General features: G+C 41.5%; 3 protein-coding genes across 6 annotated transcripts; all 3 read right to left on the bottom strand.

Annotated features, from left to right (window-relative positions):
- Positions 1 to 20,868: 20,868 nt before the first annotated feature.
- Positions 20,869 to 51,650, bottom strand: LOC141768984 (dual specificity testis-specific protein kinase 1). 2 transcript variants are annotated; one of them, XM_074637570.1, is made up of 10 exons: positions 51,416 to 51,650; positions 49,604 to 49,676; positions 34,139 to 34,332; positions 33,492 to 33,613; positions 30,280 to 30,328; positions 29,788 to 29,937; positions 25,450 to 25,632; positions 24,939 to 25,022; positions 24,246 to 24,332; positions 20,869 to 22,784 (listed from the first exon to the last, which is right to left on the bottom strand). In XM_074637570.1, the coding sequence occupies exons 2-10, from the start codon at positions 49,632 to 49,634 to the stop codon at positions 22,680 to 22,682; spliced, it is 1,005 nt and encodes a 334-aa protein (XP_074493671.1). In that variant the 5' UTR covers positions 49,635 to 49,676; positions 51,416 to 51,650; the 3' UTR covers positions 20,869 to 22,679. The 2 variants fall into 2 exon arrangements, with proteins under 2 accessions (XP_074493671.1, XP_074493672.1); XM_074637571.1 differs by lacking the exon at positions 49,604 to 49,676 and having other exon boundaries at positions 51,416 to 51,557.
- Positions 51,651 to 56,184: 4,534 nt separating this feature from the next.
- On the bottom strand, positions 56,185 to 57,530 carry LOC141768981 (beta-1,3-galactosyltransferase 2-like). The gene has a single exon (XM_074637567.1). It carries the CDS (start codon positions 57,409 to 57,411, stop codon positions 56,431 to 56,433), a length of 981 nt encoding a protein of 326 aa, XP_074493668.1. The 5' UTR covers positions 57,412 to 57,530; the 3' UTR covers positions 56,185 to 56,430.
- A 2,456-nt stretch (positions 57,531 to 59,986) lies between these two features.
- Positions 59,987 to 117,941, bottom strand: tncb (tenascin Cb). Of its 3 annotated transcripts, XM_074637564.1 has the most exons (23): positions 117,596 to 117,941; positions 101,570 to 102,143; positions 99,611 to 100,831; positions 97,338 to 97,601; positions 97,132 to 97,247; positions 96,445 to 96,598; positions 89,925 to 90,194; positions 87,966 to 88,151; positions 84,848 to 84,937; positions 83,236 to 83,499; positions 76,479 to 76,754; positions 72,911 to 73,183; positions 71,338 to 71,460; positions 70,363 to 70,506; positions 69,314 to 69,433; positions 68,800 to 68,943; positions 68,277 to 68,407; positions 68,048 to 68,180; positions 66,817 to 66,968; positions 64,557 to 64,653; positions 63,384 to 63,545; positions 62,655 to 62,818; positions 59,987 to 61,430 (listed from the first exon to the last, which is right to left on the bottom strand). In XM_074637564.1, exons 2-23 carry the CDS (start codon positions 102,054 to 102,056, stop codon positions 61,320 to 61,322), a joined length of 5,082 nt encoding a protein of 1,693 aa, XP_074493665.1. In that variant the 5' UTR covers positions 102,057 to 102,143; positions 117,596 to 117,941; the 3' UTR covers positions 59,987 to 61,319. The 3 variants fall into 3 exon arrangements, with proteins under 3 accessions (XP_074493665.1, XP_074493666.1, XP_074493667.1); XM_074637565.1 differs by lacking the exon at positions 72,911 to 73,183 and having other exon boundaries at positions 117,596 to 117,939; XM_074637566.1 differs by lacking the exons at positions 72,911 to 73,183; positions 76,479 to 76,754 and having other exon boundaries at positions 117,596 to 117,938.
- Positions 117,942 to 133,115: the final 15,174 nt, after the last annotated feature.

Below are 133,115 nucleotides of genomic sequence, written 5' to 3'. Positions count from 1 at the left end.
GATGTGATAGTGTCAGACTGCCAGATGTGTGGAGGGAGGGAGTTCAAGAGCCTGGGAGCAGAGCAGCTGAACGCCCTACTGTAGCTCCCATAGTGCTGAGGCGTGAGGTGGGGGTGGTCAGAAGACCAGCTGAAGATGAGCAGAGGAAACGGGAGGGGGTGTACTCCTGAAGGAGGTCAGTGAGGTATAGGGGCAAGGTTGCAGAGGGCTTTGTAGGTGAGCAGAAGGTTTTTATAGTCAATCCGGTATTGAACAGGGAGCCAGTATAGTTGGATGAGAATGGGAGTGATGTGGTCGGAGGATCTGGTGCGGGTGATGATTGATGAATTGATGAATCGATCCGGGATGTAATGCCTTAGAGACACCCAGTAGGATTTACTCGCACCATTATCTGATTCTGATATCGAAGTCTCCAGATCTCTGATTGAAACTGGAGGCTATAAGCTGCATCTTCCTGACTGGGGGAGTTTTACACCCTGCTCCAGTGTCAAAGGCTGTAGTAAAGTTATAGTACAACACAACACACTTTACTGCAGCCCTGACCTTCAACCCCCCCGCCCCGTCAGCCCCCTCCTCTTCACTGACAACTATCATTCCTGGAAGCTGGTCACAGAGCAGATTTTATGGATCCTAGAAAAAGGCCGTTACAATGACAGGCTTTAAATCCTGCTGCTGTTTGTCCTGCAGCGCTTCTCAAATGGGATTTCCACTGTCTGGATGAGGTAGTGGTGCAGCACAAATTATAATAAATACAATCAAAATGCAATAAATGCTTCATACTGTATGTATAGTTTCAGAAAAGATAATTTAATTATGTCCACGAAAGTGTTATATGTTTTTAATAGACTTTAATGCAGAGTTAAACACAAATCCTCATATTTGTGTTCTAATGAGCAATAACTATCAACAGCTATTATATTTAAAATATTTCACTGTGACAGAGTTATGTGATGATTTGTAATCTAGTTTTTGTGTGGAGAAAAATAAAATAATGCAATGACAGAATCCCATCCTTAATATGTTGTCCAGGAGCTAGTGTAAGCATTAAGGACAAAGAAAAACAAGACCATCCGACAATAATACAATTAACTGACATATAGATCCAAAGTAGCATCTGGGGCAGTGTGCTACTATGTCTCTGAAGGAACTGTAAGATTGTATATGTGATGTTAAGTCCAATTACATGCCTGTTCTTATTTAAAGCCCATTTCATCTGACATCTAACTCAGATTCCAAGATCCTATAACACATCCAAAATACCACCAAGGGTTTCATCAGATGCACTTTTGTCTTCTTTAAGATTGTCATCAATCCATCCTTCGTGAATTTTCAGTACAAAGTAGTGCAAAAACTAACTAAATCTTCCTGCCCGTCGTCCGCCATGTTTGTTTACACTGAAGTCACGTTTGATTGCGAGAGACTTTGTGAAATTTCTGTTTTTTTAGTTCTGACATTTCTTGTTGATGAATGAATCTGTTAGTGTGTGGTGTGCTGTTTTGGCAAAATCATTGCTCTCCACACACTATAGGAACACAACTGTTAAATTTAACATAACATGTTGTTATGTGTGGGCTCTCTCACATTTTCAAAATCTGTTAAGATTTTCAAAATCTTTTAGTGTGGGCCAACTTTTACTGAGCCTCCTTGTTCCAGTTTCAAACTGAGCTAGACGTCTCTGCAGGTCTGACTGCAAAAAAAAGAATGAATGCTGCCAGTGAGATTAACCTTTGCCTTGTTTTATTATCCTCACCCCATGATTCTGCTGTCCTGTTAGCCGTGTCAGCCCTCTATCTCTCTGTAGCTTTCCTTCAGCTCTCCGTACTCTCGCTTTTCCCCTCTCTCTCTCTCTGTTTCCTACATATACACACTCCCTGACACTCCACTATTTGTTTGAAGGTTAATTGGGTTGAACCCCAGGTATAGATCATACCGTTAAGATCAATCAGGGTGTGTGTGTGTGTGTGTGTGTGTGTGTGTGTGTGTGTGTGTGTGTGCGGGCGGACAAGGCTTCAGAAACTCCGAGCGTTTTTGTGAGAGGTTGATATTGACTCCATCATCGTCCACCATCATTCTCATGCGCCATGACATCATTACCACATCAACACAAATCTCATCAGCAACTTCATCATTGACCTTAGCCTGGCCTCTTTACCGTCACTCTCACCGCACACTCGGTCTTCCCTGTTTTCATATGGTTGAGCCCAGTTATTATTTGACATATACTCAGTGTCTCTTAAAATGAGGTCTTAATCTCAATGGGATTTACTTATATACTTTCTTAGATAAAGGTTAAATATTGGACCGAATGAGGTACAAAGAGTGTTTGTGACGCTCAGGAAAATGTTTTATTTGTTTTACAGCTGAATCTTTTTGCAATGATGGCGTAAAAAAAAGTAATTGGGCCAGGTGGTGTCATGTGACCTGCAGTTCTGACTGTGGCCACAATGCAAAAAAATCTAGTGGCTTTATTAGCTTCAACCACAAAGTAAAACTGAACTGTTAACTGAAGTATTGGACATTTTGTTAGACTAAAACCCAGGGAATCATCAATCTCATCAGGATACATGGACTGTACCAAATTTTGAAACAATCCATGTTGTAGATGCTGACATATTTCACCAAATAACTGGAGACTTTGACATGCCAGTGGCGCTACATAGCATCAAAGTCATTCATCCTCTCTGGACCTTGAATATCTGTACCAAATAAACGGTAATCCATCCATTAGCTGTCCAGATATTTCAGTCTGGACCAAAATGGTGGACCGACCAACAGTACCAACAAGCACGGTAAGAACGGCTCTCAGCTTGGCATCCATCTTTATTATACAGGACTGGACAAGGTGGTGACGGGTGGGTGAGGGGGGGGCTCTCAGCTGATTCCCCCATCATTAGTATGCTAATAAGACCATCATGCCACATGAGGCCTATTAAAAGGAGTATAGAAGGCACACCAGGTGAAATACACTAGGTCCACCCAGTAGAAGTGTCCTCTGGGTGCTGCACTGGGCTGGATGCTGATTAATGCCGGTAAGCAACATAAATAGGACTCTGGTTCTTTGTTTGTAGAGATAGAGAAGAATGTTGCATTCCTTTAAGCTTTTTATTGAGGTGCCACTTCTCCTGTGCAGTTTATCTTTACAGTATTTGTATGATTTGTCTGCAAGGATGTCATAACAGCACTATAAATGTGAGTGTACATTGTGATGCTTACATAACCTCTGTATCAGCGCCGTACTTTGGATTAGATTTGCTGCTATGAATGCAGTTTTTTTTCATTTAAGTTCCTGTGGGCCGGCATCTTAAAACCTGCTCTGCTGCTACTTCAACTTTCTGCACAGGTATAGGTAGAAATATAAAGTATGTTACTGCATCGTTGTCCAGTGAAAACCATGTGTCTCCACATATGTGAACTGGCGATTCTTCTGTTTTTCAATGTTAAAGCTTTTTGGGTATACTTTACTTTATGGGTCCCATAGATCCCCAATAGTTTCCTGATATGTAACTGTAATGTCTAAAGGAGGCTCCTGGAAGGGTCTGTGTAATTTGGTACTAATTATAGAAAAATGGAGGCAGTGTTTCCAATTAACTGGTGGTTTAACCTTTAACCAAACAAACCAATTAGTGCACAGAAGGTCAGCTGGACATGCAAACATGTCAAATGTCTCTTTCTGTATAGTAAATTATAATCATAAACATTTCAGCAGTTAGAAAATCGGCAGTAGTTATCAGCGGTTTATTAATAAAAGCATTACAACTTATAAACTTATAAAGCTGGCTCATTAGATGTTCCTTAGCCTGTCTTTGGCTTGAAAAAGTCTTGGATTATTAAAAACTGCATCGTCGCAGAGCTTAAAACAACACTGTTGTTCTTTTGTTGGACCGCTTTGTTCGGCTCCTGTGCACAGTCAGCGCTCCACTTGTCTTTGCTGTGAAACCTGCATCGGTAGAACGCTACCTCACTCGACCCTGGGGAGCTCAGAGGGAAAATAGCGAGATGGTAGAAAGAGAAAATCAGCTGAACTCGTGCACCTGCTGGCCTGTTACACCTCTGCTGAGTACATTGTTATTTTTTCCCCTTTTTTCTTTGTGTGTTCGGTTTTCTTGTGACAAGACCTGATGCAAGTTATACAGTACTGTATGTCTGCAGCTGACACAAGAAGCTGGTTTACTTTGAAAACATTTAATCAGCTCAAGTTTTGGAAGCCATGTATTAATAAAAAAAATCTTTATTGTCCACAGATGTGGAAGTTTGCCTTCGGCGTCACATGTAACACATCATAGCACATCACACAACATACAATAAATAGCACAACATGCACAGTATAGACAACAATAACGGACATGTCCAATGTGAATGGTAATTACAAATTTAGCAAAGCTCAGACAACACCCATCTTCAATGCGTTGATCCAATCGCAAGATGGTCTTTAGTTTAAATATGTAGGCCATTCTCTAAGGTGGCTGTAAAACTTGAAGGGCAATCAAAAAAGGATCCTAAATATTTAAACCCGTCTCCTGCTTCAACAGGCTGATTAATCAAAACAGGTGGAAGATAATGACAGGCATTGTGGTGACTCTCAATAACCAGCTGCTTACTCTTACTTTTGTTATTAAAAAGGGCGGTGTCTTCACACTACTTAAAGCTTCAGTGGGCAGAACGTTGTTGGCGTCATTGGGCAAAAACTCCATAATAACCTTTCAGCATATTGTAATTCGAGTGTTCTGAGAGAAAACTAGACTTTAAAACTTTAAAAAATCTAGCCCGTGACGGGAGACTTTGGCCAATCACAGGTCATTTCAGAGAGAGTGTTCCTATTGGCTGTGTTGTTGCTAGTGGGCGTTGCTCGGTATTTCCTCAAGAGATCTCAACATGGCTGCCGGGTCACAAACTTTCTCATTTTACGGCTAAACAGTACACTATAGATGTTTCTGAAAACATTTGAGGAGAGAAATAGGGATTTCAGTAATATATGTATTCATATTTGATCAGCTCTGCCTAGTTTGACCGTTTGATCGGATTTAGCAAGTGATTGACAGCCGGTTCTCATAGACGGCAGATGGACAGCAGACTCCAGATCAGCTCTGACTGCTTGTTTTCCTCCGGTCTGTAAAATGTTGCAGATGCCATTAGGAGCACCGGAGGACACCGGAGGAACATCATTTATTTTCAGATTACTTGTCTCATACTGTCAGGATATAGTGACCGTTTCATAAAATAACTTATTTTAATCATATATTTGCTCCATTCTACCCACTGCAGCATTAACAAGCTCACCAGTATGGTTGAAATATGTAGACCAATTAACTGTGCCCCCTGCCTGCATAAGACCAACTAGCACAATGTCATCAGCATATTTATACAATTGGCTGTCATGATAGCACTGCCTGTAGGCTAGTGTTTCCTTTTGTTTCCTCTGTTTCCCTGCCCTTTTGTATCTTGTGTGTTTTCCCTGGTTTGTCTAGTTTGTCAGTGTGTCGGGAGGTGTGGTCTTCCTCCTCCCCCTCCTCCTGGGCAGGCACGGCAGGAGCAGCTGCAACCAATAATCCCAATCACCAGCAGTATATCTACCCCGGTCTTCCTGCAACTCATCGCCAGATCGTACCGTCACCCACAGTGGTAAAGTAATCATAATCAGGCTCGCTAAGATTGTTGGCTCTCGTCTTTGCTGTTGCTCTCGTTTTTGGATCTCTTGGACTTATCTCGTGTTTTTGTTTGCTCTGTGCTCAGGTCTGTTACCTGCCAGCTGTGCCTGCTACCTACCTGCCTGCTCACTCCTGCACCCTGCTCCTGGATCAAACGGGAACCGTTGCTGGTTAAAATAAAGATTATTTTTGTTCACTCTCAAGACGTCTCGTTGTGTGCTGCATTTTGAGTCCACGTTTTGTTACCCAGAACATAACATTGGCAGGTTGAATTCATAATTAGTATTTCATTAGTGTATAGGCAAAACAAAACAGGTGAGAGCACACAGCCCTGGGGAGGGGGGGCTCATGTGTTCAGGATAACTGTGCCAAAGGTAATACCACTGCACCTACCTAAAGAATGGATAAAATGAGTATCATCAAATATTCAAGATTTGTAGTGAGCTGAAGAACTCTTTTAGTGATAGACTTGTTATGTCCAGGTGAAGTATTTTAATGAACATTGTCTCTGACTGTTACTGTCGATGATGAGGTTGATGACCTGATGTTGATGACTAGGACTGTGGTAATGGTGTCATATACTACTACAGTCACATTGATTGTTTTTATGTATTTATTACAGTGCTGTGCCTTCCCCTTAGTTTGTATTGCCTTGAGATCATTATAAATCATTGTATTTTCCAAACTAAAGCTCCTATAATATCATTAAGTCACCAATTATCCTAAAGTATATGGAGCCTAGACTCACAAGCTGTGTTCAGAGATTGCATAACGTCCTCCTTGGGGGGTATAATGGAAGCAACTTCTCCAGTGCCTCTTCCAACTGGGTCCAGTTGCTAATTCACACTCTTGATTGCACTTCTCATTTGTCTAATCAGGCTGTTTGTAATCGCGGCAGGGCAGGCAGTCAAGCAGGAGGTGGAGGTGGAGGTGTGACAGAGGCCGGCAGGGCAGAGAGAGGGAGCACAGTGTGGGGGGGACAGGAAGGCCTCCTGGGGCCGACCCTGTTCAGCCCTGCAGCAGAGGGATCCAGCTGGGCCTGAAGAGAGGACTGAAAACTCTTCATTTGTTCACTTTTCCACATCAACATCTCCTGTTGCAAATGTGCACATTTAGTAGAATAGAGATCAGTTTAAAGCTACGTTGGGACTGAATGAATCCTACCAGGAGTAAAACACATTTATGTGAGATAGTAAAAAGTGTTTACAAATAAAAATGGATTTTATTATGTTTGATTTTCCAACCATCCCTTACTTTTTCTGAGCTAGCACAAAAATCTGGGCCCTATGTAGCCTCGTCTGCTCCCTTTTTAATAAACCCATTGTCACACCTGTGCAAATAACTGAAACAACAACTAAACACATGATGTGAGACAACAAAGTCTTTAAGAAAGTTTCCACAATCTGAAATCTCTGCGTATTTCATTCCTCCTTTTTTAACATACGTTCATCATTTATAATTACTGTGTGAAGCTTTCACTGTGAGAATTTACCACATGAGATAACATTATTTCCACCACAGTTTTTTAGATCTTCATCATACCCTGGGCATTAGACGTACTCTGGCCCCTACACTGACAAAGGATAACCAAATGATCTTTGTCATTTTAATGCAGCCCACATGGCAGAAATTGTTTTTGGCATTGTACGTTTCGGCAAACCACACACGTTGAATCCCCGTAAAAAAATGCAATTCTTGCAGAAATCCTCAAATGTTAAAAGTTTTTGATACCAAATCCCAGCATGGCTTTTTCTATGGTGTTCTTTAAGGTCTGGATGTCTTAATCAAATTAATTGTGGAGGGTTTATTGATCATTTTTATCAATTTGAATGGTCAAAAATAGTATAATTTAGCACACATCTGTGTAATAAATGGTATCAACCCCAAAATTGCTGCAACAACTTATGAGACATATTAGAGCATGGGGATGGTCACTATATACTTCTATCCTAATATGCCTCTATACACTTTGATACTTTATTTTTAATTAATTAATTAATTAATTAAATAATTCATGTTTATTTCTGATTTATGACCCACAGTGCTGAGCTGCATCTCAAATTAATCTTCAGGTTCCCAGTTTTCAGATGATGTAAACCACTTCTACTGTTGACCTGCTATCTCCCCCTAAAGAACCCCTGCACCCCCCTAAAAAAAGACAAAAACAGGTATATGGTGGGTCTTTTAGGGTTATTCACAGAGACACAGAAATACAGTTCTTGTAAGCTCAGCTTTGACTAATATCAATGAAACAAATGTCATAAAAATCTGATGGGTCATAGGCTTTGGTGCACGAACAGCTTGAATGTCCAGTAGTCTGGTACGACAAACATCCTACCAACTCAGAACTTACTTTGATCAGTTAGGTCTCCTTGAACAAAATGTTCAGGTTTCAAAACTTCAAGTTTTATAATGTTTACATGATCAGCTTTTTATAAATTCTGTTAAAGCTGATTCTTCATGATGATAATGAGGATGAAAAATGTATAAATACCTGCCAAAATAAATTAAAATCCACTCAGGAGAGAGGACACTTGTAAGGATACTCTATTAGAAAAATCTGCTTGTTCAGCTGCAGCATCCTATTCATCAGGCACTGGCTTGGTCAAGGACCCAATTAAAATTTCAGAAGCAGGTTACATAACATAATTTCATGTGTCGAGCATTTGCCCTTTTAACCACACCAACAATCAATCCACCATGAAGTCTCCACTGCACAGTGTGAGGTGCAGCAGTAATTATAACTGGGTTCATATGTGAACACGTCAGCGGGGTTGTATTCCAAAGTCCTATAAACCGTGTTATATATTACATTTCAACCAATTATTGTTCCAGTATAGAGCACCCTGCCTTTTGTAGTTAGAGTCAGATTTCTGGTGTTGATGAGAACTTCACAGATTTCACTATATCTTCAATTATTTTTACTCTGGTGTTAGTGGAACTGGTTTGATTTATATCATGGATGTGTGGACGAGGCTGAGAATCCAAACACAGACACTGAGGCACAACAGGTCAAAGAAAATCAATGTTCAATGTCGGACACGAGAGGGAAGTCCAAACGAGCAACAAATCCAGAGGAGCAAAGCAGGCAGGCCATGTAGCAACTCATAACGTATTAACAGTGCATAATGTAATCATTTTGAAATAAAAGCTCATAATGTAATGAAACCTTGAGCGCATGAGGTAATAACAGTTTTGTTCATAATTTAATAAGTTATTACATTATGAGAACATTATTACATTATAAACTTAGCAAAAGAAAGTTGAATAATGTAATAAATTCAGTGCATAACGTAATAATTGAAAGCACAGGAACCCTTTAGTTTTACATGACACAAGTGGAATAGTTAATTTAAAGCAACTGGACTTTGTCTGTTTGATCAAGAAGACATTTTCATCAATCAGTTCCATATTGATGAAGCTTCTTGGATGTGAGACTACAAGACATCCAGTGACCTGGACAAATGAGAACCTTTACAGAGAATCGCTGTTATATACATATCCAATAGAGTTTCAGACTTGTTCAGAGAGCTTTTCTTGCCATTTCTTAAGCACTGATTATTACATTATGAGCTTTTATTACATTTAAATTAATACATATGAGCTTTTATGACATTTAAATTATTCATTTATGCACAGTTATTACGTTATGAGTTGCTGCAGGCCATAAAACGGCTGCATGTTAACACACAGGTAGCAGATATCAGGCAGAAAATCAAGAGGAATACAGGTGCAGTTACAAGTAGAATACAGATACCAGTACAGGTACAGGTATGAGTACAGGTACAAGTAGGCTACAGGTACAAGTACAGGTACAGGTACATTAAATACATAAAGTAAAGAAAATATATATATGCATGTTTTGCATATTTTACATTTGGGATTATACAGATAAAAACGTAATTTGGGGCATTATTTTGTTGTGGATTCAGCAGCCCAATTTAGGAGGAAGACAGTCAACCATCACGTCTCGCACATAACTGCCAAATTTAGGATGGCCTTCGAGGTCAAGGTCAAAGAATTTTAGGAGGTGCTTATAAATTCATCTGAATGCAGGAAATGAAGTGTTTTGACGCTCAAAGGACCCTCAGACCCCCCGCTTCAATGTTGAAATGAAACCTACGCCTTTGGTGTGTTAAGTACACCCGGGGGGAATGAGTTTCTTCCACGTCCTCTCCGTGACATTCCTTTGAGACAACTTGACACATTTTCCTCAAAGCTGTAGCAGTAATTAATCCAATTTTCTTCTCTTCCTGCTGCTGATACCAAGATATAGCTAGTTTAGCCATTAATTCAAATTTAACACTTTTATAACATGTAAATAAGAGTGATATAAACAGCAGCAGTTGTGATTGAAAACAAACAAAAGTCCACTACAGGGTTAAAGGGTTCGACTGTACTTTTGAAAAGAAGCCTGGAGATGGCTTCAGATAACAAGACTAAGAGAGCAGTAAGTTTATTTATTGTCCTGAATTAGTGACTCTGAATCAGACAACGTCCCCCCTGTCTCTGTGTCCCCTATGTCCCTGGAGTTGTCCTGTTATTTACTGTCAATAGATCCGCTCCAGGATTTGTCTCTGGATGACATCATCTCTACAGTCTCTCTTTGTTTAAGGAGAGACTTGTCCTCAATCACAAGTTAGACCCGAGCTGCATCACATGAATAACAAGCACGAATGTGAATCTATTGGAGTCAATCTCCCCTTTAGTAACATCATAAGACGGTGGCAGTGTGGGTTATTTTATATGTTTGTGTTTATACGTGCAGCATATGAGCATCCACAAGCCCCAACCATAACTGATGGACAACCTGCAAACCTTTTTGGTTCTCTCCATCACTCTCACTCCCCCACCATCTTCTGCATGCTGCAGTCACTTTAAAATCCGTCTTGGCTGCACTTCATCACTGTTCGCTCACATTCCCTTCGCTTGGAGTCCTCTTTCCAGCATCGAGCCATCTTTGGCTAGTGGTCAGCGGATAACAAACGGCTCTGTCACCGAGGCCCAACAACAATCTGGCGCTGCTCTGCCAGCCCTGATCTATCTTCAACCGTCCGCCATTGGCACACCAGTAAATCCTCCGTCAGCGGGCGCACTCCAATTACAGAACACAACAGTAATGTACAACCCCGTTTACACCTACTGAGAGCAGAAGGAAAGCTTTCTCAGAATACTGATGAAGCTCTTGTGGTGGTGGTTGGGGCGATGGTGTCATCTGTAACTGTGTACGACCTCCAGGATTGGACAGACTCCATGGATTGGCCAGACTCCGTCTTTGCCCTCTCTTACATTATTTTACATTTTATAGATATATCTCCTTCTTCCAACTATCCATTAACGGCACGCCTTCACAGTCAGGCATGTTCACTTTGCCTTCCAGCTCTCTCAGCACTTTAAGGGTCAGTCACTTCCAGGGAGACAAATGAAAAACCGGGGCCCTCGCGGGGCCCCTAAACCATTAAGTGAATGGCTGGTCTGCTGAGGTCTCTGAACACCAATGACTCCTCCAGCATGTTGGTCAGTTCCTGGACAAACCTTACTCCAGGGAGTTCACCAATCCTGTTCATTAACTCTGATTGAGTTGACAGTTTCCGATTACAGGCGTGTGCGCTGAGGTGGTTGAAATGAGTTCTACAGATACATGATGGTCATATCTAGAAGGAAACCCTCAAATTGCGAAAGTCTCGCATATGAGCACTTGATTCAGCACGATGACCGTCTCAATGGCAGACATATCGCTCTGTATTTTTGTCGATATGACTTTACATAACACAAATACAAAAATCCATTTGTGGGTAGTGAAATATTTGCAGATCATGGTACATATTTGTGAATTGTCTTCTGTGGATTACAACTATTATCTACAGATCTGCTGCGGTACCAATCGGACAAAATTCTGTAAACAAACAGGAGGAAAGTTACAAATGTCATGTGGCCCATAAATCCACAGGAAGCGATCTGCAGATGCGCAAATATCATTCCATGTGTAGAAATAGATGCACAAATGCGTAAATATCACTTTATATATATAAACCTTAAAATATGTATTTACAGAGTAAGTTATGCGTATTTGCAAATCGCCCTTTGTTTTTGTGGATGTGACTTTACACAACACAAATACAAGAATACATGTTTGTAGATAGTGAAATATTTGCAGATCATGGTACACATTTGTGGAATGTCTTTTGTGGATTACAACTAATAAAGTCCAATAAAAACTTCCATACGGGAGCCGCCTCAAATGTTTCTTGTCTCGCTGACTTTGAAACAAATCTTTTTCCAGTTTGGAAATACTGGTTTGAGCTGTCAGCTAAAGTGTGGAGGCAATTTCTGTAAAGAAGGACTCGAAAATCAAGAGAGAGTCTTTTAAAGGTTTAATAAACACTTGCAAGTGGGCAAACAACCATCAACATAAATGTTCAAGGCTGAGAGCCAGGAGGCTCTCCGTTTCGTGACATTTATACCCTTGCGTGCAGGCTCACAGTCGTATATCTCACATTGTCTATCTGACTGACACTTCTGTCCTTTTTAGGGTTACTTGTCCTCAAATAGGCGCTACAAGTTCGTTGACTAGGTGACCGACACTGAAACAGAAATAGGCCTTAAGGGCAATGAGTGTCACCTGTCATGACCTTAGGAATGTGCACGTTTGTATTTTTCCAACACATAAAGTTCAGGAGGGCTAACTAACTTTAGCTAGTTTGTTGGTAACGTTACTTGCTACCAAAGTCAGTCTGATCAGTGTTTCACATAGACTTTTGGGGGGCAGACCAGGTAATAGCTGTTCAAGTATATTTGGCAACCCCTTATAATTTTTTTTATCCGTTGAAGAGAATGACGCCATCCGTGATCGATAAACTAGTGTGGCGGCAAGATGCCGCCGGGCGACGGACTGCTGCAATCCGCTCCCCCCTCGTTGGACTGACAGGCTTCTACTGACAGATCACACACACACAAGGTTCATTCCAGAGCCTGCTGTGATTGTTTTACTGCTTTTCCTCATTCATTTTGTATTATTTCAACCACCCACAACCCATCAGCTATTAATCAGAAATATTAATATGACCCAGAAGTAGCTAACAACACGACACCAGAAAGGTATATCCTATGGTATAAAGTAAACAAAAGTAACGTTAGCGACCATATACAGCCCCGTACAGTGAACCACTGGTAGATTTAAAATTCCCTTTAATGAAGTAATGAAAAGTAAAAGCACCCACTGAGCAGCAAAATGTTCCCTGTTGGTGTTTTAGTATTATATATGATGTTTTTGGATTACTACTGCATTAATGTGTATGTTGTACAACATATGTAACCTCAACTTTTCATGGTGTCAGAAAAACAGCCGTTTTCAGCTTTGTGACGATGTATTGTCCAGGCAAGAGGCTTTTTTAAATTAGTTTATTAAGCTGAAGAATCCTTCGGTTTATCTAAACATTCATATATAGATACGTGGTTTTCGCAGGATGGGGATAAAAAATTGTAATCAATGGTGGGGTATTAAATATCAAATTACTTATTAAATACTGTTGTATTGTAATTATGTCTGTGCTTTAATTCTTTAAAGTACTTAACATATGTGGGCTGCTCTTAAATGTTTCGTCCTCTTCTATACATAGCCTAAAGACAAACATAAAATTGAATTTCCCCTCGGGGGTCAATAAAGCGCCTTTCTTCTTCTTCTTCTTCTTCTAGTATAAACAGCAGAAACCCACTGCTGTATGTAGTGTGGTGCTGCCAGTATTGCTGGAGCGAGATGGAAAGAGAATCATAACACAGGAATCTCGTATGATGAACTTTTACTCTCGTTCTCAGAGGTGATCTTAGCGGCAACTGCGCTGCTTCCAGGGCGTCTACATCCTGTCTTGCTAACTGGGGTGGACGTGTCTCACTATACTACATCCTTCAATTTAGCAGTTATTCCAGCAGTGTAATATTTGAGCACCTGTAATGTAAGCGTGTTCACTTGTGAAGTTTGTCATATGGAAGATTATTTTAAACATAAAGCAATTATTTATCTAGTGAAGAGAAAATAAAGGGTGTTTCTGAATGGTGGCATTTTTCGGAATACATAGTTGGCAGTTGGTAGCGATTCCTATCAAATTTCACATCCCTGTGGAAAAAAGCACGATAGTTTGGAGGTATGGGACCACTTGCGTCTGTGCTCGGCACTCGACAAGATGGATTGATTTAGATGGATAGGGAGTTGGCCCACATGGGCTGTCTCACCTGACACAAATGTCCTTCCAAAAATCCATCCTCCAAAATCAATTTGTGCTTCATTCTTTGATATTAGGTCACCTTTGCTGATCCCCTCTCTGCAGACCACAGAGTCTCCTCATGGCCTACTTTAGTCACACACACACAAACACACACACACACACACACACACACACACACACACACACACACACACACACACAAACACACACACAGACACACACTTTATTATACTATAGTACATAAGAAGGACACATAGATACACACAAGTAGCCGTCCAAACCAACATCATAAGACATTCTAATCAGCCGGTGACTTATTGATCATGCTACACAAATTGCTGACATAACTCTGTTATTTACCTCCAACTATTGATCTAAAAAGCTATCTCTCACGACACCCCTTCATGCTCTATTTCACAGACACCCCATCTGACTGAATCATGCAGGCCATTCATTATGAATCTGTAGGGAACTGGTCTGATGCCATGCGGAATCCCGCTGTATCCCTCTGGCCTGCTTTTTACATTCATGTGTCTGGCAGAAGTGCAAACCCTACTGAAATACGTAAGTGGAGATTAAAGTGCAAATTGTGTTTAAGGAATACAGACACTGGAAACCTAAATGTTTTCATGTTTTTTAGCTTAGATGCCCATGGATTCATATAGCTATTGAGCCAACAATGGTCTATCTATGACGTATATCTATCAGAGAAACGAAGAAAGTGTGTGAATCCATCACTAAAGAACACCCAGTCATTTAAATGTTGAGCTGCAATACGGAGTGAAAACACGATTCAGAACGGGAGACAAGCGACTTGTATGTTCCGTGTACGTTCTACTAATTCTGTTATAGCAACATGTAATTTTAAATAATCATTCTATGGTTCTACAATATCTTTAATTTCTAATAACAGACTTCATAGCACAGTTAAAAACAGAGTGCTTTGACAGAGACAGTGAAAGTAAAATGCTTTGTTGAAATAAAGCTTCTGGTTGTGATGTAACCCAGAAACACAGCTGGAAACATGTCAGCTCTGATTGTTTGTTTTCTGCTCCCACTCCATAAAAGAGACAGATGTACAAACTCTCTCTAGCTATAGAGAAGGGTTTGCTGCCAGAGGAGGAGAGACTCTGCTCCCATGTGCAACAGACAAGACAATGAGTCAGAACTACACTTTCTCACCTGATGCCCCAAATACCACGCTCAGAGAATTCCCAATGTAATAAAAAATACACCCTGAATCTGAAAACATAACAGACATAGAGAAACTCCTATATTTACTTGAAGAAATGCCCAAATATGATATGATTTCAGCAAACTGTATCACCTCATGTCATTTTGTCCTTATTAGTGAATATATATCAATTGTGTTATTAATTAGTGCATATATAAATGTTTCTTATACCAAAAGATGACTGGTGTATTTAAAGTAGTCTATGAGTTAAGGCCTTTGCACACCAAGTCCGTATTTTTCGTCCGAATAAAACCTCACATTGTGTCAATCACGTTTACATATCAACTTAGAAATTGTTGTTCGTCATTTAAGTTTTTATAACAGGTTCGATTTTCAGTGTTTTTTCACTCACATCAAAAGCCAAAAGAGAGTTGTTTAACCACTCAGAATCACCATCCGTGCAAACGTCATCCTCAAAAATGGCATATGGTATTAATGTTGTTTTGTCTTGTATAGTGAATTTTCTCAATAAAGAGAATAATAAAACGCTCGGACACAGTGTGCAAGGTTGTGCAAGGAAAATGTGAAAACGTTACAATGGAGCCCAGTCTCCCCTACTCCCTCACAAAGCTACACATTTAAGTAGGTTACACAAACACAAATATATCGTCACAAACGAACACACAGACACCCTCAAACTCTGGGTCTTTTATGGTTTTCAGTGAGTTCAGTGAGACGGAAGAGAGATTACCCACAACAAGTCCAGAAGCTCATTATCTCATCAGGTGTGGCCTCATCACATATAAATCCAATTGTTAAGGAGGCGGTGCATACACATCTTTACCTGCACACACACAGACAAACACACACACACACACACACACACACACATACAGGCAAACATGGAAACACACACAAAGATAAACAAAGACAAACACCCAACTAGGACAAAGACCCGACCCTCTTGTGGGTAATAACTAGGACAGACGTCATAAGGTGCTCATGTCTTGCAATCAAAGTGAGGACACACACACACACGCACACACACTAAACATAATAGACATGTATTCACCTTTTGGTTGGTAATGAGGCATTCATTTCCAAAAAAGGGGGGTTTTAATATTTCAGTTTTTGTAAGGATTCATTGATATTCTATAACACATGAAAACATAGAAAAGTAAAAAATATTATTTCATTCTGCAACAACTGAAGCAATTTATGAACACATCATTGACATAATCATCACATTTTAAGTTGATATGGTGAACTTGTTTAATTGTTACTGCAGCTTTAATGTTTTAGTTTAGTGTTGTATGACGTAATGTTTTATGCATTTTATAACACATTTTGCAGCTTTTCCCCGAGTATTTTTTCAATCACTCTCTCAGTTTTTGTAGTGTTGCATGTTTCCAGAACAATACTTCTTCTTTGGAGACATTTGTTCAAGTAAGAAGCCAGCACTCTGTGGCTTTCATCGTGGGCCAGCAGGTTGGGTTTTAGTGGGAAACCTGCCGTTTTGCTAAAGGGCAGAAAGACCGGCTGTTGTAGCTCTGAACAAACTGTGCTCTTTGAAAGGTAAGGTGCTCTACAAAATGCCGTTCTCCTCATTAAAGACAAAAACTGACCGGATATATAAAGAGTCTCTGTATGCATGGGACACTTGGCTTTAACAAGGCACTGAGAGGGGCTTCACTACTCAGAAGAACTATCTGACATCTTCACCATGTTTTTATTTGTACCCCAGTTTGACAGATCTGCATTATGTAACATTAAAACACCATTAGACCAGAGAGGTCATTTACAGTATGTGTTGTCAGCATTAAGATCATGTACTGTACTGCCAACACTTTTATTGCACTGACATTTTGGTCCCAGTAGCCACACCAAATCAAGCTGTGGAACGAGTGGCAGAGCGAGACTTGGTTGAGCAAACACTTCCACTCTGTGGACAGTCAGTGTAATGTCTGAGCTCAGAGTACAGTATTGCTTTAGAGTAGTGAACTTTAACCTCCTAGGTATTGGTTTCCCCCTTTTCCTCCTCAGAAGCTTAATAATTAAATAGTAAAATCATCTTATTCCACACTGTCTGACAGTATCATATATTCTGTATTGTTGGTGAGATGGCTGTAAGAGGTAATATCACAGAGCAGCAATTTTAAATACAAACAGTAGTCAAAAAATTTAATATTTAGACCTTACAAACAAGACATATAAAGTCAGGTATAAAATAAGCAACAACCTGCTGTTTTAAGAATAGAAGGTGACATCCCAGTCTCCCGATTAAGATCATGTTTTCCTTGTTTCCAGTTTTAGTTATTATTTCCTGTTTTATTTTGGTATTCTCACCTTTGTCTCTCATTTCAGATCCTTCACTTCCTGTCCCTGTCCCTGTACTTTTGGGATACTTTTGTCTGTTTTGTACTGATTACCTCTGTACGAACCTTTTTGCAAGTAAAGACATTTTATTATTCCTGCCTTGCATTTGAGTCCCGCTTCTGAGTCCTGCTTCTGAGTCCTTGTCTGTTGGCCCAGTGGGAAAGTGAAAATTTGAAAAGCCAATGACTGCTGGGGAGGAAAACCTCCACCCTGAAGGAGGCAAATGGAACTATTTACTGTAAGGATTGCAGGGAGTCTAATAAGATAGATTGCCTTTTCTGTGCAGATCATTCTTAATACATAATCACAAACCATTAGACTGTTTTCCCCAGGTGGTAGGTTATAAAGCTGAACTCAACAATCTTTGTCAAAAAGAGGGGTAGATTTAGATCCGTAGCTCCACGAGAGGGAGATTGAACCGTTTTACCCGTTGATGGGTTGAGATGAAATATTGTATGTAGTGTATTTTGAAAAGTTTGATGTAACATTGTGTGTTTTATAATCATGGTAACTTATATTTCTCTTGTAAATTTCTGTAACCACTAAAGGCAATTATTGTATTTTGTAAAAACTACTCTAAAGAGGTGATGTAATCTCAGTTTTTCTACTTTTACAAATACAATCTCTCACACTATGCAGATGATTACATGTAGAGAATACAGTATTTTGTCAAAAGTTTAAACTTTTGTATAAGCTGTGTGCACCACAGTCACTACATTCTCAACAGTAATGCACCCAAAATGATTTTTCTTCGTAAATCTGGACAACAACAAGCTCCACTGACTCATCCCCACTATCTGAAAGCAGTCAGCAGAGTGGAAAATCGGGTCCTGAAGGGCCCATCTCACCCACCTCCACTATTCCTGCAAGGTTTCCTCACAGGTCACAGATTCTCAGAGGCTAAAAGGAACTGTTTTAAGAACATTTTTATACCCGCTGCAAAAGTTCAGCTCATGCTTCACATCATATACAGTACAGTAGGACCTGCACTTCACTCTACTAGAAATACTACTGGACCCTGATTTAAAAGGCACTTTACTAATTGTATCTGCACTCTGTGCACTGTACTGTGATGATGACATGCTTTTATTTCCTGGTTTTTGAAGTTATTGAGGCCAAGGGCGACTTTCCACCCTTAAATGAGTGGACAGTAAAGTTGGACTATAAATCTGAATTAATTGAATTAAAGCAATGAACTTGCAACGTTTTTGGAAGGACTTTTGGAGGCAAAATAATGCCAAAGTAGTCAGACTACATTACAAAGCCAGTGATCCAGTGGTTTTATGGTAATATATGGTCCTAATACATTATGTGCGATAGCTCCCGTTTGAAACCGTCCTCTCTTCTTGCCCTGTCTGACCTGACACAGCCTATCATCCTCCACATCAGACAAAACACACACAAAAACAGATCAGTGTCTGCATAATTCATCCTCATCAAGCCTATTCTTTATATTCTAAATCTGTGGGAGAGGTGGAGGGCAGAGGGAGCCTGAAAGGAGCCACTAAATGTTTCATGATCTTTTGATGTCCCTTTATGTCAGGTAGGAACTAAAAACAAGCACGGCAGCCGACGTGTGACTGTGTGTGTGTGTTGGGAGGCGGGGCTGAACAGTCTTGAGAGGAAGGGGAAAGCCTGGTGTTTCATAACGGCTCAAAGAGATTAATTGGAAATGTTTCTATTCTATTTCCACACTGATTATGCTGAAAAGCTTTGCTTCAAAGACACATAATTAACATGGTCAAAAGCTACTAGGAAGGTCAGCAGAAATATACACCTTTGCACGTGCATCACACACACGCCTGCGTGGCATGTGACAATACCAACCCTGTCTCCTACAAAATTACGTTCCAATACAACTAAACTGCATTCTCAATTACATTTTGAACACAGACTGTATAAAAGAAGTGGACGTAGTCACTACGACGTCAATCCATTGGTTTGTGGACTGCCATTTTGAAGCCTCGAGTTCAGCATTTTGGCTTTCGGCCGTCGCCATTTTCGGTCTATGATTACAAAACCATATTTGTGATACGTCAAAAACATATGTAATCTGGGGGAAAATATGTTTCCCTTACAACGTAATTGACAATGCAGTTTTGTTGTATGGGAACATAATATTTAGGAGACCAGGACAATAGGATACAGTGTGTATTGTTTAGATAGTGAGCTACTTTAAAAATACAACTACCCTGGTGACTCATTGTCTGTTGAAGTGTTGTAAGGGTGTAGTCTAAAACCACAAAAGGAAATGTATTAACAAAGAAAGAATCTATATTCACTTTTGGCTTTATGGTTGTAAGGTCACAACTTCACCTCTGCCCTGAAGCAGTACCTTGCCTGCTAAAGGTGGATATTCAAATTGATCTTTTGTTCTTATTTTCGAATATGATCTTTTTATATTTCCATAAGAAAGATTACTTCATGCTGGTGGTGTGCTGAGGATAGGCTCTATAAAATGTTTATAGTTTCTGTAAGTATCTGACAATAGTGGCATACAGTGACAGATCCTCATGGATATTTGAAGGATTTTAATTTGTCTTTTTTCAAGGCGTGATTAGGGTTGACCTATCAATAAATGGGGTGGTGTTTTAAACAAGCAGATATATAAGGAAATACTACTTTGATTTTGAATATCCTGTCTCTGATAAACAAGACTTGGTCAAAACCAAGTATATGGCTAGATGTTGAACAAAAAGTCATAAAAAAGTCATAGTATAGTATGTCAAAAAAAAAAAACACAGCATAGTACGTCATTAAAATGTCCTCTTAAACTATGCCATAAAAATGTCACAGTAAAGTAAATCATAAAAAAGTCATAGTATAGTATGTCGAAAAAAGTGATGAAAAAGTCATTGTATAGTATGTGTCAAAAAAATCATAGTATTGTATTTTGAAAAGTGATAAAAAAAAGTCATAGTATAGTATGTCGAAAAAACTGATAAACAAAAAGGCATATTATAGTATGTTGAAAAAAGTCATAATATAGTATGCCGGAAAAAATTATTAAAAAGTCATAGTATAGTGTGTTGACAAAAAGTCATAGTATAGTATGTTGAAAAAAGTCATAGGCTGGTATGTCAAACAAAAGTGATAAAAAAAAGTCATTGTATAGTATGTTGAAAAAAAGTTATAGCATAGTATGTCGAAGAAAGTGATAAATAAAAGTCATGGTATACTATGTCGAAAAAATCGAAAAAAAGTCATAGTACAGTATGTTTCGGAAAAAAATCATAGTATTGTATTCGAAAAGTGATAAAAAAACATCACAGTATAGTATGTCGAAAAAAGTCATAATATAGTATGTCGGAAAAAGTGATTAAAAAGTTATTGTATAGTATGTTGAAAAAAAGTGTAGGATCGCTAGGGTCCCTGTAGTTTTATCAACAGCTATATTATTGACGGGAGTTAGGTGAATGAAGAAAGTCTCACAATAAACAACACACAGGTATTTATATCAAATGGGACTGAAACTTTATTTTTTTAAAGGAGATCAAATGAAAATTCTTCCATTAGTTTTACATGATGGAATGTGAAAAGTGAAACAAAATCTAAATGCAGATGAATATTTATACAGTCACTCTGAGCAGATGATCTACCTTGAATGGAGAAAACTCGCTGCCTAAATGGTAAATTAAAGGAGCAGTGTGTAGGATATGGCGGCATCTAGCAGTGAGGTTGCAGATTGCAACCAGCAGAAACTTCTCCCGTTTGCCAAGCGTGTAGGAGAAAAAAATGTGAGACCGTAAATGGCCCTCTCTAGAGCCAGTGTTTGGTTTTTCCGTTCTGGACAACTGTATAAACATGGTGGACTCCGTGAAGAGAACACGCTCCCTATGTAGATATAAACGGCTCATTCTAAGGTAACAAAAACACAACGATTCTTATTATCAGTTGATTATACACTAAAGAAAACATACTTATTAATATTATATTCCATTTCTGCCAATAGATACCCCTAACTGTTACACACTGGTCCTTTATTTTACAGATTATTTGTATTTCTTCTCATTTGTGAGTCCGTCTCCCAATTCAGTTTTATTTCTGTATGTAAAAGCCTGCTGGGATTTCTGTGTTTTACCTATATTTCATTGTTGTCTTTTATATTTGTTCACTATTGTATCATATTTATGTGCGTATGTGCAAGAAAACTAAACCTGTATCTCTGAACTTTGAGAACCAACTAAAAAGTTGGAATCAATTTAATGGAATAAAAACCAAATGTGCCTTTTGTGAAAGTTAATTTTGTATTGCAGCTGTCTGAAAAATCACTGAGATACACACAAACCGGAAAGTAGTAAATACTGGTAAACTTGGAGGAAAGGTGGACCCTTCAATCCTCCAAAAAGGTGGCAGAATTAAAAAAAAGTTGTGAGCAAAAGAATATTTACAAGCACATGTTCAGTTCAAAGTAACAATGACAAAATATGAAAAAGTGAAAAAAAGAGACGTGGATATTAAATTGTGCATATCGCTATTGAAAACAACCACTTTTTGTGATTTCATTGTTGAGAAATGTACGGTTCCTCTGAGCAAAATCCACAGAATAACTCAAAAACGCAGTCATTATGCTGAATAAAGGCCTGAAGGATTTTTTTTCTTTGTTCCTGAAAAGCTGAAATGTGTAGATTTTTTAACCTGAAAACACAGAGCAAATTTGACGTTGGCATGTTTGAGTTTACTGTCAACTTGTGTTTCTGTTCAACTCCAAAGTCTACAAGACAACAAATCTCTTCAGCTCCTGATTTGTAAGTCACCTATTTGTTGTGTCCCATCTTATACGAAGTGATGTGTTTGTTTCAGTGTAGAGGAGACCGGACGGGCGAGCAGATAGAAGAGGCAGAAAACACATCAACAGACTTGATCATCTGTGTTGTTGGTTACAAACAAACCACTCACACAGAACAGAAGGAACCGAGAAAGATAAGGATGGAGGATAAGACCTTTTTGGTCGAGTAAGACGGGCTGCAAAAAAACTGACTATACTGTACATTCCATCCTACTAGTCAGACTACTATTCATCTGTACAAAAACTGTGTCAAAGCAAAGTGTCCATGAGAAGACAGGAGAGTTTCCACCACCCTCCAAAAAACACATCTATTATATCTGCAACACCTCAGTTAAGACAAGTTCAGCCATGGTCGGGTGTTATGCAGTGGAGGAGAGAGATGCCACAGAGGGCTCAGGGTCAGTCCAGCTTCCTGTCCAGACACTGAGCAAATACTCCAAGACGCTCTAGGTGGGGTTCCCAGACGGTGCGACTCAGCTCGTGGTCACATCAGATTTCGGTGGCGGCTCCAGACTCTCGGCGACTTCTCCTAACTCATCCAGCAACTCTGTGAACGCTGGCCGTCTGAAGGACTCCACCTTAGATGAGGAGGAGAGGAAAGTGGCTCTGTGAGAGACTTCTGGGAGTCTGGCTCATTGATCAGTATTTACCCCGGTATCACTCAGTGGTGGCAGAAGGATTCTGATTCATTACTTAAAGTTACTGTGAGGAACTTTTAACTGGTTATGAAACAGTTTTAATTTCATACTCATGCCTCTATATGACCTATATAAGTACACCAGACCATCAGCGAGAAGATTGACTATTTCTGTATAGTTATTCTAAATGCTTGTCATCAGTGCCACTGGGTCGGATTCCACGTGAAATCAGACGAAATCTGCGTAAGGAGGAGGTCAGGGTGGACGGATGGGTGAAACAAACATCGGACTTTCAACCAGGAGACTGCTGTTTGTGTCCCGTGTGAAACCAAAAGTTGTTGCATAACTTACGGTCACTGTACAGTCATTTTATGACTGTCGATTAAATCGACTATGTCAATTAAAATAGTTAATCACCAGTAATCGCACATTTGTTATTTGTTCAAAATGTACCTTAAAGGGAGATTTGTCACGTATTTAATACTCTTATCAACATGAGAGTGGGCAAATATGCTGCTTTATGCAAATGTATGTATTTATTTCTTATTGGATTAATTTACAATCAATTAACAACACAAAACAGTGACAAATATTGTCCACTGTATTTAGCATAAAAAATATGCTCAAATCATAACATGGCAAACTGCAGCCCAACAGGCAACAACAGCTGTCAGTGTGTCAGTGTGCTGACTTGACTATGACTTGCCCCAAACTGCATGTGATTATCATAAAGTGGGCATGTCTGTAAAGGGGAGACTCGTGGGTACCCATAGAACCCATTTTCATTCACATATCTTGAGGTCAGAGGTCAAGGGACCCCTTTGAAAATGGCAATGCCAGTTTTTCCTCGCCAAAATTTGGTGGAGGTTTAGAGCGTTATTTAGCCTCCTTCACTACAAGCTAATATGGCATGGTTGGTACCAATGGATTCCTTATGTTTTTCTAGTTTCACATGATACCAGTAGCTACACTCTATCCTTAAAACTGAGCCCGCTACAGCCTAAAAATCGCAAGTTGCGTTAATGTGTTAAAAAAAATTAGGGTGTTAAAACAAATTTGTGTTAGCGCGTTATCGCGTTAACTTTCACGGCTCTAATATACATTTATACGTATATTGGTATCTTGCTTTAACCTTCATGGATCTCATTCTGTCTGCTCCTACTAAACTTGTGAGAACAACTCCAGCTAACACAGAGTAGGTACAGTAATTTACTTGTGATAACCCATCTAATAGCAACACGTGTTAAACTACCTGCTGATACATTATAACTTCATGTTTCGTCTTGTCTTTCAACATTAATACCAGTCTTATACCTTTTGATTGACATTGCATTGCATTGCATTGCAAAATTGTAACCTTGTTTTTTGTATGACTATAGTATTAATATGTTTTCTACCTACCATGCAGCATCTGGCTGCTAACTCCAGGAGACGCTGAGGACAGTCAGTCATCAGCTCCCTGAACGCATTCACATCCAGTCCATAGTCCTGAAATACATTAACATCAACAGTCAGTGCAGCACAAGCACACTGATCAAGTTCAACACATCCACGTGCTGGAACTGGAACAATGAACAAGCTTGGGATGAGTTGATAACGACGAAATATGCTGCTATTCACATACTGTTTGGAAGAGGAACACTAGTTTGTGTTGGCTCATACACGATACATAAGGTAGGGTTTGACTCATTAGTGTTTTTAGGTCAATACATAGAATTATAAACTGCTAATGCCTGATACTTTGTGTTCGTGTTATTATTTCAATGTTCTTAAATCAAGTAAAAATCAGTTTTTCATGCAATGGATTGACATTTTGGAGAATACATTTATTCTTGGCCGATCGATACCACTCTCATGTCTGTGTGTTAAGGTCTGTATGGAGCTGAAATTAGACCATTAGTCTAGCTTAGCCTAAAGACTGGAAACAGCTAGCATGCCTCTCTCCAAAGTTCAACAATACGCCTCCTAACGTCTCTAAAGCTCACTTATTAACACGTTGAATCTTGTTTGTTTAAGCTGTACACAAACAGAAATGTAAAAAAAACAGAATATTTGTGGTTGCATGGTGGAGTCGGGTTTCTAATGGAGTTCTACCTGTGACCTGGGTAGTATCTCCGGGTCGGCAGCGATCCTGGCCAGGATTTCACAGAGCACGATGCCGAAGGAGAAAACATCCACCTGGGACAAGTGAGATATGAGGCAATAATTGAGGTTGATACCAAACAAATCCCAACTTTTCACTATTTTCTGACATTTAATAAATCAAACGATTAACAGATTAATCGAGAAGATAATCAGTAGATTAACTGATAATGAAAATAATCATTAAATGCAGCCCCAATATTTATATATATTTTTTTAGACTTGTTACTTGCTTGCTTGACTCTATAAGAACAAGGTTGTAAATGTGTGTTATCTGAACTTACACTAGAAGAACATTTAATTCACTTTCTGTCCATCTCTTGTTGAACATGTGAAATGTTGCAGCAACCATGTGACTTCCGTGTTTCCAAAGTTTGCAACAAATGATGTCAATACAACATAAATATGTTCCCAGCTGGAGCAGGAGTGTGTGTAGTACAAACAGGACCTTTTTGTCTGTTACCTTGCGGTCGTACGGCTCTCCTCGGAGCATCTCAGGGGCCATCCAGAAGGCTGAGCCCACCAGTGACAGCTTCCTGCCGGGGTCTTTGACTGGCAGCTCCACCACCTCCACCACCTCCCTGGCCAGGCCGAAGTCAGTCACCAAGGCCTCCCGACCCCGAGACGTCACCCGGATCAGACAGTTCTGCACAAACACAAACAAGAAAACAATGAGACAGGTTAATACAACTGCAGTGTTGTATTTTGCCAGCAGAGGGCAGTGTAAGGTTGATATCTGAAAAAAAGCAGGCAGTATCAACAGTTCCTTTTGTCCACGTTGTCTTTAATATTTAAGCCTTGATCTTCCATACATTAAGCATGTGTTCCCTGGAAAGTGAACATCCAGCTGCTCTCCACTTATCAACACACTCAATAGGATCTGTTGTCAGCACCTTTCCAGTACACTAATTCACCCGGACCCCATGTAAAGAGACTCAGTGTGGCTGCCTGTGTGCTGCTGTACACGGTACAGCCTCCATCACACTGACTGGCATGCGGTTATCAGATTTGTTATAAAAAGTTCATAATCTCTGCCTGAAAAAGACGAAACACGGTTCGTTGATTTTACAGGCGGAGAGCTGGAGGTGTGATGAGAGGCAGACAGTGGGAGAGCTGTGATTGCATAACGACAGTGGGCGGCCGAAGTGTTTGTATGAGCGTAATGTGTATATGTGGGTTGTCAATGCATGTGTATCACTGTATGTATAGAAAGGGGTGTGAAAATAAATGTGTCCGATAGAAAGTGAAATTTGTTTGTTTGCATGTACATAAATGGGCTGTATAGTGACGTCAGCATCTGGCTCCCATTGCACCGGAGGCCTTTTCCATCCAGTAGCCTGTCATTACGAGGCTCTCCTGGGAAAAACTTCAGTCCCACACTTCAACTCTAAATTTAGCCCCCGGCCCTCTCTGCCAAGGAAAGCAACAGTTTGGGGAAACAAAAATGGAAAGCGTTAGCAGATACAGAGAGAAAGGCGCTAATTATAAAGGGGCCCTCGACTTTTTCCAGGAGCTTAAACTTTGATTCAAGTTAACTTGCAGAGTTACCGAGGCGTATTCACAATGACTGCATTGGTTCAGGGGGCTTTGGAATTTAATTTGCACATGTCCAGCCACTTAACTGGAATTGATTTCAAAGTTTAGGCTGGGATAAATCTGCCTTGGTCTTTTCAAAGAATTCTATTACTGTAGGTGGGTGTGCGCCCATCATTTGATTGATAACGTTAAATGTTGGTGCACATATTATCGGTAAAGGGAATGATATAACTGTTAAACATCCTTGCCAAACTTGAGGTATCAGAGGAGCAACAAGCCAAAAACATTGTAAGCCACTAAAATGTATTTTATCCACACAGCAGACATATTTAATGTATGTTCATATTCAGGGCAGGAAATGATACCTTCGGGATGGGCCAGCAGGAAATAAGTGCAAAAAATGCTCTTTTGACAAAAATAAATAGCTAGCAGTCATAGATTTCCTGATGTTGAGGGGTAACTTTGGTATTTTTCAACCTGGACCATATTTTCCCATGTTTTTGTGTCCAAGTGACTAATAAGGTCAACACCTTTTGAAATTGGTCCAGTATTGAGGGAGAAAGCTGTAATGTAATCCTTTGGGGCAACCTACCGTCTAGTTTACATCCACTAAAAGTGCTAGTTTTTGCCACTGACAGGCTCAGATTGTTATTATATGTGTCTGACAACATTATAGAAAGTACCCTACAGAGAAATAAAAGCTTTTTCTTACCTTTCGCATGATCCGGTCTGTTTGTTATAGTGTCTAAGCAAGGCTCGCTCAAGGAGAAGTCTTGTTCTGAAATCTCGCTTCTGTCGAAATCAGCTAAATATTCAGCTACTGAAAACACCGAACATCTTTTAGATAACACTAAGCTACACTTTGTGTACACCAACCAAACAAACTCTGACAACACAGGTGTCTCGTGAACACTCCTCTCTCCAACCCTCACTCACGTTTCCACCGTTGTCCTTCCGGCAACAAGTCACATGACACAATAACAAACAGAAAGGTAAGAGGTAAGAAAAAGGTTTTATTTCTCTGTAGGGTCCTTTCCATAATGTTGTCAGAACAAGCGCTTTTAGTGAACGTACACCGATAGTGAAAAATTGCCAAGAAGGGTTACATTGAAGCCCGTTTAGTGGCTGCCGGTTACAGCGTTATCCCTCATTACTGGACCAATTCAAAAAAAAATTTGTCCCCATTAGTTATATTAGTCACTTAGACAGCAGCACATGAGAAAATAGGGGGCAGGTTGAAAAATATCAAAGTTACCCTTTAATTAAAGCTGCATTAATTGATTTTTTGAGAACCATGGCAACATCAGCATTTATTTGGAGTCGTGTTTCTGACCACCTGGCAAATATAAGTCCAATAATTACTCTCCTTTTAGCTCTGTTAGGAGAGTAAGCTCTAGTTTACACTCTGTCTGCTGTATGTGTGAATGCATTGTCTTGTTCTGGTCTTGTGTACATGTCATTTGTTCTCAGGTCTCTTCAGGCAGCTTCAACTGCAAATCAGGATAATTCATTCAGTGATTACCTTTCAACATGGACAAACATTATGGATGGATCTATCCAGTTTCTGTAGCCAGAGCGTGACGTAAATCAACTATGGCCTCCGTGTCAATAAAGTGAATTGGGAGGGAGCCAAATGAGTGGCCTCAGGGTGACGTGTGTGGTGAAAGGGCCCCCATTACCCAAAAGCTATGTGTGTAGCAACAGCACTTAGTTAGTAACTATCTATTAACATGACAATAGAGTGACTGTCACGTTGCCTCGGCTCTTTGCATTACTGACTGTTTCTTCTGTGAAGCCTGGCAACCAGGGGAGACAGACAGCACCTACACACACACATACACACACACATACACGCACACACACACACACACACACACACACACACACACACACACACACATTCACACACTGGCATACGAGCGTACCCACGCATGAGAATGTGGATGAGGATCTGTCACTGTCAGGATCAATCACTGCATGATTGTTAATCAGTAAGAAAACAGGAATGTGTTAGTCAGTTAAATGTGTTGTACTGTTATGTACTGTAATGAAAAAATTAGAAAAATAGAGTATAGATAAAGAAGGAGTCTTTAAGAGAAATCAGTAAGTAAGACCCAGATTTGACTCCAATTCAAGTTGACAATGCTTTGAAAAAAATGGCTCAAAAAAATTTAAAGATATTATATGAATTAATTTAAATTAATTAAATTATTTCCTGATGAACAAGCTAAGAAAAACTTTGAAGATCTACTATGAATACGCTTAACTTATTAACATATAAGTTAAGGATGAGATATGTAGAACAACATACATAAGCAGGAAAATAGGAAATAGGAAAATACAGATGAGCTATTTCATGACACTGATAAATTATTAGTGACATCAAAATGTTGGAAAGAATTAGAGAGGAGAGTTATTAAAGTGGCTATAATCAACATTTTTATAATACCAATGGCCCTGGCCTCCGATTAGAGGGCGATAACGTGACATAGATACGTCCGTACCAGTCAACTCTATGTCAGCATTGGCCTTGCAAGATTAGGGCTGATTCAAAACAGTAGATGGCATGTTGAGCTAGTTTTAACCCATGAAATGCAGATTTTTATAAATTTGGTAAAACAAAATGTCAATATTAACACTAGCATTGATGTGTTTCATCACAGTACAGTCATATCATGTAGTTTATAGCTCAAAAAACACGTTTAAGTAAGCAGCACCTCATTAATGTTGTGTTCACAACTGCTAATAATATGTTGCAATTGTTCTTCATGTTTTCCTATTGTCCTTATTATTTTTTTTTACTACACATATAAATTATTTTCAAATTGAAATTGAAATTTAATTGTTTATTTGTTTTTTTCCATTTCATTTGTATTGATTCATTTAATTTAATTTTTATTGATTCATTTTATTTAATTTTTATTGTCGGCCCCTTAACCTCGAGGCCACTAGGGGGCTCCGTGCTTTGGCCTTTTCAGGTTACAGATCAGTTCTAGGGTCAAGTAGGCTCGATGGTGCACTTCCTGGAATTTCAGCACTGAGAAGTTCTTTATTCTCAAGTTCTCGATCCGTCACCAGCCGTCTTATATTGTGGCTGTTGAGCTATGGCGTACAAGGATCAACTACAGTGCATCCCCTGTGAGGTCTCAGTGGTGGTAGTTGTGATGGCAGCTGACAGGGGATGAGGTGAAACTTTAATGATCCCTGTGGGGACACTGGACTGTTGCAGCAGCTAAGTAACAGGACAGAGACTTGAGGGTCTTACCTTCGAGTTCAGGTCTCTGTGGTAAATGTTCTTGTAGTGCAGGTAGATCATCCCTCTGCTTATATCACAGGCCAGGTCCACCTTCTCTCTCCAGCACAGGGGAACATCTTTCCTGGCCAGAAGCTCCTCCAGACAGCCACCATTCACATACTGAAACAGCCAACATACACCAGGTTACAAACAGTGTTAGGATGATGAAAACATTTATCTAGCTTGAGCAGTAAAATTGTAAAAATGAATGTGCTGAATTTCATAGACTGGTGGAAAATACTTAAATGTTAGATTATGTGAACGTGACATTACTCTGAAGTAATGAACCCAGGTCTGGTTACAGAATAAATACCTGACTCACTTACCGTTTCTTTATCCCTATCAACTCATATCAGTGTAATCTGTTGTGTTTTTCCACGCTCAGAACAGAGCCAGCCTGTGGACATGCACAGCAAAGATGACTCACAAGGTGCAAAAAGAAAAAGAAGGTGTAGGACTCACCTCTAAGATTGGATAAAGTTTGTCTTCTTTGACACAGATTCCCAGATATCTAGAATAAGAGGAAATGTGTTTATTACTTAATATTCCTTATGAGTTTCTCGAGGCAGTCTAGTATATATTATGTTAGCATGATAACAAACTAAGATGGTGAGCATAGTAAATATTATACTTGTTTAGTATCAGCATGTTAGCATTTAGTTCAAAGCCCTGCTGCGTACAGCTTCACAGAGCTGCTAGCATGGCAGTAGAATCCTAGTCTAGGTTACTTTTTCTCCTGAAATCACTTTAAACAGTGACTAGAGATCTACAGCTGTAAGGGTGTCGGACACCTAAAAACACGGATACAAAAGTACACTCTTTTTACAAATTAGAGGCAATTCAATTAGCCAAAGAAACTTCAGCGGAGAGTCACCATGTCTTAAACATTAAAGGATAAGGTGAAAGGAATAATTCACCCCCAAGATGATCATTTGTATGTCAATTACTCAGCCCCCATGTTACCTTGAATTCGTGAAGAAACTTTTGTTTTCTCTCATGGAGAGTAAATGGAAGCCTTTTGCGTTTCGCGAAATGATATCAAAACATCCGTTTACAAACTCTCATGAAACTCGGGCTGTATAATCATCATATTCAGTCATATGCTCACTACCTCCCAAACACATGAATCTTCACTAAAACCTTAGGGCTCATGAAATAGTAAAAAGTTGTTTTGATACAGTTTTGCTGTTGTTTAACGCCCACCCCCCCATTTACTTCAATTCATCAAGGATTTACTTTAACAAAGTTTTCTTCAAGAATTTAAGGTAGCACAGGGTGAGTAATTGAATAATTAATTAATTAATTGATTGATTGATTTAAAAAAAAAATCATTTTGGGATTGAAGTATTCCTTTAATGATATTTTCCATATTGTCAACAAATCCCATAAAAAGACCAAAACCGACAGTTTGTTCGTCTCTTTCATATTTTCTGACTTCCCTAGCTTCTCTGTGGCTCTCAGCCCCATTCAGGCCATTCATTTCTAAGACTTTAATCTTTATAAAATTCCAGAAAACATCTGGTCACTGTAGTTATTATCAAACGTTACTCAAACACGAGGACATAGTGCATTTATTGGGGACTACTTTCAGCAGCGGACTAATCCACATTTGGTGCTCTAGTCAATATTAGTGGCAGCAGGACGGTGTACTGTGCGTGGGATTGAGTCTAAATAAACTACAGTGTGTGTGTGTTCATGGTGATGAAGGAACATGTCGCCCAGTGCAACAGCGTGGATCACTGATGTGTTTTTAACACTAATATAGAGCTCTATGTTACAGAGGAAGAAAAGATATCAGGATACACAGATAATACTTGTTATCATTTGGATTTTTATGGAAATTCTTGACAATAAGAAAACTATAGAATATCACCAGATATATCCTTTAAGCTAATATGATTTGAAATTTGCCTTTGGTTTCACCATAAGAAAATACAACAAGCAGATTTAAGAAAACCTAAAAACACACCTGATCACGGTTTATGATCAAAACTCATATTTAAAAAGAACAATTTAGCGACGATATTGCGTCAGGTCCTGGGAACAATGTGCACACACTTTGTGTTTGGTTTCAGCAAACACAGTGTGAGCAGTGTGGACATCACAGCCTGCTGTATAGCGCTGTAAGCAGTGACCTCAGCAGATAAGCTGCACCCTGATAACCTTACCGCTGTGACCTTGCTAAATGGCTAAAATAAGATTGCTTTGGCAAACATCACACCTTATGTAACTGCTGTAGATGACGGGGCCGGTGTTAAACAGCACCAAGGTCTCATTACATCTGTCTGGACTGCAGCTGCAACAAGGCTGTGCTTCAGTCATGTTACAGCTACCAAACTAACTACAGTCAGCAACATTGTACCCGCAACTATTTGCTACCGCTTTCTATTAAGTAATAATTTCTTAATGAAGTTTTTAATTATTTTTAAAGCTGCTCTAATCAATATTTTTATAAAAACAAAGGATCAAATGACTACATGACACGTGAAAGGGTGAATCATAGTGATGAACTCTCTCTGAAGCTCCCATCAAAGCATTTTTTCTGCTCGTTGTTTTATTTTGTCACAACATTCAACACTCAAGAGTTAATGGAGAGACCAAAAACACAGAGCTAAAAGAGAGAGAGAACATATATTGCAAACACAATTCCAAACTACTGCTAATGTTGCTCTGTCCCTGCTGGATGTTTAAATACAAAACATGTTTGCTAAATTAACTTTATAAGGTGATAATAATGTTGTTTTTCCAACTTTTTCCGTTGCCCAGTAGGCAAATAAATCAATAAATGCCGCTTTAATGACATTACTGAGTAGCTTTATATATGTATAAGGCCATATGACTCTATGTACAAGACCTTAAAGAACCATATCCATGTTTTTTTTAACTCCTTAATAACTACAAATCATGTATGTTTTATGCTTTTGCTGTCCACTGTATATTCTGTGATATGGGCAGACTGGTTTCTATTCCGTTCCATGTCACATGAAAATCAAATGCCTCTTGAAACATGCTTGAGTTGTACAATCCATCGCAGTGACTTTGTCAAAGTCATAGTTGAGGAGTACAGCAGTGAAGACTTCAAGTCAATCTGCAATTAATCACCGTGCACGCTGATTTTTGACAAAAATCCACATGGTCTTAATATGATGGATTAACTGGAGGAAGGTTTAGGAGTCTGCTAATACAAATATATAAATATAAAAATACATCTGAAAGTATAAATCGCGTTTGCTGTACTAGAAAGTATATCTAATTTGACTAAATAGGCTAAAACCTGAAAAGCACTGGGATGTCCCTTACAGAGATTTAGAAATGGCCGTAAAGCAGATTTAAATCTTTGCAATGTGTGTTCTTTCACTGATGTATCAACATAATAGCATCAACCATAGAATAACTATTTAGTATAGTATAAGTAAGTAAAGATGTTTAAAAGGTATTGCCATTATACGCTGTAACTATGGTAGTCAAAAAATACTGCTACAAAACTACAGACTGTGGAGTGGAAAAAGAGTGAGAGTGTGATGTGTGATGATGTGTGGGCGGGTGTAGAGCCTGTAGAGACAGAGAAGAGAGACTGAAAGGGAAATCCTTTTTTGCTTTAGTAGAATTGAACCCGTTGGACAAAGCATAAAAAGGCCTCAGTAAGAAGAGGGACATGATGAGTGAACTGTTACCTGACGATGTTGGGGTGGGAGAGTTTCTGCAGCAGGCTGATCTCTCGTACGATGCTGTCTTGGTCCACGTCGTTTTTGTAGATCTTCACCACCGTTACCTTCCGACTGGTGCTGTGCATCACCTGAAGGGACATTGGTGTCCGTTAGCAGCAGAGACAGCGGAAGTGGAAGCAGTAATAGCACGAGAGTTGTAGCAGCAGTGATGGGGAGGCTATGGTGGATTTACAGTGGAGACAGTGTGACAACAGAAAAGTGTATTCAGGAAATCAGGAACCAATTTGTGTTTTCTTTGTTGGTTCAATTTGAACACCAGTCTAAATTAAGAGAGCAATCTCAATCTCATTCAATCCGACCTCGGCCCAATCTCTCGTCCATCCTATGGCCTCTTTCTAGCTCTTTTCATAAGGGACAAAGCCTAAATGTATGACAACCCTGTAGCTCCACTCCAGCTCTGGTGTCACATTAGGAGTTATGTAAGGTCTCAGCTGAGGATGAGTATTGCGCCCCTATTGGTCTCCAAAGCTGGTGGGCAAATCACGGAATGGCAAGAATGTCCCAATTAGTGGCTGGAACAAAGCAAGCTTTGATTGGAAACTCAACACGGAGGCCGGCAACATGGCAAAACAGGGAGAGGGCGGAGGGAATACCTTATAGACTTTGGAGAAGAAGCCACTCCCAATCAGCTCAGCGGTAAAGTTTTCCCAGAATTCCAGTTTGCGGACGGCAGTGCGGAGCTTCTGCCAGCGGTCCACATTGTAGTACTTGTCTGCAGATTCACCGTACAGGGTGGGGCTGGTGGGCTCCGGGGACACGTCCACGTCACACATCCTGGAGACGTCCGCTGGGAAAGTAGAGACACATAGACACAGGTTAGGATGAAGATGCAAAAAAGGTGAAATTCTTTGAGCCGGAATTATTCAGTTAGTTCAAAGAGTGGTGCAGGAATCAGTCCTAAAACCCGGAAATGAGTTCGAATTTAGGCACTTCCTGATCCCCTCGTCTGGAAGTTTTTTGAATGGGTTTTTAGTTAGATGCCTGAAATAAGTTCTGTAGTTAACACAAGCTGAAGAGATTCTAACATTTTGTTGTATGACATAAAATACGTCAGTAAATATCCCACTTGAGAATTTTGAAGCTTTTACATGTCTTAAAAAAGGCTGTTGCAAACAAGTGGCTAAATGTGACTACAAAACGTCATCAAGCCGAACGCTAGTCCGCCTTTAGCTCAGTGGTGGTGATGTGAAGTCATGTGACCGTTGTGTAGTTTGTTTATAGTGTTCATTTGTGGAGATTATTTTACGGAACAAAACGTGTAAGTATCACAAACGTTTGTTTATCACTGAGCTTATTTTCCGCAATAATCCAAGACCCAATGGAAAAATCCCATTGGCTTTTTGTCGAGGGAACCAGTGTGATGCTGACTTCCTGGTTGGCCTACAGAAATATGTCATCACTGCACCACTATATTCTCGTGACGAAGAAAATTCAGGCTGTAGAAAAGAATCACTCAAGAAACCACAGGTGTGTTCACACCAAGCTCATTTCGACAAGTTGTTTCAAAATCATTCGGTACGGTTCGGTTCTACCAGATACACCTCCACTAGAAAAGAGAAAATGTGTTGTTTTTTTTGTAATTTGGTGAACAGACCTGAAATGGGGTGGATAATGACGTGCAACACTAACAGAAAAATGGCTCAAATTCAATCTGATGAAGCACTAACTGTACCAGAACACTATGTACTTATCGGACTGACTTTTATCCACTTTGAGTTTAAGCTCCTGCAGCTCATAATACTTACAAAACATACAGGCTCTTCAAGGTGGAAAACGTGCAACACACTATATTCATTTTTTTTTATATTCTACATCTACATTTATCTGTATTATAGGTATATATCAGCCCAACCATGTTTCAAATAATGTCATTGCACACTGCTGCTTAACTGATCACACCAACACAAAAGACTATGGCTATCGAAAGGACAATTTATGCATTTAACAGTATGAAAGCGACCCTGGATGAAAGAGAGGCTCACAAAAGGTCTAATTTCACTCTCCCACTTATGAGCTGCACTGATGAAGGTAGAGTACATCCACTTCACAGACTGAAACAAAGACGGTGAATAATGTGAGGCTTAAAATAGAGGCAGGACTGATGGATAACAAGACTGGTCACTGAACACAGACACTGGCCAGAGTGGTCAAGAGAGCTGTTTATCCTCAAGAGAAGGTATCATCTCATTCTGACAAGAGGATTAAACAAAACACATATTGTGCAGAACGACAGACTGATATTCAAGTATGTGTGTCTTCTATAGGGTCATAAGAGCTTGCATTCAATTATCTTTTTCTATTATTTGTACAACAATTCCTCATTATTTCTCTTCATAATTCATTATTTTTCACATAAATCTACAGCATGTTATTACTCTCACATACACACACACATATATATATGTATATATATATATATATATTAGGGCTGTCAATCGATTAAAAGATTTAATCAAATTAATCGCAAATTAATCACACATTTTCTATCTGCTCATAATGTACCTTAAAGGGAGATTTGTCAAGTATTTAATACTCTTATTAACACGGGAGTGGATAAATATGCTGCTTTATGCTAATTTCTGTATATATTTAATATTGGAAATCAATTAACAACACAAAACAATGACAGATATTGTCCAGAAACCCTCACAGGTACTGCATTTAGCATAAAAAATATGCTCAAATTATAACATGGCAAACTGCAGCCCAACAGCTGTCAGTGTGTCAGTGTGCTGACTTGACTATGTTCAATCACTAGGGCTGTCCTTACTGAATGTCATTTTTTTTTCATATTCAAAGCTTCTATTGAGGTTTTCCAATGAATCTTTGAATGTCTATCATCCTATTTTATGATGTCATCACTCTAAAAAATGGGAAAACTCAGATTTTGTGTTATTGTGGTGGTGGTAGCTAGACTTTCGAAAAGTAATGCACAGTAAATTGTGTATATCCCACGAAATTAATTTGTGTGTAATTCACATAATCATGAACCAGGAAATATAAAGAGCAGCGAACACTTCATAGAGAGGAGGTTTGGGTGGATGGCTGAGTCAAAAACTACCTGACTTTCAACTGGCGTTCATGTCCCGTGTGAAACCAGAAGTCAACGTTGATTTATTTGTCACGTAACTTACATATAAGTGACACCGTTTCTGAAATTATTTTAACCCAAACCACGATATTTTCCTAAATCTAACTAGGTAGCTTTATTGCCTAAACCTAAAGACGTTATTTGCTGTGAAGACATATATTTTGAAAAGACTGTATGCATGTAACAAACGGAAATTGACACATGTAGGAAAATCGCCATCTGCAGCGGTAGTTTTGCCAGTGGTAGTTTGTGTGTGAATGCCGAGGCTGCCCAGCACACCCGGTGAAACACAAGAGCAGAGCGGTGAGCTGTTGCAGAATGAATATAAAGGAAACACTGATTAGTGTACAATGAATAGACATGCAAAAATGTTGATTTAGAATTTGAATGTCAACGTTATGAATGAAGCTTTGAACTAGCGCAGTTAGTGGAGCGGCTAACATCCATTTTTCAGTCAAATCGTGCAAATAGTGATACAAGCACCAAATTTGGCATGATGATTCCCAAGGGGTCACTTAGCAAATATAAACGATCGGCCACTTGAAAATCCAAGATGGCCACCAAATTGACCTGCCGTTAATGGTTTCTCTCATAGAAATTCATCTACTTGGTCGATTTGAGTGATCTTGGTGTCAAATTATGTGTTTTCTAGCATGCTGGATTTTATTTTGATAGTTTTAATAATTTTGATCTGCAATATGGTGGCCATTTTTCAAGATGGCTGTCAAATTTACTCGCGGAGAATGTTTTTCTTAAAGAAATGCATGTACTTGGTCAACTTGAACGATTGTGATATAGAATTATATGTTTTCTGGTATGCTATCTAATTTTACAGCTTTAACATCCTCCAATACGTTTTTTTTTAAACTTTTGGCTGTCCGGTGAGTCTTTGCTTTGTGGTGTTTGCATGGCTCAATTGGCTTGTAGGCCTACTGTTGTAGATATCAATAGCTGCTGTTGCCATAGGTGTAGGGGCTTAGTGGTAGAGGTAGTACCTTTGTTTCAGAAGTCAGCCACATCCTCCAGGATGGACTACTGGCACTGGTTCTCACTACTTGCCCAACTCTCACCTATGGACTTGGACTTGGACTTATATAGCGCTTTTCTAGTCTTCCGACCACTCAAAGCGCTTTACACTACATGTCAGTATTCACCCATTCACACACACATTCATACACTGATGGCAGAGGCTACTAAGGTGCCAACTTTGCCCATCAGGATTTAATCTAAATACTCATTCACACACCGATGGCTATGCCTCCGGGAGCAATTTGGGGTTAAGTGTCTTGCTCAAGGACACATCGACATGTGACCCGGAGCAGCCGGGGATCGAACCACCGACCTTCCGATTGGTGGACAACCTGCTCTACCCTCTGAGCCACAGCCGCCCTATGGCTCCATGAAGTTGCTAGTGCACGGCAACGGCCACACCCCGGGACACCTTGTTGGCTCACGGGCTGAACTAGGTGAGGGTAGCACACAGAGTCTCTCTGTGATGGAGTATGTCTAGCTCCAAATGTCAAAGTGCATAGAGTCAACGAACCAGCCATCTTTATCCATAAGGTTCCAACCCAACTGCCAGAATTGTCACAACAGCAGAGAACTGTAAAGGAGTGATTGTCGGGCACTACCAGGGCACTGGTGACAATCGCTGCTGTGTAACTCAGAATGGGGTTTAACGTCAGCTAAGTAGGATTCAGCATTATACTTAGTGTCCCAAATGCTGCTTACTACCAACCCCTGATCAGTTTTAAGCAGCCACACCTGAATCGACAGGATGTGCAAGCGCGGGAGAGCCATGCTGAGGATAATGGGGTTTCAGTTATCCAGATAGTGTACAGATTGCGTAAAATAATGCATGAACCTAGCTATATCCCATACAAGCAAGTGCCCATGATACAGGGTGGTAAAAGGATAAACCTTCGACCCTAAACATCACAATGGCTTTAAACCAAAAATCAACTGAAAAATGTTGACACACTGACTGGGCCAAGTTTTGCCTTTGTCAAATGGACAAGAATGAGGGCCTTACTTCTCCACATATAAATCCCAACAAAAGAGTAGGTGATGGGTACAGCCTCTTGGCAAGGAAAATTCCCAGATTCCATGCAGTCAGTCAGCTACCAGTCAAGCGTGACCCAGCAAGACTAGACGACGGTAGTGGGATAGAGGAAACCTTGATGAAGAAATAACACCAAGTTACAAAGAGCTGAAAAGAGATCAACCCCTTCAACTGTTACAGATGAGAACAGCTGCAACAAAATACCACAGAGGGTCAGAGATACTCTATCCCCCAAATGCTTTCTGTGCGAGGAAGAAGGGGGCAACTTAAGATAAGCAATGACCATGAAAATGAATGAAAGACTAAATGACTGTGCAAAACTTTCAGTGATGGAAAGCGCCTTCTCAAACTGAGTGCTGGAGATGTCATCCTGCTTGCTTGGCTGCTCTGTACAAACGAGAACGAGCCTATCTGAATGCCCAACAGCTGCAGAAGAAAGAAGAGCTGGCCCAGAAGAAGGAAGCAAATATGGAGAAGCAGTCCACCTGGCAAAGATTGCTCAGATGATACGTCGTGACATGTTTCAGCATAAATCAGAATTCAACAGCACGTCTCATGATGGGTACCTTGAAGATACCGTCACACCATTCCTGCTTCAGTTTGTATGTATGATTGAACATGGAGTTGATATCAAGTCACAACTCCAGAATGGCGCATCAAAATCTGACTTTGCAACTGTTACAGTACAGCTGTTTTGCCAAATACAGGGAAGGATTGCAGGTCCACAGGCACTCCAAGGACAGGAAGACACCTTTTGCTATGTATGTTGGCCTGTCTGTGTTTGCCAAGACCAGAAAGAGGCAACTGATATATATGTTGGTGTGGGAACCTCATGGATAAAGATGGCTGGTTCGTTGACTCTATGCACTTTGAAATTTGGAGCTAGAAATACTCCATCACACAGAGACTCTCACCTAGTTCAGCCCGTGAGCCAACACGGTGTCCCGGGGTGTGGCCGTTGCCGTGCACTGGCAACTTCATGGAGCCATAGGTGAGATTTGGGCAGGTAGTGTGAACCAGTGCCAGTAGTCCATCCCGGAGGATGTGGCTGACTTCTGAAACAAAGGTACTACCTCTACCACTAAGCCCCTACACCTATGGCAACAGCAGCTATTGATATCTGCAACAGTAGGCCTACAAGCCAATTGAGCCATGCAAACACCACAAAGCAAAGACTCACCGGACAGCCAAAAAGTAAAAAAAAGAACGTATTGGAGGATTTTAAAGCTGTAAAAATTATTAGATTAGATAGCATACCAGAAAACATATAATTCTACATCACAATCATTCAAATTGACCAAGTACATGCATTTCTTTAAGAAAAACATTCTCCGCAAGTAAATTTGACAGCCATCTTGAAAAATGGCCGCTATATTGAAGTTAAAAATTGTTAAAACTATCAAAATAAGATCCAGCATGCTAGAAAACACATAATTTGACACCAAGATCACTCAAATTGACCAAGTAGATGAATTTCTATGAGAGAAACCATTAACGGCAGGTCAATTTGGCGGCCATCTTGAAAAATGGCCGCCATCTTGGATTTTCAAGTGGCCGATCGTTTATATTTGCTAAGTGACCCCTCGGGAATCATCATGCCAAATTTGGTGCTTGTATCACTATTTGCATGATTTTTCCACTATCCGCTCCACTAAGTCCTTCCTTCCCTTCCCAGCCTGCCTATCAATTATTTTTAAGCTAAATAAACACAAACAGGCCTATCTGACTGGAATTTGGGACATTGAAATCTCCCAGGACACATGGTCCGGCACACACAGACATCGACTACACACACATACAAAGAGCAGAGGAGCAGAATCGGGGTGGCTTCAAATAGACCCGTGATCGATATTGGTGAACAGATTGGCCGATTTTGCTTCCAGGGATCGGACATCAGCCCCAAAACTCCTGGTCAGAGCACCCTTACTTTATTGCTCTCTGTTCCTCATAAAGGGGGCGGTCCTGACCGTATTTCAGCCACAGAGGACTGGTGTGACAACACTGAGGGTCAGAGTTTGTTTTCAACACGACAGCAGCCTCTCTCGCCTTTACAATGACGCCAGTGGAAAGCACACACTGACACGCTAACACAATTGACAGGGTTTTGTCAATCAAGCCGGGGAATCAACCCCCCGTCTATTCATGCTGCTTTTGTTCATTCGGCTTCGGACTAAACAATCAGCACACTTTCAGCTCCAACAGAGAATAATGCTTACAGTGCAGCCATGTCATCTAGCTGTCTACTTTCTACTGTCTCAATCCTTCCTCTCTCCTTTCTTTCTCTTCCTCAACAGGCCTATACTGTACATATTTTAAAGCCGTAGTTCCCAAACAGTTTTTTTGTCACGCCCCACTTTGGAAGCTGAAACGCCGGTAACAATATTGGGGAAAGTAGTAACAAATGTTGCTCCAATGCTGGCAGTAAAGCTGGCAGCCTTCATCTTATTTTAGATTTGACTGGTGCGTTTATCTTGTTCTGTTCATGTTGCGTTGCTGTCTGAATAAATCGCTCTGACTCTTATGTCTCACACATCATTTTCACAGCGGACATTTTGATATGTCATCATAGGAAAAGCACAAAATCCAATCAAAAGACTAAAACCCAAAATGAATCTGAAATTGGGAGGGAAAACATTTCTCCTACCTCTGGTGCAAATCAAATATATGTGTATCATATCTCATAAACAAATGAAACTTCCTACAATAATGTTCATAATAATAATATTTCACTTATTTTTTGTTCAGTTTTAAACGTTCTGCAGTTTGTGTCTCCTTTCCTGTTTCTTACTCTCCATTTCTCTATTCCACATTCCTTTTCCCACTTCTCCACAGTTAGTTCCATCCAAACCAGCATACAGGAACCATAATGACCACAAACCGGTGGAAAAACATGGATATCCAATCGGTTATGTCATTTGGGAACATTCAGAACAATTTGAAGCCTGCAGTTTGGGTTTACCACATGTCATGATCAAGAATCTGGTCACACATATCAACAGCTCTACCGCACAGTAAGGATTTAAAACAGTATGTACCAATATGGAACAATGATTCATTTGGCTGTTGTGTTGTCAGTTCTGACTCAGATATCTTCTTGCATGCGAGCCAAGACGTGATTCTTCAACAGCTCCGTGGGATGGGAAGGTTACACAAGCAGCATGCGGGAAATATGTCTGTCTGCGGTGAAGGTCCGTTATCACAACCCGCTGTGAGTTTGACCTGCGTCTGACCACACACAACCATCAACAGGAAGATCGGGGCTGGCCATCGCCATGCTGACGTCCTCTCAGCTGATAAGGAATGCTGCTCATGAAAGCTTCACAGTAAAAATCAGTTTGCACCAAAGCGAGATTTTTTGCGTCTCTCAGGATAAGGAATTTCTCTGAGGAATGTCCAAAAGATCAGACTGGGGTGTGACGTTAGCTCAAAGCAGAGAGCATTTGTGTGTTGTGTCTGTTTATACACTTTGACAAATGACTTCTGAGCAGCCACGAAGGACTGCGTCATCTCCCAAACAGGGAGATTCACGTCATTAGGTGACGACAAGGTGGTGGCCCACACTTGAAACACCAAATAGGTTAATGTATTGATGTCAATCTAACATCTCAGGGGACATACAATGGGTCATGTCCAGTTGTAGGACATAGCAAAGCAGAAAATGAATGCCAACTAAGTCTGGAATTGAGTCAGGGTGTGGATAACAGCATCCTCTGAGCCCCAATGACTTCAGGCGTAAAGTATGTACACGACAAGGGCAAATGTGCCCCAGCAGAGCATTAATCTGCCTTCCACTCATGACATTTTTGGCTGCGGCCTCGTGCATTAAAAGTTGAGCAACTGGCCTGCGCCATTCCACAGTAGCTGTTACTGTAACCGCTTCATGGATTTTCCAAAGCAAAGTGACGCTCGTCGGAGAGCCACAGCAGCCCCCGGAGCACTGCCTTCCTCTGCAGCTTTCTGAAGGCAGCAGAGATGGCGGGCGGGGAGCAGTGACATAACGGATTGGTTGACATCGGATCAATAAGGGACGGCCAGAACCAGACCGCACGTAGCTGTGGCTCCCCACTGGCGTCAACCACACTTGGTGGTGGTGGAGGCATAAATGATGAGTTACGCCACTGTTGCACAACATAATTTACGTGTTTACACATTAGGGCACGAAGGATACAGGGCTCGTTTTAATACCGATATACTTTATAAGTTAGAACACTGTCCCTCTGAAAGCAGAAATAAAGAAAGATGCACATATACTCAACTCTTTATGGTTCAACTAAGGTGTTATTGGGCGTCTGAAGCATGGCATACGTTTACACAATCAGTGCACACTAAATACTACAATGAGGATCGTACACAAAATGATAAAGAATACACTCTAGGCATTCATGCAAAAAAGAAATGGTATTTACACTTAGGAAAACTGTTTAGGTGATGGTAATAATAATAAAAGCATGTTAAGTTTGAGCAACATTCACTCATTAAGAGTTTTGTTTCTAGTCGTATGACATATCTAGGTGCAATATCCACTCTAATTTTAGCTCTGATTTGGTCTCCACCTGGCTCTTTAGGCAGATCTGGCTCCTTAATGTTTCACTATGTTCACCAGCTAATCACAAACAGTGGCTGTCTGCTGTTTGGTTGCTGAGCAGATAGAGTACAGCGGGTTTATCACTGTAAACAGCTGTCTGGTGCTGCTGGAAGCGAGGTAGATGAGAGTGATGAGAGTGAACCAAAACAAGTTGTGGGCTGAAAGCGTCTAAAATGCTGTGGGAATGATTCTGTGAATTCACAACAGCATCTTTCAGCCATTTTATCCATTAGTAATATAAAAATATTTATTTGTGCAATAGCAGCTTTAAGTATTAAAAGTCAAAGTAGGCATTATGCAGAATGTCCCCTTTCAGAATGTTATATTATTAGACATGTTATATTGCAGTATTATTATTTTTTTCTGATTCATTAAAGTGTAACTACATTATTAATTTAGCTGGTCGACATGGGTTTACTTTGAACTACTTTACATATCTGTAAATAGTTTGTAGCTGTAAAGTCTTAATAAAAAGTACTTGACTAAATGCACTATTCACCATTCAGTTTTTATACTTTTTACGTTTGCCTAAATGTGTTCATATTCTTCTCGTGTATATCTTATATAATTTTTTGTAATGCATCATAAGGAACTTTAGTCAAGTGTTATCTTTTCACATTTCTGCGCTCTGTTTTCTGTCCATACACCGGCTCATCATCAGTGTGTCCTTCTGAGCCGTATTGACATGAGCTTGGAGGTGGTGCAGCAGCACCGACATGCTACAATGACACACAACATCGCGTAGGTGAAGCCATTTGGTATACTATATCTTCGTGCCGATGTCTTCCAAAAATCACACTGCATTACTAATTCGGGTGACAGCTTTGAAAATAGTAATCCTCATGCTCTGTGCTATGAGCCTGCGGCAACTGTAGGCCTACGTATCCGTGGGAGCTTCCACTGCAGATCACTAGAAATCCATTCCCAACTAATGCAATATTGACATGGTCTTTTTAACAGTACGAAATGAATGTTTAGGACAATAATGGCATGATAACCCCAGTGTGTGTTCTGTACTTGATTATTCAGCCTTAGAAGTTTTTCTATAATCAGTGCAAAATAGTGCTACATTTTGGGTGTGCAAAAACATGCCATAAGTTGGCCATAATGGGGTATGTAAGATGGGAACCAGGTTTGCTGGAAGATTTATGCAGAGCGGCGGCCTTTAGCTAGCCAATGGGGCACGACATAGACACTCAAGCACTAAAAAGCATGCACACGGCCAGCCCGGCTATGTAAGCAAAGCACGGAGAAGCTCTGTTTACGTTTCATTCTCTGCTCAGGTAGACATTACTCCACTATATCTTTACATAGCAAATAGTTGTTTTGCTGCTAAATTAATGCTCTGGATATCAAATATAGCACCTTTAATACAAAGATACAGCCAGCAGCCGGTTAGCTTAGCTTAGCATAAAGACTGGAAATGGCAAACAACAAGAGAGAGCGTGTAAGTTAGAGAGCTTAAGAGGTGCTGGTAGGTGAATTTTGTTACATTTCCAGTCTTTGTGCTAAGCTACGCTAACTGGCTGCTTGCAGTAACTTCATATTTGTTGTATAGGCATGATAGTTCAGTGTGCCATCTCAATGACAGAGTAAATGAGTTTCAATTTAAATCTTTTTAACCTAGATCATATAAATAAATGTCCCTTATTGACAGTGATTCGTGAAGGCTGTTTAAAGGTCCCATATTATGCTAATTTTCAGTTTCAAACTTGTATTTTGTGTTTCTAATAGAACATGTTTACATGCTGTAATGTTCAAAAAATCCTTTATGTTCCTCATACTGTCAGCCTGAATATACCTGTATTTACCCTCTGTCTGAAACGCTCCGTTTTAGTGCATTTTGACGGAATTGCAACAGAATTGCAACAGAATTGCGTTGCTAGGCAACAGCTTGGGTCCATGTGTACTTCCTGTCAGCTGATGTCATTCACATACACTGCAACAGGAATAAACTGGGACACATTTAGAATGTTTACGTTTAAAATTGTGTCAGGGGTCTAAATATTGTATATTTGTGACATCACGAATGGGCAGAAATCCTGACAGCATGTTTCAATTGCAGAGTTTCTGAATTCGGGCTGTGTGTATTTCCCTGTGGATTGAGTGTTTTGATACTTTCACAGTATTTATATAGGACTTCGGTCTGCTTTATAATAAAAAAACATGAAATTATCACTTTTTTATAATATGGGACCTTTAATTGTTCTTAACGCCTGCTCGCTTGGAGACCTTTCCTTGGAACAGTCCTTTGTCACTCAGGAAGTGGTACATTATACATTAGTTCTTCTATGTCTTTCCGTTCCACTGCCCTCATTCACTATCTTCATTTGCCATGCTTAAGCTCAGGTTACACTGTTTAGTTAGCCACACCAGCCTAACCCTAACTCACACTGTCTGTGTTACTTCCTGTTTCTTTATACTACATTATATATCAAAGTGTCAAACCAAAACAAATAGGATCATCTAAAGAACGAAGAGTACACAATGTTTACTGTTTCAACTGTGCAACACCCAAGTCATAACTGTCATGAGGATGGAAACACTCTGAGATATAATAGAAAGCTGTTATGTGGTCATGGCTGTAATGTGCTGTGCACTGCGGTACACCACCTAATACCATGGTGAAGTAGTAACGTGGTTACTGTTGCATCCCTGCCACCAAGCTCCAAGGAAGAAGACGTCACGTCACTTAAGGGTGATTTCTGAGAAGTGATGTGTTCAGGGGTTGTACAAAAATATTAGATACTTTTTTTTTGCATACCATAAAAGCACTAGGAAGAGAATAACATCCCAAGGCCTATATTAATATGACATCTTAAAATAGGAGTGCTCAGCGAAGACCAGCTGGCTCTTAAAGTCACAGTGACGTTGGTCATGTGGTCATCAAATATATGCTAAACTTTAATAACCATAGCATGTTTTCAGATGATTTCTACAACCATTAGATCACCATTTACATCACTAAACATCTACAGCCCTTGATAATGTCTATTGAAGTTAAATAAATAGTTTATTACCTGAAAAATAATCCTGATAGTAATTATCTTGAATTAGTGAATAATTTAAAAGGCATTAGTTCAGGTCTGCCGAGAGCATTTTAACACCTGTATTACTTGACTGTTCTCATATATCCGCTGGGCCCCTTTCACTGGCACATGTGAGACCACACGGGGTATTTGTTGACACCCTGACTGCTTGTGGAAACATTAGCAGAGTGCAGACGCTTTGCTCTATATATTTTTTCGGTGAAGAAAAATACTGTTTGAGAACAACATGTCACTTGTAGAGATGGCCCGAGTGGGCTGGAAACAGTGTTGGAGGTCATGCAAAATGTGGAAACAGCACAATGTATCTCTGTCCTTTTCTACTGCGCACACACACACAAACACACACACACCACAACAACACTGAACTCATCCAACCTTCAGTGTTTGTCAAGTTCATGCTATGTAGGAAAAATGTGGCCGTGCACCAAAAGTCAACCAACATACATTCCTGAATGCAGCATTTGAAGCACGGCAACAATGTCAACATCCAGCGACAGATGTTATCATCTGGGCCCACTAGAGTTTCAGTTTCCATCATGTTAAAGTCAAAACAACACTGAGGCAACAAAAGATGAGAGATGCTCTCTCGCAGAACCATGCACACATCCGACCAATAACCTGAGTTACTCACTTGGCTTTTTAGTGATACATTTTGGTTTACTTGAATTTTTTCCTAGGTCAAAAGAAATACAACAAGTTAACTCATCCACTGAGCAAACAAACTTTAGGTTTGAAGATGCCCATAAGTCCCAGCTTGAAAAATACTGGGATTGTCCTGTTAAGCACAGACATGAGCATTAATATTTATCTTCTCATCTCACTCTCAGAAAGAAAGTGAATGTGAAAGTGTTCATCCAAAAATGTAATGTTGAACTATTCCTTTAAAGCTACAGTACAAGTGTCTTTGATGGCTGTGGTTTGGAAATAGGAGGGCGCTACCCTATAGCAAATATATCAATCACTGCACCACTAAGGGTGGGGTGATGTTGTGTCTGTAGTGGGTTACACCCAAACTCCTCATGGAAAAAAAAAAACACAACACAGCAAAGTGAGACATCACAGAGATGCTGAGATGTAAAGTTCACAGGATCGGTCTATACTTCATGGTGAGATTATTCTCAGCGTTTAACCATCTGCGAGGTGAGGGCTTCGTGCTGAGAGGTCACGACACTGGTGATGATCCAGAGGGAATCCCGGTTGAATCCGCGCATCTCCATCGTATACAGGAGAAGAAGTGCGTAGAGGATTCATCAGGATTCTCTCTCGATCTCTCCCCGCATCCATCCACTGCACAGCCTCCCACGACAAGTCTGCATATAAATCCATCTGCCTGCTTGGTGAGGGATGGAGGAGGACAACACGGCTTGCTTAGAACTGTTTTTAAACGCCTGTTGTAAACTACACGGCCGGTGCAAACATGAACCTTGTAGCTTAGTAGCCTAGGATCCAAGGCATGTAACAATAGTGTCAAGGTAAATAAAAGGCAGTAAATTATGGAGCCAGTGCTCATTACAATGTAAACAGCCACCACCAGTGATAAAAATCACTTATATTTTTACAACAAAAAAAAATTCAGAGGCTCAAGTAATTAACAAAAGATTGATATTACTTAGACCTACTATTAAATATACACTTGAATGTACTTAAAGCTGCTGTGGGGAGAAATGGAGCAAACAATTAAAAAAAGTTATTTTTATAAAACGGTCACTATATCCTGTCCGTAGTGCATGAGACAGGTAATCTGAAAAAAAATCATGTTCCTCTAGTGTCATCCGGTGCTCCTAATGGCATCTGCAAGATTTCACAAACCGGAGGAAAACAACCAACCAGAGCCAAGCTGGAGCCTTGCCGTCTCTGACCAGCTATCAATCACTCGTGAACTCGGGAATCAAACGGTCAAACTAAACAGCGCTGATCTGTAATTACTGTAATGCCTATTTCTCTCTTCAAATGTTTTCAGAAACATCTTGTAGTGTACTGTTTAGCTGTAAAATTAGAAAGTTTGTGACCGGTAGCCATGTTGAGATCTGCTGGGGAAATACGAAGCACCGCCCACCAGCCGGAGCACAGCCAATAGGAACGCTCTCTCTGAAATGACCTGTTATTGGCCAAAGTCTTCCGTCACAGGCTAGATTTTTTAAAGCCTGAAAACAGAGCCTGAGGAGGTGCAGAAGTCTGGTTTTCTCTCAGAACACTTGAATTACAATATGCTGAAAGGTTATTATGGATTTTTTGCCCAATGATGCCAAAAACTTGTTGCCTACTGAAGCTTCAAGGGTCTCGGTTTGAGGGTTTGAAAATATGGTCGGCCCTAAATTAATTCAGAGTTGCCTCTGCCAGGTTTAGGAGGGCTAACTGTATCAGTGTACCGGGTTTATTTACTGCAGCAGCCTCTAGATAGCAGAATAACGCTAGCATTGTTGTTGCTCTCGCTAACTGGAAGTAACTAGTTAAGAGATGCAGGAGATGATTGGCTGAAAGGGTCTCTCCTTTGACAACACCGCTGTCATGAAAACATTATGAAATCAAATGTGTCATTATAAAGTTAAACTTGACTTAAAATAAAAAATATCATTTGGCAAAATGCTGATATGAAATAAAAACAGACTTTTGAAAAACAGCCTTTTGAAATATAAAAAAAAAAGTATAATGAATGATGAAATAGCATTTGTTATGATTATTTATTTCATGATATCTTTTTATATTGAACACGCTGGGTCTCCTTAATGTATCTACTACTTTAAAATATACTTGAGCTCAATGATAAAACAGATTCTCTGAACAAGAGGACATTTGTAAGAGGCCATAGCGTGTACAGGATGTCTTAGACATGGAGGGCAGGTAACAGGACACTTCTCTCTGAACACGTTTAGAAAGGATGCTGAGCAAAGGTCTTTCTATTTCAGAACAATGCAAAGCTAAACACAATCACTGTACGGCAGATTCACCTGCTCAAAGCACCAGTTCATCAGAGACACAATAACATACAGGAGACGCAACAATTTAACACACACACAGTAACTGCTGACATCAAGCAATGCAGCACTACACAGATCACAGGTCAGGACAGGCGCCAAAGTTGTGGTTTCTCAGTTCAGTGTCAGAAAACTTCAGTTTGTCACCAACTTACTTTTGCGTGAGTCTTACATATGACACACAGATATGTAAGTCATCAAAATCACTTCCTCTTGGTAAATACACAATCCATGAAATGTATGCACTCAGAAATGTAAACAATATGAAGAAGAGTTGAAATCTCTCAATACTTACTCCATTGATCTATTAAGCTATTCATGTGCATCTTGTGGATGGTGGAACAAACCCAGAGGTCTCTGTGCAGAAACTGAGGAGGAACCACATACATGCAACAGCAGATGAGCAAAAGCACAGACACGGGACTTTACACAATATATATACAACACATACTGTATGGGATGAAGCAGGCAACACTGAAAACTAACATGGTAGACAGACTGGTAGTCTTGAATTGTAGACATCAGACAATGTTTCTTTCAAATATGTCACAGATGAGTTTATTTCCTGCCTGGTGACAAAGACAGGGATGCATTATCCAGTAGACACAGATCAACATCAGCATTCATTTGAAGTTGTGTTTCACCTGATGAATCTAAGTCATTAGTCACTCCTCTGTTTTTAGTCCAACTCCTCTAAGAAAAATATCTGTCTGTTTAGCTGATAAATCCATTATGTTCACCAGCTACTCGCTAACTTTGTCTGTCTGCTATTTGATGTTAGCCAGGTAGCGTTTAGTGGATTTATAATGTTTATTTCACTGAGAACAAATGCTGGTTGGCAACAACGTTGATTAGAGTTCTTAGAACCAAAACAATGAGCTGAAAAATGCTTATAATAATTCTCTGTGGTTCGTCACTGCAAGCAACATATTTTACTCAACACTTTGTCATTTGACCCATTGTTGATATAAAATAATATTTAGTGCAGATTTAAGGATATGCATTATGTAATAGTAATATCAAGTGAAATATTATAGGTTTTAAAATTGCATTTGGACACAGGAGCCCTCAAGATGGGATAAAAGGGGTCGGGGTCAGATTGGGGTTTGAGGTCGGGTCAGGTCAAACAAACATAGGACTTTCACCCAGGAGAAAGGTTTGTGTCTCGTGTGAAACCAAAAGTCAACGTTGACTTAAGAGATACTATAATTCAAGCCAAACTATTGTGTTTTTACTAAACCTAACCAAGTAGTTTTGTTGCCTAAACGCAACCAGGTAGCCTAACATTAGTTTTGTTGTGCTTTTGTTTTGTTTCAATTTACCACGTTAATCACGTGTTTAAAACTGCCACCGTGATCCGGGAGAAAATATGTTTCCCTTGAAACGAAGGTTAATTGAGAATGCAGTTTAGTTGTATAGGAACGTCATTTTGTAGGAGACAGAGTCGACTACCTGACTTTTTCTACCTTTCAGTAGCTGGTGACCCATCTTAGTTAGTGACGTTTCGAGCCAATGCTCTTCTTTAGACTTAATAAATCTGCACAGAGTCATGTGACCAGAGCGTTTACCTTTAAAGATGGCATCTCTGTGCAGATTTATTAAGTCTGAAGAATAGCATTGGTTCGAAACGTCACTTACGAAGATGTGCCAATAGATTGCACTTAAAGGGAGCTACAGTGACCTTCTTTTGCATTTTCTATTGCGGTCTTCTACTGATCCAGCATCTGCCTACTTCGATTTTGGATGTGCATGACCACTTTTCGTTGTTTGTAATAGCTGGTGACCCTTTACATTTATTATGGGACCCCTTCGGGGGTCAAAATCCCTAGGTTGGGAACCGAACACTGCACGGAATAATGTCTATTGTTGTCATTAGTAAGTTTACATGTACTGTAATAAGCCTTTTTGTACAAGCTATTCCTGTAATTCTGCTATTCAGTAGTAAATTCATAGTGATTTTTATGCCTGATTGTTAATATCTTTATATCATTGAACAGACTCACATATTTACATAGAAATCTTGCAGTTTAGAGTTTTCACTTCTTTAGATTTCCTTTTTAAACTTTTCTACCAAACACAGAAGACAACAAGCAAATACTTTACTTACATATATAATCAGTCCCAGTGTCGTTGTAGGCAGCTCAGGTGTAGCAGCAGCCTATAAAGAAGTCAGTGAAGTATTGTGCATCCTTTATCCGTCTGGCTCTGTGTGTTTGTCTCTGCAGGCTGTAAACTGTCTCCTCTCAGCTAAACTCACACTCCTCTTGAAGGCGGTGCATTCTGCTTCCTGCAGCTTACCTCTCTATGGTTGTGGTAGTGAAACAACGAGCCTCTCTAATGCAAATGCATGTTTTATGGGTTGTCTTAGGAACCAGCCAGTCTCATCAGCACGTCGGTGGATGTAACTCCACCCCCGGGTAGAGGAGGAGGAGGAGGAGGAGGAGGAGGCTGGCAGAGCAACAGGCAGGCCTCCAAACCACAAACACTGTTCACTGATGGAGATGTGATATTTGAGTTTTTGTTGAAAGCAGATATTATTATGCCATTATGTATTCTTTTATAGAGCTATTTGTCAACCCTTGCAGGCCCCCCAGGCAGCACTTTACAATAATAATAACAGCATTGAGCCTTTTTTGCCTTATAATGACTATATGAAGAGGAGTATACAGTCTCTTCTGGATGCTGTTTGTGCTGATCAGAAGTATCCAGATACAGCACAGAGGTGGGAGTGTTGAGAACAATGTGTAGAGAACTGGCCCCAGAGCAGCAAACTCCCACTCACAGTCAGTGTGGGGAATGAATAGACTCAAACAGAACTGGCACACAACAAATAACAGACTCTCTATGGAGAATGGAGGAGAGCTTTATACATGATGAAATGGGAAGAAGAACAACAACAACATCACAGGCTCATTTAAAGGCTGGTAAGCTTCATGTTACTTTACCAGATACATCATAAAATACTAGGCGTGCTTGTGAACGACTGAGCATGATGGAGATATCCATTTCAGATTTTACAAAGATTTTAATAAAATAAATGTGAATTATTTTAAAAGATACAAACTCAACTTGTTCGCAGCCTTGTTGCTCAAGAGCTGAGGAATATTAACGTGACCACAAGAGAGTGTGTTGTGTTTTCTGACAGGGTTTGATGTGATGTTAGATAAAGGGCTGGCACAACATCAGTCTCCTCCTCCCTGTGATGAAGACACACTGATCTGTTTTGGTTTACGGCCAACTCAGAGGAAGAAAAACAACTGCGGAGCGTTGTGGTTGTTGTGAGGCGGCTGTATAGGTGTTGCAGGTTTTTGCGGTGAGGCTGCAATCTGCTGATGCTCAGCCTCACCGGTGAATCACGAAGCAGCAGCCGTCTCCTTTTATACTTTCAGCCAGCAGGCCAGTCATTACACAGCATCTAATCACCATCATCCAATCTGGTGCTTTTTATAAGCAACAGGCAGAAATCAGAGAGGCAACTAAATCAATTAGGTATTTAAAGATATGGCCTTTTTGCAATAGTATATGCCAACAGTGTAGCACCAATTAATAGCGTACAATTAAATGTACCAACATAATCAGAGCTACATTACAGTTTTCACTCACACCTATAATTTTTTATAATTTTAAAAAAATGTCCATATTCTCACTTTCGTCTGCATTCTCATGTTCCACATTGCTCCATATTTCCAGTGAAAGTACTGCACTGCTGTACAATTTTGCAGTATTTTGAGGTACTTGTACTTTATCACTTGTAGGCTACTTTTAGTATTCTCTTTTGATGTTACTTCATACTTGCACTCCACATGTCGGAGAGAAATACTGCATGTTGTATACTTCTTACTACTGACTGGTTACTCTGACTTTATGAGGTCAACGTATAAAATACGACGGCATAGTTAGAGGTTAAAGGTCGTGCACACCCGCAGGTGTTGGGAACAGCTATACTGGGATTTGCCTGCACCAAACTTAATGAAGCTTTCTTGTCTAAACCATCTCAGTGGCGTCTTTCTTCAACTTTTATTTCTATAGTCGGAGTCCTAAACTCTTTGTTATTCATCCCTACATTTCAGTGAAAATCAGACAAAGCATATAATCCTGTTCCATCATAGAGCTGAATAAGTGAGAAACACCTGTACATGGATGTGTAAAGGCTATAGCCTAAAAAGCCGCTTATATTTGAATGTATTCATCTATATAAATATATAACTTTTGAGGACAAGATAATATTTTGTGCAAACAAGATTTTAAAAATCTAAAAAAATAAACACTCTGAAAAGGTGTCATAACAATTACTTTTACTTTTGATTTGATACTTGAGTACATTTTGCTGATAATACTTACTGAACTGTGTGCAAGTATTTTTATATTAATATTTTTTACTTGGTTCTAAATAATTCTTCCATCACACCTTATGTTCATATCTGCATTTTAACGACACACTTACACAAAAACACTGCGTTCAATATTTGAGCCACGACTTTTATTTGGTCTGAAATGGAAACAGCATTTTTATTCCAGCATGACAAACTAAAAGTCTCCAAAGACACCAAGGTAGCAGCAGCAATAGTAACAACACAACAATAACAGCAGTAATAAAACTGTGAAAGAAAACATAGCGAATAACACTGGCAAATTAAAATTAATTGACACACTGACAAACAAGTGGATGCAGTATATTTTCTCATTGATATGGCGTAAGAAATAGCTTAAAGAGCCAGTGATGAGGTATCTGTGAGGCATGTTGGTGTACAGTACATCACAGTCAGCAGTCATCAGACGGCTGCAACTTAAAGGGAGGTCTAACGATCTAAAGATCATATAGTCTATCTGCAGTAGGCACTGAGTCAACAGCAATGTCCATATATACACTATAACCTAAGTAGCATCTGCTGGCACACACTGCCACCAGCTGGTTATGGAGTGCAACTACAACACATGCAGAAATAGGCACACAGTCATAAGAGGCACACTGTAAACAAATAGGCACAGTAATAATCTGATATAAAATAAGGTTACAGGTTATCTTATAAAGTCTACATTTTCTCTATATTATACAGTAGCAGTGCAATGTGTTTTTTAGCATAATGTTTGCTGGGTAATGTGGCTCCATGTCATTTTACCGAACATGTGGACCCCAAACCCATCAGGCACTAACAGAAGAATAAGTGCAATTACAGTAAAATTGGATTTATATCCAAATAGTCTTTGGTGTAAACTACAAATTCTTGAGAATACAGTATGTCATCTACAACCCTGTAGAACAGACATGTAGTTTATTTTTCCAGCACTTTGGGTGAACAAGTTGAAGCGACTCAACTTGCCGACAGTAAATATCTCGTGTTGCTTCCTCTCGGGCTGAAATCCATTTCATGCAATCAGCCCGTGACAGACATCTTTTAACAGTTACCTTCATTATCAGTTAGAACTGAAACAACTGATCGATCAGTCCAACGACAAAAAAAAGGTCACTATTCGGTTGGAAGAGGTAGGAGGCTGATCTGGATGTTAATACCGATGTGATTGAACCCTGAATAAACTGTGTGTACACACATTTTTCACTATTTACTGATATTAAATAAAATTATTAATCATTTAGTTTAAATCGGCTAATTGTAGTTCTAATTTTAATTTATTTATTGATTATTTTATATTTTTTATGAATTGTTCTGGTCTATAAAATATCAGAAATGAATGAAAAATGCCTACAAAACAGAGACAGGCAGCCAATTTTTCAGCATATTTCTTGTTAAATGATGTAAACAACTGACCGAACAACAACATAGAAGTTTTTGTCAATTAACTATTTGATGAGTCCACTAATTATTCAAGACCTACATTCTTTATCTTCTCTGTAAAAGAGACTCAATGAGACCCGTCGAGCAACAGAAAATCTACCTGCAATTCTTTTGATAAGCAAATATTCTCTAGTTGCTGCTTTACTTTGTCTTACGACCATAAACTGAATATGTTGGTTTAGACAATACGAGACATTTGAAGATGTCAACTTGAGCATTTCTCTGAAATCCAGCAATTGATTAAATACTCAGCAGTTAGTTGCAGACAGTTTTCATTGTCAATGAATGTGTCGATTGTTTAGTTTCAGTTTTTCAGAGAAGTTTAGTTTTAGTTTGTATATATTTAGTTCCAGAGCTATAATGTCTCTGAAGTAGGCAGCTACATATTCATACAGAATACATGTTTTGAACTGTGTAGGAATGGCCTTAATGTTTAAATCTTTAGATTTGGGAATCAACTTGAGTCCAACAAACAACCAGTTGGTCAACATTACACCTGAGCTGAATGGCTTGGTGGTTTCATGGCATTTGATCGAACAACAATATTTAAATCTTGTTATTTAATTCTAAAAGACTAGACTACATGTGAAAAAAACAACAGTGATTAATTAGCTGTTGTCCCTGAATTGGGACGCAATTTAAAGCAATTGCAGCGCGGGAACCTTCTCCTGGAAGTCGGTTCATTTTCTGTGGTTAAAAGTCACGAGAGTTGACGGATATTCATGCGGTCTTCTTCTAACGGTAGTGATATATTAGAGCTAAAAAAATAAACTGAAATTAATAAAAAAAATATATTTTTAATCCTTTTTTAACCAGGCAATATCGTTTTAGTTTAGTTTCACCTAATGGATATTGTTTTTCATTTAGTTTTGGTTTTGTTGCATATGTCTGTGATTTGTGAGCAGTTCAATTAAAGAGTCGTGTTACCTTCTCTGGTTGTTTGGAGTTAAACTAACCAGGACTTTGCAATAAAAAAAGATTAGAGAAAAGTCAGAAAATATAAGTATTGCATGAAAAGGGACTCCCAACCCCTTGGAGGGGTCCTGATCCCAAAGGTTGGGACAACATTGTTGTCAATTAATTTTGCTGATTGACCAATTGATTCATTGACAAACTCATTTCAGAACTTCATTCTTTTACATCTTTGTAAAGATGTGTTTAATTCCCTGATCATTAATAGTATTTATATAATTTAACTCCCAGAATTTCTTATGTTTGCTAATAAAACTAACCCTTTAACCTGAACCCCCCCACCGACCCCAGTGGCTGTGTGTTGAATGGCTTTTTGTTCCTTTACAGCAGGCTACTGATTTCACTATTGCTCGTCTTAACGGTGAAACACTTGGTAACAGCTGCTGTGGCCTTTGGAGAAGTCCTGCCACATGTGCAGCAGCTGTGATGGCTTAAATCTGTTGGCGAGGACCAGTCCGGCAAACGTGCACCTGTCGTACTCCAACTGTCGGATCTCAAACAGGTTCCTGAAGGTCAGCAGGCTGAGGGAGTACACCGGCCGGACGTTCAGCACGCGCAGACACAGCCCCACGTAGACGTCCTCCAGGGGGATCATCCTGACGAACCTGGACGCCCAGGAGATCCTGGCGGCCAGGTCTGCGGAGAAGACGTACCCGGCTCCGGACACGTACGGTGGGAAGCTGTCCTCCGGGTACAGCTCTTCCGAGACGTGCCACTTGCTGTTACCGTCCCTCCTCGGTCTGCCATCGCTTATCAGGGACCCCGTGATGAACCCCCGCCCGGGGGACCTCCTCAGCCTCCTGATGAGGTGGAAGACATTCACGAAGACGTCAGCGTCCACCTTCATGGCGTAGGAGGCGTCTGGGCAGTGGGTCGCCAGCCAGTTCATCATCATCATGGTCTTGATTGTCAGGTTCTGGTAGCTGTCCTGGAAGTTCATCTGGATGATGTCTCCATGTGTCCTACTCTCCTCCTCCAGCTCGGCCTGGATGCTGCTGGACACCTGTCCCCCATCAGGGAGACCCACATAGAACAGAGTTAAAGTGTCCTCACCTGGAGCACCCCATGTCTTCCTGATGGCCTCCCTGGCTAGGACCTCCAGAGGAGCAACTGGGACCATGAACACCAGGAAGGGGGCTCTGGTTCTGTCCTTGCATACTGCAGGCTGGTTGAGGTGATACTGGTATGTCTCAGGGGAGATGAGGCGGTACTCCTCCACCGGGAGTGGACTTATTGGCTTGGGCGGATGTTTTCTACTCACTAGGACATGGACAGACAGGAAGAGCACCACTGAGACGGAGAGTAACTTCACTAACCTCCAGTAAGGAGTTCTCATCGCCTCAAAGGTCTCCTGTTCAGCCGGTAGTCCTCCTGGTTCAAGTCCACAAATGAAACACAGAGTATTAGTGTCGGAGGACAGAGCGGGCAGTCCCGTCTCAACCCGTCTCAACCCGTCTCAACAACTCCCAGCAGGGCGAACCCGGAAATGGATACCTGCCAAACACAGCCACGTGACATCCTGAACACAAACCCAGCAGGAGGGATAGGTCGACACGGTGTGCGTGACGTCATAGGAGCCTCGTTGTGATTGGTGGGTTTCATACAACCACACACGGCGGGACTTCAAGCAGCTGTTAGTGCTGTTGATACTAGTGATGGGAAGTCAGGCTCTTTTTAGTGAGCCAGATCATTTGGCTCAGCTCACCAAAGAAGAGCCGGCTCTTTCGGCTCCCAAACGGCTCTTCGTTTTCTGCGTTTTATAATTCAGCCAAATTTAGTTTAGCTGTTTTGACCTATGATTAGTATGCGTGCACATATATCACTTAAATTATTCAATGTAATTATAGTAAACCTTACATCACATCAGCCCTGTTCTGGCATCCCTCCATTGGCTCCCTGTAAAATTCAGAATCAACTTTAAGATATTGCTAATTACATTTAAAGGGACTATTTGTAACTTTGTACGCGCATAAATGTAGCGGGTCGTCACACATGCGCGCTCACATATGCGCGTTCGCGTGTGGCCGCTGCCTCTCCAACTCTGCCTGCCTGCCTTCGCTCAGAGAGCGCGCGCGTTCTCAGCTCGCTCCACCTCTAGACGTGAACGCGCGCTCACTCCTCACTGCAGAAGAGTTAGTTTAGCTCTGAGAATATCTAGTGAATGCACAGTGGACGTTTGTGCAGAAAAAAAATGCTGCAGCTCCTCCAGACCAACAGAGGTTTCCCGTGTCTTGTGAAGTGTGGGAGCTCCTTAGCTAGTAACGTTACCCTCTCGTTACCGACCGGGTGCCGGTGTCTCCTCTGCTCTCTCCGGCTGCGGGAGGAGAGAGCAGGGAGACACGCTGCAGAGCGCCGCTGCTTCAGCCTGCACTGATGCAGGAAAAGCCAACACTAGGATCAGATCTAAATCATGTTCATGGAGAGACCTTCGTCTGGTCAGCTAACATTACTGCCAAGCAGCTGAAATATAGAGTGATATTGTGGTTTTAGCTGACTTGTGTCGCCTCACTGTTTTGAGTGATACTCGTTCAGGTATATTGAGAGCGAGCAAGCGCGAGCCCGACGCTGACTTTCGTTGATTTCACGGCCACAGGTGTCGCTGTTAAGAAGCATTTCTGAAAGTTACAAATAGTCCCTTTAAGGCACTGCATGACCTCGTCCCCAGTTACATTTCTGATCTCTTAGTTCCATATTCGACCTGTCGAACACTTCAATCCTCTAATCTTGGCCTTTTATCTATCCCCCCGCTCAAACTGCAAAACAAAAGGGGATCGGGCCTTTTCTGTCTTAGCCCCAACTCTCTGGAATCACCTCCTCCAATCTATTAGAGCTGCTGAATCTCTGGACTGTTTTAAGCGGCTTCTAAAAACTCATCTTTATAGGCAAGCCTTAATTTCTATAGGCCTCATCCTCATGTGTGTTTGTCTGTTTTTGTGTGATCTGTTTCTCATTGTTTCTGTGTTTCATATTGTAATTTTTTCCTTGTTTTCATCATTGCTTGATGTTTCATTTGTATGTGAAGCACTTTGTAACGGTGTGTTTTAAAAGGTGCTATATAAATAAAGCTTTACTTACTTACTTACTCACTTATAATTTCCAGATTACCATAATTTTACATGCTGCTTCGTTTCCGACTGTCACTCATCTTGTTTGCTATTCGCTCACCGCACTCCTCCACTCTCTTTCTCTCCTCCTCTCCCTCCTGCTCTGTACCTGTAGACCGTCAGCGCGCCGCGCACTCCCGCCCCTCCCTGCTTGATGGTACGATCCTTGTCTGTCATCACCTGATTGGTCGCACGGACGTAATTAACACAACATTCAGTCACAGTCAGTGCATGGAGTGCCAGTGGCGTGGAGAAGATCGTCCTATAATTCTGCCTTGAATTAATTAAAGAAAAAAAAAACGGCTCTCGGACGGGAGCCGGCTCTTATCGTTCACTTAAAAGAGCCGGCTCGTTCGCGACCGACACATCACTACTGTTAATGCTGTGATACATTACATTGGATCAGTGTTGTGCAGCTCTCTATGTGTACATTGTATTTGTCTATATCAAATACACATGAAAGGAAAGTCATTTAAAATAAAATAATAATAACAACAACAGTAGCGATAATTACGACGAAGTATTAGGGCCACATTGAGGGGGGAAAAAAATCTGAGATTTTGAAAATAAAGTCATAATATTACGAGAAGAAAGGCATAATGTTATGAGAATAAAGTCAAACTATTTCAAGAAAAAGAAATCGTAATATTACGAGAATAAAGTCATAACTTTATGAGAAAAACATTCGTAATAATTACGAGAATAAAGTCATAACTTTATGAGAAAAACAAAAGACATGATTGGAAGCTCTGAAAAAAGCTAGAAAGTTTGAGTAAAGACGTGAAAAAATAAAACAACCTGAGCATCTTCCTTTTAAACAAACTGTTTTATTGTAATACAGTTTACAGAGAAACACCTGTTGTTCACCCAGTTATAAACAAACAAAACAATAAAAACAAACTTAATTTACACAGGCATTCTTTAGAAGGTCAGTGGTTTAGTATGCTGCTGTAGCGGGGCCGGGGTGGGGGGGTCTCTAGTTTTGGCCTGTTCAAACACTATATTGTCATCAACATAAGCAGAGACTTTACGTCCAATAGAAATTCAATTGGAATTGGACGTTTTTCATGTTTTGAGTACCAACACAGGACAGTCTCTTAATTGTTCCACATATATGTACTGTATTCACATTTTGCAAAAAAAGAAAGAAAAAAAAAAAACATCACCGCATTTCATTATATACTGAATTACAGGTCCTGCCTCGGATTCACAAGAGAAACAAAACAAATGGAAACACATCAGCTTCTTTCTTTTCTCTGTTCTTTACAATACGGTGGCTGTAGCATGATGCCTTCAGGGGCTTACATAATGAATGGAAACACTGCCGTCCACGTGGACGTGGGGGGTGTGGCGGGTAAAATACTTTTTCCATACTATTTCTTTTTTTCTCTTTTCATTTCCATCTCTATCACATCAGATGTTGCGGGAGATGAGGGAACCTGGGGGAGGATAAAGTGACACTGAGACGAGTTAAGCACAAAGACAAACGAATGGCGAGTTAGATGGAGATATCTGACATCTGAGCAGTGCCATCTGAGGAGCATCCCTTTTCAAATGTTTAAATCAGATGTATATGTGTACAGTTCTGTACAAGGAATAGAATTTCTATGATAATCCAGGTGAATTATCACTGTATTATCGGTTTTAGCAAAGAGCCTAAACAAGACCACATTGTACTATAAACAGCCTGTCCTTTCTGTAAAACCCCAAACGTGAAATTGGGACCTGTATTAATTACTGTACACAACATAATGCCAAAGCTGCACAGTCACCTCCCCACAAACGCTGCAACACAAGAGAAAGGATCAGAATCAGGTGAGATGGAGTTGTTTTTGCTCTCTTTGGTGCGTGAGTAGAATCTGTGTGGGCTTGATTTAAGTCCAGTTTGTAACATGCACGTCGATTTCCGCACTGGCAGCATTTCCACAACCGTATCACAGGGGAAGGGGGTGGGTTATGGAGTCGAGGCTGATCTGTGAGCGAATAGAGGGGGGGACACGGTGTGTTGGTTTTGCGTGGAGGCAGCAGGGCTCTTGGCAGTGGCTTTGGTCGCTGCAGGGTGTGTGGGTGTGGGAGTCAAGGTGGTTTATGGGGAGTCCAGACAGAGTAGTAGCAGTGTTGATGGTGTTGGTTGGATCGTTTATGATCGTTTCCTCCTTCCCTCCAGGTTTCTGAAGTTGGATGGCCGGATCTTCATCTCAGCGAACTCGATCGAGTGCTCGTGGCCTTTCCAGTGGAACCAGTTCACACCCTAGAGAGGAGGAGACGGACAAATGATGTTAGTCTAAAAATAGAAGTTGACGTAGGAGTAAATTGGAGGCCCTTAGCCATGTTCCAGTCACAGATTCACATTACAGCCAAAGCAACCCTATCGCCACACAAGAACAGCAATATTGGACGCTTCTGGAAACCCCAGATTACGTTTAATGCCAGCACTTCAAAAATTCGTACTTTTTGCAATATCTGCGCGTGGCCACTAAGGTATGGATGAGGTTGGGGAAGTTGAATGTTTTATGTAAGGTTTAGCTGTATTTATACTAGACACAAGGCCCACTATTGATCTTACTCCCAACTCGTCAAGGAAAGACGCTTGGTCAATTTTTTTATTTTGAAAAGAGACTGTACAAGCTGAAACTGACACGCTGTTTCCATAAAACAGTGGTGGCACTATGGGCAATGTCCACCAGCATCTGAAACTTGTAGGAGAAAACACCACCAGCTTCACATGGTATCTCTGTAGCCCCGGTGTGTGCTTACATTTCTGAGGAGGCTCACGTCAGCTACGGCATGGTATTTGGCATTGGACGTATATGAAATTCCTAGAGATGCTGGGCAGGCCGAAGACATCCTTTTTCTAAGATTTTGTCCAAAATGTAGACAATTTTCAGCCGTTGTCGTTGCAGTGTGGGTGGTATGTGTAAATGAGCGATGTCCGGCTTCCCTTTGGTGAGCTCTGGGCGCCGGTAACACAGAGGGAAGCTGTTCATTTGCACATACCACCAACATCGCAACGATACACAGATGGTTGAAAATCAGCAACGTTTCCCTTTAATGAGATGACCTTTGTTGTTAGTTTTGATTTTGTAGTGAATACATGTTGTATGAAGATGACATCAAAGTAAATCCTGAGTACAGTGGTTTCTTTACTGGGATATTTCCAAGCAATGTAAGTAACAATGAAATGAAAACCAGTGAAACTCCCTCAGATGAAAGATCCTCAGAATCTTCTCAAGGACTTGTGGAGCTCCATCAAAGACACTCTGAACCCTCTGAAGGACTCTGGGAGTCTAATCAAACACCAGTGAAACCCCGTTAAGGACCCCTGGAACCTCTTCAAATACCCTCTTCAGGAATCCTGGAATACCCTCATCTCAAGGACTCAAAGAACTCCATCACCCTCAGTGACCCCCAGGGAGCCTAATTTAACACTCTCCATTTTAGGACGTACAGTAACTGCACTATAGACATACTGTACCTTGCTGTGACTGTTATCTCCATATCGTCCCATGAGGTTGACACGGTGGCAGTTCTTATACCAGAAGGCTCCCTTATAGGACAGGGCGCAGTTGGTGACAGCGATGTCGTTGTCGTGGTCGTAAGTGGAGAATGGACGACCGTGGTGGTAGGTCATAGAGTCACCTACAAAGACACACAGCAGAGAGAGAGTGGACTAAACTGCGGTACAGTTTCTGTTACATTTATGTAGTCGATGAACAACAACAACAACACTGCAGATATAAACGGTGCACTACCTGGCCACTACACACTGCACATAATGATGCAGTAATCGAATCTAGTCTGTTGGAATAAATTTGATTTCACATTTTATTCTTTTGTTTCATGACGAAATGAGAAAGTGTTATAAGAAAGCTCTTAATGATTAGTAATGATGAAAATAATTTTAAAAACACAACCTTTAGAAAAGAGTACCAAGACAAGTGTTCCCCCATAAATGTGTTAAATCTAAATAATAAGAAATTCAAAGTAAATTTGATACAAATAACATAAAAAATGGACCAAATTGGACAAAATGGACAATCCCCATCTCTTCACAGAATAATAATAATATATGAAAAATAATTTGGAGAGAAATTATATCTAACTATAAAGCAAAGGATCTCTGTCTGTCTGTCCCTCTGTGTTAGATTCAGAAAGTACTGAGAGACAGACATGTCTGGCTGCAGGCTGCAGAAGTCAGCATTACCTGCTGTTCCGCTGTATCCTCCTACGTGGACTTTGTAGCGGGTCCGAGGTTCAGAGACAGAGAACTTGTCGTACTGAGCGTAGGCTGTTTCTCCCTTGTCTCTCAGATCCACTCGCAGCTCGTACTGACCTCCAGCTGTGATCTTATGCATGTTGGAAAGACCTGAGTGTGAGAGGAGATTATATATCAGAGGGATGGACAGCAATAATAACAATTCAGTGATGGCTGTGAGTTATTATCAGATGTAATACATTATCCTATATTGAAATAAGTCTTAATATATCATTAATAAGGCTAAATAATACCCGAAGGCTGACACCTCTAGTTGGATTTAAGCTTCAATGTGTATCTATTTCATTCCATTATTCAATATGTTTAATTAAAATAATGACAATAGCAACTAGAAAAGTGCACAGTCGGTGGCACAGATGGTGACGAAGATAACAAAAACAGGGATTTATTCATCTCGTATCATGCCTGACTTTAGTGGCTCATAACATATAGTTTATGAAATTAATCTGCAGAATCTCCGGTTCAAAATGAGACCAAACTTTACTATGTATGTCAGTTTTTGAGCCATGACAAATGCCAACATGAGGCCTGCAGCAGGCTAGATAAGGACTATTTCTAGCGAAGCTGATTGAGGGAAATGCCTTTTGTTACTGAAGCCGTTATTGATCACTTGCAGCCCCTACCAGCTGGTTAAGAGGAGCGAGGAGTCAGCAGCCAATGACGGAATAAAACAGTCAATAAAATATATTTTTCAAAAAGTGTGAATCACCGCAACCACGAGAGGTCCTTCAGCATACAGGCATAAATGAGCAGAAAAATATCAGGCTGATGGGTCCAGTAGTATGAGAGATTAGTCGCGGACAGACCGACAGACACACACACACACACACACACACACACACACACATGACTGAACACATGATCTCCCCACAGGCTGACCCCTGGTAGAGATAATTATTACAATTAAGTGAGACAATGTAGAACTTGTGTAGAGTCAGGTCAAAATCAAACCATGGAATGTATAATCACACAATATGGATGCCACTAAAACACTGGATGCTATTCATTTTGGATAAATCACCTCAATTACTATCTGAACATATTGTTACATGACCATATCCTCATGTGTCCTGGAATACTGTGTTGTGTTGTCTAAATTACCCAGCCAGAATTCATCGTTCATGTCACCGAAGCCAGCTGTGTAATTCTTCCAGTTGCGGAAAAACTCCAGTCTACCACTCTGTCGTCTGAGGAACACCTGAAAGCGAAAGACAACAGGTCACCAGACGTTCCTACTGCGAATGAGTTGTATGTGAAACATCGGACAATTGCCACTTTTATATATCGGTTTTCAAAATAAAATGAGAATTTCATCTAAGCCAGATAATCTTAAAGATATCCTGGATATTTGTTTGACAAAAATGCAAGTTCATCAAAACTGAATTGGCACATAGAAGCAATTAAATATAAACTCAAACATCATCAGCAAAATTACAATATGAATATTCTCAATAAATTCTCTATCAACTCATAACTGATATTAAAGTTATTTTCATTTTTTTTTTATTTCCACTACTGTCAACAAGCTGTAAATATAACATTGATATATTATCACCTTATAAAGTTGTTAGAACATGTTAGCAAAGAGTTGCCTATTAACACATCACAAGTACATCAACTCCTGAGAAAAATATCTGTCTCTAGCTGCTAAATGCTCCACTATGTTCACCAGATAGTCTGTGACTGAGTTTGTCTGTCATTTGGCGCTGATAGGTTGTGTACAGTGGGTTTATCAGAGCTTTTTCACTGAAAACAGCTGCCTGCTGCTGCTGAAAACCAGATTGATGAGAGCCGTGAGACTGAACCAAACAGTAAAGCTGTGTGCTGTAAAACCAAAACAACGAGCTGAAAGAATAAAACGCTCCATAGAGCTGAGAGGAACTGCAGAGCTGGTGATTGTTCTCTGTCACTACGAGTAACACCTTTAAAGGGATAGTTTGGGTGTTTTGAAGTGGGGTTGTATGAGGTACGCCCCAAGTTTGGAGAAACAGACAGGAGTACCAGCACTGGAGCAAAGCAATGTACTGCTGTGGATAGGGGCAGCAGCAAAACAGATTTTAGACACCGAAAAGAAATGTTCACCTATATATGTATAATATGCAACAATTAACTAAAAAACAATGTATAAACTGATACAAAAATAATCCCTCTCAATCATCACTTATGCCCCACTAGAAGTGCGTGGTGGTGTCTGTTTCTGCAGAGACCCTGCAGCCCTCTGCCTGGATTTTCTCTTTTCTTCTTATTTTGCTTTACTCAGGAGGCTTCTGAGCGTCTGCAAACAGCCTTTGTAACCCTCAGCGGCCAATAACAGCCCGTTTAAGGTGGTCAAATATCGCCGCTTTGACATGTCCCTCTCGGCTTCTGATACCCACAAGTCCCCCTTTACTCTGTTAGATACAAAGCGGCCGTATTTCACGGAGGAGCACAGTTTGTGTTATGTGCATGTGTTCCAGTCTCCTGCTCCTCACTGTGCTATGAGTGCAGCTATGATCGGTGTGTGTCTATCGTTTGACGAGAGCAGCGCTGAGCCACAGTCAGCAGACAGGAAGCCTGCGTTCATTAAAAATCTGGCAACTCAGCACCTTCCTGCAGTTATAAGGAGTTGTGCAGAGTTAGTTGTGTGATTTAAAACGTAACCGCCGGGAAACAATCAGAAAATAACTTTTTATATCTCAGACTTGCTGCTTTGTTCATCATCATTACCATCGCTGCTCTCTCTCTCTCTCCCTCTTGGCTCGTTGAGCTGTGGAGGTGTGGCTAATTTTAAAGGCGGTGTGTTCACAAACGGCAACCGACAACGGTTAGATATTATACCTTTAAGTGTACGCTTTATTAAGAGTATTTTCATTGCTTTATCCTGCCGTCAGACAGCTATACAGTCTGTTTCCGACGGGGGAACTGAAGCTGTTTTCTATGCGCTCTCACCAAAGATCGAGGCAGTGGTAGACCAACAACTGCTGGGAGGTCAAAATACTTCAGTTTTCTTCAGTGGAGTCTGGTGGCTTTGGGGAGAGCATGGATAACGGCTTCAGTTCCCCGTGGGAACAGGCTGTCTGATGGTGAGGTAAAGCGGTGAAAATATTCTACATATAGCGTACACTTCAAATGATATTGATTTTTTTAGGTGTCTAAAATCTCTTTTGCTGCTGCCCCCATCCACAGCTGTACATTGCTTTGCTCCCGTGCTGGTACTTCTGTCTGTTTCTCCAAACTGGGGGGCGTGCCGACCGCCATTTACTAATAATACACTGACAATGGATAAGTACGTCGTACAACCCCAATATAGAAATATTGATTAGTGCAGCTTTAAATATGAACTCATATTGGGCATATATGTCTCTGTTATCTGGCGACTTACGATCCATCCGCCTCCATCAGTGCTCATGTCGCAGTAGACCTGGACGGGCTGGCTCTCATCTCCACCCAGATAAATAGTGTACAGGTCTGATGAGGTGTCGCCATTCAGTAGGGCCTGGGAGCAGTCCCTGGGGTATCTGTACAGCACGCCAGCTACAAACACAAAACACACATGATATGATTGAAATGTCAACAAAGTGGACTAGACATAATCTGTAATGAGGGATAGTGGATGGGAGCTCACTCTGCTAATTTGGTTGTCTAGTCTGACACTACATAAAGAGCAATCAGCTGCACTGTGCGCAGGGTGCAGAGGGATTGGCAGATCACTTTTGGTATTTTTTTATGGCTGCAGGCATGTGATTCACCTGGGACCTTGTTTCGTGGGGGTTTTCATAATTCAGGAGTTATGAATTTGAAATAGGGTCATTTGACCACCCACTGTATTATTAATAGCATTGAAAATACACCTGCAATCTACTACTTTTTGAGATATCTTGTAATACCCTTTGCACTTTGCAAAAATTAGTGCATATATGCAGGTTTATAAACATGGAAAACCCGCTGAAAATAGGAGATAGACTTCTTTCCCATTGCCAGTAGACGAGTAGCCTTTTGTTTGGTTATTTGTCATGTATATGTCACGTTCAATGTCACGAACACGCCACAAAACAGGGTTAGTAAACAGTGAAAATGTTACAGTGGTTACTTCTTTTATATATATATGTTACTTTTTCAGTCTCTATTTCAAACTTTCAAACCAGATTTGGTGATTGTTGGAACAGTGGAAATAATTACAAGATGGTTTATATGAGTTTTATTTTGTTTTTGTCCAGTTTGAATGAAGTGTGTTTCAATGATCAGTGAGGTAAAATTACTGTTTTCTGACTGGAGTCTGGTGGCTTTGAGGAAAGCATATTTTTGTATGTTAATTAGAATTATAATAATTGTCCAAATCCCTGTTGATTTTATGAATTCACTTGTGCGTCACATAGCATCGCGCTGGAAAAGGGGTGACAATTTGTGTCCACCAGTATGTCATGTTTCCCTCGCTGTCGATCGGAGCTGGAGCCGATAAAAACCCAGGACTACTGAATCATTTGTCCATTTGTCCTGGGAATGAATGCCGATTGTAACCTTTTCCCTCTGAAGACAACAGCCAGATGTTAGTGGGGGTTTTGACCAGTGGGAAAGGGGCCTGAAACCTGTCAAGTGTGTATGAGTCCACTTACTGGTGGTGAAGGTAGTAGTGATGACTCTGCTTCTCTTCGGACCAGCAATGGCCTGCAGCTTGACAGAATACTCAGTGGAGGCGCTGAGCTGAGCCATGGTATAGGAGACAGCAGTGGGACTCAGGACCACCTCCTGAAGGAGGAAACATGTTCACACATTTTATTCCCAAACACATTTTATAGATTGAATGTAGTGCTGAATCTGTGTAGTTCTGGTGTGTCCACTCACACGGACGGTGCCATCTGCAGACTCGAAGCTGAGGATGTACCCGGTGATGTCAGCGCGAGGTGGCTTCCAGGACAGCATACCGTTCTCTGTCTGGATGTTACTGGCTGCCAGGTCCTGAGGGGCGTCCACATCTAATAACACAACACAAGTTTATATCATATCATATTTTACTATATACATTTTCCTGTCAGTTGCTCTCAGCTGTTTCAGCCCCCTTGTTGTGATGTCACTCATGTTTAATTAATCTTTCATTCACATATTTCTACATGACATCACTGCAGTCATTCATCCGATTAATGTTCAAGAAACAAACAGCAGTTTATCTACAGTATGAATGACTTCCTCCTCTTGGTTATCTCACACTCATCATGCCCTTGTTGTTTCAGATTAAAAAATACAGTTTGTAGTTACAAAGAAAAGTCCACTTGACTGCTCGGCTGCTACTTTGTAGTCTGTATTTGGCAAATGATCATTTTTTATTTAATTTGAATCAGTAAATCAGCTTTTAGGCAGGAATGCTCACCAGTGGTAAACTCAGTCGTGGTGGCTGCACTCTTGGCCATGTCCCTGACAGCGTAAACCTTCACGGTGTAGTGTGTCGCCGGCGTCAGAGAGCTCATGTCAAAGTCCACCTCGTTTCCTGACACACGCTCCATCACTGGAGCCACTGGAACGACACAGACAGACAGTTAGCCTGAAGTTAGCACATCCAGAACAAACATGCAGGGTCAGAGGCTGACTCTAGAGGAGGAAGAAAACTTGTTTCTGACTGATGTGACTCTTTTGTTTAAAACTGAATATTGGAATATCAGTCATGTTGTCCCACTCAGATATGATCAAATCCCCCCTTCTTTTTATGAGTTCTTCATTGAAAGGCAGTAATGATCATCTAATGATCGTCATTTCAGCATCTCCATCATGATTCAACAATTAAACCAACTGTGTCAAGTAATAAAACGTATTTTTTTATGTACAGCATGTGTGTTTATTCATGTATCTATATGTATTGTGTGTACATGCATGTGTACACTAGATACCCGAGTCTGCGCTGTAGGTGATGACGTAGCCGTCTACAGTGGCGATGGCGGGCTGCCAGAGCAGCAGAGCTTCAGTGTCTGTGATGTTGACGGCATTCAGACCACGGGGTTTATCCAGAGCTGTAACAGACATACACACACACACTGAAATATCTCCCCATGGACAGAGCTATTGTGTTGGAAGGAAACTTCACCTCTTCCTGCTTCCATAACACGTCTTCTTTCAGACGAGTGGAAAGAAAACACACATACTAAATACACATTTAGGTGTTTATTTTACTACTTTGTCTTTTTGTGTCTGTAGATTTCTCCTAAATTCACCAAAAGTTAGCATTAGATAAGGCCTCATTTGCATATTCAAACATAACACTTCAGAAAACTTGTAATACAAAACAAATAATTTTCTTAATGTAAGTTATAAACTGGGGAAGTTGATTGAAGATGTTTACCCTATTCGCCTGTAATGTATGAAACTTTACAATCCATATCTTTAAAGGCCGTTTTCTCTCAGACTCTGAGCCAGAAATCTCAACTTCAGCAGCACTTACATACACCAAACTTTCCAGTTTCATTCCTATCTATATTCTGAAGGTTTTTGACAGAGAGGTTTGTTCATATGTCATTCATAGCCTGATTTATACAACATTTTATTCCTAAAAATATGGTGGAAAATTATTTCTTTTATGGCTGTTGACAGTATTTTCTGATTTATGGAGTGATAAAAAAGAAATATCCAAAATCTCCTCTGTAAAAACCTTTGACTCTAATATGTCAACAAAATGAAACAAGAATATTTAACCTGGCTTTAATAATATAATGACTGATTTGCATATTCAAACAAAGAAAATCAGCAAACTTTCATGGTGGTATCTATTAGTTCATTTGTTTTACCCCATTTACCTGTAGTCTCCCCTTAAACAGTAGCTACACAAGCAAATTATTACAGTATCACAAAACTGAAAAATCACAGCTGAGTAAATCAACCTAACCCGAACCAGGAAAATATACATGTTTATATCTAGCCTTAAGATAATGAATGTGTGTCTTACCTGTGGTGACGCTGTCTGATCCAGGCTCACTCTCCCTTTGACCCTTGATAGCGACAACAGTGACCTCATAGGTGACCCCGGGAGTCAGGTTGGGCAGCACAGTCTGAGATTCAGAGCCGTCCACCGTCAGCGTCTTAGCATTACCTGGAGGCCGAAACAACAAGTCATCTGGGTGAGTAAAGATATCAGAAGCTTGGTGCAAGTAGTAGTTCATCAGTAACCTGATGACCTGATTGTTTTCCACTCAGAAGAATCTTCACTCCTGTAGAGAGGAGTCTAAATCAAAAAAATGTACAGTCCATTACAGTCAACTGAGACAATATGAAATGTAAACATTATAATTGATTTTCCTGGTTGTTTTAACCATTTTGTTTTACCCATACACTGGAGTAGGCCTACAATGTGTTGTTTTTACTCAAATGTTGAGTCATTTTAGCAGTTTGGTCTCTATATTTGTATTTCACAGCCGTTGTCATGTGCAGAAATCACATCATAATAGTAATAAACTTATTTTTTTCCCTTCAAACTGACAAAAAGTTAATTAGATTTGCTTTATTTTATTTTTTTTGCATGTTTTTCAGATGATTATTGTCATTTGCGCTGGACCTCTCATTCAGTAGAAGTACCTGGAGCCAGTCACTAGGGGGCAGAAGTAGTCTATCATTGGAGAAAAGAGTTTGCCCTGCAGATGATGGAGGATTGAACTGATTGATAGGTCAGCCATAATACAGCAGTGAGAACGTTCATACTGGCTATAAAGTCATTCATAACCTGGAATATACTTCACTGGTTGGATGAAGGTATTGAGTGTAAAAGTATCAGCGCTGCGGGGCTAAATCTTTATGTTGTAAATGTTTACTCTCTTCACTTTTTCTACAGTTTAGTTCACTAGGGAGTGTTTTCCTCAATCAAGTGACAGTGCTGCAATAAGTGTCTGGATCCACCCTGTTTCAGTAGTGATTGAGTGACACTGACCTCCATGAGCAGGCACATAAGTGACCCTGTTGCTGTCCACCCGAGCTTTTGGAACCACCCAGTGAACGGTGGCGGACGTGTCGGTGACATCAGAGAAGCGGATGCCCTTGGGTGAGCCCAGGTCTGGCACAAACAAGACACACACAGCAGGTAGGGGGGGCAAACAGACACAATATAGGTTTAGTTAATATGTGTACTAACCTTCTGAGACTGGTGAGGACTGGAAAACAGAACACACTGTATGTCTGTCACATGAATGAATCATTTACATAATTATACTAGTGGCTATTTTCTGCTTCACAATTAATAGCAGACATGAAAAGACACACATATTATTTACATGTAGGCTGATCCACCACCGATGAAAGACACTCGTTTTAAGAAGAAAGCGAAAGACAGAGTGCGTAAGAGAGAGAGCAAGGTAGACAGACAAAAGGGGCCTGGGGAGGCCCGGGCTCACGGAGAGAGACCCTTCCTGGCTAACAGCGAGCCACAGTATCTTGCGTGACAGACCTGAGGAGATTAACTTGCCCCCATTTCATGGCAACACAAAAGTGAAACATGCGCCACGCAACCCAAGAGTAAAGCCTTACCCCCAGGGAGGACAGGAGACACAGCCATAGACACCCCCCTCCCCCTCACACACTCACACAAACACACACACACACGCACACACAGTTTACAAAGAGAGACTCCGACACATGGGGCCAGGCAGTCAAAGACAACATTTGGGAGGACGACCGGACGGAGACGACACAATGAAAGGAGCAGAGTAAAGAGCTGAGTAAATGTCCTGAGTGGAGCTCTCGACTGATGTGAGTTTTCAAGACCTTTTCTGGTTGTTTTAGGTTGAAGCTGCTTTGTTTATATTCAGCATCTTTAAATTGGACCTTTTTTTACCCAGAATTATTTTCATTAAAGGATCTGAAAGCATTTGGACCATCATGGGATACTAAAAACCAGGACAATAATATGGCATCATCAATATAGTCGCTTCATATCCATCATATCAGACTCGCTGAGACCCATTTTTAAAAGAAGGTTGATATCAGTAAACCCATATCAGTCTAATTCTGATCCAGTAGCAGTCTAGGGGCCCCTCTGAGATCAGCAGCCCTGTAAGCCGCCATGTGGTCCTTCTAAACCCGGAGTGTGATCTTGGATACTGCCGTTAACCTGGGTTGCGATTAAAGGCCCTCTGCTGCTGGAAACCACTCAGGAGCACAGACAACACTGACAACACTGAACAACACTGAACACCACTGAACACCACTGAACACCACTAACACATAGCCTCTGACACAGCGCAGACAGAGAGCTGGTCATCACGAAAAAAATCATCATCATTAAAAGTGATTCATTTCTACAGATAACCTTTTTTTGTTTGGTCACATTGCAGGGTTAATTGTCTTGGACGAATACAGTGACGTGACGCTTTGTTACCAGGTTAGTAGACAAAAGGACAAATGTGAGAGCACAGGTACGACGTGTGAGAATGAACATTGACCACGCTTGACAAGACCAGTGCTGCAGAGTTTCTCTGATTTCTCGTTTCCATCCCGTCACCGTGTACCTGTTCTCACCCCCTCCGTTACAGACTTGGAGGGTCTTCCAAAAACGAGCCCAAAGATTTCGATTTTGTACTCGGTGTCCTCGGTGAGATCTGTGATGGCCGTGCTTCGCTCGTCGCCACCCAGCACCAGCTCTCTTGGTTGGCCTGGGCCCTCAGCCTGGCTGACCATTATGACAAAGGTGTCGAAGACATCCTCTTCGGCCATCCAGGCTAGGCTAAAGCTCTCAGGGGTCACGTCGGAGACTAGGAGAGCCTGCATCTCTGGTTCGGCCTCTGAGTGACAGGGGAAAGTCAGTTTTGCTCCTCTGTGGAACTTAAGAGTGCTTTGACATTTGAGGAACATGGCAGTGAAAGAGAGTGCATCAGTCATATGTGTAAATGCCAGCATCGGTTATATGGAAGCGCAGCATCAGTCAACAAATAAAGAACGGAAAGAGAAGAGCTTTAACGCAATCTGGTGAAAAACACAGAAGGAATAATTGAACTGACTTATCAAAGCCACTGTTGTTAGTAAGATAAGAAAAACTGATGCAGTTAAGATTGTTACCAGAATTCATTTTCAGGACATTTTAGTAAAACAATACATTCGTCTGAGCTAGGGCTGCCACTTTTTATTAAAAAAATCAAACTACTGTTTGAACATGGGGGGGGAAATTCAATATTCAATCTGTAATGATCTCTTTGAATTAAAAGTTCACCGTGTATTAAGGGCCACAGGTCGTTTCTATGTCCTTCTACCTCAATGCATATCCAGTTAACTAGGCTGTTGTAACTGCTCTCTTTACTAATGCAAAACGGAGAAAACTAGCAAACTGTGTATAACGGATAATCACGACACCAAACCATTTGAGAAATAATGTGAGGAAGCATTTTGGATTCGATACCAGCCTGATCTCATATAAATACGTGAAATGGCCTTGAAACAATGCCAATGAAACGTAATTTATGATCTTCCATCAAATTACATTACCCCCATTCAAACTTTATCTTTTGAAAAAGTAACAGCCCTGGTCTGACCCATCTAGGGATTTCAAACTACAGCTGCCTCTCTTAAAATAGTGCTCAAATACAGTGCAGACATCTATGTGCATGCAGATGGGAGTGTGTGCATGTGCTGCAGTAAAAGCTGGTAGTTAAGCAGTCATTAGCAGCGGCTAAATAATGGCAGTGATAGGATGAGAGGCTGAGAGACAGCAGGAGTCTACAGCTGCTGGAGAAAAAGCTCCGTTTCTCCAGAGGATGAGTCCGGCGCTGAAGCTAATTAGCTGGAGAAACTTCCGGTAGCCTATAGCAGCAGCACAGATGGATACGTGGACCGGACAGAGCTTTTAAAAGCAGCCAAGATAGAAGCACATATAGGCTATAAGTGGGCTCAGGAAAGCCTCAATAAAGCCCAGCGCCAATGCTCATTAAAACACTGCACCAAATGTGAGGGTCTCAGGGGTCCTTGAACTAGCCTGAAACCCCTTTTTTTTTATTGTGAGGGAAAAAAGCATGAGGCATTTGTTGTGAGAAGAAGCGGTGGAAATGAGAAGCAGAGCAGACAAATCCCAGGGAGCTGTCACTCTTCATTAGCCGCCGGGCAGCTTTAGCTGGTCAGTGGAGGAGAGGGAGGGCCACATCCATCAGCTAACATGTGCTAGCTTGCTACTGATTTCACCCTCCCACCACCACCACCACCACCACTTCTACCCCTCTACCCCATATCCCTCCTCCACACCCCCCAAGACCTGAGGGAACACAATCGCTGCTCACAAAAGGGAGCCTGTTATTGGAGGAGGTGCACGCCGGCGCCGGCGCCAGCTAACCTGCTGAAAAGGGGGTCTGCAAGCAGAAGCCCAGAGTTCCAGTCTCGCCTGATAACTTTTACGAGAGCAGCTTGTGGTGATATGAATCACAAACTGAGTCAAGCTTGTTCTGGGTGCTGTCCACATCTCTTTGTGGTTCCATCAATCATTTGTTGTATAAAAACTCAAAGTTTCCTCACTCCCCCTTTTCAAAAGGAGGACTTTATTTTCCCCCACAACAACGTCTTCCTCTCCGGTAGAACCGACGATGACCACCGTGCATAACGTAATCAAATTAGTCAGCGCTTGTATTCACAAGTTGGAATGTTTTATGGATTAAGTGATGCTAATGAAAAATGTTAAGATGGTTTTCAGCAGCCATTAGCATGCAGACAATGGGGCCGTGTTGAGCGCATGCCATATTCTGCGTGGCCCCAGAAGCCCCTGGCACCCTAGCACCAGAGCCCAGGGGCAATGGCAGCATGAGAATGAAGAGCGGTCCAGGCTCGGGGGAACTGGGGATGCATACAGAAGAGAGGCCTCACACAAAGTGACAAAAGCGCCTCAGGGTTTTTTTTTTGTCCTCTGTCAGTCCTCCCATCTTTCTTCCACTTGACTGATCCTCATCAGTGAAATGCTGAATGATAATGTCGGAATAGATGCGGACAAAAAAAAATGTCAACCAACTCGAAACTGGTTATTTTTGACATTCTAGTCCAGACTAAATAGTTTTATAGGGTGATGGTGAGCATATTAATCCTCAAGAGGTATTTTGTGCTTTATTTGTGAAGGTGCTCAGAGGCTATCATAAGGCGTCATTAGCAGATTTTGGCTTCACTGTTTACAGCCCACTTATTAGGGCACATACTGTAATTCCTAGCATGTTAATCACGGGTAATGACTGTGTTTGGTGTAGTGGGTGGGGAAACGAACGCACCTGTTGTGCCCCAGTTAAAGAGCACACTGACCTTTTTTTTTTATGTGTTTCTGCCTGTTCACACACAACAGACCAGGTGCTGTTTCAGGCTGGACTTGTACCAACAGGCAGACGGACAGCTTAAAGGTGGATCAAACGTGTATCCGTGGCTGGCTAATATAGATTGAATGGATTTTGTGTGAGTGCTCACAATCCCCTGCATCAAAGGAAGGGATACAAGCATGATGGATGGCTGATGAGGGGGTGTTGTTTGGGGATTTGGATTGTGCACTCTTGTTGAATGTATAGGAGATTTTGTGTGTGAAGAATATCTTCCGGCACAGCGGCTGGTAGATTGTCTTTACACACCTTTTTGAAATGTACTTCCAACGCTGAAGGTAAACAGTTTTCTAGAAAATGGCAGCATTAACAAGTGTTCAGTCACAAAGATTTGTCAAACTAAGGTCTTTTTTTAAGGCCAGGCTCAGTTAATGATTTCCAATTATTGCGCCGGATCACTTTTTCGTCCAGAATATTCTTGAAATCCATTGAACTTCTGTTGAAGCCAACGAAAGTGGCTGATTTAACTTATTAAGACGGACATTTTTTGAAGGCCGTGGGAAATTGCCGGCGCTAATTTAAGTCCAACAGTGTACAAACACGAACAAGTGTTGTCTATAACACCTATCGGTGTCATTTTAACACTTAGTCACACCAGAGCTGAATAGACAAACACCATTTGACAACCGCAAGAAACTGCTACTTCAGTCCACATGGGAAAAACAGTGGTGAATTCACTGTGTGCAGCAGAAGAAGAAGGAAGCAAAGTAAAGAGCGAGACCCCCAGCGTCGACAGCGTTGATACCTGTGATGGTGTCTGCAAAGACAGGGTCTAAGAGGGCCCCCCTGTACACCCCGTACAGATTGGCCCTGTACCAGGTGGTGGAGGACAGGCCAGAGATGGCGAGGCTGCGAGCATCGGCGGGCACCGTGTGGTTTTGCCACTCAGCCCCCGTCTCTGCATCGGTAACCTCGATCAGAAAGGCTTCGAACGCCCCGTCCTCAGCAGACCAGGACAGGAGGAAGCTGTCCCACGATACGTCGCTGACGGTGACGTTGGTCACCACAGGCTTCTCCTCCTCTGGGTGATGACAAACACATCAACATGGAGTTACAGGACTGGGACAGACAGACAGAATGAAGACAAAAGGTTGGACCGATACAGGTTTGTCATAGCCAATCCTGGAATCTTTTGGACTGAAACTCGGAGATTTTTTAATTTTCAAAAATTCTGAATTGGCTCCGTATATCGGTCTAACCTTACAACACACAAACATACAAATACTTGGGTTCCATTTGAACCTTTCTTGTTGACAACAATGAACATTGTGAGACACACATAAAACAAACAAGACCGAGCTTCTGCTCAACAGTGGAAGAGTCCTCCTTTACAATATCAGCTGCAAAAAAGACGAAGCTCTCTCATTTGTATTTCAATCATTTCATTTCGCTGTCGAGAAAAAAAAAAAAGAGAAAAGGCCTTCACTTTGTCTGGAGTAGAAATATTCCCTTATTTCCACTACAAAAGGCTAGAGGGAAGAAAAACATCCTCATTATCAATGGCTGCCTATAGCCATCTCCTCTATATTACCATATAAGTGGGAAGACTTAAAGATAGAAAGCAGCCGGCAAACATGCTGATGCAGCTTGTGTGCGTTAATGGCTGTGAATGAGCCATTAACATTTGAAGGTGCAGCGTAGCCCGACCAGTATATGGCAGAAGTACGCCGTCCACTTCAATCCTATGGGGAGGCCATGCAGAGCCACACAGCAGCAGCCTGTAATTGGACTCCATTGAGTGTGCAAGCATTCAGAGAGTAGATTAGAAAGAGATGGAGATAGATGGTGCAGGTAAACATCAAGGCCACCATTATCCTCCTTTCACTGTGTGGCAGAGTGGAGCGCAAATGGGGTGGTAGACAATGAGGGAGGTGGGAGTGGGAGTGGGGGGGGCTGAGCTGGAATCAGCTGATCATCGCTTTACTGTATGAGAGCTCATATGGGCAGCTCAAATGGAAAATGCATTTACTGTATGATATGTCTGATGAGTTTCTGGCCATGCAGTGTGGGGGAGGATTTGAGTCAGCGTTGTGTTCACAGCTGCAAACTTTTCTCCTGAAGATGCAGGAAATAATACCCAGTACAGCACACTTCACTTTAAATCCCCTTACTTAGCATTTATAAGCAGTATATATAAATTTAATAAATGCTTTATTACACACTATAATGTCATTGTGAGCAGATATAAGTGTAATGTAATGTATTTTTTCAATGACAACAACTCTAACTAAGTGGAGGCTGCTATATAAGCAGATAGCAAATGATAAATATATGGGAAATGTGATGATCTAAAATATGTCTTCATATGAGAATGTATAATTACTAACTGTCTAACTATGGAGCAAGGAATCTCTGTCTGTCTGTCTGTCTGTCTGTCCCGCTGTGTGTTATTCGCATATCTGAACTGCTCATCCGATCTACTTCATACTTGGCGGGTGTATTGCTGGGGACCCAAGGACGTGTAGTGTCGAATTTGGTGTAATTGGATAATTTTGAATCGTTCTGAACGGCCGCGGCTCATTGACTGCCGTTCACTTTACAATCAAACTGGAAGTGGATAGCCAACTAGATGCAGAATCTAACCTAATCTACTGTATTTCACCAGTGTGACCGTGAGTAAACCTCGAACCTGTGTGTGTTTTCCCTCACGAGTAAGACGGTATTTCTCCAGTGCCAGACTTGATACTAACTTATAACACGACAGTAATAATGTTACCGCCAGCAAAAGCATTTTGCATTTCTCGAGATATCTACAAGCAGGAACACCACAGGCCAGGCATTCAGCCCGTTCTGAACAGGCACTGCACTAGTAATAATAAACACTTAATATAACCACAACTACATTAGAGTGTGATATAAACCATGTATTTAATGTTTGTATACTGCTTATAGATACTAAATAGCAGAGGTGGGACCAAGTCATTGTTTTGCAAATCTCAAGTCAAGTTCCAAGTCCTAAACTTTGAGTTTTGAGTCTTAAAGAAGTCATAATGCACTCTTCTCAGAATGTAATGCCATCTTCACAACAAAGTAACAATATATCAAATAAAAAAATAAAAAATCATGTATGCTTTACAAAATTTGTATTTATTTTTTAAAACAAGTTTGTTTAAACAGGTGCGGCTGAACTTAATCATAAAAAAAAGATTTGGGGGATTAAGTGTCGACTTGCTGGGAATGAATGCCGTCAACGTTAGTTAATTCAGGAAATTAATTGATTTGTGGAACACTCTTTGACTCAAGTCACTGGGGTTTAAGTCCAAGTTGAGTTGCAAGTCTGAAGTCATCAAAATTGTAACTCGAGTCTGACTTGAGTTCAAGTCATGTGGCAAGACGAGTCCACACCTCTGCTAAATAGGGTTGTTACCCTTAAGACAAAAATGTTATTTGGCTAAAATTGTTTTGAAGAGGCCTCTTACTCTACATTTTTAAGAAGTCCTAAGCTACAATTTGGGGAAAGTAAAGTGTTAAAGAAACTAGCTGAAATCATTTTAGCGGGCTAAAAGAAAATTAAAATTTCCTTTTAGCCAGCCTTTAGCAATCCTTTACCATTTGAGAAAATAAATCTTCACTTCCTAGGAAACAGGTGTTGTCACACCTCACTCTCTAACTTTAGAGGGTCAGTTAACGCAAATTACAAAAAAAAACCTTTTTCCACTTACCTAGAGGAAATATCTAGTGGTGTCGATATGTTCTTAGCCCAGCTTTAACAACGTCCACCTGGGATTTCTGCCCCAATACAAAGGAGGTGAACAGAATTCCATTTGTGGTACTTCCATTAAACATAAAAAAATTCCTTTTCAAAAATTCCTCTTTCCAGAGACATGCTGTCAAAAATGTTCCTACAAACTTTTATAGAAAGTAGTTTGACTAAAAAACAGACAAACAGCAACTTCTTCGGGTTATCCAGAGTGAAAAGGCTGTTTTCTGTTTCTGGAAAAAGATGCTGCTATTACTGTGAGCACCACAAACTAAATTTGGTCCATCTCCATTTTACTGAGGTGAAGGCAGAAATCCCAAAGGCAACTGTGGCTAGATACCACGAACACTAATCAGAATTATTTTTATTTGTATTGTTTTTTTTGGTATTTTGAGTGAACCAACCCTTTAAGCCCAGCTTCAGTTCAGGTTGTCACATGCAGTTGAAGATGTGTGCCATGACTGTATCAAATGATCCCCTGAGATATCACCTTCTCATTCTGATATCTGCCATTTGATACGCAGTCATTCATATCATATTGTCAAGACTCTAACCGACGTCTTTGCTTTTGTACACTGCTGAGAAGATCATGTAAGTGCATGCAGGACAATGATCTTGCTCTTTCATGCTTTACGTTCTCTGTTTTTTCTCTGCAGAGAACCAGTAGCTCATGCACCATCATCTTGTAGTGGAGTGTAAGGCAATTTATAGATGGATAAATTGACCGACACCGGTGTTTTGTGCTGGTGATCAAACATATTTAAGACTTTCTGCACATCTCATACCAGTTTAAGGCTCCTCTGGGTTTTTATCAATGTAATATACAACAGCAGTCACACATGGTTGTTCAATTTCTTGAATCTTCTTCTTCTTCTGCTGAAACCGTTATCATTTCCACATGTCTGCTGTCATTGTTCCCTGAGGATAGCTCTTCCAGTCAGCTGATTAGTATAAATTATGATAATCCTGGCTTTTGTCTCCTGATTTCCGTGTTTGAATGACATCAGTTTGTTTTTTTACATCTTTCATTCTTGTATGTGAATATTCAGAAGCACATTTTGGCTTGGTGTTGATTCTCAGCATGGTCACTTAAACAGCTCTTCGGAAACCGCAAAAACAAACTCTTTTAACCCTTTCTGTGGCAGAAGAAGTAGAAGCCCAAACCTCGTCGGTCTCCCCCCCGCTCCACCCCTCCCCTTTTCCTTCAATCCCTCCTGTAAAACGAGAGCGATCAGTGTTTGCGCTACGTGTCTGGAGACGATAAAGGCTGCAGATCGGCCGGGCTGTGGATTAGAGGGGCTGCTGATTTCGGAGACAATGTTTTAACAGGAGTCCCAGCATGTGGCCTTTTATCTGACAGACCCACAGTTCATCGTGGTCAAATAGCACAAAACCAGAGGGGAGCGGGGCTCACGCCAACAATTATCACATGAATGAACATTGTGCTGGCTGCACACATGTCCATACAAACCCCCAGCACCCCCCCCCCCCACACACACACACACACACACACACACACACACACACACGCACACACACACACACACACACCCTCAGTTTCACTCTATCTCAGTCTTTTTAGCCACTCAGTCTCTCAATCATACATGCCACACACAGACAAGTGGACATAATGAGTGGACACATGCACGCACTCACCCACTCACTCACATACACACACACACACTGGTTGTTCTTCTTGGCAGCGTGCAGTCCAAAAAATGCAACAAAAGATAGTTTTTCCGAAGCTCACCAACTTTTCCCTCATGCCATATCGATTTTTGCCCGTAGCCATGCATTTAATGGGCACTCGTTGCATAACTGGAAGATTTACTTGTGAAATGTTTGGCTTGGAGGGAGCTTGACCGCAGCACGAGAACTATGCCACAATCACCTCATTTGTCTTTTCTTGTTTTGGTTTAAAAAAAATCAGGGAAAAAGGAAAAATAATCCCACATGCTATAAATGAGCCTTGGGGTGGGGGTGGGGGGGTAGAGACAGAGTGACTTACATTGAGAAGTTAACAATGAATTCAATTCATTGCCTCGGTTTGGCTGCAGTACTGAAGGACAAAAAAATGAACCTATGGTTATTCTCTAACCCTGCGCCACCAGCTAGAAACCTCATGGAAACAGTGGGCTACATTCAGAGGAGCCTCTGTCTCACACACATTTTACTGATACTAAATATCTCAGCCTAGTTAGTCGAAGGCAAAACTTCTTGAGCTTTGTTTTTAGAGGTCAGCCCACCAGAAGGATGAAACAATGCTCACTTTTTTCTAGTGGTGTTTAGCCATGCAGATCTTTTAGTTTTTTATCTGCCCGTGCAGATTTTGAGATACATTACATTATATTCAAAAAGACTTGCGATGAGTTGTGGAAGAGTCTTGACTGAGATAAGTGACCACTGGATATCGGGGGCGGCCAAAGGAGCAAATTGGTCATGTCTGAGTGTAGGGTTTGACCATGTCTTCGAGGAAGGAAAGACCTGTTCCTTTCAATCAGTTTTCAGGGTTTTTTGTGACATGGAGGCAGAATTCCATACGTTTGATATATTATGGCTGTATAAAGGTGATATGGCTAAAGTGTTGTGTAAGTGCCAATAAATCCAACACACAAAGCAGCGTCATTGGAGTTTCTGAAAACCTGATAAATGTACGTCCAATATTCACTCTTCTTCTAGCTCTGTTTGGTCAACCATCTGGCTCTTTAGCTGCTAAATGCTCCACTATGTTCACCAGCTTGTGCTGGGCAGGTAGCGAACATTAGGTTTATCAGAGCTTTTTCACTGAAAACGCTAATGTGGTTAGAAACAAGACCATGGACGGATTATGAGACAATGGGCCCCGGGGGCACAGACATGCAAAAGGCCCCACCACCTCTCGGAGCAAGACACACAGACTTTATAGTTGGTTAGCCTCTTTTTATTGCTGTTTTGTGTCTCTTTGTGGTCATTTTGTGGCTTGTTTTGCCCCTTTTCATAGTTGTTGTGAGTCTATTTGTGACTCTTTGCAGCTGTTTTGCATCACTTTGTAGTTGTTTTGGTCACTCTCTTAGTAGTCTTATTGTGTCTCTTTGAGTAACATTTTGTAGGTGAAGGCCAGGGGACACTTTGGGCCCCTGGAGCTGTGACCCATAGGCCCGTTCAGTAATCCAGCCTGACTAAAACTATAACGTTTTGGGCCGTAAAACTGAAATAATTTAGCTGAAAAGTATTAAAATACTATAGTGCTGGGGAGAACTGCAGAGTCGGTGATCAATCTCAATGGGTTTGTCACTCCGAGTGACCCTTTCTATTTTATAAGTAGTCATTTGACCCATATAGTAAAGACATTAGTGCATGTTAATCTGGATAATCCACAGAGCACACCCTCAATTGTCCTCATAGGGACTATTTCTTTATGGGACAACTGTCCGAGGCAAGGTCTTGGGTTAGAATAACCAGGACATTGGTTCTGCAAAGCCAAAACTATCTGCGTGGCTACCACTTGAAGTATGTGAGGTAATAAGGTTTTTGTAGTTTCGATAAATCATTCCTTTAAAATAGAGAGAGCTGAGATTGTGCACCAAAAAGCTTCTGCCAGAAATCTTATCTAGGTAATAATACAGAGTAAAATATCTGAAATGTCAGTTTTTTCATGTTGGAATAAATGCCAACTACAAACCTCCTGACATTTGTGCCATAAAATCTTCCCCCGTCTTCCACTGCTGCCTCGCAGACATTTCAGACACTCTATAACGTCAAGGCATCATCACCGCTTAGCCTGGGACATTGCTTTTGAAGATGTGTTTTTTGGAGTGCTGACCTGTGGGTGCGGAGATGGTGGTGGGTGCACTGGTCCTGCGGCCTCTCTCAGCGATGATGCTGATGGTGTACAGCATGCCGGGTGTAAGGCCCCTCAGGATGTGAGACTCAGAGCTGGCTGGGACCACTTCCTCGGCCCTGTGGCCGTCGGCAGATACATAAACCAGTCTGAAGGAGTCCAGTTTGGCCAGGGGGCGTTTCCACTCCAGCATCATGGTGGTCTCTGTCACTTCTGCAACTGCCAGGTCCTTGGGAGCATCCAGGGCTGATTAGGGAGGTAGAGGAGAGGTTGTAAATGGACATTTAAGGTTTCATACATCAGGGCAACTTGTCTGAAGACAAAGCTTGAAGCCGTTATCTGTGGCAGGTTTATATGAATTTCTCTTTTGTAACTCTTGAGTGCCAGTTCACAAACATTAACACAATATTGATTCAACCAATAGCTGTCTTGTGAAATGGTTGCGTCTCCTCTGGCACACATGCAGTAGTTTGTTTTATGTCCAAGTTTTATTTCAAATAAAGACAAGAAGAGCTGGGCAGTTAGCTGGAGCAGTAGATGCAACCGTGACTGCATAGTCAAACATAACTACATAACTAAAGATGAGGTGACAACCAAACAATGTTTGATTGACAGAATATTCTGATGAAATGAAATACGGTGAAAAAATATCGAAAACAAAATACTGTATATGAAATTATGGAACAAAACAAAAAAAAACTCCATGAGAGAAATGTGATTATTGCAGCAGCAAATAAGGTTAAAATTTACTAAAACAACTGCAGAATTTGGAGATTCATCGGCAGCACTGAAATAAAGAGGAAATGAGATCTTTTCTATATAAAATGAGTGAAAAAGATATTATAAATTCAAATATAATCCAGACTGTCAGAGTGGGGAGGTATTGTTAGGGAACTGGAAGACATCTTTTCATCTAGGCATGATTGCATTGTTTGAAAAGTATGTAAATTGAGACATTATGTGTTCAGATAAATCGTATGAAGAACACTGGTGCCAGTCATGGTTTTGCAAGTCACAAGTAAATCTCAAGTCTTTGCACTCAAGTCCCAAGTCAAGACAGGACAGTCAAGTGCCGGGTCCTAAACTTTGAGTTAAGTCATTTTCTTCTCCATCTGTAATTTTCGACCTGAATGTTTTGCATACTGCAACTTGATTCTTTGTTGACCACCGTATTTTTGTTACATGAACGCAATTATCTTTGGTATAATTTTTTCAAACTGGCACTCAGTAACTTAACGTTAGTTCTCCATGGTTCTCTCCTGCATCTTGATTGGATGCTGTCGGATTGATTCAAACAAAGTGGATCTTGGGAATTAAGTGTCGACTTGCTGGGAATGAACAACGTTAACGTTGGTTGATTCAGGAAATTAATTGATTTGTGGCACACTTTTTAAATAACATTACCAATTTAAGCAATAAAAAAGGAAACCAACTTGTTGTTCCGTCTCATTTTCTCTATTGTATATTTACTTTTTAATAAAGCAAAAGTATTTCTTATCCGATCACTCAATGAATCAAGGGATTAATCAGCAGAATACTTGATTATTAAAATAATGAATAGCTGCATTCCTAATATAATGTGATTATATCTTACCGGTCACTGCGTTGGTGGTCGTGGGCAGACTCTCCCGCTCATCCGTCACCGCGGTCACACCCATCCCGTACTCTGTGCCAGGTCTCAGGCCTACACAACAGGGCCAAATAAAAACACTGTGATACAGAAATAAAAAGCAATGTCATGTTTTGTTTGTGCGTATCCACTGAGGTGTCACCAAATGAACGATGGGGAGGCTCTGTAGTCAAGTGGCCAGCTGTTTTGGCTAATGGCTCCGGTGCCTATGGCAAACACAAAAAACGCTCTCATGTGGCTTGGTTGCACAATAGACTGCAGCCTAATTGCATTTCATGGTAGAGCCTGTGCTCACTGTGGAACATCAGTGTTGTATTTGCATTGATGGATCTATAGGGCCCTTGTCGCGGAGCAGGAACACTACTTGCTATGATACAGCCGGCTCTGGAGGCCCTTTGGTCTCTACAATTAAGCCCTCTCTCAGCCTGATCGCCTCTAATTCCTTTATTAACTCCCACAGAGGTCATCACACACAGAGTCTTGCAGCATGAAATTACACCTAATGCCCAGGAAACTCATTATCAATAAAATCACGAGCGTGAAGGCAATTACAGATAATAACTGTGTGAAAGAAGTGCTGAGGTGTGTGTGGAGCGGAGTGGGACGTCGGCTGAATGGACATAGTGCTTTATTTCCATGGGATGGGCCTCCCAAGGACAAAGAATTGGGCCAGACAAAGACACTATTAGCCCGTTTTTGGAAGCTTTTTTTTTTTTGTTTCTCATGGTGTCTAATCCGGCCATGCCGCAGCACACAGTGTGGAAACAAACAGGGGGAGAAAAAAACACATCCGCTTCAAAGCATGGCTTTATAATGTCAGCAGTGCAGATAGATGAAAACGTGCCCGCTTCGCTTGTGTGAGCAAGATCTCACAGTGAAACAAGCGGCAGTGTTATTCCATTTAAAGTCTGAATGCCAAACCCCCCTGGGTGGTTTTCTAATAAAGTGAGCCTTTTGTAGACGGGCAAACATTTCACGACACAAAACAAAGGCAACCCATTTTGGAAATGAGCAGGCTGAATATAACACTGACCATTTAACAGGGAGCAACACAAACACTTGCCCAAAGAATTAGGAGAATAAACACTTCACACTGTATCATTTTTTTTTTTCCCACAGACGCTTTTCAGGGGTGTCATTTGGATGCAAAGTGGTAATGGGCTAATGTGAACTCGAAGCAGACAGAAGAATGAAAACAGTGAATATGCTGTGAAGCTGCTCGTTGTGCTCAGCAGGACTTGGTTGTTGTTGTTTTTTCTGTAGCTGTGATCAGTACTAGTCCTTGCTTAATTGCTCTGACATAGTGAGTGGGTGCACGGTCATAAATTAATCAAACTCTAAGTTACTGAAAAATCCCTCGTCCCTTGAACTCTGAAACATACCGATATCAAACAAGTCTGCCCACTGATGCTGGTCATGCTGGCTCTTCTAATTAAATGTCATGAGATAATCACAAATGTCGTCTGAATAGAGATTCAATTCTTATGTCTACATTATAGACATTCCTATGCTGCAACCTGGCAACCCACAACTTGTTCTGACCAATGGTTCAACGCAGGCGGCAACCTCCGAATCTGAAAAGTGAAGCCAATGCGCAAGTGCCTTAAGCCTGCATTATTTCGAACAGCCAGCAGGGGGCGACTCCTCTGGTTGCAAAAAGAAGTCTGATTGTATAGAAGTCTATGAGAAAATGAGCCTACTTCTCACTTGATTTATTACCTCAGTAAACATTGTAAACATGAGTTTATGGTCTCAATCGCTAGTTTCAAGTCTTCTTCAATACAGCATGATGTTCTTTCAGTAAATGATGGTCCCATTTAGAGTCAAATAGACCATAAAGCAGGGGATGCTTTAGGGCGTGGCTAATTAGTGATTGACAGGTTGCTACCACGGCATTGGGTTAGGGTTAGAGAGTTGTCGGCGTTTTCGTCTTAAAACTTTAACCCTTTCACAGTGTGTTTTCAGTTCATGAAAGTTAATTGTAACAGTTTGGTCACCTAAAAATGTCTTATTATTCAGCGTTCGGTTGTACTTAGCTCCAACCTCTCATGTCACTTCTGGTTCCAAAAAACCAAGATGGCGACGGCCAAAATGCCGAACTTGAGGCTTCGAAACTGTAGTCCACAAACCAACGGGTGACGTCACGGTGAATACGTCCACTTCTTATACACAGTCTATGGTTCATTGGCATGCAAGTGGCTGGCCTGCCCATCAGGAGCAACTTTAGGTTCAGTGTTTTACTCGAAGACACCTCACCATGTGGACTGAAGGAGCCAGGGATCGAACCACCAACCGCTCACCAACTGTGATTAGTGGACGACCTGCTCTACCTCCAGAGCCACAGCCACCCTGCCACTTTATAAGGTGTACCTGTACAATCTGATTACAGACCAATACAACTGCCCTGCCCTTAACATTCATCTTTACGAAGCTCATAACGTTCAGCTTTTGTTGACATTGACTGAAATGTGTAAATTCAATGATATATTTATGACTGAGCTCAGAGTTAAAGGTGCCGTTGAACTGGACTACATTATATGATGCTGAGAGCTGTTTTTGTATATGTCCTCCCTGTTTATGAATACAATACAGTCCAGTACAACACCATCACTAACTACTGTACGACCTCAAAGCTAAAACTTATAATTTAATCAACCCTTTTATGACAGCGTCAACAAAAACATCATAAAAGTCGACTTTACGGCAGAACAGGTATTGCAATAGACTGTACAGGTGCCTAATTAAGCCACCACTTAGCCTATATCTGTATATAGATATATAACACCATAATATATATATTGTGTATATGACAACTGAGCAAACTCCATTCGCTGATGATATGTGGTTGAAATCTTTGGAAAACTGGTAACTGGTTATACTTGCATGACAGCGGTGTCTGTACCTTGCATATTGATAGTAATACTATCATCCTGACTGGATGTCTAAGTGTGTGTGTGTGTGTGTGTGTGTGTGTGTGTGTGTGTGTGTGTGTGTGTGTGTGTGTGTGTGTGTGTGCGTGTGCGTGTGTGTACGTGTGTACGTGTGTGTGTGTGTGTGTGTGTGTGGTTCTGGGATCCAGTACCGGTGATCTTGGCCTGGGTGGTGTCCTTGGGTCCCGGAGAGAAGAGCAGCTCCCCGTGCTCACCTCCAGACAGAGGTCCATACTTGATGCGGTAGTTGTCCACTGGAGCTTGGCTGTTCTTCCACTCGAGAGTGATGCTCTCATCCGTCAGCTCCACTGTCTGCAGGTCTTTGGGGGCGTCCAGGTCTGCAACACAGAAAAGGACTTTAGGTACATGTAACCATACCCTAACCTAAATTCAAGTTGTTTCTTATTTTAGCCCAAACCTTAACTAGTTCGTTGCTGAAGCCAACACTGACAACGGGGGATTTCCCTCGCTATGCTATACTTTGGAGGACATTTTGGTCCTTCAAGGAACATGCAGCAGCAGGATATCCTCCCTCATAAACATACAGCCATAATTAATGTATGTGTGGTCCCAGCTGACACACCGCTCATTAACCTCCTCCACTCCTTGGGCGCGCCGGCGCTCTCGGCCGACTTTACTTTTCACAAAGGCTGTAGCAGGCTCAGATTTAGAGCTAGCGTGAAGATACTGGTATCATGTGTGAACAATAGTGTTTACACATTAATTGGGTTATTGAAAAGTATTATTATTCTAAACCCAATATGCTATTATATATATGACCAATACAGGAGCTAAAAAGTATGTTTTTATTCCAGCATTCCCTCGAGTTCCATGTAGGACTACATTTCCTTGCGCACCAACACTAATCTCCTTTGGCCTCCGACGCATGCACAACAGGTGATGCAGTTCCACATCGAGTTCGACACCGTCTGTGGTTCGACAGGGACGGGGTGCGAGCGGATGCGAGTTGCAGGTGAGTTCCGAAAAGACACTCAAATGTAAAATGCAAATGTATTAGTGAAGACGTTATGCTTCTACCATTTTCATGCTAAAGTGTTGAGTTTGAGGCCACATGGCGTATTCTCATCGTGGGAGTTTTTGAAAATGAAACATGTGCATAGTCGGGTGGTAAAGCATTAGTGCATTAGTACTGTGAAATTTTGGTTCATTTAGGGCCTATTCTTCTCAGGCCTTCAGTCTTTATTCCTAGCGAGGGAGAGTGGGGGCAGGGGGTAGCTTCTGATGTTGCTAGCTTGGACAGTTATGCTGCATTCACGTGCTCCTCGGATGGTCCCATTTCCCGAGTGGGAAGTCGTTCTTCCGAGATGGTGTGATTACGTTGTAATGTGGAACCAAGAGCATTTAAACAACATGTTGATAGCTGTTTATATTAATATGTTAGTGATTTATGTGTTTCCCGCACAAGAGTGTAGATGGCAGGAAGTCGACGTTGAAAGTTACATCGACAATAAGGGGGTTTCTGAGCATCCAATTGACGAAAAATGCAATTCTTGCAGAAATCTTTAAATGTTAAAAGTTTTGATGCAAAATCACAGTCTTAATGTGGTAGTTTGGAGGGTTTATTGATTTTTATCAATTCTCGAGAGGTAAAAAAAGGTTAAATTTAGCATCAAATCTGTTTAACAAATGGTATCAACCCCAAAATTGCTGCACCAACTTATGAGACATAATAGAGCATGGGGATGACCATCGTATAGTGTACTTCTAGCATACTGTACAAAGTAAGTCCTTATACACTTTAAATATTTATTTTAATTAATTATTTAATTAATCAATTATTGTTTTATTTCGGATTTATGACAAGAACAACTTGACACATAGTACTGAGCTGCAAATTAATCTTCAGGTTCCCAGCTTTCAGATGATGTACACCACTTCTATGTGACATCTACTGTTGACCTGCTATCTCCCTAAAAAAGACAAAAATGGGTCTATGAAAAAGAGGGACGTAGAAGAGAAGGTTAAAGTTGGCTGATAAACAGTTAATGGCTGTGCCTGTTTCATCTGGCAAGAAGGTTGTAATAGAAGACGTTCAGGTAGATCGATTTCTTTTGGCCTGAAAACACATCAACTTGTTGTTTCAGTCTCACCTGTGAGGAAAGACTCGTAGACGGGAACGCTGGACCGTTCTCCCCTCTGAGCCGACAGAGACACCTCGTACTGGGTGTCGGGGGTGAGGCCTCCCAGGTGGTACTGGGTGTCAGTGGAGGACAGCTCCACCACGGTGCGATCCGCGGGGTTGGAGCTGGGCCCGTAGGAGACGCTGCAGCGGTCCACCACGGCCACGGGCTGGAACCAGGTCAAAAGCGCTGTGGTGTCCGTCACGTCACGCACGTCCACCTGGCTGGGGGCATCGATCACTGGAGAGGAAAGGGGGTGACATGGTTAAATTCCAGCAATACTTAAAATGTTTGTATATACAGTCATGTCAAGGTAAATCTTTGTTTAAGTTTCACATACACCAGAATAAGATTACTTTGTTTTGTTGTCTGTTTAATCATATTTCATCATATACAATAAACACTCGCCCAAAATTTACATGAACTCCGTTGTAATATTCCATTTTCCAACAACAAGGGAATAAACATTTATATTAACTATCACCATAAAATAAGCAGTAAAGTCCTGATTGAATGGTGCAATAAAGAGCCTATACGACTGGGTTTACACAGTGCACATTAAGACTGTTGTTATGAATCTCCTGATGTTTTTTTTTTACAGAACTCATACACTATGTTGCACAAAATTAAAGCGACATTGAAGTTGCACCATGTAAAGCCAACCTAATAACAGTATGTGGGTTCAGGGTCATTAACCAAGCTATGAATTACGGAAAAGTATCAGAATCCCTGAATCTCTGAATGCTTTCCTCGTGTAACGTCTCAGATAATATGACCTCTAAATAAATCTCCAATGTAAGAATAGATGCAGTGTTCCTAATCAGCAGCAGACAAATCAATTACCATGTAATCACAGTTCTATTCAGAGCTTCATTTCCATGGGGTTATATTTGTGTCTGGATAAATAGTCCCAGAGGAAGTTTCCTAACCTTGGCAGTGTTGGTCTAACACTTGTACATAGAAGACTCAACAAAAAGCTGAAACTGAATTTTTGTCTTATTCTTCATAGTTTAGTTATTTACCAGACTATGTCCCTGTTGATTTAAAATGCACTTTGGTCCAAGCTGCATCTTTAAGGTAATTAACAGTCTCTAAACAGAATATGAAGTGAAACTTAGCAGCAGTGCGTTTGAATATAAAGTCAATACAAAGACTACTGGACGCAAATTCACCCCAAAGGACGTGTGCGTTGTACAGTCAGCACGATGGCTGTTTGGGGTGAATAAACACAAACTGTAAATGTTCTGTCTGGACACACATCACAGTTTCCCAGTAGAGTATCTGCTGTCTTATCTTAAGCAGAATCAAGTCGACCACCATCAGCTGAATCTAGCTACTGGTTGAATCACATAGTGTGAAAGAAGGGTCATGCTCTAGTTAACACAGCAGCATGGCACACATTACAGTCAAACCCGCATGCTCGAGTTTGATTTCTTTCCAGCTAGAATTCATGTTTGAGCAGATGTAGAAATTTTTGGCCCAGTCGCCAGGAAAAGAAATGCTGGCATTGTACGTTTCTGCGAACCACGGATACGTTGAATGTTGACATTTTTACATTCGGTCAGAGCAAGTGACGTAGTATATCGAGCGACCATTAAAGAAAGTTATGTGGTATTATAATAATAAGTCCACTAAGGGCAGGAGGAAGAGGCTTTTTTAACCCAAGAGACCGCTGTTCATGTCCTGTGTGAAACCAAAAGTCAATGTTGACTTTACGCTTGTTACGTAATGTTACGTACCAAAGTCCGCTAAGGCCGGTTGTTATTTATGTGCGCTAGTTATGGATGTTACATTACGTTGGTATGGTATTATTTGAACACAGAACATGATCTTTTTTTCAAACCTTAACCAAGTAGTTTTGTTGCCTAAACCTAACCAAGCGTTTCACAATGTTAACCATGTGGCATTGTGTGTTTCTGCGAGTGTGATACGAGGCTGATATGAAACTTATTTACAATAAGAGAAATAGGAAATGCCAACATTTTATTCTGGCGACTGGGTTGGCATTTTCCATCATGGTTATCTCACTGGCGTTGGAGCCGTGCTCCACACATTGATGGAATTGAACCCTGACCATAGACCATGAAGGTAGGAAGCACATGGAGGGTTGGTGTGGGGAGGCAGTGTTATATGCATGAATACAGCTATTTCAGCAATGCAGGTGCTGAAAATGTGACAGCCCTTTTTGCATTTATGGGGTTATTCAGCCTATTTACAGATCAAATCCCCGCGCCATGAAGGGCGCCTTTTCAACAGCGCTGAAATTGATTTGTCACACGTAAGCAACTTTAGGAAAGTCAACCTTCTGCGCAGGGCTGATAAAATGACGAATCTGCATTTGAGCTTAACACAGATTTGTCTTCTTGAGGACGCTGCGAGTGTGTCGTTCGGGTGTCACAATACCATTCTCCTGGGAGGCCAATGTCCCTCTGAGCCCGACTGCTTGACTGACTGGTGCCTCCCACACATGGGTTGGGTTGGAGGGGGTGGAGGGTGGGGGGGGGGGAGCGGAGGGACTCGCTTCACACAATTAGCCCCTCAGCATGCAAATCCCACAGTACGCGCCCGCAAGCCGATGTAATGGGAGACATTAAGAGAGCCTGAGTGACACGGAGAACTCTGAACCTCATAATCCAAGTGGTGCTGACACGTGGGCATACATATGCGTGTTCACGAGTGCATGCATAAACAGTGGAAGTAAGAAACGTTCATCCCCTTTGACTTTTTCTTGCATCCATCACGAAGTTTTGGTGAAAAATGTACTTAAAAAATGTCACTACTTCAGAGATAATTGCCCAATTTTTCCATCAATGTCAATGTGAAAAATGGCCTAATCATTTTCCAAAAACACACTAACAGCATACATTTGTACGGCGGCTTATTGCTGCCACCATGACAAAAAATATTTGCTCTTTAAAAAAAAAGTTTTAATTTCTCATTTTAATGATTTCCTTTTCAGGTTATTAAAGATGATTACATTATTACAAGATTTTTCATGTTGTAATGACGTGATTCCACAAAATCAACATATCTCATTAAAACAAGAAACATCAACAAGTTGGTATGTAGTTACAACAAGAAACGTCCATATGGTGTTAAAAGGAGAAATTTAAATTACCAGTGATAATGTGTTTAAAGGAATAGTTTAACATTTTGGGAATTACACGTATTCTCTTTCTTGCTGAGAGTTAGAGAAAACAAATACCGCTCTCATATCTGTCTGTTTGATATGAAGCTGGAGGCGGGAGACGGTTAGCTTAGCTTAGCACAAAGACTGTAAACAGCTAGTCTGGATCTGTCTGAAGGTATTAAACTCCACCTACCAGCCGCTCTGCAGCTAATGCTGTTGTTCATTTAATCCGTAAAAATGGCGAGTTGTGGTTTTATGGAGGATTATGTGTGCCGGGGTATTTCTCGATGGGTGCGGTGATTTCCCAGAGTCTCTGCTGGTTGCCTAGCAACCTCACGGTAATGGCACAGGTCACAAGTTCTCCCTGTTTCCAGGTCTTTATGCTAAGCTAAGCTAACTCCTCTGGCTCCAGCTTCATACTGTGTTTCGGGTACAGATATTAGAGTGCCATCGATTCTCAACTTGGGCAGCTAGTTTCCCACAATGTTGAACTATTTCTATAATTCATCTCAGCCTCTCTCTCTCTCATCAGCATCCCAACCAAGTGTCCTTCTCTATCAGCAGTAAAGACCTTAGTACCCTCGCACACCACATATTGTCTCTCTGAGGATATATATTTTGTGATAACATGAAAGTGATTTATTTGAAACAATTGTCTTATTGTTATCATAGTGGCAGCAATATGCTGCAGTACAATTTTCTTTTCAAGAAAACAATTGCGCCTTCAATGTGACTTTCCTCCCAAGAAAGTCACCTTTGAGGGTATTTAATCCATAAAACATATAATATTAGAGTGTCGAACAGTGTGTGCTACTCTCTACTCGTGAATAAGGGATCTAGTCGTCAAAATAAAATACGACAGAAAAGGCATTATCACTGGACTTACTTTTTTTTGGTTCCACTGTAGATGACTCTGAAGAAATGTAACAAAAAACACCTTAATGTGCTCTCACTGTAATTTACCAGTCCTGCTTTTACTGCTGAGTGTACATGCAAAGGTTACGATAGGCCTCTAATGGCCTTTCCATGCATTACTTCTGTTTATCCTGGCAAAGTGCGGACCACTTTCACACCATAAATAAGCAAAGAAGTGGCCTGACCCACTGCTGGATGGAGCTGCCATCTATTAAACTTGATGTTGAATGTGGCGAACATTGCTGCGCCTGTTGAATCTACTTTGTTGAAACAGAAGTCTCCCAGTGGTAACAGCCAGCCACCGAGACTTACTTTTAAAAGAAAATACACATTTAAGAAGGGTTGGAGCAGGGTTTTAACCCCCCAGTCAACACCTATGAGACACCTAAAAATAGCCTGGTGGTTGGTTTGGCTGGTGGAGTCACAAATTCAACCCTGTTTTCTCTCTTTATATTGATCCCCAGCCCTGAGCTCCTAACAGTGTTACAAGCCATTGGGCTTTATAGCCTGGTGAAGCTATGGAGATATCTCACAACTTGCCAATAGGGCTGGAAATCCATATCTGTTTTTACTACCCCGCCTAAATCACAACAATGCTATGAAATCTAATGAGCTAATCACTCAGGGCTGACATGTCGGGCTGTTTTCAATACTCTGTTGGGAGCTGCAAGACGGATAACCCAGATTTAGAAAACCAATGAACCTACGCAAGGTATGAAGGTGACAACCTGTTTTTGCATTTCAGTTTGACAGCTCTAAGTGACAATTTATTCCACAATAACCTCTATTTCAGGAAAATCACACCCCCTCAATCTGTAGCACTGGGTCAGAATGGTGAAAAGGAGTTTAGGCTTATCCTCCTGTAAATGGGTTTTGAATACATTGGTTAAGTGTCATAAAGGGTAAAGTGTGCATCAACACTGATAAGCTACAGTATAGGACATACCATTTATTCACTGTCCCATTATCTCTGATCTCTTTCCTCTGGCTAACCTGAAGATTCCCTCAACAAACTATTTCATGTAACAGAGCTGAACTCTCTACTGCATTTTGTGCCCTGAGTGACAGAAAGTATTTTTTTACCTTTACAAATATTAGAATTACTACTTACTTCATAACATATTTTAGCATGAAAGCATGCAAGCCTATCTCTAAAGAATCCAATCATCAGATCTCAGCAGGTGTAAATGCAATCTGTACAGCATGACCTCATTCTTAAGAAAAAAAACAGAGGGTGGAATCCAGCAGGTTTCCATCCAAAGGTGGCACATACCGGATTTTCATAAAATTGTAAAAAGAAAATGTGAATTAATGTGTGTTTCCATCCACTAATGTTATGTGAACATTTGGTTCATGGAGATGGACAAAAGAGGAGCACACAATGACACAAAGTCAAAACTCAAACGGTGGAAAACACGATTTGAAATATGGCATTCATATTTGTCTCATGTATTAATGTGAGGAAGGTTACAGTCTCCTTATCGCTCCACACAGATCTGAGGTTTTCATCTACCGCTAGTTTTTGTCTCATCAGTGGAGCAAAAGCATAAGTGGCGTTTAAGTCACATGCTTCATGTACGGCACGATTTATTCGCCAAGTATGTTTCCACTGCAAGATTAAAAAAACAAAAAAAAACAATAGACCCGTAATTTTTACATCTGGTATTTCTTGGTGTTTTTATCTGATGTTTTTATACCTGTATGGCAAAATGAAGCAACAAAAAAAGATGTCTGGGTTGGCATGGTTATGTTGTGTTTTTCCCCAAAATTCCTGCATGGTGGGTTAAAGCTACAATCGGTAACTTAAATCAAATACAACTTTTTGTCATCTTTGCTTAAACTGTCTCTATATGCTGACAGTAGTACATGACACAGATAATCTGTGGAAAAGATCTGGTCCCTCTGCCTCCTTTCAGTGCTCCTAATGGCATTTACGACCAATCAAAGCCGAGCAGTCTCTAACGCAGCTCTCAATCACTGCTCGTGAAGCTCAAACTCCGATCAAATGGTCAAACTAGGCAGCGCTGATCAAATATGAATCAATATTCTGTTACTGTAATGCCTATTTCTCTCCTCAAAAGTTTACAGAAACACCTTGTAGTGTACTGTTTAGCTGTAAAATGAGAGAGTTTGTGACCCGGCAGCCATGTTGAACACAGTCGAGCCCCTATACACCGCCCACCTGCCAGAGTATTGGGCATGCTGGAATCTTGCAAATGCCATTAGGAGCACTAAAAGGAGGCAGCGGAACCAGATGTTTTCACAGATTATGTCAGGATATAGTGACAGTTTGAGCAAATATGACAAAAAGTTGTTGGTTTTTTTAAGTTACCGACTGTAGCTTTAAATTAGAGAAGAAGAATATGTACGTCCTGCTGGAATGAAACCATAAGTCTAAAACAAAAGAGTGATAAGCCAGTTAGCAGCGTGAATGTGTACACTCACTTGTGACGACGTTCTGAGAGGCAGGCGGTCCACGCTTGTTGTTCTTCACCACCTCCAGCTTGACCTCGTACTCCTGGCCGGGGCCCAGGCCCGACTGCTCAAAGGTGGTCTCTGGACGGCCGAGGGAGCTGAGAATCTCACCGTCTTCCTCTTTCTGCCAGCACCGAAAAACACCAGTCATCAACCACTACAAAGACAAGCCCTGGCATAATGTGTGGAGTGGGAGGGAAAAAAACTGCCAAATCATACATAATGGCGCTCTGGGTGGCGTTTGGACTTAAGAGTTGACAGGGGACTCGGTTTAATAGAGTGCGGCTTCGAGTAGATCCCCGTAGCACCGCTTGGGAAAGTTTCTATGAGCACTCAAAAAAGAAAATAAAGCGTTACACAGAGTTACATTCACTCTGTGCCGTATGGTCATCGGAGCTGTCAGGACATGCTAACCGTTTTAACTGCTGTGTTTTTTGCACGCTGGCTCGGCTTAACTATTTCCCACAGGATACCCACCACGATCCTCATGTATGCACATTCAGCAATTACTGAATTTGAAGTAGGGGCCTGCAGTGGGGCCGTTTATGGTTTCTACCAGAGGAAAATGTGCATAATGGTAGGCTGTGGTGGGCTCCAGAGTTCAACCCGCTCCTGGAATACAGAAGCTCCATTAATATAATGGGTAGCGGGACTCACTGTGTTTCTGAAGATGAGGTTCCAGCCGTCGAAGGGAATGTCCAACGGGTCCCACTGCACCTCCACGGACGTCTCCCGCACTGACTTGAACTTGAGTCCTTCAGGCTCAGGCAGATCTGGGAGGCATAGAAACAAAACTCTGACTACATGTCATGTAGCTTTATAGAACTGCATTTTGTTAAGTGCCACAGAGGAGATTGACATACGTGTAGCCACCCTAGCGCTGACAGGAAGACTCTTCTTGTTGTTGAGCACAGCATAGACGCTGATCAGGTACTCTACGCCAGGCTCAAGCTCCCGAATAGTGGTCATCTTCCGGTCTCCAGGTACCCGCGTCTCCAGCTCCAAACCTCCGAGGGCCGTCGGCACGTAGGTGACCAGGTACTCGGCCACACGCATCTCATTCTCCCAGGAGAGGTCCACCGCCTCTGGGGTGACCTCCACCACTGTCAGGTCCTTGGGTGGTGACACTATGGAGAGACACTGAAAATCAGTGATCTGTACTGAGGGTTTTTAAACGTTAGCAGCATAGTAATGGGAGTTTCCTCCAAATATTGTATGGTTTAGAAATGTGCCAACGGGAAGATATAAAAGAAAAGAAAGAAAAGATAAGATAACATCAAGTTGATGCCTCAAGAATTTGTATTGAAGTGACTTTATCTAGAAAATATATATAGATACAGGATTCAGAGCCATGTTGAAATTTTTCTTGTAAAGCTCACTGAAGGCTGATGTTGTTATAAAATATAAGCTAGTAAAGTAATAACTTTGGAAGATTTTCATTTAAATAAATGTCTGTTATGTCACAATCTATTGCTAAATGAGGTAACACAATGGTGATTGAGCCTATTGTAGTATTACGAACTGGGTATTCAAAATTCCTGGGAAATGGCAATGCTGTTTGGATCTCTGGGAAGTCGGATCCAAAAACACACCTGCAATTACCGCTTATCGCCATAGGTGCCGCCAAAGTGAACAAATTGAATGAATTAGTGTTTTTTTTTCCATTATTTTAAACTAAAAAAAAAAGTATGACAAAATTCTTACATAATTTTTAACCCTTTAACAATTTTTAGTGATACTAAGTTGGAAGATATGCAACGGATTTAACATTTAAGTCTTGAAAAGAGTGTTTTCATAGAGCTTGCATTGCTTGATCTGGTTCCTACTGTATGTTGCACATGATTTGTTCCAGCTGTGACTCATCTTTGGAACTTTCTGGTGTAAATTCACCCCTCGCCCCTCGCCAAGGGCAGTTTTCCAATCAGTGGTTTCCACAACCACAATTTAACATTTTTCCATGTGATTTTAAAGAAATTAACTAAGCATTGTAAACCAAATAATCAATTCACTGTAGTCAGTTTTGATGGGAAATCAAAACCACATTTGCCAATTATATTAAATAGAAACATATTTCATTCATTTGTAGAAATAGAGACAGGCCTTATTTGTACTATAAAGTGAAAATGTTTCAAGACAATATTTTTCAATGTCATCTGTAAAGGACGAAAGAACAAATGTTCATTCACCAGGGTTCATTTTTAGATTTCAAACAAAATTAAATTAAATTTTTTCATCCAAGTCTACTTTGCGTGTCTGTGATGTTGAAAAGCTCACTGTTAGGAGTGTATAATGATAAAAGACAAAAAGCTCCAAGCCCGCTACAAACTCCCCCTAGGACGTAACTGAGGACTGTTCGGCCCGATTCATTTTGAAAGAGTAACAGCAGACTTCTGTGTTTATAGAGCTGGCGCCACTTTTCTGCGATCCAGCCAAAAAAGTAGCATTGTGAACATCCCCACAGCCGGGGTCGTGTCTATTTGTGTTTTACCTAAAAGCTGCACTAATCAGTATTTTGATAGGAGAGCAATGGGTCAAACAACTAATGTGAAAGGAGACACTCAGTTACAAATCCACAGAGACTTCTGCAGTCCCCCTCAGCTCTACGGAACACTTTTAGCCTCGCTCTCACAAACCCTGTTTTCACCCACAGCAGGCAGCTGTTTTAAGCAATTAAAAAAAAAAACTCTAAAAACTCACTGTATACTACCTGCCAGCTCCAAAGAACAGACAGACACAGTTAGAGACTAGCTGGAGAACACAGTGGAACATTTAGCAGCTTAAAAAGGCAGATATTTTCTTTGGGAGTTGGTGGAGACCAAAACAGAGCTACAACAGAGATTGAATATTGGACTACTACATTCAGTTCACCAGGAGCAAGACTCCAAATAGTCTCCTGATAATGTTAGTTGTAGATGTGTAAACAGTCAATATTTTGCTGACATGTAGCTATATCAACTTTACAGGTGAGTATATGTAATTTTTAGGCTTGTTGTAATGTTTAAAATATCTGAATTTTGCGGCACCCACCAGTACTATAATGAAGTAGACTGTGTGGTCTGAATAGCACATCTCAGAATTAATTGTGTTAAATGAACCTGTGGAAAGCTGCTCAGCATGTATGCACGATCTATCTTACCGCCAGAGCAGTCCTCCCCAATGAAGCCTTCGTTGCAAACGCACACTCCGTTCTCACAGTGTCCCTGGTTCTGGCAGTCTTCTGGGCAGGTCAGCATGGAGCAGTCCGGTCCGGTGAAACCTTCATAACACACACAGGTGCCATCGACGCAGTAGCCTCTATCGAGACAGTTCTTGGGACACGTCTTCTCACTGCAGTCCTCGCCAGTGAAACCCTTATGACAAACACATTGTCCGTTCACACAGTGACCGCGGTCCTGGCAGTCATTGGGGCAGGTCAGCTCGGCGCAGTCTTTCCCGGTGAAGCCGACGAAACAGATGCACTTGCCGTCCACACACTCTCCGCGTCCCATGCAGTCTTTTGGACAGGTCTTGATGCTGCAGTCCTCCCCAGCATAGCCTCTGTCACACATGCACTGGCCGTTAACGCAGCGGCCGCGGCCTTGGCAGTTGTTAGGGCAGGAGACCTCGCTACAGTCTTCGCCTTCGTATCCGACGTCACATACACATTCTCCGTTAATGCACTGGCCCCTGTTGCTGCAGTTGTCAGGGCACGAGAGGATCGAGCAATCTTCACCCTCATATCCTGGATCACAGATGCACTTTCCGTTGAAGCAATGGCCTCTGTCGTTGCAGTTCTTGGGGCAGGTGAGCTTCGAGCAATCCTCTCCACTGTAGCCGGTCTGGCACACGCACTGGCCATTCACGCACATGCCACGGTTGTTACAGTTGCCGGGACAAGTGAGCTCACCGCAGTCTTCCCCGGTGTAGCCCACTTCACAGTAGCAGGTGCCGTTGATGCAGCGTCCGCGGTCATAGCAGTCATTCGGACAGATGAGTTCGGAGCAGTCGAAGCCCGTCCACGGCTCGTCGCAAACGCACTCGTCGTCTACGCAGCGTCCGCGGCCCAGGCAGTTGTTGAGGCAGTTGGTCTGGGTGCAGTCCTCACCGATGAAGCCATCCTCACAGAGGCAGGACCCTTCGACGCAGTTTCCATAGTCGCCGCAGTCCAGCAGGCAGAGCTCAATACCGCAGTCGTCCCCACCAAAGCCCTCAAAGCATTCACATTTACCATCCACACAGCGGCCCTGGTCCTGGCAGTCGTTGGGGCACTCAAGTTCAGTGCAGTTGGGGCCCTTCCATCCAGACTCACATACGCAGCTGCAGGTGTCAGCGCTCCAGTTCCCACGGCCATTACAGTAGGGCTTAGTGGACACTTCACCTGGGGGGGAGGCAAGAAAGGAAAAGGAAGTATTGTGAAGCTGTGTGATCACAAATCGTTCGGCAAACAGTGTATGCAATGCACACACAAACTCTAGCAACATATCTAAGACAACGATCTGCCCTATCATCAAACGATACTAAAAGGACAACAGTCCCTTCAAATAAAAGTGAGCATTAGATCTGAATGAGAGAAAACTGTTAATGCAATTCAGTTTAGAAGACCTAAGGCACTCTTCTTCATCTTCTCCAGCAGCACTTTGTAATTTATGTTGATATATACCACCCTTTTGCAAAAGTATAAAATATGTTTTTGACTGCATCCTAACTTCCAGTCCATTTCAACAAACTATGACATTGTATTCACAGAGACATGAGATAGTCTCGACAGAGTGAAGTTTTCAAACTTGATGATGACTGCAAGGATGCTCTGACAACCCATAACTGACAGTCGGCGGCTAAGAAGCTTTGCATTCAGAATGTTGTTCAAATTCAAGTCAGACAAGCAATAAGCTAACTGAGACATCTTGAAACGTTTTTTTTCCATCAGTTTTTCTGTTTTGTTGTTCTTGAAAATATGAAACATGGAGATGTTCATTACGTTTGGATACTGTGTACCTACATCTCCAGTGATAAAAAATACTTTTGAGAAATAGATTTCAGTTGACTTCATGTATAGTGAAGTAGAAACACATTAATTACAGTGCACCAGCACATACAGTGAAAGGTATAGACCTACCTGTAACCTGAGCTCCACAGCAGCCTGACCCGCTGCTGCACTGCTCTCTCAGACTAGACAGCTCTGACTCCAGCATCTCCAGCCTGTTCAGGATATCCTTGAAGTCTGGCAGCTGGCTGTCGCAGCCGCACGCCTGCTTGGGGATATTGATGCGGTGGGTGAAAACGATCTGATTGTCGCCGTCCACCGTGTGTTCCATGTGCTCGGTGTTCTGCATTTCCATCGGGGCGCTCTTGTGTTTGAGCTCGGCGTCGCCGGGCGAGTCGAGGTCCACGGAGCAGAGGGACGTGGATGGGACGTTGATGTTGTAGACGTGGTTGAACACCACCGGCTGGTCGGGGTGGGGCAGGGTGAGGTTCTCCTGGGTTTTCTTAGGCATCAGAGCCTCTCTACGGTGCCGGATGACTTTCTTGACCAGGCCAGCGGTGGAGAGCTCGAGGAGCAGCACCACGGTCACGCAGCCGAAGAGGAAGCCTTTCGTCCCCATGGTGACACCCAGACACTGCAGGCTTCTGAGGAAGTAGCAGCTGAGTGAAGACTATTCAGGTATCAAATAGGTGTTCTTGTCCTGAGTCTTGGAGCAAAAGAAAGTACAGACAGAAGGGAAAAATTAAGACGATCACTTCTTTCCAACTTTGTCAAATAGTTCTTAATTATGTCTTTATGTTCAACACATAAAGTGCAATCGACTCAGTATACTGTTGGATATTCACTCTTCTGGTTTGCCCTTGCCATTCAGGGTATATTCATTAACACATACATCCACACTGGGGGCCATGGCTGGACTGAAATATTACAGTATCCCACTGAAAAGCAATTAACCTTCTTCTGTTGCCCCTAACAAAGGACCACTCCATATCCTGTTGCTGCCTCTGACCCATTTTAGCCCCTCTGCTCTTCGAGGAGGAGACACACACTTAGCAGATGACATTCTTCTCACAATTCCTCCGAGGACCCGAGAGCAGCAGCAGCTATACTGCAGAGGTGGCGTGTGACCTTGGCTATCTGAAGCTTTCTTTTTCTGACCGTGTTGAGACAGGTTGCCACGAACAGCTCAGCAACACCTGCACGGTGGGGAGCCTCCTCTTTTGTCTGCAGTCCAGACCGCAAAACCCAAGCTGACAGATTAATACCGGTGTATGGTTCTACCATCTGTGGGCTTCCTGTAAAGCACAGAGGTTGGCACAAACTTCCCTTGCTACCTGCAAACAGTCAGGTCAGCATTCCCGGACTGTTCTCCTGACAGCCACTGGGTTTTTTCTGTTATTCCTGTAACATGATTCTTTTCGCTTTCACCAAAAGCTTTGGAAACATGAGTCTTTTAAAAGGTCTGCTGGAAAAATGTGCTGAGGTTGGCCGGCCTTAAAACCTCATGTTTTTCTAGCCATTTAATCTTAGTGTTAAACTAAATATACAGATAGGTTAAATGTTGCTTGAAGCATTTTTTCTCTAATAATCCTGTTTCTAGTTATTTTTATGCTGAAAGATGATGAGACATAAAGTCAAATTCCTGGCCTGCCACTACTGGAACCAAAAGGGAGAACAAAATTATGAATAAAGATTCCATGCATGCAAAGTGTCTGGATCAGCCTGAGTCTTATATAATACACTTTTTAAGTCCACCTTGTCAGAGATGCTGACACCAATAATTTCCTACCTCTACTAAAGCCAGCCTTGGCTGCTCCAAAAGGTTAATAGCAGCGGTTAGCAGCCAACATGAAAATGTCTGGATAAGCCTACATCGCATAGTCCACCAGCCCTGCGGTGGAATATGAATGAAAGGGTTTCATTTTCTCCGCTACACCTGACTTAGTCGCAGTGATGTGGATGCGGTAAAAACACAGGGCATCTTTACCGGCCATTTTCATGTGTGCAGGAACAGGGAGGCTGACAGTCAGCAGATAATATTCCAGGAAGAGGTGCTGGGTCTCCTCATCCCGGCCTGACGTGTGATTAGGCAAGCTGACAGATGAGCTCAGCTTGGAGGGATCCCACGGCTACAACCCCCCCCACACACACACACACACACGCACACACACACACGCACCCTGCACCCCCCAGCCCTCTGATTAGACAGGCAGGGATGAGCGCCTCCATGATGGGTAGACTGTAAAAGTGCTAATGTGGCTTGCTGATGGGAGCGCTGAGGATCTGGACCCTCGGGGGTCCCGGCACCCCCCACCACCCCCACCATCCGTCTCACTCTAACACACTATGTCACACATTGCACATCCACACGCACACCGATACAGTCACACCGCTGTGCCCAAGCATCACAAACTAGGGATTAAATCAACAAAATAGCCAGAAAATTGCTTTGAGTTGCTGCTAAGGTTTTAGTTCTGGGCGGATGGTTGGCTTTCTCACTCTGAAGGCTGGCTGCTCTCCACATGGACCTCTGAGCGAGGCAGCCCTGAGAGACCAAAGCGCGCTTTGTTTGAGAATCTGTGGCTCTGACAAAACTCAGCTTTATTCCGAAATAGATGGAGAAGAAGAGACTTCCACAGACTCTGAGAAGAAATCTGATTTGACCTTTTCTCCTCTTAGCTGCCATCTACCACTCTTTTAATATGAAGCAGAACAATCACAATAAGAGAATCTGAGTGTGACGCTGAGAAACACAGAGCTGATCCCTCTGTTTGGACCTCCTTCATGAGCACCCTGTGGCCCTGGCACTATGCTAATGCAGCTGGTTGCTGGCACTGTAGACACAGACTTGATACAATCTGACTGCTGCTGCTTTGTTATCCCCTCATTTGGTTTTGCTGTATAGTTAGCTTCTCAAACAGCAACAAAGCTTGTTGCCCGCCTTGTGGTCGAATGTGAGGCGAATTTTTTCCAGGGGAAACCTGCTGGCACACACACACATTTTGGTGCAACTGATCTAAATGACCCTGTTGTGAATGAGGAAAACACTTGAAGTTTTATACCTCACACAGTGGAGAGCTGGAAATGCTTTAAAGATCCAGTTGGCGCCCATTTCAAAAGCGATCGGCTCTCTCGCTGTCGGGAATGTTAAATTCATTTTATGGTGTTGTTGTTTCGGGATTAAAGTGACAGGGTGCGCCAATCAAACAGCCAACCTTAAACGGCGACCTGACCCTTAATGAAAACCTCCCCAGCCCTAAAAAACAACGCATTGTGGTCTTCTTAACAACCAATTCACTAAACATTTATTAAAACCAAAACATACAACACAGAAAAAAACACGGATACGTTGAATGTCGATGTTTCTGAACCAAAAATACGCTTCATTAACATGTTTTATATCAGCCTCATATCACGCTTTCAGAAACGCACAATGCCACGTGGTTAACGTTGTGAAATGATTGGTTAGGTTTAGGCAACAAAACTACTTGGTTAAGGTTACAAAGAAAGATCATGGTTCGTGTTAAAATAACGTATCTACCGTAAATAAATTACAACCGCCCTCAGCAGACTTTCTTGTGTAACGTTACGTAACAAGCGTGAAGTCAACAAAAGATTACTTTTGGTTTCACAAGAGAGACAACAACAGCGGCCTCCTGGTGAAAGTCCTGTGTTTGTTTGACCTGTCTACCACTCCCATCCACCCTCGATATCCAACCAAGTAACTTTCAATAGCGGTCACTCCATATACTGTGTCACTTGCTCTGATCGAATGCAAAAACGTCCACAATCAACGTATCCATGGTTTGCAGAAATGTACAATGCCAAAAAAAAATTCCGTTGACTGGGCTGAAATATACCGACCTATATAGTATTATTTGTCATTTAAAATGGACCCATTTGAGCGTTTTCTGATCTGGTGCCACTGTTAACGCAACACAATTTTTCACTGCCTTCCAAAATTCATTTGAAATTGTTTATGTGATAGTTTTCTGATTTCTATGGTTGAGGTTTGGTCAAGTTTAAGCGACTAAAACTATTTGTTAAAGTTAGGATATAGGATATAAAAGCAACCACCCCAATCCACCCCGACCTCCTCCCTCAGAGGTTCTGTGGCTTTATAACAACGTCACGCCACTTATTTGCACAACCACAAGGTTGAAATTTTGGTTTTACAGAAACACATAAACGTCTCTGTTGGTCTATATATCAACTCAACAACTCAACTTGCGGACCTGAGCATCAAACAAGCTGATCGGTTGATCCAACTCCTGTCAGGAGGCAGGTTCAAAATGGAAAACAAATGAACTACTAAAAAATACAAATCTGTTCAAATATAAAAGAAACAGCTACAAGGATATCTCAAAATAGAGCCCTGAACACATTTGTTTACGTGCGTCCCTAGAGAAGCATATAGCCTTATAAGGTTGCTTGTTGTTAACGGAGGAAAACATTAACATAAATTATTTTAAATGTGTGATCTTTTCTCTGGTGAGGAGGTCAAACTCCAGCAACACTTGTAGTTTACAGAACAGGACATCAGGACAGTCTCATTAAAACGTGCATTATTCACCCCCAGGTGAATAGGGTACACATTTTGGCTAATATATATCACCATGAATCTTCCCCAGTTGATTACTTTAGTTGATTTACATTCTTTGTATTAAAAGTTTTCAGAAATGTTATGTTTGAATACGCAAATGAGGCATTATCTTATTAAATATGTGCTAACTTCCAGAACAGTAATCTGAACTCTGGATAAAGCCAGGTTAAATATTCTTGTTTCATTTTGTTGACATATTAGAGTCAAAGGTTTTTACAGAGGGAATTTGGGATATCTCTTTTTATCACTCCATAAATCTGAAAATACTGTCAATAGCCATAAAAAAACAATTTTCACCATGTTTTTAGGAATAAAATGTTCCATAAATCAGACTATGAATGACATATGAACAAACAGCTCAGTAAAAACCTTCAAAATATAGATAGGAATGAGACTGGAAAGTTTGGTGGATGTAGCTGCTGCTGAAGTGGAGATTTCTAGCTCAGAGTCTGAGAGAAAATGGCCTTTAAAGATGATAGTAAAATTCCATACATTTTGAAGACACTACAGGTGAATAGAGTAAAAATCTTTAACTAATAGATGTCACTCTGAAACGTTCCCCAGTGATTACCTACATGAAGAAATTTACTTTTTGTATCACAACTTTTCTGAAATGTTATGTTGAACTATGAAAATGAGGCATTATCTAATGCAAGCTTTTGGTGAATTTAGAAGAAATCCACAGACGGAAACAGACAACGTAGTAAAATAAACACCTAAATGTGTATTTTGGATGTTTTCTTCCATGTTATGAAAGCAAAATAGCGTCTTGCCTTAACATCAACAGATCCACGTACATTGTGTGTGCAACATGCATGTCAGTGGTATGCACAAACCTTCCAACGAAAGCGGATACTCCTTCATGTGCACATGCCAGAAGAAACAGAGACATTCAAAGAGTCCAGACAATCCACAGAGGTGCCTCTTTACATACGTCTTCTCATACTTCCCTGATTTTCCCATTAATGTAATGTAAAAAACACTCCAGTAACTCCCTCCTTCCTTACAAGAACAAGTGTTTTCCAGCATGTCCCCTTTTTTTTTAGCTTCCTTGTTGAGCAAGTCAAGAAACCTTCGGTAAATCAAGAGAATGCGTTTATTTCACACAAGGAAGGACCAAGGGGATCAAGATAAGAGTGAAACTAGGACAGTCCAGTCGGCACAAATCCCCATAAGCTACTGAATACCCCCCCACACCCAACATGGCATGCAAAGATCTGTCTTATTACAGTGGTCTATCACTTAACATTGATCTTGCATTCGAACAGAGCTTCTTTCAATGGAAATAAATCAATCCCCGGTGGCTGATTACTTTACCAGTGTTATCCCTTCCTCCTTTTAGACACAGGTCTTACTTTCAGTTGGTTGAGAGATTGATGAGCACACTTTCTGTCTGGGGAGGGTTGCAGATATCATAAGCTTCTATCCAACTCAGACAGGGCCCCATGCTGAAACATATAGTCACTACTGTAGTTCACCTTTGCTGAGACTGCCATATGGCAGGCCCAAGATAAATCAAAAGGAAAACTATTGCTCGGTAAGCAGCGGTTATCTGTACGGCCATTCTGAAGAAGAAAATGCAATTTATTTGGGCACAAAAGAAAGGCGAGTGTTATCAGCAGCACGTGTGGTAGGTAGGTCATTTAAAAGCAAAACCAACATGTGCAGTCGGTGCTTTTAATGAAAGGACAAGAACGATTTTGCTAACTACCAGTGGATAATGGCAGCAGCGAGTGTGAACAGACAAACGCAGCAGCCGTCTGATAACTCCACAACAAACAAACTGAATAATGAAGCAGCGTGCCCCCCCCCTCGGTGTGTAAATGCTGTAAATATTCAACGACTACAACTCAAGTCCCAGGACTGTATGTTAAACAGGTCTGATAGGATGCACATGCTTTCTTTTCATTTCTGAAGAATTTATCAAGCTTGCCTAGTTTTGTAGGTCACCATGACAAAAACTCAGCTTGCCTTCTTTGGTACAGTATCCAAATCTGGGTCGCTGGTATAAGGGACTGAATGAAGGGTTATTGTCTGGGGCTCTTTTCACCTTGAGATACTGTCACATTGTAACAAGGGGAAAGTGACCAGGAAATGGGCCTCTGTCACGGACACTCACTACCATGTCAAGAATCATGGAATCACACTTTAAAAGGTGCAATGTGTAATGCCTGGTTACATGCTCCAAAACAATAGGGGGCTGAATAGCATTTCACCTCTTCTACTCCACTGGGTCCATACAATCTACATTTATAGTCATCAGTTATAAAAAAAAAAAAACGTGTGGCGGTCAAAATAACACCGCTATTTTATAATCTTCACGTGTGGTGTCGGCCTGTGGTTAACATTAGCCATCTGTGTGTTTACTGTGACACTAATCGGGGGCTGTACGGGTCGTGTACGTTTTGATAGTTTGTCTATTGGATTAAATCCAAAGTGAAAGAAACGAGAAAACAACGACTCGTATTTTCGTTTCGTCCTCCCTGCGAAGGGTGGGCGGCGGCTCCGGGAGACGGACCTTCAGTTAATGGTTAACCGCCACCCGCCCTCCTGCCGGAATAGCAGTCTCCCGGCAGCAGGGAGGACAAAACAAAAATATACAGCCACTAAACAAACTAACAAAATATACACGGACCCTGTACCTTCAACGTGATTAACAAGGCAAAAGTGAGCATGGCTCACATTACCCCGCTCACTGCTTGACCCCTACTAAAGTAGGGCCAAAGGTTTTGCCCTTTTGGAAACATTTTAAAAGTTATGGGCAACCTGGGCTTCTAACCCCCAAAAGGCACAACTACACCACACTGTCAACCATCATACCACATTTTAAGTTCCTAAGTTAAACAGTTTTCGAGTTCTACTCCGGAAACAAAAGTGTGACACACGACACACGAACGGACGGACGGAAGGACACGCGGAGCGCTATATACCCCCAACTACGTTGTCGTGGGGGTATAACAAGCCCTCGGGGCAACTCTACTTCTTCTTGGTCCTCTCATGTTGGACTGAGGGCAGACTGGACGCTACAGTGACTCACTATCACTTCTCAGAGGAACAAGCAGTATTACAAGACAGGACGGGCCGGGGTTAGCTGGTTAGAATGCTCATTTCAGTAGATATCTCTGCAACACAATACATAGACGTCTTTGACGTAACGTCAACACTGTAACCTCTTCACATTCTTCACATAAACTAAAATGCTGGCCAGATCTCACACATTGCACCTTTAAAGAGCTCATAATCCAAATAACCACAAATCCACTAGAACTGGAATCTGCTGATGAACATTTTTATCACAATCAACTTGCCTGCAAGGTGAAAGAAAACCTCCCACACATGTCCTGAGCTAGAGCAGGTGAATATTGATTTGGATCCTGTATCTCTACCAAGGTCATAGCCACATAAGATAGTGAGTTGCTGAGGACAGCACTATGGTTGTGAGTTATAATCATCAAACACAGAAATGAATTTCCAGGAAGAGGCACGGCTTGGGTTGACTGCTCAACGCACGATCGATGGCACCGTTGTTGCTTGTCAGAGAAAGGTTTTTCAAATTTTATCACCTCACGCTCTGGAAGACACACACCGTCTTTCTCTTTCTGCTCTTTTATGACCGACGCAGCCGTCACTGTTGTGCTGAACTACACAAAAAACCCAACGGCAGAATAAAGAATTAAATTGCTCGCTTAATGGCTGAAGAGATGCAGTGTTCGAAAACAAGACAAAGAGGCAATCAGTTTCGACTCATTTCATGTGAGGGAAACAACTCAGCAGGTATGTGGTCGGGCCGTGACATTAGGACACAGCTAATTGGGAGAAGACAAGCTTCCCCTCAGTCTGCTCCTCCTCTGGAAAATCTGCCAGCTTCTGTCAGACAGATGTATATTTCAAAAGCAGGTTGGGTGCGGCAGGTCAGCACATGTTTCACAGACCAACATGAATGGCCAATACAAATATGATCTGAGCTGAAACATCTGTCCTTTCTGAGGTCATGGAACCAGCCTCATAGATTAGTTGGATATGTTTTAAGCTTCATTATTGCAAAATCTCTGTCCCATCGAGTTTATTTTGTCTTTAATGGTGAATTTAAAGCTGCACTATTTAATATTTCTATATCAGCAATGGATCCAATGAATGAGTGTAATGTGGAAGTTACTCATAGTGACAAACTTCTTCAGCTCATCGTTCTGGTTCAGTCTCACCGAACTGCTGTTTTTAAGATGATAGTATATGCAGCCTTGGATATTTGATGTTTGACCCATAAAGCGGCTGTAATCTATATTTTCTATTTTACAATAACAATGGAACAAATGACTATGTGCAATGTGAAAGGTGTCACCTGTAGTGACAAAGATACAGAAGATTATTACCTGACTCTGCAGCTCCTCTCAGCTCTATGGAGCGTTTTAGCCTCTTTCAGCTCATTGTTTTGGTTTTACAGCCCACTACTGTTGTTAGTTGGTAGAAAGCTCCGATAAACCCACTGTACACTACCTGCTCAGTACCAGACTAGCTATAGCTGGAGACGAAAGAGGAACATCTAGCAGCTTAAAAGAGACAGTCTTTTCTTTGGTGGTGACAAATCAAAGCTTAAAGGACGTGAATACTGGACTTACACTTGCCAGGTGAGCAGAAAACCGACTCTGCATACGTCAATGGTGAATGGACTTGCATTTTTATAGCTCTTTTCTAGTCTTATGATCACTCAGAAGTGCTTTACGCTACATGTCAACATTCACACAAACATTGATGGCAGAGGCTGCCATACAAGGTGCCAACCTGCCCATCAGGATTTAATCTAGATACTCAGTTACACACCAATGGCTCAGCAGTCAGGAGCAATTTGGGGTTCAGTATCTTGCCCAAGGACACTTCGACATGTGGACTGAACCGCCGATCTTCTGATTAGGGATGTCACAATACCATAAATATAGTAGTCAATATCAATACGAGTGAAACTCCACGATTCTAGATACCAATTGGATAATATGGTAAAACATCAAAAGTAAAACAATAAATCCCATGTACTTCAACATTCACTCCTTTATTACCGTTTGCATACCGTTTTTTGTTAGACAGGTCATATTTCTCTCTCTATTATTTTATATTGCTGTGAAAATATGTCTTTCAAACAACTGTATTTATTCAAGTTTCTCACCAAAAACAAAATTTTACAAGATTATATCGGAACACTTCATGATAACATTAGAGTTTACCTTCGCCTGAGTTTTACTGAATAGAGCCTGAATGCATCATAATGTAAATCAACGGCACCTCCTGTGTTGAAATCGGCAGGACGACAGCTAGTTAACGTTAGCTGTTAGCAGCCGGTAAGAAGCACAGACCTGCACGGAGCTAACAGGTAACGTTAACTAGCTGCCGATTTCACCTGGGATGTAGCATTATCAGGGAAAAAATATGGTGCGTCCGCTGGACGTGTTAATTGTGAGTTTATTGCGTCCCAAACATGTTCTATCATCGGGATGACGGGGCGCTGTTAGTCTCTCGCCTGTTAGTCTTTAAGTGTTGGAGTGTTGGTCAGAACAAACTTTAATATATTAATATGTCAACTTGCAGCATTAGTCACAACCTTCTGATATATTTTAGATCACACTTTAATGGAATAATTGAGAAAATAATTTGCAGATTAAAGATTGGGAAGGTAACATTTGAGAAACCTGCAAGAGTACACCAGATTTTTTAAATGATCAAAACCAAAAAACCCAGACAGTGCCAACTCTTTTCCAATGAAAGTTGCTAGCAGCACTAGCTCCAAAAGACACTAAATAAAGAGAAAGTTGCCAAATTGGCAACACTGACAGTCTGTCTCTTCAGGCCTCCCTCCTAAACCACTTCCCCAAAATTATCATTATGAATGTGAACGGCGAACACGGCTATTGTTAGTACAAACAGCTGTCAAGCTAGCAGCTGGTGGAAGTGACGTGCAAGGGCAGAGCGCTCGCAGGCAGGTAGGCAGGTAGACAGGCAGGTAGCATTCAGGCCGATTGAAAGGATTGGACGGGTTTATTATTACAGTCCTGCAACAGCCACAGATACCGGATTTCTTTTTTTCTTTTCTTTTTTGTCAGAGCATTTTATTTATTGATTGCTGTCAGGATGTAATGAAAATTTCAACAAATATAACTAAAAATGTTATGTAGAAGATTACCAATCATGCCTTTAATCAATGAAATGAATGATAATAATCATAAACTGTAGCCCTAAACACATAATCTACGACTACTTTATGAGATGACAATATGTCAGTAGTGTGTTTACTGATTGTTCTGCTAACCCCAAGAGGCCAAAGAAAATATTATTAATGCTTTAAAGTCTTATTTTGAAATCTGATTTGAATTACGATTGACACTTTATTGTAAATACAATTACTTAGGATGCCCCAATAGAATTTGAGAATCATTTTCACTGAGGTATGTATGCAATTACTATAATTATATTCAACTTTTGACAAAAGTTCTTTGCCTTTGACGAATAAAATCTTTCTATCCCCTCTCACACCTCGCAAATCTGACTGAAGGCACTGACGTAAAATCAATAAAGCATATCAATATTTCCACTACAACGCTCTATCATTATTTCCCAGATGGTAAAAAATTAATAATAATTTGACTTGCTAAACAGATGTGAAATGGGGAATACTCTCTTTTTGATGGATGAAAAGGAGGCTGTTTCATCAAACCGAGACTGTGCTCATTGGCTCTCGGCTGTGACCCCATTGGGTCTGATGACACAGATAGCGGGGGAGTGGTGGGGGTTAGTGTGTTCATGGCTGATAAGGCAGACGAGGGAGGCTGGATCTGAGATACCGGCAGAAACACTTATCTGGGTACTCGGAGAGAGCGCTCTGCCAAGGCTGAGCCCTATCGCGCACACAGAACCGCCAGAGTGCTTTGGAGCCAGAGCTGACATGTTTGACTGATACCGCACCAAAAAAGTCTATTTCTTCAACCAAAACCAATTTCCGACTTTGACACCGAGATACGGAGAAAACGAATGTGGAGCGAACGACAGCGCTCACTGGGTCAATCGCACAGCAGACAGTCAAATCTCAATTTAGTTTTTAGTGCATTGTGATTTGACTCGCGGCTCGCCCCGAGGCCCATCGATATTCTTTATGGCCTGTCCCCCTGCGGCGCCTCCGTCTTGCGCTGCTGTTCTCGCTGGGTCCAGATGGAGAGGTTTGAAGCTAGTCATTGTTCATGAGCTTTTTAACATGCTGGGTGCTGGTGACCTACTGTTTATTAGCCTAACCCCTGTGTGGTGTGGAGACTTGGCAGCCTCATACAGCCTTTACAGCACATCCACCTGCTGTTTTCTCCAGACACTTGTAATTGCGTATAGCCCTCCGTTCTACCTACTTCCTCCCCTCAGCTTTCACGCTGCACCACAATTACTATAAAAATGTGGCTTGTACCTGGCTGCCTGCCTGTGTCGTAATGCTACACAGAGGTATTGGTGTTGACTTCTGGGACTCGTCTAAGCTTACCGTGTAACTAACACCTTCCCTCTCAGGTAATCAGCTGCAAGGTGAGAGCACAATCTCCCCTCAATCTCCAGAGAGCGTTTGGCTGGCTTATTTCGTCACTCGCTTGTGAACTTTTGAACATGGAAATGGTACCAGTGTATTTTCTCAAGTGGCACCAACAGCAGATGTAAGAATCCCTTGACCTTCAGACTGAAAGCAACCAACATTATTTGCTTTTTTTGTACCAAACGAAACCATTTTCAATCTAGAGAACAGAAACCCCCACCCTCTCTATGTGGAATATCTGAGATGTTTGAGTCGTAAAGTGACTACAACGGTAAATTCAGACATTGGAGGGAGAGATTTCTTGATAAAGTCCAAAGAATGCTGAGTAACCATGTAGAGGACTTTGCAAGGCCTTTCAAAGACTGCATATTTCAGCACTTTACACTGGAGGTTTATTGGTTGCTTCCATTCAAACAGGATGGAAAGGATTTTTTTTTCTCTCCTCTATAAATGGAAACGAGCGTGTTGGCTGTGATACCCAGACATCTGTTTGTCCTTGTCTGTGATGAAAGCCCGGAGCGTGTTGCGTGTCCAAATTGGGAGTGCCTTCCATTCAGACACTTGTATGAGCCTAATGACCCCGGTCCCCGGGGTCGGCTCTTCATTGGCTTCCCCGGTTTTTTACCATTTTCCCCAATTTAAATTGTCTGCCCCTCTCAAAAGGGCCCCCATCTTGTTCCAAGAACATTATGGCTCATGCATTCCAATGTGCGAGGTCACTGGTGGAGGCAAAGTGTCAGCGCGAAGTGTCTACCACATGTGTTCATCTATTGGATGCCTCCAATGGAGGGCCGGGCAATACAAAGGCATCCCGGATCCCACAGCTCCAAGACTTCCACTCTTTTTTCCCGTCACACATTAGCATCGGAGGAACATTAGAAACCATCTGGAATGCTTTAAAACACTGGATTTCTTTGAGGGGGGTCTTTGTTCTGTGGTGATGACTAATCTGACTGGGCCTGAGTGGGACACAGGAAAATGACTGTGGTGACTTTAGTGGGGATAGTACACTCATTGGTGCCTTACAAATATTTAGTTGAACAACAAAGACACACTACCCTTTGATGCGATCCTTCAAGTTCAGCCAAGAACCTTAGAATCGGAGAAGATGGGATACTCTTCCTTAATCCGATTTTCCTAAAATGAGCTTCATTCAGATATGTCTTGTTAAAAGACAGTGACTTCTATGACTAAAACTCAATGAGGTTGATGGGAATGTCATCATTAATTTTTTATGTATTTGGTGTCAAAAAAGTATTGGACAAATCAAAATTCTGAGCTGCTTGAGGAAAAGTCACCAAAACCACAAATCTCTGTTTTAATATCTATACCTCAGGTAGTGATTTCTGTTCGACTATCCTCTCTTAACATTAGACCTTAAGTTGCACTGTGCTCAATGTGTCTTTTGGTTTAATAGATTCAAGGTCCTGAGAAACATCTGGACCACAGGTGGTCATATAAACTGTGCAGAACAGTCCTGGTGAAATCATCCAAAGATGTTCTCATAAATGTAATGGGATGTCTGGCTAAATTTCACTGAACACCACAATATTTAAACACAAACCAGTGACTCATGTTGAAGAAGAGAGACAAAGGGAAGGGCATGAGAGGAGGCGACAATGAGAGAGTCTGGATCAGCCTGAATTAAACATTTCTGCATCTCTCCTGAGTCTTACCCAGTATGGCTCATGTGGAATACCCACGATTACGGTTTGCTTTCAATCACCAGTGAAGGAGCTAAGTGGGGTTAAAGACAGTCACCCTCTCAGAGAGCTTTGTGGGGCGCGGAGCGTTGGGAGCTAACAGCTGTCCAAACAAAGGCCTGTTTCCCACTCATCGTTATGCCGAGTGTCACTGTCAGTGGCTACTCGTATGCGTAGCCAAAGCATCATGAAACATTAATGCACCAAGGCTGCACTGCTGCCGATGATCGGACAGCAGAAATTACCAGTATGTGAAACTCATGTTCGTATTATATCCTTAAATTGTGAAATTAGTCAAAATTAGACAAATCTTCCAAGAGATATTTCAGATGGATTGAGTGAACCGGTAAACGTGAAGTCACAGCGAATGAAACTCAGCAAGGCTCTTCCATTATGTCTGCATCTCCTCATCATACACAATTACCATCCAGCAGACGCTGCCCTGGTATCCTGTGGGTCTCCTCCATCACAGCCCACCTCATATCTCCGTACACACCCACACCCATCCTCTCTGACTCTCCTCTTCCTCCCTCCCCACCTCCTCTCGCTAAGATATACATATGGGGTCCCAATATCAGGCACCATGAGGATACGATTTTTCGCTAACAGCTTCAGGGGTATACAGTGTAAATCTGTGAACCCTGCAATAAATCCTGCTAAAGAAGTACAGCTTTCAGTGGAGAATTCAACTCTGGTCTAGACACCGATTTGGAGGCTTTTCTCACTCTGTCAGAATAAGATGTGATGCTAAAAAGTGAGAAATCTTTAAAGGACAAACACTACATTCATTTTCATACGATTAAAAGTTGAAATCATAAGCGGTAAAACGCACCCTCTCAATTCAATTCAGTACAGTCAGGGAGGGGTTGCTCCATGCAGCCTGACTTTGGTCTGGTATATGACCAGGAGCTGGTGACTAATCTTAGGAAACTTTAGACAGACACTGCTGTGTAACTGATCCTCCTGAGTCTGGTCGCTGACTCGGTAGCATTACTTATGACTCTTCTTTACTTGTGCTACTGTTACACTGCATTTTAAGTGTTTACCATTCACCCGTAATTGACACTTGTGGCCACAGAGGCTGCTGTTTACCAAAAGTTACACCAGCTCGCTTTAATTCTTACAATTTGTTTTATGAAATTGATGGACAGTAAACATTGAGAGCACTTTGCAGCACTCCAGAAATGATGTCAAACACCCATATCAGTGAATACCAGCCTATTTACTGATCCATCAAACATCCTTTATTTCACATTGTCTGTTTGTCTCTCTGCAGTCTCCGTGTGGGACACAACTGACAAACACATGAGAGCTGACCTAAAGATAGGAGACTGGGAAAGCACATGGAGTGATTGGCAGTGTGTACGCTGGACATCTGGGAGAGGAACCAACCAGCAGAATCTAATACAGAGCAGTTGTCTGTCTCCTGGGTTACACACTGTCTGCTGGCAGCCATAAAGTGTACAAATGGAGCTACTACGGCACGCAGCATGCACACACACATACATACGGACACACTCGCACTAACCCTACCCATTTTATCTCCTGTTATCCTATCACCATCACAGACTTCCATCTCTTAAGACATTACTCTTTTTTAACTGCTCTGCTAATAAACATGAAATAGCCAACAAGAGGTAAAAACTTTCACAGAAAAAACATAATTGGCATCCAGTAGCAGTCAGTAAAAGCACAATTCAGCCAGTCCCCCGAAGGGATGAATTACAGAAGCTGCATAAATGAATGGAAATGATGTTTTTATTGCTAAAATCACCGACATTCTTCACTGGAGGTGGGAATATATAATATCCACACGGTGGGTTAGTGAGTTAGTTGATTACTTGACAACAATTTGTATCATCAATTAATAATTTGAGACATTTATCAAGCAAAAATGTCAAATGTTGATTGTTTTTTCAAATGGGAGGATTTTATTCATGTTTATATCATTGTTAACTTAATATTTTGGGCTTTTGGACAAAATAAGTAATTTGAAGATGTCACTCATAATTATCGATTAACATTTTTTTTTATGATATTTTGTAGATTAAACAATTAGAATCAACAGAGAAAGCATGACAGTGCATTTCAGAAAAATTACTAAAACAGAAATAATTCCTCCATAAAGTTAAACTTATATAAAAGTGGGGTAAAAAAAGCAGAAAGAATGAAGTTATAAAGTTGTCAAGCTTTGCAATTCATTTTTTTTTTTCAATTATCTCAATTAAAGCCATCAGCCCATTCATTCTGCTCCCATTCAAACACACACTGGCTCCATGCAGGTAAAGAAGGTGACTTACCTCTCACACACACAGTGCTCACAGCTTCTCCACTGATTAGAAAATGTAAGCAGAAGCAGTGTTGAGGAGCGTCTTATCAGCCAGACCTGACAAATGTTCTCACCAGAGTGTATCTCTCAGAGCGCTGACAGCTCTGTCATCTTCCCTCCTCTCCCTGTTCTCTTAGAGTGTTTACTCGAGTCTACCTAGAGAGCCGGCTGATGTTGTACAGCCAGTGAGAAGAGAGAGAAGAGAGAGAGAGAGACGGAGAGCGGCAGAGAGAGTGAGTGAGTTCCCCTTTCTCTTAAACAGTAGACCCTCTGCGGTCAGACTCCACTCCCACCTACTGCTCTCTTAAATGCCCCCCCCCACCCATTCACCCTCTCCACAGCATTGTGACTGAAAGCGAAGGAGCTGAAACGGGACGCCTCAAGGCTGGAAAGAGAGAGAAAGAGTGACTGAGAGAAAGAGAGTCGGAAAGGAAAGGGGGTGGGGGTGGTGGTGTGGGGTGGGGGAGTTGGACCATTAGCAGCAAATTGCAGTAGGCAAGCCAATGGAAAGCAAGATATGAGTGAATGCAGGACCTGCATTAACATAGCATTTAAGAACTTGAAAGCAGGGAGTGAACAGGCACCGCCTCGGCTCCATTTGGATACAGATAAACACAGAATGTATAATAAAAAATTATCAATGCTGCTATTTTTGGTCGTTCTGCATAAAATCTCGGTCACACTCTAAAGTGGCACTGTGAAATCGGTGAAATTAACACCCAAATATTTGGTTCGAGAAGCTTGACGACATATTGACTACTCGCAGGTTGGGCTGAGTATTAGTACTCACTTCCTTTATGCAGGAATTTACTAAAAATCGATGTAAAGACTGATACAAACACAATCCCTCTCAATCTTCACTTATGACCAACCGATAACAGCATGCATGCATGTGCAGCCCATTCAGGTCGTCAAATACCGCCTGCTTTGTCACGCCCCTCGACGTCTGATACCGAGGCACAAGTTCCCCTTTAGCTCTGTTGGATAGCGGCCATATTTGACAGATGAGAATGAGTTGTGTGTTTTTATGTGCATGTGCTCCAGTGTTCCCACTGCTTTACTGTCTTCTGTCTGTAGTTTGACCGAGAGCAGCGCTGATCTACAGCAGACAGGATGAAACAATACACTTTGGTTGCATTCATTCAAAATCCGGCAACGCAACACCTTCCCACAGGGCTGTGCGAAGTTAGTTGTGTGTAGGGATGTACCAGAAATTTAGTAGTTGATACCAATAAGTAACTAGAAGTGCACTCGGAGAGCGCAGACCTCCGCCAAGGCAGGTTTCATGTACGTCGCAGCCCTCCCCCCTCACACACTCCCCCCGGATCGCCACCAAAATCTAAAGGATTGTTCATTGTGCCACATCCCACCCCTCCAAAAAATGTCATTTAGAACCATTGCAGACTTTTGGAGTAATCCTCCAAACAGACAAACCAACAAAACAACAAACCAACAAACCAACGCCGGTGAAAACTTAACCTCCTTCCAAGGCCTTCGGCCTTAGCGGAGGTAATAAGTTAAATTCCACAATTCTCAATATCAATTCGATACCACGGTAAAAAAAAAAAAGTAAAACAACAAATCCCATGTACTTCAACACTCCATTACCATTTGCATACTGTTTTTTGTTAGGAAGTTAAACAGGTCATAATTCCCTCTGTATTATCTATTCTATATTGCTATGAAAACATCTCCTTCAAACAGCTGGATTTATTCAAGTTTCTCACCAAAAACTACATTTTACAAGATTACATTTGAACACATCATGAAAGAATTTACCGTCGCTCATACTCATTTTTACTGACTAGAGTCTGAACGCATCATAATGCAATGGCACCTCCTGTGTTGAAATCGGCAGGATGAGAGCAAGTTAACGGTAGCTGTTAGCAGCCAAAACAGGGTGTGTCGAGAGAGAGAAAAGAGTACAGTCACGTTTTCAAAATTTTGGCATTGACTTAGTACCAAAGTATTCTCGTGACATTTATTTGTGTTTTAGAACATAACCGCCATGAAACAGTCAGAAAATAACGTTTTATTTCTCTGATTAACTGCTTTGTTCTCACTAACGCTGCTGTCACGGTCTGGCTCTGTGCCCAGAGGCCCTGGGACTTTCTGTTAAGACTCAAGACTATCTTGTAATGCATCCTTCAGTGGTCTATATTGGTTCTGATTTAGGATTTTGGCTTCTAGGTTTTGGGGTTTTCTGTTATATTCCTTGTTTCAATCGTTTAGTGTTTCCTGTTTTATTTTGATATACTCAGCGTGTGTGTCATGTTTGGTTTTATTTCCTGCTTTTGTGTTTTCACACTTTTCAGAATCAGAATCAGAATCAGAATGGTGTTTATTGCCAGGTGTAAGAGGTATACACTAGGAATTTTCTTTGGTTTTGTTGGTGCAAGTCAGACAGTATAATAACAAAAGAATAGATAAAACGTTAGAATAAAATAAGAATAAAAATGTACAATTTACAAAATAAGCCATAAACAAAGATAAACATGATATAAACAGATAGTGCAAATAATGCCGGTGTGCAAACAAAACAATCAGGTATCAGAGAGAGAGGGAGAGAGAAGGATACTGTAGGGGGTGGTATTGAGAGTGTATGAGAGAGGGGGAGAGTCAGTGTCGGGTGGGGGGGGGTCAGTAGTGTGTGTGTGAGGGAGAGACAGTCACAGGGGGGCGGATGGGCTGTTGGAGAGCCCCACTGCCATGGGGAAAAAACAGTTTTTGTGGCGTGAGGTTTTGGTCCTGATGGACCTTAACCTCCTGCCAGATGGCAGAGTCTGAAAGAGATGGTGTCCAGGATGGGAGGGGTCGGCCACAATCTTCCCTGCCCTCCTTAAGGTCCTGGAGGTGTACAGCTCCTGGAGGGAGGGAAGGTTGCAGCCGATCGCCTTCTCTGCAGCACGGATGACCCGCTGCAGTCTGGCCTTGTCCCTGGCGGTGGCAGCGGCGTGTTTGTGATTGTCTGCCCTGTCCTGATTTGTTCCTGTATCTAATCATCCTGCTTTAGTCTGTGTGTTTCCCATTTGATTGTCAGTTTGTTGTCGTTCCTTATGTGTAGTGTTTCACCCTTGTGAGAATTTTTCCAAAGTTTCGAGTTAATTTCTTGTGACCAATCATTGTATGCTACCTGCTGCCTCCTCATCCTTATCTACGTTTGGGTCCAAGCCGATCTTTTTCCGAAAAACGTTACAGCCGCTCCCTCTCTTCATTCACTCTATAGCTCGCTCTACCATCACTGCTCTCTCTCTCCCTCGCTCGCTCGTTGAGCCGAGGAGGAGGAGGTGGCCAACGCTTATTGTCGTTCCTTCTTGTCAGGTCGTGCCACCTTCGGATTGATAGTATGCAATTTGGGAAAGGTGTATTCTGCCGGTTACAATGACAACTACTGCATATAAAAGCAATTACAGAAAGCAAATGCATAAAATGGTGATAGCTGACGAAATGTCAACCATAAATGTTATCAAAAATGGGGTTTGATATAATGAAAAGCATACAGATTATCATTATTGAGTTCTATTCTGGAAATTGCATTCTTGTTTGGCTGTCGCTGAGCTGAATGGTGGCTTCTCTGCCACTGACACATCCATTCAACTGTTCAGGCGGCGACCACCGAGTAGAAACCTGACACGCTGGATCAAACAGTCGTGTCAGTAACCATCTCTTGATTAGAGTTTGCTCGGGGTACCATCTGTACGCTGGTTGCAATTACCAGCCGTTCTGCGCTCAAGACTGTGATGTAAACAGGCAGAACCACCTCAAATAAACACGGGAACAAAGAGCTCAGGAGGATCCTGTGCCACACAGCTCCTATCGACCCCTTCGTTCGGGGGAAAAAAAGAAACACTTCAAAGAGTAGAGAAATGTGCATCAAAAGATCTTCGATGAGAGCCAGTGTGGAGGATGGCGTGACACTCATTAAGTCAGAATATGACCCCTCAGACTGATCCTACGGGGCTTTGCTGGTGCTGGTGCTGATGATGGTGGGGAACAATAAAGACCTTCACAAATATAGGTTTTCTTTTTTGCCTGATATACAGTATCATCTCCTGAGCAGACTTTGAAAGCTTCTAATGGTCCAGGGAAACAAGTCATTTTGAAGCTAAATAAATATATGTTTTTCTAACTTATATGAAAAAGCCTTTGGCGAAATATCCTTTTTCAAATCTCAAATGCCCCACGTGTTGATAAAGATTGTTGGTATGTGATTGAAGATCCATACCGAACAGCGGTGGGGTGTGTGTGTGTGTGCTGAGTGGAGCTTTTCTCAGCAGGGGAAATGATCCTCATCTTGTTGCTGAGAGCCGGTAGCCAGTCAGGCAGAAAAGATCCTCTCTAATCCTATATACAGCACAATGGCACATATGTAGCACAGCTATCGGGTGATAAAAAGAAAATTCAATGACTTGAGGGGCCCTAAATTCATTTTCATCCCCGCTCCCAAGAGAGAGGGAGGAAATCTATACAGTCTGGGGGCATAGATCTTTTTTTAATGACTTCTGGCTGTAATGATATCATTTAGATGAGATGATGGGTTGAAAGCTTGGCTATGTATAGCACCTGTTTTAAATGACTGTAAATGTAGATTCCCTGCATCTCTCCATCTGTTCCTGTTCTCACCTTCCCGTCGCACTCTCTCTCTCTCTTTCTCTCTCCTTTCCTTCACAGCCTCGCCAGGCTTCGCAGAGAATTGCTGTGGGAGTTCTCCACCTCCCTGTTTGCGAAGGCGTACCTGTTCACCGACTTTCAGAGCAAGTGAACTGAGCGGGTTTGATTTCCCAGATGACACCTCGTACGTGCATCCTCGCCTGTCATCCAATTTCTGCCGCTCCGGAACCAGGCGTCTGCATGAGGGAGCCCATTTTATTTCCATTAGAGCACAACAATGTTCAGTTTTATCGGCTGTCATTTAACATACACACAGACGGCGAAATGCTACGATAACATGCCAAGCAAAGAGAGAGAACAACTACCTGCACTGCATGTTACAGCATTGATGTTGCCAGGAACTGCAAAAAGGACAGGCTATTTTTCAAAAACAGGTTTCCCCTATTGACAACCTATTTAAAATTCAATTTATGAGCTGCAAAGTGCAAAGGAATCAATTATGAAAGCATATACAGTAACTTAATTGTGATGCTGGTATTCAGTGTGTAACTCACTGCTGGAAAACTTAATCTAGAGGCAGCAAGAAGGAAAAGTGAGGCAAAGGTTGCCTAGAGCACTTATAATAAGGTCTTCTTGCCACTGTATAATTGGTGGCATCTAACTTGAAGGAAAGGAAAGGGACTCTGTGGGAAGTGAGACACGTTCTGTCAATGACAGTGAGACCTAATTATACTATGGAGCCCCTGCAGCCATGGAGGATGTCAAAGCGGGCAGCAATAAGGCAGCGATGGGGAAGACACACCACCCGCCATGGGTGTGTGTGAGCTCACAGGTGACCTGGAAAGACCTGTTTACCTCATTAAAAATGAATCACAAGGTAATAAGGGCCCCGCTCCCCATTCCTTCCCCTCCCTCCCAATGTCTGTCCTTCATCCATAATGCAGCAGCCAGGTGGGACGGTGTGGGTTAAGTCCTCAGGGAGGGTCACTTGGACGGAGACCCAGTCTGCCTCCTTCTCCCTATAAACTACTGAAGCCCCTGCCTCTATAATGTAATAATGAGACAATAACACAGTGGTGGGAAGCATAATGTAGGTGATGAGCACTGAGGTGGGGAGTCCAAGTAGAAGCAGCCATCAGCGACAAAGCCTGTGGCTACAATAAGTTAAACAAGGGAGAAACAGCCTATTAGCAGTGATCCATAATTCATAACGCGGGGGAAAAGATGAGCCCCACGATAGCTTTCATGAGACATGCAGGCGCAGAGAAACCAAGTGTTTCTGATTTGCTTTTCTGCAGCTGTTTGCGTAGCTATTTGCATCATGTTTGTAAAAGAAAATTGTCTAATCTAAGAGGGGTTGTAGTTTAGAGGTCAGAGAAGCAGGTCTGAGATCTGAAGGTCACTGGGTAGAATCTGGAGACTGGAGAAACTCGAAGGAGGAAGAAGTCAAGAATCCTACAGTTAAAGGGACATGACAATATTTTATGAAATTCATTTGAGATGAGAGGATGTCTGTACTGAGCTGGAGTCAGGTTTAGATTAGCTTAGCATAAAGACAGGAGGAAGGGGAAACCTGGCTGTCCTGTGGAAACTGTGCTTACTTGCCAGGTTTGGTGACATCATGAGACCAAACGAGTGCTGGTTCTACTTTCTGACTCTGGTACCTGAACAAATAAATGTGGCTGGTCTGAAGCTCCCAAACGGTATCTTCTGTATTCTTCGGCATACGGGGAGCATTTTGACATGTTCAGGAAGTGTGGAGGGCGGCGATTATGCACGAGAGACATAATTATGAATCCCACTGCATTTCCTGGCAAGACCCGCCCTGCATAGCTGGTTGAGGCAGAGACGTTTGGTAGAGGTTATAGGTATTGACCTTGCGTGGTTATGGTCAGGATAGCCATAGGCATAGGACCTGAACAAATTAGGTTACGGGTACCTCGGCGAGGTATTGGTGCCTGGCCAATCCTAAAGCTTGCAAAGAAAGCTGGTATCAGCAGCAGTATACAGGTTTGTAGTACTAAACAAATTCAGCAGTGAGCACATACAGCTACGGTCCGCCCTGAGGGGAAAACCTGTCAGTCAGACTGTCACCATCTGGACTGATTAAAACAAGCTAATCTTAGTCACACAGTGCTCCACTGCCTGAGTTTGTAACACTGTTTAAGGATGTAATGCTTCCATTTTTATTGCTGGCAGTTTGAGAATATATAAAAGCCGAGGGAGAGACAACAAACTCATGACACACTGCGAGGCTGTGGCTAATTCCTGAAAGTAGTATGTAGCCTACCAGTGTAGCCCTTGTACTGGAAAGTTAATTCATTTATAAAACCTGTACAACTGACTATCTGTATCTTGCAAACCACGCTACAGCCAGAGATGCTGCAGTGACACGCTGAGCGGATGGATGAACTTGATAAACAACAAACTTATTTTTATATTTCTGTTCATGTTTGGGTTACAGGATGCATCAGGATACAGCATGTAAACAAGTTAGCTCTAGAGGTTTTGGTAGGTTTATATTCCTCCCGTCTCCAGTTTTTATGATAAGCTACACTAAACACTTTCTGACTCCAGCTCGAAGAGAGAAAATCACTGTACTATTCCTTTAAAGATTAAGAATACCTGACATAAAGGACGTGTATATGCGATGCTTTGCACACCGTGGCCATTAAACATACGGTATAGTGTATTCAGTTCTTTGTTCATACTGCAAGCTAAGCCTAAGGCGTTGTTGTTTTAGGCCACACACGGTCACCACTAATGCACCCATCTGTATAAACGGACAATAAATGTCTTCAACACATTGTCAGGACCTTGTGTTTCTGCTGTGGTCCCTGACCTTTGACCTTAAAACCATTCACCTTTTGTGTTGCTACAGTTGGCACCCTGTTCCCTCTGACTGCTGCCTGTATGTGACAACTGCTTCAGTCATCCACGCTGACAGTGCACACATACTTTCACTCTCTGGATCTGTTTGATACACAAGACATTCCATGCTACAAGATGACACAGAATATAAGCAACCCTTTCAGACGGCAGACTGATTTACAAGCCACATGTTACGCAATAAATACCTCAATTATTCCACTCTCACACAATTATGTTTATTTGTCTTTTATGATAAATGGCCCATTTTAACCACTGAACACCAACATCCTTCTATAAATAAACAGAGGTCTGACAGAACATGTCAACCATTTCCTCCTGACTCTGTGGCTGCCCACAAAAGGCCCGACTAAGCTACAGGAGGCCAAAGTTTAAATCATCCAAATGATGAAAATGCAAGTCATGTTTAGTTTGAACGGATGGGTGAAGGAAGGCTGTTCAACCAGTGATGAGAAAATAACTTAAAATAAGAATTAATGTCAAATATTCTTCAAATCGAGTACTTTGATTTGGAAGAGAGATGATGCATGATCTGTTTGGAAAGTGGACTTGACAGCTAGTGTAACCGAATGAAAACAGCTGTCCCGTCCATTCCCAGACAGCACAGAGAGGAATGTGTTTAGTAAGAGCTGGGACCTCCTAAGGTGAATTGACCCCCATGAGACATGACCTCACCTAGGAGAGACAGGGAGAAAGCAATGCCACACAAACCCACACCGGACACCCGAGTGAGCCCAGGTTTCAAGACTCTCATCTCATCCGTTCTCCTGCTATCCTAAAAAATTACGTTCTCATACAACAAAACTGTACTGTCGATTACATTTTGAGGGAAACATATTTTCTCCTGTTTGTTTTTGCAGCAGCCGTGAGTTAGTGAACACAAACATGCACTGAAAGCACACATGGTCGGCCAGCTATGTCAAGAAAGCAAGGAGAAGTTCTGATTATAACACACACAGAGGGAGAGAGACTTCATTCTCTGCTCAGGTAGACATTACTCCTCTATATCTTTACATAGACAATAGTTGTTGATGATATATTAATGCTCTGGATATCATAGAGAACATTTAAATAACGTAACAAACATACTTATTTTGAGCCAAACCATGATGGTTTTACTAAACCTAACCAAGTAGTGTTGTTGCCCTAAACCTAACCAAGTAATCGTGCTGCATTTTTGTTTGTTTTGTTTCAATTTACAACGTTAACCACGTGTTTAACACGGAGTTTCCCTCAAAACATAACAGAGAATGCAGTTTAATTGTATGGGAATGTAATTTTGTAGGAGACAGAGTTGTCCAAGACAGCTAAAAAAATGAAAGTAGACGGTTTAGAGAAGATAGTGAACTGCACTATATCATGCTTACCTTTCAGATAGTTAGACTAGTTAGACAGAAGACCTAATGACAGTGATCAATGTATGAATATCAGTATGTTAAAGGGATAATCGGGTGTTTTGAAGTGGGGTTATATTACTTATCCATGGGAGGTGTTACCTACAGTAGTTGGCGGTCGGTGTGCTCCAGCATCGAGAAACAGACAAGAGTACCAACACCGGAGCAAAGCAATACAGTACTGTGGAGGGGGACGGCAGAAAAACTTATTTTAACCACCTAAAAGAAAGGCATCTAAAGCTCCGGCCTCCACACCTGGAGGCTGATGATTTTAATATTTTTCTGATAACAACATTACAACAGGTTCCCACATCATGCAGCGATTGGCCTTTCCATGACGGCAGACTTTTCACCCTGCCCTCGAGTGTGGCCGTTCAAAATGCCTATGAACACTTCTACCTTCAGACAACTGACAACACTTCATCAAGCTAGTTCTTTTCAAGCGTATACCCTGGTCTTTAGCAGGATGCCAGACTGCATCGCGATGCAACCACTGCTCTGATCTGGTCAATGGAAATGTCCAGAAATCCTTGTAAGGTGCTGCCAGTTAAGTACACATCTTCTCCCCATGCCATATTCATCTCATGTCACATTTACAGTACAAATCTCCATCTCCCAGTGGTAATCACATAAAGGAATATGTAGGAATTTTCTGCTGCTGATATCTCCTATTGAAATCACAAATGTTGGAGGTATGTCAACACAAGCGGCAAACTGCAGGAATCCAGCATTGTAATGAGATCTCATTAGAAAAAGACAGGTAATGCAGTTTTTTTATGAAATTCTCAAGTGGAAATGGTGATGAGTAGGATGAGCCAATGTTGGTGTTGGAAGAGAAATTACTTCACTAGTTTATGAAACAGCTTAGTATTTCACTCATGAGTTTATTAGTTCCTGTGTGCAGACGTTCGTTCATCTCGTCATGACTGGTTCGTTTTCTTTAAACATTACTTTTATATTAAATAGAACACTGTGTGTCATGAAAGAGATACACCAGGATCTTATTTACGTGTTATTGTTGGTTCTTACTTCCATGCCGACATTATTTTGTATGAGCAGGCGTTATCTTTAGGAGATAATGGATATGCCATTTTAAAAGCTCTCATTTTCAGTCTCATCTTTATTTCTACGTGGAACACATATCAGCAGACACCATATTTTTTTTTTTGTAATAATATGTAACAGCACGGATGCCTCCCGAGACTTGGTCCTTATCTCTTCTATTTTAAGCCATGCAGCCCCTATAGAACAGTATGGCAGATCCCACCCGTTGTCTCCTAGCTGAACCCAAGCTCATATTTAACATCACACAGGTGGAGACAGATACACAGCCACAGTATATGTCAGACGTTATTGCTTTGTAGATTAACATGTCGGAAGTTCAGAGTATTCCTATAAAGCCTGAGCTACAGTAATATAGCTTATGGTTTAAATACGATGTGATTTGTGCCGCAAACCATAACAGAGGCGTAAGCTGCAGGATTCAATCTGACAACAAGGACTCGGATCCAGAACTGATATTTCACTATCAGAAGCAAGTTGCACTGTGGCAAAAAAACATTTAAATTCCTTTATCCTGCTTCCTCAGCATACAAACACAGAGCTCACACACTGTTCTCCATGGTGACCCCGAAAGCTCAACGCAACTTAAATATAGTTAATATACAAATCACAAGCAAATAAAAAAAACATCTTCACTAATTTGACAACACTGCATTCAGAAAGAAAACAAGGGGGAAGTTGAACAACTAATTCATTTTGACATTTCACAGCAGCACAAAGAAATGCACAGAAAACACAACCACATACAGACAACGCATACGGACAACACAGCTTCATCATTTTATCCTATTAGACAACTGTCTGAAACTGTCATAATTAGCATATGAATTCTTGAGTTATGGCCCATAATGTGTTTTGTGAGGTCACAGTGACCTTGACCTTTGACCACCAAAATCTAATCAGTTCAGGCATTCCTGAGATATCGCGTTCACGACGTATGTGCGGACAACCTGAAAACATAATACCTCCAGCCACAGCTATTGCCAGTGCGGAGTCATAAAAACAACCAAATACACGCAACACAACTAAATACAGGAAAAACAAACGTATTTACGGTGACTGCTCATCAACGGTGTTGGAAAATGAGCTTGATTCAGATATTGTTGCAGATATTTGCTAACAAATATACCCTTTCCGCTAGGTGTGCAGTATTGTACATGCTAACATCGGATGTATAATGCTAAGTCATGGAGTCAATAACTCCAGCCACACACCCTGGCAACAACTCGTATGCCTGTGTGTGTTCGGCGTATGAGGAGAGCTGGATACTGTGGTAAGAGATGGCGCCCCGTTCACTCCTATGAAAGTTTCTCATATGCATAAAAAGCTTCAGCAGGCTTCCTTGTTCTTCTACGTATTTGGACCCGTAGAGCCTGTTCATTACAGTCCGTCTCCAGCTGAGCCGGCTGACAGTCAGTGTGCATTCGAGACTCAGCTGCCTGACTTCCTGTTGGCTCCCCACGCACATGAAAAATTATTTAATCATAACCTTTCCAAAAAAGTTGCTGGACCGCATTGATCACATTCTGCTTATCCAAAGAGTGAGGGGGTTGTTGATGCTGAAAAATGTATTCACCGATTGACAGCCGCTCCACTTCCAATGATTGTGTACGGGAAACAGGGCCAGTGTGTGTAACGTGATGATCCCGGGTGATGCAACACCTTGTGCAGCCACTACGCCAAAATCACTTCACAGCCCCTAGCATGGCTGCGGCCAAAAAGTTAAAAAAAATGAAATCCTGACATCTTTTCCTAACCACTTTTCCTTGACCTCGATGGAAAACGTCATGAGGTCAAGGAAAAGTGACTTAATGAGGACTTAGGAAAAGATAACCGTGGTGTTCAGAGAATCCAACTGCACTTTCACTAGCCTCCGTAATTATGATGCGACGGCGGCGGATGTTAGGGACGCGGTTCTGCTGTGGTAAAACTACAATGTTCCAAAGAAGGACCACAAAAGATGCTGCTTTCCCCGTGCGGTTTAAAAATATCTCCTTCAGCGACAGACTGCTCTACCCGCGGTGTGTGAAAGAGAGTGCAGGTCCTTCTGCTGCTGAAACACTTTACATCAACATATAATAAAGGATTATCTGACCTTAAACGTGGACAACCGGTGAAAAATATCACTTCATTACCAAGGTTGGAATTGAAATAAACTAAATTATAATTATTGAGCGAATTGTTTGAGTTGTGGAGAAGGGGGAGGACCATAGGCTGTACTTCTTCCTACTCCTTTTGTAATATTTATTTAGGTAGATTATTTGTTTATTGACAGTTTGCTATATGTTTACTTTTCATTTTATTTGCTATTCTTGTTTTGTTTTACATGTTCGAAATAAATAAATAACTAAAAAGAAAGTGAAACTAAATGTTTATCACTGTCCACTCATATTAATTAACATGAATCCCAATTAGTATATGACTGTATGAAAATGATATGCAATATAATCATATCGTATGTTGTCATGAACGGCCGAATGGTTTGTAACTTTACATGTTGCGGCCGCAAGGAATTGTCAGGTGGCATTATCTCCTTCCCTTTGGTAAAGGATGGTCCAGTGTATCCTATGCTAAAGGAGATAAGAAAGGAAGCATTGAAGCACCTTTCCTTAACATTTAGAGAATTCAACCAGCTCGTATCATGGCTGCTACTGAGATACTTCCGGTTTCACTTCGTTAGGAACCTTCCTAAGCAAAAAAAAGACTTTTCGACCGCTGCCCAAGTTTCCTTCGGACTTGGTGTTCAGCAGTAATATCCCCTGGAAACTTGGTTTGTGAAGTAGTTCCGTGTTTTCTGTAAAACTTTTACAGCATTTCTGCATTTGTGTCTGTATTTGGTTTTGTTGTCTGTAGAGTATTTGCGCTGCAATTCGATATTTGGTTTTCTATATTTGCAGCATATTTTGTGGTGCTGCATAATATGTGTCAATGTGTTAATTTGTTTTGACTATTTGCATGTTTTCTTTAGTTGCAGTGCGTTGAGCTCTCAGGACCAGTGTAGTTTATGCTATAAATTTACAAAGTATCAAGCTGCACTAACTGAAGCTTCCGACACATATCGCAGACATGGACAGGGAACATGGATATCCTCACAGACAGGAGCCCATAGTTAAAGCTAGCGAGCTCTCCATCACAGCACAGCTCCATTCAAGCCCAGCATCTCTTTATGGTCGCTTTACCACAGTCTGTCTGGGCAAAGGGTTCAGGCCTGTGTCTTTTCCTCTTTTGTCTGCTCTCCTGGGGGACATGAATGGGAGGTTGGGGCCCGAACAAAAGGCAGATCATGGGTCTATTGGGGGGGACAAATGAGCTTAGTTTGGGTAATGGCAGCCAAAAGGAAAGGGAGGTCTGGGGAAGTATTGAGGCTCACCTAGGACCGGAACGGGAGGGGAGATGAGTTCTCCAGGATGAACAGCTGAGATCCTCCTTCCCACATACTGCACATGCTCCGTCACTATCTGACAACAACAGGGCCCGTCTACAGGCGGAGGGTTACGGGTGGTGAAAGGGAGAGAAACACCAGCTGATTGCATGTTTCTCCATGGTAACTGTTCGCTCTGATCAATGATGTAGCCCTAATCAAAAGGAGGGTGAACTATGACCTCTGGCTGGTGATCGTCACAACATCTAGTACTTATTTCTGCTTTTTTTTACACTCACAAAAACAACAGTGTGGGAAAACTGAATTTAGGTATCCTTTACGACGGCCTAAACAGGTTTAATCACAATCTGTTTTTATAAAATAGCTTATTTTGCTTTATTAAAATGTCTCACATGCAGCTGTGTTTTCCTTTACCGCTACAACTTGTGAGCAACAGCCAGGCCTTTTTTTTTTTTTTCCTGAGATCAAGATAAGACCTTTGCTTTAAAAGGAGATGGAGCTGAGATTTCTCTAAATGTCACCTTATCACAAATGCCATTTGAATTCCAGCCTTCCACTCGCCTTCACTGCTTCACACAGCCTTTTTTTTATTGTTGTAAGAAACATTTCTTTGTGCAAAGCCCTACACCTCCCGTACACACACACTGCTCACCGTCCCCGTGTCATTTCCCCCCCCCATACTCCCTTGTGGTTTTCCTCGTCTGCTGCTGCTTGCTTACTAATCCTGCAGACAGCCACACAGCCGAGCAGGTTATACTGCAGACCACAATCTGTATGAGCAGAATATTGGCTGTATATAGTGACACGAAAAGAAAATGAAGGATAAGATGAACTTTACCGTTTCTGCATATCCCTATCCCCCTATACATATCATATGATGATGTCATGGTTTGATTGATTACATATCTGTTGCTGAATTGATCTACATGGCACTGGCTTTTCTATAGGTAGCCTTTAACCTGAACAGATTGTAATTAAGCATTCATGAGTGTTGAGAAAATATGATGCTTGTTGGTGAAACCTGTGACTTCAGGTCATTTACATTCATTTGACACAACTGCTCTCGGCTGTTTATAATTAAGTATTAAAATCTTGACTATTTTTCCTCGTAAAATTACGAATTTCTTCTCATTATATTTCAACTTTATTTTCGACTTCTCAGAGAACACAGATGTGTCGGGACATGTTTTGAATGTGCAGAAAGATTTGAAAAAGAACAGAAATCTTGTTGTAACACATATGAGCAATTAAAGTCGAGGGGATTGTAAATGAATAAGTGAATAAGTGAGACATACACATTTAAAGAAGTTACTTCCCCAAAACAAAAGACATAAAAGAGTAGGGAAGAGTAAATCATGCCGACATATGTCTTGACTCAGTAGGGATAACGTAAATATCTAAAAGCGATACAGAACGCCGGAGAGCTTTGCTTTATTATATTTCTATATTTTTAATTGTCACCAGGCGCCTGAATTAAGTGTTTTCCTTTAAATAAATAAAGACATTTGCACCATAAATCGATTGGTGAAAGGTTCACCAGAATGCAGGAAATAACACTCAAAATTCCCTGGGGGAGAACCCCAGACCCCCCGCTTAATACGTGCCCCCCAATGTTGAAAGGAGACCTACGCCGTTGGATGGGGGTTCATCAAGTTTTTCAGACATGAAGAAAAATCATATCAAATGTTTCATTACAAGTTCTTTGTTGAGCCTGTAAAATGGTGTTAATTGATACTCCATTACTGTCCTGCACTCCTGTGAGTGACATCTACTAGCATCTTGTTAAAGAGATGAAAACACAGAGCCGGCTGTAATGATGTGATTTCTGATGACTGATGACCGACGGCGACCTCTGGGTACGAGGCTATCCGACTGGACTGACAGGTGACGTGTGAAGCGACGGGCGATGAGCTGCTGAATAATGGGTCCTTGTCAAAGTCTTTTCCCTTTGCTTTAGAAGAGCTAGCACACAAGGCGGCACGGCCCGGGCTCCCATGATTGATGCCTACCTCGGGACTGAGCTCCGATAGGCTGTTGGTGGTCCCTGAATGTGAATGAAAAGTAGCTCTTGTTTCAGTCATGTCACCGCGCCACAGTCGTCCACAATATCTTCATTTGCTATAGTTGCGAAGCCATTAAAAAGATGTCATGTT

The sequence above is a fragment of the Sebastes fasciatus genome, chromosome 6, assembly GCF_043250625.1.
Source record: "Sebastes fasciatus isolate fSebFas1 chromosome 6, fSebFas1.pri, whole genome shotgun sequence".
Classification (NCBI taxonomy): domain Eukaryota; kingdom Metazoa; phylum Chordata; class Actinopteri; order Perciformes; family Sebastidae; genus Sebastes; species Sebastes fasciatus.
This window is presented reverse-complemented; position numbering and strand designations above follow the sequence as displayed.

Excerpts from the sequence above, each read along its gene's own strand:
- LOC141768984 (XM_074637570.1), bottom strand. The coding sequence starts at position 49,634 with ATGCACATGAATAGCTTAATAGATCAATGGA. Across the intron at positions 33,614-34,138 it reads TCTTCTCCAAAGTCTATAAG|GTGATGCACAGCACCAGTCG; the intron begins GTATTCCCTCCG and ends ATGTCCCTTCAG. Across the intron at positions 30,329-33,491 it reads TCCCACCCCAACATCGTCAG|ATATCTGGGAATCTGTGTCA; the intron begins GTAACAGTTCAC and ends CTCTTATTCTAG.
- LOC141768981 (XM_074637567.1), bottom strand. The coding sequence starts at position 57,411 with ATGAGAACTCCTTACTGGAGGTTAGTGAAGTTACTCTCCGTCTCAGTG.
- tncb (XM_074637564.1), bottom strand. The coding sequence starts at position 102,056 with ATGGGGACGAAAGGCTTCCTCTTCGGCTGCGTGACCGTGGTGCTGCTC. Across the intron at positions 90,195-96,444 it reads CTCTCAGAACGTCGTCACAA|TGATCGATGCCCCCAGCCAG; the intron begins GTGAGTGTACAC and ends TTTCCTCTCCAG. Across the intron at positions 63,546-64,556 it reads GAACGATGAATTCTGGCTGG|GTCTTTCCAACATGCATAAG; the intron begins GTAATTTAGACA and ends TCTCACACTCAG.